At 36.4% G+C, this 117872-nt stretch overlaps 1 protein-coding gene across 4 annotated transcripts; it reads right to left on the reverse strand.

Moving 5' to 3' along the window:
- Nucleotides 1-8692: 8692 nt before the first annotated feature.
- On the reverse strand, nucleotides 8693-103404 carry OSBPL8 (oxysterol binding protein like 8). 4 transcript variants are annotated; one of them, XM_088141833.1, is made up of 25 exons: nucleotides 103012-103404; nucleotides 100662-100748; nucleotides 89501-89590; nucleotides 77633-77669; nucleotides 68567-68692; nucleotides 55525-55595; nucleotides 53995-54081; nucleotides 52704-52805; nucleotides 50862-51065; nucleotides 47073-47157; nucleotides 44121-44289; nucleotides 40268-40493; nucleotides 38800-38984; nucleotides 35839-35920; nucleotides 34293-34391; nucleotides 30057-30153; nucleotides 29728-29826; nucleotides 25725-25822; nucleotides 23011-23100; nucleotides 21432-21568; nucleotides 20699-20884; nucleotides 17094-17181; nucleotides 15682-15781; nucleotides 15064-15166; nucleotides 8693-11538 (listed from the first exon to the last, which is right to left on the reverse strand). In XM_088141833.1, exons 2-25 carry the CDS (start codon nucleotides 100683-100685, stop codon nucleotides 11406-11408), a joined length of 2718 nt encoding a protein of 905 aa, XP_087997959.1. In that variant the 5' UTR covers nucleotides 100686-100748; nucleotides 103012-103404; the 3' UTR covers nucleotides 8693-11405. The 4 variants fall into 4 exon arrangements, with proteins under 4 accessions (XP_087997959.1, XP_087997960.1, XP_087997961.1 ...); XM_088141834.1 differs by lacking the exon at nucleotides 100662-100748; XM_088141835.1 differs by lacking the exons at nucleotides 77633-77669; nucleotides 100662-100748; nucleotides 103012-103404.
- Nucleotides 103405-117872: the final 14468 nt, after the last annotated feature.

Raw genomic sequence — 117872 nt, forward strand, 5'->3', positions numbered from 1 at the left:
ATCATGGGAAAAAGAAGAAAAAAACACCACACACATTCGGCAACACAAGCTACATTCAAGCCCACAAAAAGCTGAAAGTTGACAGTTTCCTAACAAGCAGGCAGACAAGCAGGCTGGGGAATTCTGGGAGTTGAAGTCCACCTGTCTTAAAGATGCCAAGGTTGAGGAACCCTGCTGTAAGTAATCCAGTCCCCTCCAATCCCTCCGTTGGATATGATGCTCTTGAGTGGGATTTACAAGCAGATATGGAAAGCCAACAGCTTATAGGTCTCGCCTCTTCTATGGAAGAGGAGGCCCCCCCCCCAACGCACTGCTGCAATCTGCTCAGCAGCTGCACAGCTTTCACAGGATGAGTGTGTGAATGCAGACTTGATAAACTTTAAGAATGAAAATATAACTGACTTTCTAACCAGACAAAGCCTGCTGATAGCGCGAACTCTATCTCTGAGCTGTTTTCCACAGTCAAAACCAAAGTGGACTCTTTAAAAGAGGCCTTTGTAAAGCTTATTGTAAACCAGTCAAATGACGACACTGCTGAAGCACAGATCTCCTGTACAAAGTGTGCCATAAAAGCAGTCAGCAGGGAAGTCATGGGCAACCTTTACACCTACACCAAGGAAGAAAGAGAATAATGATCAGAGACAGCTGACCACACATGGAGAAGAGTGAGAAGCAAATGCCTAGTAGACATATAACTAAGAGAAAGAGGCATTTAAATCACAAATAACTACTTAGAGCCTAATCAAATCACCCTACAAATATAAAAGAACAGAGCAAATAAAGGATGATGGGGGTCAAAAAGAGTATCTTATCTTTAAGCCAGCTACTACTCTGTGAAAAGCAGCTGACTGATTTACAGAAGGCCAACGGCTCCCATCCAGCAGAGGTCATGAGCGAATCTTACTTTCATTCAGGCAGTCCACAATCTCCACTATACTGTTTAAAATGAGGCCCTCTCTGCATATTTTTTCAATTTTTCCAATATGTGTGTTTTGTTCAGAGGAACTCAGCCCACATCTAAGCCTGGCGCAGAGAGCACTGTCATTTTAAAGAGCAAATGTGATCACTTGATTTCAGATAACCTCAAGGACATTCTACCAGCTCTGCCCCCGAGAGATGACTACCCAGGAAAATGATCTGCGCCACTTATAGCAAGACAGTGTACAGATGACCCCCCTGGAAGAACACCTGATTAACTCTTTTAGTGCCTTGTCAGACTTGGAACAAGCTGATGTTATTAAAAGACTGGATGATATGACATAAAGCAGCCAAATCTCTAATTGATTTGGTTTTACCAACTACCCAAGGCAACTGCAGTTACTTCAAGAGAGAACTTGTTGGCATCTCAGCCCCCTCCCCTGACCTGTGGAATCTAGACATGCAGATAATCCACATAGAGTACCCTGGAGCAGATCCAAACTCCTCCACCCTGACCCCTGTTAAAATAGCACAACATTCAGAAACTTCAAAAAACAAAAAATTGGATACTGTTGATAGACAAGAGGAAGGTCTTGATTGCCTAAAACCCTGGGAACCACAACTAGAGCTAGGTGGTGGGCCACACCAGGAACATGAGATAGATATTTGTACACTGACATATCCAATAACTGGCACACTCTCCTGCTCTCCAGGCAAACTTCTGCTCCAGAAACCACAGGAAATTATGACAAAGGTAGCCTCTGAGGCAGGAAGACCACCGCCCAGGGCTGGGACAACCCCTCTGGCCACTGATACAGACATAAAACAGCAACTTGGCAATGTTCTCTATCCCATGTGAAAATCATTACAAAACTTACCTGACTCCATACAGCAGCAAGAGAGCAGCAGAGGTAGGCCAAATTACAACCAATGTGCCTTTGTAGATACTGAAGGAATTTTGGACCTCATCTCACCTGTAGAATGACTGCATGAGCCACACCATCCAACCACAGGCCTCAGCACATCACCAGCTACCCTTTCTGACAACAAACAAGAATTCCTGTGGGAATTCCTCTCCAAGTTCGACATCATAGCACTTCAAGAGACATGGCTAACCACCAGTGATGAAGATCTTCAACTACCAGGCTTTAGATCATGGTCTACCGCAGTGCATAAATTCAAGATAAAAGGGCAGGCCTCAGGGGGATTATGAGTACTTGCCAAAGCAGAGTTGGGCTGGGAAGGGCAGGAACTGGCCCTTGGAGAAGACCCCTTCTATCTTCTAACTATTCAGTTTAAATCCAAATCATCTGTATTTGTGCTGCTAAATGTATATCTACCCAATATTCCTCTCCCTGCTTCTGTCCTGACATCTGGGTGCAATTAGAAAAGGCAATCTTAGAGATAAATATAAAACATCCCAAAGCTGTTGTGGTCCTATTGGGAGACTTTAATGCTACGGTGAGGGCTTCCTTGCATGATTATGCCCACTTGGGCATCATACCTGAGGACTATTTATCAAATGACCCACCCTGGCATTCCAGAGACTCTAAAAGGCTCCAAACTGATCTCCTTGACTTATACATGCAATCTTCATATCCTAGGTGGCAAAGATGGTTGTTTCATATATCCCTTTATGTTCCATGCTGGGAATGCTAGTAGTGTCCTGGATTACATATGTGTCTCAGCAGACAAAATCAACTTATTTTCAGACATTCAAGTTTACGTGAGGATAGACAGCGACCATCAACTGATTGCAGTAAACTTTTATGGGAGTTCTGATTGAAGACAACCCATACCACATGACAAGAGGTTACTCGCTAACCTTGAAGTGAAGCAAGCTAGGAGGCTCAAATGGTCTAAGGTGAACACCAAGGCAATTGCCAGCTTTATGAACTCTGAGAGGGCACAGTTCTGGGTGAAAATAGTTGTTACATCTACTCAAGACTCAAACGGAACTTTTACTGGGCATGCCGATCTGTGTTATATGTTAAGAAACTTTTTAATAGAAAAATTGCCAGCTAGGAACCAACAGCCCATAAGATCTAATTGGCTTAACCTTGATTGTTCTTGCTTAAGAAAGACCTTAAAAGCAGCTATGCATTTGATTCAAAGAAACCCCACACCAAATAATCATGCCAAGATGTTAAAGCTTAGACGCAGTTACAAGAAATTAATAACCAAGAAGTCTCAACACATAGCTACATTTTGGTCTGAGCTAAAAAAGTCAGCAAAAGGGTCCAACTCAGTCATATTTTGGAACATTGTATCTGGCATGCTGAAGAAGCGCAAGCTTCTACTTGATATCCTCATCCCAGCTACAGTTTGGAAGATTTTTATATTAACTTAATTGCCAACTCAAAGCAGGATCATTCAGAAATGATGACTACTGAATCTCTGACCCTTGATAATCTCCCTCCTTGGCCACCAGTGTCAGTGACAGAAATTAAACATTATTCAGTCATTGAAACCCAATAAGACACCTGTTGAAGACTTCCCACCCCCAGAACATTTCAGAACACACATTGACTGGTGGGCTTCACTGCTGACAGGGCTGTTGTATATAGACAACACCGGCCATATCCCAAAAGGTATGGAGAGATGATCCACTATGGGTAGAACTTTCCATCATATACACAAAAAAGGAAATAAGGAAGACCCAAAAAATTACAGACCCATAAGCCTTGTTGATATAACAACTAAAATATGTGCAAAACATATCTTGAGAAAAATAGAGGATTGGGCAATCGAGAAGAATCTATTAGAGGAAGAACAGGCTGGGTCCAGACCTGGGTACTCCACAATAGATAATTGCTTTGTTCTACACCATCTTATTACCAAATATACAACAGATGGTAAACAACTGTTTACATCTTTCATAGATCTTAGTGCGGAGTGCGACATTTGATTCCATAAATAGAGACATCTTATGGAAGAAGCTTACCAAGCTAAATATGGAACCTAGGCTTCTATACCTGGTAAAGGCCCTCTGTACGAAAACAGAAAGTCTGTAGTGGAGTCAATGCCTTTCTTACACAGAGCATATCCCCTTACAAAGGTGTTAGACAAGGATGCACCTTGGCCCCGATGTTGTTTAATATTTATGTTAATGACATCCCAGGATTTCTCCATTCTACAGATGTTCACATGCCAAAGATTCTTAACAGACACATCAGCATCCTTTTGTATGCAGATAGTTCTGATAGCATCTCCCAAGTAGGCCTGAGAAGATTGATGGGAAAAGTTGGTGCCGATTGTCTAACTTTTTGAATATTAATAAGAGTAAATCCAAAGTGGCGGTTTTTGGAAAAAGATGGCCCAAATACAATTGGCACTTGGATGGGGAGCCTATAAAACAAATAGATTCTTTCTTATATTTAGGGGTTGTTTTTATGGATACAGGGTCTTGGGCTAAGCACTTCAAATAAAGTTCTACAAAGGCAACATCAAGCTCTAAAATGCTAACTGAACTACTTAGTTATAACTACCTAAGCACTCTGCTCCCCCTTTTAAAGGTCCACAAGGCAAAAATTGTACCAGTGCTATCATATGGCATGGATCTGTGGAGCTTATCAAAGCCCTTCTTATGAACAAATTCAAGCACACTTTTTAAGAACTATTTTGGGGACCAACAGGAATATACCTGTAGCAGCAGTAAGAGCTGGAACAAGCACCCACTCCATTTATAGTCTAACAGTAATCAAAGTTTTAATTACTGGTGGAGGACTCTCTCAATAGAACTTGACAGATTACCAAAAATGTGCCTTGAAGAACAGATGGGCACACTTCAACCCACCACATGGATCAATCAGCTTCTCCAAATCATCTCACATCTTGGCTTCTCAACACAATATCTATTTTCAGCTGGACATCAGGCCAAGACAATATTCCGACAAAGAGTCCTGGATGTTAACGTCCAAATTGATATTGAGTCACTTGCAAACATCAGGTCATTGAAATGACTGGCCAAAAATAAGATGTCCTTTGAAACAGAAAAATACTTGGCAATTGGTGTTTGACTCAATATCATAGGATAGCCCATACCAGAGCAAGATTCAAGCAGCTAGATTCTATGGTCAAATACAGATGATTCCACCAAGTGCCATATTTTGAGAGAACATGTGATTGTGGAGCATCAGAAATAGAAGACATCGCACATGTCCTATTCAACTGTCAATCATATGCCTCAGCAAGGGCTCAGTACTTACAGACACTATATGCTCACTAAAAAGGTTACCTAGATAATCCCTTAGCCTATTAAATCCATGGAGTGGGAATAAAGATGGAAAGAAATCTCATTATTATTTAGTTTATTATTTAGTTCATTATTCCCATGAACTAAAAAAAAAAAATCTGCATACACGTAGAACTAATCCATCTGTTTAGATTTATTCCTCCTTCTGCACTTAATCCTCCAGTGGAACACACAAAACACATGGTATGCTTTGAAAGCACTCTTTTTCAGTTGTTAGAGATCAATCTGAATTTTCAGATTCAGAAACTGAAGCATTTGATGAGACTGAGCCTCAGCCTGTACCATAGGAATTAGCTGAAGAGGGTGCAAGTCAGGCAACACAGCTGCAAGCTTAGTCAACTGACCCAGAGCCTAAATCAAGTGAGGTCCTAAGACCAGCAAAATGTTGCAGTTATGAACAGCAAAGGAAGTCAAGGAATCCATTTGAAAGAAAAAGTGCCTTGGCCAGTTAGTAAACTGATAGAGCTCTATAAAAGAGATGGCTTTTGTTAACTGGTTCTTTGGGACAAATAATGTTCTGATTTTATACCTGTGACTCTCTGTTGTTGGATTACCTGGAACTGGACTTTTCTTGGATCTTCCTGAACTGAGACTTGTCTGTCCCCCCCCCGCCCCAGTTCATGGGAATAATGAACTAAATACACTAAATAATAATGAGATGTCTTTCCATCCTTCCTCTTGTCTCTTGCAAAATTAAGTTCTCATGTCTGTTTCTATTCAGGAAGCTCTGAGTTTGTAGCATGCTTTATGTTACTTTTGTGAAAGACTTATGACTGCAATAAATAATTTGAGTTCATTATCAGAAGCTCTCTCTCTCTCTGTGTGTGTGTGCGCGTATAACTGGCAAAAAAGGAACAGTTGTCTTCTTCTGGCATAGAAACAATGTCCAGTATATAAAAGGATATTTTGCTTGTAGATGGGGATTATTGTGAGAGAATACAAGCATTAAACTGTGTAGTTTTATTAAATATAACCTGTATTTAATCTCCATTTTATGTTAACTTTAACATTTTATGTTAAATGGGGAGCTTCAGCTGCCACCCTTAGGACATCAGCACTAGAGTTGGTCTACTCCACAGCAGAATACTGCGCCCCTATGTGGCTTAACAGCTGCCATACTAGCAAGATAGACGCCAGACTTAATGACACCATGAGGATTATAACCGGATGCATTAAAACCACTCCCATCCGTTGGCTTCCTGTTCTGAGCCATATAGCACCGCCAGTTTTGCGAAGGCAAGATGCACTAGTGAGAGAATATAGAAAAATAATGAACTCACTTCTGGTGCATGCTGACCTTCCCTACTTATCACTTGGAAGGCTTAAATCTAGGAAGCCCCCATTGGTACCTGCACAACATCTGCATACTAACTTCAACATCAACTCCCAGTAGAAAGTTGAATGGGTCGTTGAACACCCAGATACAGGAAGACATATAGATGACCCTACGCAAAAGGTGCCAGGTTTTGATCTATCTCGCCAGCGATGGATGAGCTTGAACAGGATTCGCACCTTACATGGCATCTGCCAGGATTCACTGCATAAAAGGGGTATGGCATCATCACCTCAGTGTGGCTGCAGGGCCGCACATCAAACCATAGATCACATTGTGACCAACTGTACGTTGAGGGCATATAATGGCCCAATATCTGATTTCTTTTATATGAATGATGCTGCGCTTCAATGGTTAGATGGCCTAGACATTGGTATTTGAATTTAGATCTTTTTAATATTCATATTTTAAAGTGCTTTTAACTTAGGCTAAATGTTAGTATTTAATATAAGTCCATGTATGAGATGCCATATGCTAAATAAATAAATTTATGTTAACTTTTAATAAAAAATATAAACACTCTCTTGAATTGCCTCTTGGCAGTATGATGGAATTAGCTTGTCATTGCTTTCTTTCAGGGTGTTTTTTGTCTTCCAAATCTAGCCTATAGCCCTGGAATTTTCTGGTGGTCTCCTATCCAATACCAATCAAATCTGACCTCCTTAGCTTTTTCCAGAATCAGATGATTGGCTAGGTGATGCTATCTGCTATGATTAACTCATAATAGAAGACAGGAATTAAACTCTGGAAGAGTTTTGCATATTCAGGTGGTGTCCAATCTGTTCATCTACCAAGCGCCTCCAAACAGATCTGTACTCTACCATATGCAGGGACTCTAAAGATTTGGATTGAACAGAATATGATGGTGCTGCTGGTCTAGCTTAAACAAGCCTGCTTCAGTCTTACCAAAATGACCTTCTTTTATCAAATTCAGCGATGCTAAACAGTGCTAAACAGAGCTAAACAGATGCTGGCTGTTTTTTATATCTTCATTACGTGCCCTCCAGCAATACTGAGTTATCAAGAAATTGTACTCAGTTTTACAAGTAAAGTTCAAACACAATGTACTGTTACTGATTACAACTTTTTATTCTCTAATTGTACAAAACTACTGACCAGTGGTAGAACTTTAAATTTACAAATGGACTTCTAAACAAATTTTTGAACTCAGTTATATAATTATCCATGAAACACAAGTTCAGTACTTTCAAAGGATTACATTTCCTTCATCACACTGCATGCAGCATGATTTGCAAAGAGAACAGTGTAATAATAATAATAATAATAATAATAATAATAATAATAATATTTTACATGATATGCAAAAACAGGAAACTTACAGAAATAGGAGTTTCCTACATACATACATACGAGTAAATGTATTCACATTTTTTCATTACATATATTATATGCATTGGACTAAACACTGGTCCTTAACATACAATGGCCTATTTTCAGTTAAAAATGTGTAGCAGTATAAAAATTCAAACAGAGCATTAAAATAAAAATGGCAATAGAATTAAAAACGCTAATAAGTTTATTCAGTTCAGAAACTAGAAAAAAAAAGATTTCAAGAATAGCAGAAGGCTACTCATTTAAATAGCCAATATTTAAATCCATTAAACAAGTGGATTCTTAATATATGCAAGGAAATTATTAGAACAGGACTTTTCCACATATTTCATGTTTTTATTTTCATCCTCAGTCATTTTGCTCAGAAATCACACACTTTGTTAAAATAAAAGTGAAGCTGGTTGTCAGTGATGTTAGAATTTTATTATGGCTATTTTTGCAATATCAACAAACAGCATTGCAGTTTCATTGTACAAGAACGTTTACTCCAATATTGGGTCCTTTGTAGTTATCAAAAGAAAAAAAAACTGATGTATTTTTCTGTAATTATACATCCTTTTACATTTCTCCCCCAAATATTGAAAGATATGGTACAACCTTGAAAGTATACTTACATATACATACCTCATTGCTGTGCGAACTCCATCAAGGCACTGTAACAATACTCAAGTATCTGATCGCCCACTCTCAAAAGATGCCAAGAAATTGAGGAAAGAGAAGAAACACAGTAATCACTTAGTTCACAGTTAGGCATCCTATATATATTAGGATTAAAAACCATAACGAAGAAACATCCATCAAGACAAACAACAACATCATGGTAAATAAAACAATTTTAACTCTCATCCCATTTAATGAATGTTGAGTTGGCAAGAAGATCTTCCTGAAGGCACAGGAGGGTAGTGAGTTGTAAAATCATTTAATATATTTTACAGATTAGCTGTCAAAAGGAACTTTTTTATGAAAAGTGAGTATGCTGTACTCTTAAGTGATAACTAAAAGTTAAAAAGCAGCCCAACATAGGATACAAGAATCATGTATTGCCAGGAGTCTATTTACTATTTTACACAACACATTTCATTTTAGTTATATTAATGATTACATGGTATATTTAAAGGCTTATAGTGCATTTCTTTTAAACAAACACACAAACATGTCAACACACAATTCTGATTATTTTCTATTTTAAGTATTAAATGTTATCAAGGAAACCGTTGCCCTTAGAACTCTACAAACGGTGGTCAGAGTTTCCTTATTACTATGTGCAGAAAAAAAGTCTAAATGAAAGAACGTAGACTTGTATTCATAAAGCTAAATATTGTACAGAAACATCTTATCAACTAGGCTCATAATCAGACATATCATACAAAACATGGTTAGGCAATAGATTCCTTAGTTCACACAAGGAACTTATATGAAGGTGCAACATAAAACAAGCTTTTGAGCTGTGCTTGACACAGGAGTGCTTTGGACTCCTGTAATATGAACAATGTAACTGAAAATGTAACTGGTTTGGGAGTCTCATAAAAGGAATAAGAAATGTTTAAAAGAAAGCAACTGAACAAATACATTTTCTAGACATATCCACAGGGATTTAGATATCAACAGATAGAAATAGATGTAATATGGTATTTATATTAGGAGGCATTGTCAAAACAGTGAAAACCAAATAAATCTAACGGTTACAATCACTGATCATTTACATACAGATAGCTAGTTGCTCCAAATGCATACAAATAAATGTAAGTCAGAACATATGTTTTTGTACTTTATTTATGCTATACTTTTTCAACTCATATACATCTGTAACAGGCATTTCGATCAATTTATAAAGCATCTGAATCATGGCTGTAATCAACCAGTTCACTCCAATGGTAATACATTTCTCTTTCTAAACTGTAGCACTTTTAAAACATAATAATTTATTGAGTTTATTTAAGGCAGACAGGGGAAAACTGGAAGGTTGGCCACAGCTACCTTCTTCATTCTGATATTCTCAGAAAATGTTCCGAAAATAACTCCCACGTGTTATAAGACTCCATGTTGAAATATTCCAACATCTTTAAAATGGTTAGATTTTGGATGGGAGTATTAGAGATATACAACTAATCTGAAAGGTGATTCTGAAATAAAATCCCCTTCTTTTCTTTAGTAATTTTCAGCTATGTAAAAACAAAGATAAATCTATGTATCCTAAAACCATTTGAATCCCAAATTGACCAAATGTAAATTATGTATCTCTAAATGAAAGATTTAGAATTGCTATAAAATATATAAATCATGCAGGATGTATGCTTCTTGCTGCTCTGTATATTGACACACATCTTCAATTAACACTATGTAACATATAAAAAACAGAATAGCAAGACTAATGTGACTGTAATTTGATCTATCTTTTGAAATTTAATGCAGCCCAATCCAGATTTGGTGAATTTACTTACAGAGACTCAGTATAATAACTCTGTATTTTAGTATAAAGAAAGCAAGGGTAAATGTACTAGTTTCTGAGGCATTTAAAAGCAATTAGAAACTGAGTAGCAGTTGAACCTTCCAGAGTCTTGAAACTATATTCCTGAAACTATAACGTTGTTACCCAAAGGTTTATTTTTGCAGTATAAATATTCAGATGGAGTTGTGTCCACACTGTGTAACCTGAACTGATGAACCCAATATTAATATAGTTTTTAAAATACAGATAGGATCTCATAAGTCAATCATAAGAATTTATCTAACGTAATACAGCTTCCCTTTTTTATACTATCTAAACAGTACATTTTCTATTCCTCTGCATCTCATCATTGACATCCCTAAAATTAAATAAGTAGTAACAATCAATAAGAGTTTCTATTTGGGAAGAAATGAGTCAAAATACTGCTTGGCACAAAAGCTGTTTACTTCTCTGGACAGCTGACATGTTTTTTCCTCTTAAACGAATACTATTAGCAAAGATCCACTGTTATAAACTAAGGAAAAAAAACCCTCATTAACTATCCCTGAAAATTGTAGAGTTAATGAAATGTTGATGACTAATAGCTCATATGTCTTAATGACAATGAACAGCTGAGTAGTTTCATTTTTCTGCAATTATTGAATTTTCTGAATTAATATCCCTTGGTATTATTTTCTTATTGAAGTAAGATTGATTAAACTTAGGAAGAAAAATCTTAGGTCAAAATTTACTTCTTTTGCTAGCATGTTCAATAGGGATTGATTATAGCAAAAAAAAAGTCCTCAAATTCCAAACTGGTATATTCTATACTGGTATTTATAATTGTAGTTTATGACACTTTAGAACATGCAAGGCAGTTATCCAGCATTTGGAAGATGTGAAGAGGAAGGTACTGGCACGTAAGCATTGTCCACGTCATCTGGCTAGGATGGAATATAATAAACTATTCCATATGAGCCCAATCTTTTGAGGCAAATGTCTGAATCTTCTGGGCCCTTAGATAATATTGCCTTATTTGAAGCCAAACCAAGCTTAAAAGATGGTCCCATGAAGACCATAATAATTCCATTTCATAAATATTCTTCTGTCCAGATATTCTATTTGAATAAGTAATTGATTATAAGTTGCAGAAGAACCATCAGCATGATGAAGACATAGTGCTTGAACTGAAAGAAGTTATCTGGAGTTGGTGAACCTGAAGTCATTCGTGTTCTTAACGCTGTAATGTCCCTATTTAAAATAAATAAATAAATTTAGTTAAATCCACAGATTGCCAATTCTGAAGTAAGCAGACCCATCAAAAATCTGAAAAAGTTATTAGATAGATAGCTGGTATGATTTCACAACAATGATTTCTACAGCTGGATAATATATTGGGAACCTTAAAATGCTAAGTCCTCAAGGAAGTTAATTAGTGGGAAATTTCTGGTACGAAATTATACTAGCATGTTATATAGTTGATAAGGATAAATGTAAAGTAAGAAGAGGGTGATCGGATAGTGGAAGACTGAAAAGAATTATGATGCATTGTTGAAGCATTGCTCCTATACATTTCAAAAGAATTGTGTAAAAAAAACATACTGGACTGATTGCTTATTTAGAAGACTAGCCAGTCTGTCCCGTCTTTTAATTGTAGTATTTACTACATTTTAAAATCATATTCATGCAATACTTCTCTCCATGTATTCAACCAATTTTTTTAAAATCCATCTCTGAATTAATTTTTAACCCATTGCTTGTTTTCCTTCCAATAATTTACGTTTTAGTATCAAAGACATACAGTCACATTAAGAAACACATGAATAGATGACAGTGCATATCTTGACACTCAATTCCAAGTCACTTAAATGGGCTTGACATTTACCCCACAAGAGGATCAAATTTTAAATATGTAATTACATAAATATTAAATATATTAAAGGTAACATAGAAATAAATATAGCCAATAAGTTACTATGGGCTTTTTATTTCCTATAAATCCACAAATTCATTGAAGCCTTGCTAATCAGCATCATAATTGTGAGGGTTTGATGAATGGATATTCACTTCACCTATCAGAAAATTCAATAAGCATTCTGGAAGGCTGTCTGGCCTGGATTCCAGAAATAGCCCACCACACCCTTTGTCAGTCCAAGTGTACTCCATTCTGACATGGTCCCCAGATCAGAAGCAAATTCAGATTAAAAAAAGAGATTCTCTCCTATTAGTTAGCATGGGAAAATTTAAATAACTAAATTGCTGTAATGTTTTGTTGTTTTTCATTAGAGCAGGATAAACATTTCAAGTACATTAAACCATTTTGGAGGGATGAAATACACCAAATGTCAGAGAAGCCAGTGAATACTGATCCAGTATGTTGAATAAAGGCTTGACAAGCACACCAATGGTATCTGCTGGGGAATGTGTGTGTGTCAAAACAGCTAAGATAGTGTAGCAGCAGTGTGATCAAAGCCCTGCTCCTTTCTACACATGCAAACATACTAAAGAGGAAGAGCTTGGATCAAGATCCCCAATCTTTAGAAGCGGGCACCACTGCAGTACAGGTAATGATTGTTTAACAAGGAACTCTTTATCTATTAACACGACTTCAGTGAAGTTCAGATCACAGTGCAGATCACAGTATTGTAAAATTATGGATAGTCTAAAGCAGTTGCACGATGAGATATTTGATAAGGGAATTTTATCAGTGGCCTTTAATCAGGCTGATATTACAGTTTTACCAAAGCAGGTAAAGATCACACTCAGTGTGCTAATTATGTCCGATCTCATTGATTAATGTTGATACAAAGATATTAACAGCAGTGTTAGCAAATAGATTACAGCAAGTGACATTGTTTATTATTAAAAATGATCCAGCAGGCAAGCAGCAGATAACATTAAGTTAGTTGTAGATTTAACAGACTTGAATAAAGATAAAGATCAATCTGTAATTTTATCATTAGATGCTGAAAAAGCCTTTGACAGAATATATAAACAATACATGTTTGCTGTATTAAACAGGTTTGGATTCCCTTTGGAATTCATAAAATGGATCAAGGTATTATATGAGTTGCCATCATCTAAAGTAAAGGTTAATGGCATGTTTTCTGCTACTTTCTCACTATTTAGAGGAACTAGACAAGGATGTCCACTTTCACCCTTGCTTTTTAATAGCTGCATGGAACTCTTGGCTTATGCTATTAGGAAACATAGGGAGATCTACAGAGTGGTACATAACTCAGTTGAACACAAATTGATTTTATTTGCAGACAGCATTATTTTGTTTATTTCTAAACCTCACACTATTATTCCAGTGTTGATGCAAATAACAGATGCCTTAGTAAATAGTAAAATAGCAGGATACCCTATTAACTGGTCCAAATTGGAATTGATGCCAATAGGTGAAAATGTAGTTACCCATTCATTTAAGGAATATCAATTCTGTATTTGTACCAAATCCATTAAATATTTAGGAATGTGTATACCAAAGGATATAACTCAGTTAGTACCATGTAATATAAATAAAAAATATATAAGTTTCTTCAGATACCAATAGATGGGAGTCATAAAACCTCACCCTTTAAGGAAAGGTGAATGCTCTCAAAGTGAATATTATTCCCAGATTAATTTATATTCTGAGAGGAATTCCAGTTCATATATCTGGAAAATATTTTCCAAAAATAAATTCTTTGTTTAGAACATTTCTAAGGGGTTCTTCAATTCCGAGCATATCTTTACAGAAAATGCAATTACCAATTAATGAGGGAGGATTTGGTCTTCCAAATCTGGAGCTGTATCATCATGCTTACCTATTGTCATGTATTAAATACTGGAAACCAACAATTGGTGTTAATTTTCCAATTTGGGCAACTTTGGCATATACATATATAGCACCTTTGGTTGGATGGACAGTGCTAAGGTCTAAGTACACTAAAACTCTAGTATCTCTGGAAACAATGATGTCAGTTAGAAAGTTATGGAATGTAATGTGGCTGTCAGTAAATGTGGAAATGAAACAGTAGTCAGCAGACTGGAAAAGTTCAAAGAAATATCAAACAGAGGTAACAGAATGAGCAAACTATTGCACAATCTCTCTAATTTCACATGCTAGCAAAATAATGCTTAGGATCATCCAACACAGATTAGAACCCTACAGGGAAGGAAAAATGCTGGATGTTCAAGTTGGCTTTAGAAAAGGCCAAGGAACAAGAGAAATGACTGCTGATGTACATTTAAGCAGTAACTTAAAAAAATGTCATAACGGAAATGTGTACTTTAGTCAGGTCTTATACTAGTTAGGAGAACATGACTGAAGCATTATCTGTCATCAGTGTTTATTTAGTTATCTAGGCATTTAAAGGGTCCAAGTTTGCTCCAAATCCCAGGTCTCTAAATTTGCATCTTTAGGCTTTTATGTTTCTGGTTACATTTCCCCCTTAATGCCCACAAGATTCTCTGCCCTGATTTTATTTTATTTTATTTAAAGAAAAGGAGGCTACCATGCAGCAAAGCAACAGTCTCAAGCACAATCTCTGTTTTCAATAACATCTCTGGACTCTATGTAGAACCCAGAGACGTATGCTTTCAATATAAAATGTTGGATGATTGTAGCCTAGTGCTTTTTTTGGATATGCGCCCAAAAGCCCCAAATGGAAATTATGCTGAGGTAGCAGGGAGCACCCTGGGAATTTAGAGAGTGTGGCGTGGAGCAACATCAACAGTCCTGTCATATTGAAATTAGGAACTTGTGATTTAAAAAAAACACTATAAACTTACCTCCGAATATCTTCCTGTGTTGTCCTTATAGATTCAATGGCACTTTGCAGTTCAGCAAGATCTACCGCTTTCTTTCGGATTCTTGTGTTATGTTTGAGTTGTGCTGCAGGAGTAATTCAAAAATAGTCAAACAGGTAAAATGTGTAAATCAGATACAAACTAAATTATTTTAGTTTACCAAATATGAACTAAAACTCAATTTTTCTCATTAAAAGAAAAGATTTTACAAGCTAGGACAGAAAATTATTAAATACTAAGTAAATTTAACATGGAGAGCCAGTTTGGTGTAGTGGTTAAGGTACCAGGCTAGAAACTGGGAGACTTGAGTTCTAGTCCTGCCTTAGCCACGAAGCCAGCTGGGTAGCGTTGGCCCAGTCACGCGCTCTCTCAGCCTTAGGAAGAAGGCAAGACAAACCACCTCCAAAAATCTTACCAAGAAAATGACAGGGACTAGTCCAGGCAGTTGCCAGTAGTCAACAATGACTCAAAGGCACCAAAAACAAACCAACAAAAAAAGGTAGTGTCTTTAGTTTACAGATAACTGAAATTTAGGCATTTCTGTATGTTATTCATCATAATTTTAGAAAGAAGGGCATGGTAAACCAATGTAGCATTTACCTTCACTTCCTGATGAGTCCTGATTATCAGGCTCTGGTGAGGAGAAGCCACATTCCTCTTTCTTAGACTTAGCAGACCGTTTTATTTTTGCAACAGTAACCTGTAATACACATTTCGATTAACTTTATTGCTCAGAAACAAAGAGACAGTTATGCTTAGCAGCGTTCTGCTGATGTGCAAGAAATGGGTGGCAGAAGTCTTCTTTGATCACTCTTTCTTCTTGCAGCCCCGCTTCACTTGCTACATTGGAGGATGATAGGGGACACTGAGAAGAAAAGCAGTTGGGACAATCAACACTCTGGCCACTTCTTTTAGCAAAAAGAATTTGCTAATCTTCTGCTTCCAGAAAAGCAAATCTGGATCCAATCCTGTACAGCAAGGATGGGCATGGCTCCCAGTTTTTTTTTTTTTTTAAATTACTCATTTATGAATTATTAACCTACCTTTCATAGTTAAAACAAATCCCAAAGCAGAATTATTTGTGGCCCTGCTTAATTTCAGTACTGAAAATCAGCAACAAAACTTTCTTCCATTTTTAATTGGAAAACATACTAAAAGTCCTGTGTGAGCCCTAGAATAGGATTGACAGTTTTTTAAAAGGTGGACCCCCTCTTCCCCGGCAATATCCTCTCAAATGGGGGGGGGGGGGAGAGGAAGAAAACCCTGTTTCCACCTATTCATGTGATATGGCCCTGCCCATTTCATGGCATTCCCCCACTTTCTTTGCACTGATACACTGTCCACTATATGCCTTGTCTCCTAACTTAAGCATGAACAGCAGACCCAGGTCACCCAAAGTTATCAGCACTATAAAGGATATGCTGAACCACTTCTTATTTTAAAGGCTAAGTATGAAAGGAATTATTCCGATAGGATTTTTGACAAAGCTGATAATGCTTTAGAATACAACTAAAGGCATATAGTTTCCTTGATCCTGTTATATCCAAGGTGGACAACTTTTTGACAGAGCTCAGAGTCTTATTCAAAGTGAAAAAAGCTATACAGAAAAAAATAATGGACAGAGCTAGAAAAAATCGGTATACCTAAATCATGTTAGATGTTAATGAATTAGTACTTTGTCATTCCCCAGTGCAGTTGCTAAAGGTGTGGGTGGCATATACGTTTTCCAAATAAAAAGCACAGAGCCAAGAAGAACAAGCCTGTAAGCGAAACAAAAAGCATAAGCTTTAAAATAGCCTAAAACTGCACTGCAAACACTCTGGAGGATTGCAACAAACAATCTGGAGGCCGCAAGCAGGCCAGAGGTTGAACTCCTCTTAGCAGTACAGTTCACTTATCAGAGAAGACAGAAAATGAGTGTCTTCAAGAGAACTGTCCTGCCCCTAAACAAATCTGCAGTTCCTTGTATTCAATGTAATACTGTAGTAATAAAAATAAGGTCAAGAACATACCATTGGTGTCCGATGTCTGACTTTCGTTTGAATGACGCCATCTTTTTCAAACTGTACCATGTCATTCAGTGGATCCCATGGTCTTGTACTATACACAGAAGATGTGTATATACTTTAGATAAAGTAATTCAAGGCGATTAAAATGTCCATTACTTTCAACAAAGCAGTATTTACAGCAGTATTTAAAAATGTACAGCATTAGTATCTTATACAGGTTTCTGGCGGTTACTACTTAATGCGTGGTCAGCCTGTAATAAAACGTCCCTCATCCATGACTTGCGACTGAGAGGGCCAACCTTGTGTGCATTACTGAAATGTGGCTGGATGCATATGTATGCATGCGTCTTCTCAGAGATGTGCTCAGCTGGGTTCCATGTGTAGTACAAGCCACAAACCCACAACAGGGGCAGGGATGTAGCTATTGTTATCTGAGAAGCCCTGATGTCTTCCAGGGTGCTCCTCTGCAGATAACCAGTTGTGAGATCTGTTTGTGAAGCTGGGCTGTAGGGATCAGAAGAGATTGCTGCTGGTGTACAAGCCTCCTTGCTGCAAAAAAACCTCCCTGCCTAGGCTGCTTAAACCTGTGGCCAGGCTGGCAGTGGAGTTCTCCAGGCTTATGGTACTGGGGGACATCAATCTTCCTTCCTTGCATGTGGAGTGGGAAGCAGCTCAGGAATTCATGGCTGCCATGGGGAACATGGACCTGACTCAAGTTATCTTGGGCCCAATTCACAGTGGGGGTCACACATTAGATCTGGGCAGTGGTGACATGATCTGCAATTGGGGGATGTTACCAGCAGTTACAGACAAATTACTCTGTGTTGGCCTTAGAGTACTCTGTGACTGCACCCCACTGCAGGGAAGTAGAACCTAATTGACTGGTTTTCCCCAAGTGCCTGATAATCTCAAGTGGGTTTTAGAGACAGTTTGGAGTTGTTCCTGGGCCCTTGGTGCATGGTTTGACCAAGGCTTTAGTCATTGCTTGGAATAAGAGGGCAACAATGGCCTTGGATGAGATCACACCTGTGCAATTTTTCTATGTGCATGGATCCTGGAAGGAACTCCAGGTGGTTAAATGGCAGAAGAGAAACTTAAAGCACCATGGGAGAAAAATGAAGAGTAAACCCAAGTGAGTATGGGTAAGAGCTTTTCTTAAGGATTATCTTATAGCAATAGCAGTGGCAAATAGTTATTTTTCTAGACCTGGTGTTTTTATGTTTTTTTTTTTTTTAGGGAGGGGGTGGATCCTCTTCCTTTGAAAGAGGTGGTGGTCTGCCCTTTCCTCAAGAAGGTGTCACTGGATCTGATATAATGGGACAATTGTCATCTAGTTTCTAACCTTCTGAGGGGAGGTTGTTGGCTTGCAGCTCCAGAGTACTCTTTTCAGTTGGGTTTCAGACCTGGTTATGGCACCAAGATGGCACTGATTATCATTGATCACAAGTGTCAATGATCTTTGGTGGGAGCAGAATGAGACTAGTGCATCCATGTGGCCTTTCTTGTTCTCTCAGCAGCTTTCATGATAATCTTCTGGACTAGCTGAGGGGATTAGGAGTGAGAGACACGGTGCTACAATAGTTCTCCTTTCGTCAGGGCTAGTTCCAGTGATGTTGGTAGGAGGAGAGAAATCTAGCTCTAGACCTGCACAGTGCCTCAGGGCTCTACTCTCTCCCTGCTTTTATATAACCTCTATATGAAGCCACTCAGTGAGGTCACCCATCCGAATGGGTGAGGTATCATCAGTATACTGAAGATAATACCCAATTTTACATCTCTGTCCCAGGTCAACCAAGTGATCAAGGTTCTTCCTCAGTGTCTGGATGCTATGGAGGTCTGAATGGGGAAGAACCTCGATCACCTTGGCAAGACAGAGTGGCTGTGGGTTTTGAGGCTTTCCAGATCGGGAGGCTTTCCATCTTTAACTCTGAATGAGATTGTGCTTCCCCAGACAGTGTGCAATTTGGGAGTCCTCTTAGGAAGCTCCTGCTCAAGCAGGCAGGAGCTTTGGCTAGGAGGCTCTTTGCAGAGATTCATCTTGTGTGCCTGTTTCTAGATCTCGAAACCCTAATCACTGTGACTCACACCTTAGGCATGTGATATACTGATTGTTATTGTACTTTCTTTATTAAATTATTTTGGTTTGGTTTGTTGTTTTTTGATTTTAGTTCACAGTTGCGGTAGTGAGATGGATTATAAGGTGTTTAAAGAAACAAATAAATAAAAGTTGGATTATTTCTACATAAGAAACAAAAATAGGTAGCCCTAACCCCGCTCAGGACTCTATCTCTCATGAAGTAATTTTTGGTAATCCTTCCAGCCCACAGTACTTAGTTCTCTTGCACCCAGAGGCAATTCCCAACCTTTTGGGACAGATTGGTGGAACTGCATGGCGAGGGAGAGTTGGCAAATATTGTCTTCTCTCTCATTCCACTATTGGAACTGCTTTGTTGATCAGAAATCTGCTGACATTTAAGATGATCAGAGTCAATTTTAACTGAGAGATATAAAGGCCTTAGTAATAACTAAGTAATAAAATGAATTCAAACCCCTCCAACTGTAGGAGAACAACCCTGGATCTAATCCATTGCAACAAATACTGCAGCTATGAGTCAAGGAGAAAGAAGATCCCAAAGCCAAATGGCATTCAAGTGAATAGTGTATCACATTCCTTCTCTCTCCCCCTATTTTGGAGCCTTCCCCCTCCAAGTAAAAATGATAATATTAATCTGAAGATACTTCAGTAGCTGGAAAAACATTTACTATGCAAACATGTTCACAGTGTATCAAGGATTGCTTAGGAGCTTAGTCTGCAAATACATTTCAGACAACACAATGAACCATGGCTGATCATGCATTGTCCGTCTCCCTCCTCTTCAGTTGCAATCCTAGTTTGCTTGCTACTTTTGTGGTAGATGGTGCTTTGTTTCACAATTACAATGGCATGACTGGAATATATGACATCTTGTACGTAGTGAGGAAAGGCTGAGTTTCCCTCCTTCTCCTCCTCTCTTTTTCTAATTTTCGCTTCAGTCGGTTACATTAAAGCAAATGTTGTTAAATTAAAGCAAAAACTGTGGAAATGTGGAGTCCTTGGTGCTCTCTGAGCTTGATTGTTTGTTTGCAGACATTTCATTATCCAGCTAGGTAACATTACCAGTGCACTGTGATGGTACCTAGTTGGGTAATGAAACGTCTGCAAGCAAACAGCCAAGCTCAGAGAACGCCAAGGAGTCCACACTTCAATCCTGAGCTACAGTTATTCTCTTCCATTGGAACTGTGGAAATGATGGGAAAGTTCCACTCCTGCACTGGTAACATTTTCCTGAAGGGGTAACAGCTACTTCTAAACCACACCCACATACACACTTGGTTTATACTGTGTTAAGAAGGAGCATTCTAATCACAATATGTAGCTACAGCTTGGCTTTTTGATTCATGACACAGGTAGAACAAACATTAAGGCAAACAATTATTTGACAGAAGATATGTATGAGCCAAGTGGCTATGTGTTTGTGTAATCAAATATGTATGCACACACCCACACACGTGTTAGTATCTGCAGTAAAAGGGGGGGGAGTCTTCCTTCTCAAGACTCCATGACTTACTCGGCATATCTGTAATTCCATTCTCCTGTAAGTGGATCTGGCTCAAACAGTCTGCAGACCCAGACTTCATCTCGTGCCTTCCTTTCTTTGGCAGCTTTCCTCTGAGCTTCCTCCAGAATATATTTTTCCTGAGTTGCTTCTGCTTGGTCTTTATTATTTATAGCTCGAGTCACATGTTGCCAAAGTCTAACCAGTAAGAATGACAGCACTAAAAAGGTCAGATAGTGGTGAAGACAGCTTTGCTGCAAATGTTCTTTTGTTGTATCATTAAAATAAGGATCGAATACAATTATAATATTTCTCCATTAGTATTCTACTTTCCTATATTCTTTATTTTCTTTCAGTTAGTACTCATCAATATGACCCCAGGGCAGATATACCAAAATATAAATAAAACTATGCATCCAAATAAATACAAAAAAACCCAGACTAAAAATAACCAATGAAGAATGCTATAAAACTGATTAAACTTCAATTAAGGATTCTCTCTCCAGAGGATAAGCTAGGCTGTGGTTTCTAATCTTATCCTTTCTGCTTTACCCTTTAACCCTTTAAACAAGTAAAGAGTATCTTGGGAAGCTAGAGGGAATAAAATGGAACGTCTTTGAACACATCCATCATAGCAGTCATTTTTATGAGAGTGCCCATAAAGTGCTCTAAAATTCTAAATGTGCCCACAAAAAGCTTAGGAATCTTTGCAAAATAAATAATAAAAGTTTTACAACAAACGTACTTCTCTGACTCAAAGTCACCTTGTTCCTCAAACTTCACTGTGTATCTTCTTAATCTGTGTTGCCTGATCTCAGGTGTTGGGTTCCAGAATGTCTCTGAAGCATCTGTCTTTTTATCCCTAATTATAACTTCACTGTCCTATAATGTTAACATATTAGATTACATGAGTAGGCAAAGCATTTTTCAGAGTCAGGAAAAACAAGAGTTCCTTCAGAAAGTCACTTTTTGCAATTAAAAGGCTTGCACTAGTTTGGCAGAAATAGTCAGGGACAGCTGAAAGTCATACTTGATAGTATATTTCCTTATTTTAGCACCAATCATTTGAATTAAAAGAATGAATTTATTCATTTCCAGTTAAATTTTGTATTTTAATGATTTTTTTTCAGTGGAATTTGGTTTTACTTGCATGTGAATCTGAACACATCTCTTCAAATTTATTGGGCTACAATAAAACATGTAGTCTAAGGTTTGCAAAAATTATATTTCAATTAACTGTATTCTATCAAATATGGCAGTATCCTGCTGATCCTGGTTGATCTCAGAAAGTTAAGGAGAATGAGATCTGATCAGTAATTGGATGGGAGAACACTAAGTAATATCAGGGCTGTAGAAGTTTTTAAAAAAGCAAATGGTTAACCATTTTTGTCTTATTGCAAAGAAAACTGTATGGATTCAGACTGGAATTATTACATTCTGCAGTAATAATTCTGGACTGAAGCATTATTTGAATTAAAACATTAACAAAATCTGTTCCTTGGAAATAAAAGTCCATTAGTCAGCTACTGCCTAGCAATTAATATTAATAATAATCAGTGAATGTCACTGATTATTATTAATATTACAGTAAATATCACTTCAGGATGAGTGGAATTAAAAAATTATTAGCTCTTTACCCATGCTCTTCTTGTTCCATTCTCATATTACAAACACATTTTTTCAGAATCTTACTGGACAACATCCTTCTTATCTCATCTGCTCACTCTCACATACTGTACTTCTAGATTTTCACTCTATTTTCCTTTCCAACTGAAATTTGGTTTAGCAAGAATCCAGGCATACAACTTTTTTTAAAAAAATTAGAGATTAATGTCAATAATTATTTCTTCCTTGTATTGCTTTGGTCCTACAATAATAACCAGTATAGCTGGTTTGAAGGGTAGAATTATGTTTCAAGAACACAAGCCTACCAATGGCAATTCATGACAAGTTTTCTACTGTCTCCTGGGTTCATATTGTAACATTTATTGTGTGTCCAATGTCAATCTGTACTCTTATTAGTTCTATATTCATTTACATTATATTATATTAGCCTTATTGTAAGGCAAGGACAAGAAAGCTAAGAAGCATGAATTTCTGTTTATTTATTCAGATGGCAGACCTACAGTAAATGTGCAACGTTTGCTTTTGGAGATTATTGCTATTTTGGTCAGATTTCTGAAAAACGTATAGTAAAATAATGAAAAGGCTGATGCATATGTCATAATTAAAAGCAGTACATATCAAACAATTCAAATATAAAATATACATTAAAATATATCCAACATTTAAAAAACCAACCAAACCAAACCTCTGCTACTCACCCAATGGCCTTCCAGAGTGGCTAGAACTTCTTTTCCCAGTTTAATTTTCCCCATTATTTGATTAACATTGTCATTGTTCCCCAAAAATGGCTATGAAAAAAAATAGTTAGATGTTTTTAAAAGCTATATAATATTTAAGAAATGTAAAATTAATAATTTCCTAATGTTTCTTTTATAAAAAGAACAAGCATGCCATCATAAGTACTGTAAGTTTATAAAGTATTGCACTGAAACCAACAGTTATTAAAGTGGAGAGAACATCATTTACCGAATTCCTCCTCCCCTCACAGGTACTCCACAAGTTTGTGGGACAACCCAGAGCAGGCTAAGAAAGGAGAAATTGGTGAAAATAAGAACAGTTGCCTCTTCCTCAAGGGATCCTGTTTCCCTTGGCAAATAGAAGGATCTCTTCTGTTAGGTTAGATCCTAGCCTGAGAATTTCTGTCAAGATCTGTAAAATCCCTACCTTAGTTAAACAGAGCATAATTTCAAACAAGCAAGTCTCATTTAGCTAAACAGAGCGTAATTTCAAACAAGCATAAATAATATTGCAGCTAACTCCGCTTTATTTATTTATATATATTAATCTATTAAATGTTCCTAGGGATATGCAAACCATCTATTCTGGGAATGGTCTGGCAGTTTTATGGAAATCAGTTCTCTGAATCAGATCAGTGTGATCAGAATGTCCAGATGTTCCAATTTCTGGAAAGGGAGGTTTTGTACAATCCTGAGTACTTCCAACATTTTAAAGAGAATTGTAACAGCAAATAACATATTTCATTTGCCACATGGAGTTAGTTCAGAACATAATGAGCTACATAGCTACAGAGTAGTATGTAAAAATAATATTGTTATCTGAACTAACAGTGATCGATCTGTCTGTCTGTCTGTCTGTCTATCTATTTACAGTGGGGGAAAAAAGTATTTAGTCAGCCACCAATTGTGCAAGTTCTCCCACTTAAAAAGATGAGAGAGGCCTGTAATTTTCATCATAGGTATACCTCAACTATGAGAGACAAAATGGGGAAAAAAATCCAGAAAGTCACATTGTCTGATTTTTAAAGAATTTATTTGCAAATCATGGTGGAAATAAGTATTTGGTCACCTACAAACAAGCAAGATGTCTGCCTCTCACAGACCTGTAACTACTTCTTTAAGAGGCTCCTCTGTCCTCCACTCGTTACCTGTAGTAATGGCACCTGTTTGACCTTGTTATCAGTATAAAAGACACCTGTCCACAACCTCAAACAGTCACACTCCAAACTCCACTATGGCCAACACCAAAGAGCTGTTGAAGGACACCAGAAACAAAATTGTAGACCTGCACCAGGCTGGGAAGACTGAATCTGCAATAGGCAAGCAGCTTGGTGTGAAGAAATCAACTGTGGGAGCAATAATTAGAAAATGGAAGACATACAAGACCACTGATAATCTCCCTCAATATGGGGCTCCACACAAGATCTCACCCCGTGGGGTCAAAATGATCACAAGAACGGTGAGCAAAAATCCCAGAACCACACGGGGGGACCTAGTGAATGACCTGCAGAGAGCTGGGACTAAAGTAACAAAGGCTACCATCAGTAACACACTACACCGTCAGGGACTCAAATTCTGCGGTGCCAGATGTGTCCCCCTGCTTAGGCCAGTACATGTCTGGGCCCATCTGAAGTTTGCTAGAGAGCATTTGGATGATCCAGAAGAGGATTGGGAGAATGTCATATGGTCAGATAAAACCAAAGTAGAACGTTTTGGTCTAAACTCAACTCGTTGTGTTTGGAGGAGAGAGAATGCTGAGTTGCATCCAAAGAACACCATACCTACTGTGAAGCATGGGGGTGGAAACATCATGCTTTGGGGCTGTTTTTCTGCAAAGGGACCAGGACGACTGATCCGTGTAAAGGAAAGAATGAATGGGGCCATGTATCGTGAGATTTTGAGTGAACACCTCCTTCCATCAGCAAGGGCATTGAAGATGAAACGTGGCTGGGTCTTTCAGCATGACAATGATCCCAAACACACCGCCCGGGAAACGAAGGAGTGGCTTCGTAAGAAGCATTTAAAGATCCTGGAGTGGCCTAGCCAGTCTCCAGATCTCAACCCCATGGAAAACCTTTGGAGGGAGTTGAAAGTCCGTGTTGCCCAGCGACAGCCCCAAAACATCACTGCTCTAGAGGAGATCTGCATGGAGGAATGGGCCAAAATACCAGCAACAGTGGGTGTGAAAACCTTGTGAAGACTTACAGAAAACGTTTGACCTCTGTCATTGCCAACAAAGGATATATAACAAAGTATTGAGATGAACTTTTGATATTGACCAAATACTTATTTTCCACCATGATTTGCAAATAAATTCTTTAAAAATCAGACAATGTGATTTTCTGGATTTTTTCCCCCATTTTGTCTCTCATAGTTGAGGTATACCTATGATGAAAATTACAGGCCTCTCTCATCTTTTTAAGTGGGAGAACTTGCACAATTGGTGGCTGACTAAATACTTTTTTACCCCACTGTATCTATCTATCTAGTATTGTTTTAATCAGTGAGATCTTAGGTTCTACTGAATATTTCCTAACTTGATATTATTCATATTATTTAGTATCACAAAGCAGTAACAGTTTAAAGAACAAAACTTTTGAAGAGTTAACAAAAATAAGCATTTGTTCATTTTTCAATTTTAAGTACTCTAATGCATCTGAATAGATTCTACTAACCTTTAGCTTGAATTCAAGGACTGCACTGTATCCAGTTTTCTCACATGTGATGCTAACAGTTCCCCCAAGCTCCAAAGTCATTGTGCCATATAGGATCCCTATAAGAAAATCAGTTGTTTTTTAAAATTTTGTTAAAAAGTGTTCTTCTATTGGATATTTCCTTTTTCTACAAATTATTATCATATACCAAAGTCCTAAACCTTTAATTACTATGGATCAAGATATAACTAATTGCAAGTAACTAGTAATAAGAAAACGTCTGCCAACATAGCACCAACTAATTCCTTCTCTTTTAAAATATCTGAAATGGTGGTAAAATCAGAACATCCTACAAAAGAAATAAGGATGAAATCCTTATTATGATGGCAGTAAACATTTGACAGTAAAATATTTATGAGACATTCACAAAAGTGCTATGTTCTCATATTCTGATAACTTCAAATAATGAAATATTTTCCAGGTACAGTCCATTAGTAAAATCTTCAAAACCTTGAAGTAGGAAATTCCTTTTCTGCAATACATTTATATATTGACTAAAGGACTATTCACAGTTCAAAAAGACAGAATTCAAAGTTAACACTTCTGCATATAAAGGTAAGTTGACAGAAAGGTAAAAGTACCTTCTAAATGAATAAAAAACTCAATTGTCAGTTTTATAAAAGCTGGATTGTGTTCTGGTTCACATTAAGTTAAGCAGTCACTTAACTTGCCTATCAGAGAAATAACATCGACTAGGATACAATGCAAAAACAGTTCACTCAGCTTGTGGATATCACTGAGAAGAGAGAATATTTGGCTTATAGGAATATATGAAGACTGTGTGGAAACAAAAGACGTGATTATTTGCAACTGAGATAAAAGATCTTTTCTGAGCAACACAATTTCATTTATTTATTTATTTATTAAATTTATATAGCTGCCCATCTCACATATGTGACTCTTTGGAACCTTCCTGGCACACAGGAGTGGAGCCACTGCAGAGCAATGTTCCCAATTCTCAAAGATGCGGTGGTCCAGAAGGATACCTTGGTGAATGGTAACAAAGACCATCTACAATTCTGACTATGATATCTCAAACCTTTAGCTTTTCCTAAAGCCAGTCTGAATTTGGTTTAGCTAATAGACTTATTATTAGGGCTACATGAAGCTGAGAAGCCATAATCCTCTTGATTATTTTGTCCAGCTATGGTACGATAGAATCTGGCTTATCAGAACGTCTGCAAGCTTTTGCAGCTTTTATCAGAATGATGAAAACAGTGTTGTGGTATTGCAGTGCAAACTCCACCTCTTTTGGGCATGCATGAGACACTGTGACACATGTAGAAAATAGCTGGAGCTTGTGTCATGATGGTAAATATGCTTTCATCATTGATTTTCTTTGCCCCCCTGTGGATGCTGCTGGGCCTCTAATTGCCTATGGCTCAAGGGAGGACTACTTAAGAAGTAGTCTTATAAGTCCCTCTTTAAAGAGGAAGAAATTTCCCCTCTGTGAAAAAGGCATCAATAATATTTACCAAGGTACCTCCCAGAAGCTCCCTCAGGGGTCAAAAGGATAGATGGTAGATCACATTGGCCCAAGCATTCTATCCACATCCTCAGGAGTTATCAACTCAAACCAATCCTTTTCAACCACATATGAGGGCACTCAATTTCTGACTCTGAATTTAAAACTGTATCCAAGTCGCCTCAAACTTCACAGATTTTATCAGCAAAGAACTCATTGAAAGCACCACAGTGGTTTAATAATTCTGCTCTAATTCTGACTAAGGGACAGATATTAATTTTCTCACAGCTCTGATGAGTTCTAATTGAATGATTGCAGATGCAGTGAGTGAGAAAACAAAGGCTTTTTATCTGTACGCACTGACTCAGTATAGCTCTACTCTGTACCTTATCAGAGTGAAGCCAAGTCTTCTGCTAAGAGCACTCTAGCAATTTTTCTGCCTCTATAGCCCATACAACTTTTTAGAAATAAATTAGGATTTTGATAAAATCACCTGTAGAATCAACACTAAACCCCTATAAATCTCCTCGGAAACCCACAAGATTCAACAACTTTCAGCTTACAAATCACTGCCCAAATAAACAATAAATAAGTTCTTCTTGTTGAATGAATTGGTCCTCTACTCCTAAGATGCTAAGGTGTAGCTATAAATCTGACCTTAATTAGGTAGTGGTCAGTCCATGACAATGGAATTGCCACAGGGGCGTTCACCCATGAAACACTATCCCGGCCAGAGCAAAAGACCAAATCAGCTGGGTGACCAGCAACATATGTTGACTCAATTTGGATAGGCCCAGATTTGTCATGGCCATGAGATCCTGCAAGACTGTGAAGTACTCACTAGACAAAGAGAATCCTTAGTCTATCCATTATTCCTAGTCCAAGATACATACCCTCAATATACGCCAGGTCTGTGATCAGAATTCAGGCAAAGGCAATGCCATTTTATGGATTAAAGCCATACCTCTCCCTGTCATCTTCCTCTGGCCTACTCCACAGCTGAATACACAGCCAGGAGAAGCTGGGCCCATCCTGAGCCTAGTGTCTCATCCAACCAGGCATGTTATACATGCCAGGTCAGCTCTCTTATACATGATTGTCATGTATGTTTCCAACTTTATTCTTTGCTGATCTGGCACTGAAAAGGAACAAGATTCTGTTGGGAGCTGAGACTATTTACCAGGGTTCACAAGCTTACAAGGCAGCTGGAAGGAGAGGCAGCCATTACGTTTCTAAATTCCTTTCCTCTGTAATGACCTGCTAAATTGTCAGTGCCTCCCTTCACCTTCCTATGTCTCCCATCACCAGTAATGGAATAGATGCCCTGTTGAGAATACGCTCATCTTCCCTAGCCCACCATTCACTATTAGCAACTAATCTATCTCAATTAGTTAACCAAATAATTTCAGCCAACCCTGTGCAGCTTCTTAAAACTAAGGCTGGATGACCTTAAGTTTGTTTTCTTATACCAAAAGCCATCTCCCTTTGGAGGCCAGGTTCAGAGGCTGACTCCAGATAGCTGTGGCCTTTCAATGGCTGCATCTCTGGTATAGTTAGCTTTCTTTGTAGCCAAATGACAAGCACTCCACCTCTCATGTGAGCTCTAAACTTGGTTGATGGAATAAGTCTTATCAACTGCAGCTTGGCAGAGGAATCAGAACTGGGCAAAAGCCAGCAGAATAGTTTTTAGCATAGTTTCTTCAAGTCCAAAGGAAAAGACAAGTTGCTCGGGTAATCTCTTAGCTGAAGGCAGAGGAGTATACATGGTAGAAATCCTAGCTTCTTACTTGGCTTTCCAACTGTCATATTACTTTCACAGCCTGGTTGTCAACTTTCTATATGAACCTGATAAGCCACTGTGCAACACAAATTATTGAATATAATAGGTCTTTGGGCTAAGCCAGGAGGGCTATTCTTATGTTCATATGTGATATACTGCTCATTTAAATGAAACAAATCATTGTATATTTCTTTCTAAGTATAATGCTTTATTTTTAAAGAAAATTTATGCATCAACAAACCCATTCATTTTCTTGTCAGAGGTGAATGGCTATTCCTCCATAATGAGACATTCACAGCAGACTTAAAATAGCAAATTACTGCATGAGTTATGAGTCTAAGAAATGGAATGGGCATTTCCTACTGTTGCAATACTTATTTAAGAAACAACATGAAAAGAAAGTCCTCATATTACATGCTATGAAAAAGTGGAATCTTTCCTTCCTTTTAAATGAGTTAAAACCCAAACGTTCCTTCCAGCCATCTAGTAACTGTGGGATGCTCAGAAAAGATGTAGAGATTTCTAGTATTTGCTGCAGTCCCAATAATCAAAGATGTTTCTTCTACTTCTTATTTTACCAAACTTCTTCTACAAGTAAACTTTGCCTTTTCTAAGTCATTGACATTTAATCAAGAAGTAGGAAATTGGTCCTGAATATGGACAGAGGCCTGATTGTTAAGTCAAATTGGTATTTAAGGACCCTTGATAAAATGAAATACCTTTACAGTGTGCATATGGCATGGTCATTACATAGTCTTCTCCTCTATTTAGGAACATCAGTCGCCCTTCACCATCCAGAATGGCAGATAGTGAATTTCCTGAAATATAAAAATGGAAGACTCAAAAAAACTACATCCTAAAAAGTGAAAAGAAGACTTGCCAGACTGAAGAACTGTCCTCTCACAAACTATGTACACCACAGACTAATATTAAAAACAAATACCACCTATATTAGTAGTGAAAAAAATCAACTGTATTCAACAAAAATCCTTCATAAAGAACCTATTTTTGTAGATACTAAACACAATGAAAGCTTTTAAGAGCTTACCGTAAAACTTGGATTTGGCCAAAATATTAGCACTTAAGCAAAATCCATCTTTTCGATTGCTTACATAGAAGGCGGATATTGGAGGATGATGAGACACCTGTTAAAAGCAATAGTGTATATGACCTCCTGTGAAAATCAGTAAAAGCAAGCAAAGGACATAAATACTATTGTAATTCCACAAATATTCAATTAGATCAACAAACACATGATTCCAATATATTATTAAGCAAAAGGAGCTATTAGAAACTTTCAGATGCTAAAATTTTGGTTGCAGTTCATGAAAGCTACTTTGTTTAAAATACTTTCCTGGACTGCAGCTGAGAGACTCACACACTTAATTGTGCTCTGCATTTCAGGCATTACTTAACTGCTTGCTATGGCTTTGAATTAGGACACCAACTAATATCTGTATTTAATCATGCACTTGAGTAAATAAGCCCTTTCAGTTCAAACTGAATGTTCAACATAGTTTACAATTTAAAACAAGACAGAAAGTACAAATTACAGAATAGAGAATCAAGGAAATAAAAATCCTTAAAGGCCTGGCTAAAGAGAAGTATCTGCAGATTTTCTGAAAGTAGACAGACTGATGCCTAAAAGCAGTTTCCAAATGAGTTCTCGTATCACAGTACATGAAGACAGAATCTGTCTGAAAGATGCTGAAGAAGTATTGACTGTACAGATCAGCCCTGATATATATCTAAGATAGTAATAGCTTCCTGCTCTTCCTCTGTGAGGCAAGAGCTTTTATGGGCTTGTTATCTTCAGGAATCTTTTCTTCTTGTGCACAATATTCATGCTATTCCCATGCTGGCTCTCCTGCTTCTGACTGGTTCCTTTTGCGTATCCATGATCCTGTTAAAATGCATTTGATGAAGTGAGTTGCAGCTCCCAAAAGCTTATGCCTTTTAATAGAATCTATTAGTTGGAAAAGGTGCTATCAGACTCCTCTGATTTTTACCACCCTAGATATGCATGGTTCTCCTCCTACAATATCCAGAAACCGGAGGTTTGTTCAAATAGATGTTGGATAATTTTTCTATTGTTTTAGCTTTCACTGTTCCCTGTTGTTGCTTTCAAGCAGTCATCTTGACCTTACAATCTTTTTGTTAGGAAACTGCTGATAGTTCTGTCACTATTTCTTACAACACTCTCAGACAGTGTTTTGTTGATATCCCATGTTATTGGTGTTGACACCCTCTGGCTAGCCTTGGAGATTATCTTGTATCTCATCTGTATTAAGCCTTGCTCTCATTCTTCACAACTGTAGTTTGATGTGCTTTTCCCAGTCTTTCATGTACACACTAAAATAGTTACATAGAAATCCACACAGGTCACCTCCAGTCACTTGTCCTAATGCCAGCTAAATGCAAAATCACAAAAAGACTCATAAAATAATATTTAGTCAGAACCAAACAGCATGCTCAGGTTTGTATAAGTATTAACTTATTGAACATATTGTTCAACTGATTTGAAATGTTACATGCAACACTTATGTTCAGCGGTCCTCCTGTCTCTTCATAATTTGCAGCTGCCTAAGTAATCAAGAAGCTAATTTGGCTATGGGTGTGAGAAGAATGCATCAAAAGCAACAGGATCAACTCTTCAACTATCTCTGCATGTTACAGATCACTCTATGTTTCAAACAGCAGTGCCAGCAGATGATATGGGAAAAACCCCAAGTGCATTCAGGAATTGTTAAATCTATTCTAGTAGCCATCCACACATTTACACTGATCTTATGCCAGATATTTCAAAATCTTTTCTAGATTAGCTGAGATGGCTGTAGTTCCACCCTCAACTATGTAAACATCACCAGCACACCAAAATCTGCTCATTCTTCATTACCATCTGCCCTATGGTCATTATAGTAGAACTATCTGTTGAAACAAAGGCAGGCGGGGTCATGAGATTGCATAGGTGATTGCTGAATCACAGTGATTGGTAGGCAACTTTCTGTTATTCTGTGTAGTGTCTGGGTAAAACACTTATAGCAGAATAACAGTTGCCTACGTGGACAACCAATCCCATGGCAAAACAGAGTACTACTCTTCCAAAATAAGTCTCTTCTCTCCTACACATATCCAGTCAGTAATGTTATATACAGGAATATTCTGAACAGAAACAATTGAGTAAAGTCAGCCATAGCCAAGTATAACGTCACTTAACATGGTCTAGGATCTAAGCTAGGTAGATGATAAGCAAAAAGGATGGCATCCACATTCCAATATGAAAAGTACTGAGAGGAGTCAGGATGGCCACAATGCTGTCCAAATTGCTGAAATGATTGTATTCTGGACACAAAGCAAGCCAGTTTATACATAAAATCCAAACCATGCAACATAGCTTCCGAAATAAAACTGGAGCTGCTGTAAGGGCTGAAACTAGCAAGATGGGAATTGCAGGCTAGAGAGGACCGTTAACAAAAGTGTTTATCAGCTACCAAAGCTACCAAGTAAACTGCCAAATATCAGTTGATTTGGAAAGGAAGGAGGATGAAACTGAGAGTTTAAACTCTGGAGAGCATATATATAATGACTGAATTCTTTGCTCTGTAGTAGGCAGTCAATTGTTACGTTTAAGGCTTCATTCTTGTCAGTGAAAAGGCATGATCAATCAGTCAGTCAGTCAGTCAGTCAATCAATCAATCAATCAATCAATCAATCAATCAATCAATCAAACCAAATTGTATCTGAGGACCTTCTGCTAAGTCAAGCCAAGGTCTGAACTGGAGATTAAGTGTCTGGAGAACTGTGATTTATTGCTGAGACTGACAGGTGGGAGAAAAAAATAGTAGAACTACGTCCTGGGATATATGAAATGCAGAGACATCCTTGGACACATCCAGATGTTAAACTATTTTGTCTTTTCACCAATTCACCCCTGTGTATGAAGTTCACTAAGATCTGTAGCCTTTAGTGACTGCCTCCAGAAAAGTCATCTTTATGTCAGAAGATATAGAGAAGAAATAGCTATGGGTTCAAAAGTGATTTCTGACAGCTGGATCAGCACTACCAAGACATTCCAGGATAGCATCAATGGGGAAGTAGGTGGGAATGAATTCCATAAGCCAATAAACATTTTAACCAATGGATGTGGGAATACTACAGAACTGTAAAGCATACAATAGAACACCAAAATAGTGATGTGGTAAACCTTGAGTGAAGAATAGAAAAGGTATGTACTCTTGAAGAGAGGAAGAATCTAATTAAGCTGATATAAAAAAGAATCAAAATATCTGCAAAGAGATAGAGGGTTTCCCTTTGGCCCTATGGGAATGTTAGTAGGTTTTAGGGAAGTATCATGTACCTCTGGATCAAGAGGGAGGCAGTGATCTCAACAGTAAGAGTAAACAGCCTGAGGTCAAGCAACAGAAGGCTCCAGTATACTTTGGGCTGAAGAATGTGGCCACAAAGCAGGGATAACTTAAATCTTAAAGATAGTTGAGACAGTCCTCAGGGGTCAACACTGAGTTGAAGGGCCATAAAAAAAAATCTTCCGTCAACAGGCAGACAGAAGTCAAGAAAGTCCAGGTTATTAGGAGCTAGAACCTCAGAGTCTTGCTCTGATCTCCCAGGCTTGTCCCGAGAGAAATGCACAGAGTTGGAATGATTGATTCTAGCAAGCTCGAGATATAAAACTATAGCAGTGCATGCATGAAGGAACTCAGTATCTTTCATTGAGGCAAATACATACAAAGAGAGAACAAGAGAACAGCTGTGATGACAATTTTACTCCCACAGATGAAACACTTTTAAAAGAAAATCTATGAAGCTTTAGGCTTCAAAGAAAACAGCAGTCCCATGAGAGGAAAGATCGGGAGAAAAAACTAGCTAGAACAAAAAGAAGCCACTTTTGCAAGGAACAGATTTGTGAGGGAGAAGTGATAAGAAGGGAAATTATTCAAACCTCCTAAAATGCCCCAACTGGCACCCCTTTCCTCATAAGATCTAGTCTGTCCTCCAGATGCAGGGGCAGTTGTCTCCTTGGCTCATTATAATCGGAATCAAAGTGAATTCTTTACCTTTTTTATAATTCCTGTAACACGAAAAAGCAGCATACCTAAAATAATTATTATCCCAATCTAATTGATAGTTGTAGGATAGAGCAGGAACAAAGCTTTTAAAAATTATTCTGGTATTGTTGCTGATTTAATGACTTATAATCAAATATAAATGTTGAAAAATGGTGCTATAGTTTTTCAAAATAAAGATTTTTATCATATTTTCACAATACCTGTTCAGCAATATAAAAAGTCTTGCTATTTGTTTTTGGATGAATCCACAAACAACGGAAAGTCTCACCAAGTATAGGATTATAAGGTTTTTTAAGTCCCTGGGAAGACAGACAATATTTGAAAATACATTGAAAATACATTCCAATTCCAAAAATGTTTAATAAGCAAAACAAGCTTTAATAAGCAAAAACATTTTGAAGATTCTGTAATGAAATGCTTACAATTACTGTATTTACTCAATAGGAGCCCCCACCCCCCATTACTTGTGAACTGAATGGGAACATCTTATTTTACAAATATGAATAGAAGAAGCTGCTAAAAACAAAGGATTGAGCAAGAGGCACAAAGATTGTATGCCTCTGAAGATTAGCTGTTTGCTTGGTTAATTTAACTCTTTTGTAAGACCTAAACAGGACTTTCCATTCCTGTTATTTTTTCCCCTCATTTTGTTTCCATCCAGTTTTCTCTCTCCTGTCCTCTCCTCTCCTCTCCCCTCCCCTCCCCTCCCCTCTCTTCTCTTCAATATAGCCATCCTTAGTCTCACCCCATCTCCATCCTGCTTTTCTTTCTTTTAGGCTCTTTTTTTTGGAAGTAGCAAAGGAGATCCTGTGCATGTCTACATATGTGTCTTTGTATGATTCCAGGTATCAGATTGAAAATGACTGGTATATCTTCTTTGAGATCAACTGATTCTAGCAATGTTGTACTTCATTTAAAAGGCAATTAATTTTAATTAATAGTTATTAATTCAATACATTTGGGGGTCTTGTTCCTATCTGTATGTCTCATGCACATATTTATTTGAGGAAGTTATCTACATGATTGAGTTCAGCTGGAGTTGGCAATCTTCAACTGACGAGCTGGGAAAGATAAGCATGGCATAGGATTATTTTTTCTCTGTACTTTTTTTTTCTCTGCCTATTTTTCTCAGGGAGGGGGATATACATACATACATACATACATACATGCATATATCATAAGTATATTTTATGACAAATTTCACTGTAACAATAATCCAAACTGTCTGTAACTAAAACTTGGCTGACAGAAAATGTTCAGTCAACAACATGATCACCATCATCATATGGTTCTGAGATATCTATCCTTTTTTTCAAAGTTTGTTATTGTTCAGTAATTATTAAGGGGAATAAGTATTTGTCTATCATAAAAATAAATGTTCCTGATTTCTGTTCAACCTAAAAATGGCAGGTCCTGATTTAAAACTTTACTGATATAAAAGTATCTAAAAAAATTAAAAATATTTTGTGGGATCATGCTGACCCACAAACCTTGTATTTTTAATAATTGCAAACTGGATAGAGAATTGGTTCCCAAAGCTGTAGGAAAAAACACTGATTTACCATTAGATTTAAGAGGATTTGATTGAGATATCAAATGGCAATTGGTACTTCAACATAATCAAGGGGTACAGAGTTACAAAAATACAAATATGTAACTTGTTATTTCAGCACTGTTACATATACATTACAACAGAAATTTGAAGCAGTAAGCAAAGTGCTAGGAAAGAAAGTACCAAAGTATTACTTTTGGTTTTTTGTAGAATCCTGACAAATACCATTTCACAACTTGTTTCATACGATTGTAAGCATTCTCTTCAAGGGCAGCTCTAGAAAAAGATTAAACAGATTTACAATCAAAGTATATTAAAATTTTTTCAAGTCAATGTAACAGGCCACATAAGACTTCACAAACACAGTGATAAGAAATGTATACATCATAAATCACCATCAGGTTAAGAATGCCTACTGATTGTTTACCTGTAACTGGGCTTCTTCAAATATTCACCTTGTGCAGTCATGCTAAAGATTTTGTACTGCAGCTAAATCCTAGAATCCTGTGCTTTTACTTCTTGCTTCAAAAGAAGATTCTTTTCCTCTGTGCACACTTCAAGGGCTAGAAGAGGTATTTAATTCCTTCCAAAATCAGCATCCTCCATAAAGAAAGGAAACACTTGTGCTGGAGAACAGGCTGCATGGTTGCACTAGTGATTTTTCAAAGAACCCAGAAAAACATTTTTGTGCAGACATAACTATGAAATATTACCTAAAGAAGCATGCTGCTCAAGAGAAGCAGTAAAAAGGTTTATTTTAAAATGACTGTGGTCTAGACAACAGACTTCCTGATGTTTTGCTGGTAATGTGGCTGGCATCTTCAGAGGCAAGGTGAGCAACTAAGCAGGGACTGACTGGGTTCCTGTCTTTATAGGGCTCCTGTCTAGACCATGGTCACTAAACCCTGAAGCTCAACACTGCCCAATGGATACTGGCCACAGAAGCCTACACTAGTATATTGTTTACTTTAAACTTGCTTTCTTATACCAGGGCACAATACTTCATGCCATGTGTAAACTGAATTAACCAGTTTACTTCTGTGAAATATCCCAGGGTCAGGAAAGATGACAAATCATCTGAAAATCTCAAAGACTAGGAGGGCTGCTATAGTGTTTCTCACCTTGTGGATATGAGCTAATTGCAATTAAGAAATCCATGCAAGTTGAGAAGTGAAGGAAATAGTGTCCTCAATCCCTCTAAAAAAAAAAAAAAAGTAACTGCTGGGGGGGCAGTTTCAAGAATTACTGCAATCTATCAGACTGTCTAAAATACGGTTACAGGTTTGGGAAGCCAAACAGCTTGAGAAGCCAAAATCAAAAGAACTGACTAGTAAAATGTACAAATTGGACGGATACTGAAGTAACTATTTCTAACTGATGTAGCTGTAACCACTTTAGAGAAAATACTTGAGTGTGGTAAGGGCGTATGTTTTTGTATGTGAATTATTCTTTTATCTTGATTTTCAGTTCATCTCTGCACAATTAAGCCAGTGACAGCCCTTCAGGGTAGACCAGATCAGAAAGAAACTCCACAGAAAGACTAGAACTATACTTTTTTGAAATAGGCTATAATAATAGAGCTGTGCAAGCTTGACTGTGATTACCTCCCCTTCCTGTTACATCCCAGTAAATCAGGGATGAGCCTGCCTGAGTCTCTTACAAATACTATCTTGTTTCCTAGGACTTAAGGAATCTTTCAGCCCTCTTTGCTTATATAATGGTACTTGCCTATCTTCTTCAAGGTCATCTCCCTGATTCTCAACAGCCAATGCTAAAATCTAGTCAGCTTGACCCAGTTTTATTTTTGCAGTCATACTCTTTGGTTTGTTTCAGTTTGTGATGGCTTAAGAATAGAATCTCAAGGAACTGACACCAAGAGCTGACTGAACTGTCAGAATCCATTTTATAAGACATTTGTAGAATATGTTCCATTTGAGAGGCTCAAGGGTAGATAAGTAGTTCCTAAATAACTGCTTTACAAGAACATTTGGCAATGAATACAGTAAGAAGCAACTTTTTGCCTGTCGTTTTTTTCAGATACAAGAACTAATGTGTCCATTGGGTAGGAACTGCTGCATCCAACCCGAAGTATTTCTAAAACCAAACAATACGCAGTACTACAAACATGTGGTAAAATAAAAGGAAAAAGAAATTGGTAAAAATAAAAACGGGTAAGTGAACACCAATTAATTTAAAAGCTATTATACAACACTATTAAAGTATTCTACAATGCTGCCAGCATAGAAGCAAAAAAAAAAAAAGCATATCTAATGCAAATCTCTTTTCTCTATGAGGGGAAAAGACAGGAGCATCATTTGTGAGTTACTTTTCAGATTCAGAACCTATGCATGTGTTGGAGGAGAGAGACTGTTCTTCACTTAGAAAAACAAGTCAAAGGAGATGGGGTCACCAATCATTCTATTAAAATATCAGAAGCAACGTTTTCTTTGAAAAATCAGACATACAAGAATATATACTGTAGAGCAGGGGATGTCAAACTTTTTCAGGTTGTGGAACCTGTTAGTTAAAAACATTCTGGAACTTCCAGTCAAGAGGCAAAGCTCTAATGATAGAAAAATGACTATGTAGGAGTGATTCCCCTGACCCTTAGTCTCCTATGGAATTCCATCAAATTCTTGCAAAACCTGAAGGTTCCATGGAACACAGTTTAAAAGACCCTGCTGTACATTACTCCTAACTGTGCTAGTATAGCTCAACCTCTCTAGATATTTCCATGCTTTTCTCTGTTATATGAATTGTTATAAAATTCCTTAGTTATTCCTACCTGCTTAGCTGAAAGTGTTCAATGTACATAAGCTCTTACATGGTTATCTTTTTCTTCTTTTTACTTATTTTTGGTACACTCCTTTCTTTTCCCAAGCAAGAAGCTGCCAGGGAAGGGACATACAGCTCATACTAGAGTATCTGAATTCATCATTTACAGTCAACTTTTGAAATTAGGCCAAGAACTGCATGTGGCCCTAAGGCCCATTTATGGTATGAGGCATCGTTTTATCTGACAAACTCAAAACTAAAAGTAATTCAGGTCTGTCACTGTTCGATCACTCAGTTTCTCTTGAAAATGCTTTTGAAATAACAATACTGAGATGATGTATCAAGATAGTTCTTACTGCATATGAATAAAAGCAACTCACTCAGATAAGAAGTCTGCATGATAGTAGTAATCAGAGAGTTTGTCCAAGAAAGAACGTGTTTCCAAAATAAATGTAGGTAGTACCACCTTGGAGAGATCCATTCCTGGGCGTACTTGTTTCAACAATGTCCAGATCAAACTCTTGTTCTCTTCTGAAACTATTTCTGTTTGAGAAGCTTCTCCTGCCTTCAGCAAATACAAGTACAATGGTGTAAGGGCATGATATTAAAATATATTAATGCATTTAAATAAATTGCAGAATATTTTTAGTTTGGTGCATAACAGCCCATTTACCCATGCCAGTCTGATATAGGATTTAAAGATTCTGCATGGCTGCAAAGCCATATTTGTCCATATGCTTGTCTTATGCACCCATTTTCTATTACATGGAGCTTCAGAGAAAAAGAAAAGGCAGTACTCAAAATGACGTGACTTTAACTGGTTCCCTAATATTAAAGTTTAACTGTCTCTCCCTACAGCACTCTGATCCTATAGTTCTGATTGTGGCTCAATATGTAGCATGTGACACAATACACACTAAGAAAAAAGTGGGATGAAAACTGTAAGTGCCTTACAATAACATTACACTTCCAGGCCAACCATGAGATTGAGAAATAGAGGACTTTTTTGCTTAATCACTGTCTCAGGCAATACAGGTAGTCCCCAGTTTAAGAATGAGTTCCGTTCCCAAGGCCTGTCCTTAAATCGAATTTGTATGTAAGCTGGAACAGTATTATTGTATAATACAATATAAGTAGTATTGTGTAATTGACTCAAACCATTGTGTATTTCACTCAAATTATTGTGTATTTAACTCAAATTTTGCTACAATAGGCTCTGTTCTTAACTATGGGTTGTTTGTAAACCGAGCGTTCTTAACTCAGCGACTACCTGTATTCCTGGTTTTATTTCAGTTGTGGCTATCAATCCCCATGTTGACAGCCTAAATGAAATACCTCTACCTTTATCAAACTTTTTCAAGCACTACATCGACTCTACCCAGCCATCGCTACAATTCATTCTTATTTTTTGTATTTTTAATTAATTATCAATAATGAGACATATTACGTATATCATGTTAAGGGACTAAGAATCACTACTGAATTTTAGCTAAAAATGAATAACAAAAACCATGATCAATATAACGTAAATCACTGAGTGGAACTGGGTCTATAATAAGTTAGGTATCTCATAAAATTGAAATAGAGATTCTGTTCAAAGATAACCCCAAATTTTGGATGGGGTACCAATCCACAGGGTAATATACCAATGATAAAACATACCAACTCTAATATTCAGATTAATTTAATGTTCTTCTTCCATTAAAATTCCCATGCTCATAGCCATAATTCTATCAATTTTACCTGAAGTTCTAAAATGGACATACCACATAACAATAGTGGATAAAAATGGGAAACAAACCATTTTATAATTCAAATACTATGAAGTTAAAATACAACTTTTGTTACCTCTCCGAGTTCTTCATGAGCTTCTTCTAAGTAAATTGTTTCCTTTACATGATCAGGTTCAGGATCAATGTATGAATCATCCTGTCTCTCTGATGTATCTGTGTCACTTTCTCCCAAACCATCATTATCTGACTCATCACGATCATGGTCATTTTCTCTATCTGATTTATCAGAGTACATATCTGGATCTTTAAAATTATGTCTTTCAATTTCACTATCATTTAACCTATTGAAAAGAGATTGTGTAACCTTTTATGCTGTACATTTAGTTAATGGATGTATATGTTTAGTAAACATCACAATGAAATCAAGCACTTTTCATATAAATTAATTTTATTGGAAAGATTTAAGCACAATGAAATCAATAGGACTTACAATTCAATTTAATAAATTCAGTTTAATTACAACATTCCCTGAACTTAATTCATATTATTTTCCAATCTTGTTTATATATTTATCTCTATTTTCTACAGCATCTTACTTTACAATTTAAATGAATATATAAATATACTAAAGAATGCAAAATCTACTGCCTAAATGCAATCAAATCTGATTTTCTTTCTTAGATTTACACCATACCTTATTTCACGGAGCGAATCTTTCCAAGATTTAAGAAAACAAGCTATACTCCCAGTCTGAGATGTTCAAAACTCATTTATATTATATATGTAGTATATACAGGTATTACCTAAGAATGCCCTTAGTTTATCAATTAGTAAACAAAATAATTTCTTCCAAAATACATTAATATTAGTTAACATAGAAGTATTTATATAGACAGAACAGGGTATTTAAAAAAATCACTGTGATAATTTATCTTTGAACTGAATGATACAAGTATAGTGTAGCAGTTCAAATGACTGGAAAGTACTTGCATTGTGACACGGAGTTAACTCAACCAATCATCACTGCTGTTGTCCAGATTGAAATAGTGAGCTGAGAGTGCTTGAATGTAGGCCAAGTTTGTTTGCATTTGCTTGATAATTTATTTGCAAAAAAATAGTGAATTATTATTTATATACTCTGAGTCATGTTTATTCACCTTAGTTTCTAAAGTGTTATCATAATTTTAATCCACCCTTCATTTTTTTATGAGTTTACCAAAACAAAAGAAACAATTCAAAAGAAAAGAAACAATTCAAAAGAAAGTTTAAGTTTAAGTTAAAAAAAATATGTGGAACAAACTTGAAGCCTGTGGGATGCTGTAAGACAAATTCCTAGAATCATTTTCTGAAATATACAGGGAACAATGAAATTATTTCATATAGTGCCTCCGATTCTAATAATCGTTCCATGGTACCATGGAAAGATACCATAATATCAAAAGTTGCAGTCTTAGTTTAGATTATGGCTGTGCAACATTTTGATGGCCAAGGCTATACCTATTCATGTATTTATTTTTATGTCATCTACTTGTAAGATTCCATGCAGCTTTTAATTATAAAATCATAGTAACTACAATCAGAACCTCAACTAAAAACCTACCACTACTGTCCACTTAATTGGTGCTCTCCACATCAAAGGCTCTGCAGAACAGCACCATTTTAATAGGGGGCAAGCTGCTGTGCTATTGAGAATGCCACCATCCTCCAGACCCCTGTCCCCTCATCCCTCAAGTTAGGGACCTGTAGTTCTCCCTCAAGGCTGTTGGCAGGCAAATTTCAATTGGAGAAGATGGTCCTGAAGGCAGCAGGGACCCAAACTATACAGGCTTTATCTACTCTGAGATGGACCTGGAAGCTTAGTGGCCATCAATGCAACTCCCTTAGCAGAGGTGTTACTCTGCTAAACTAGTTAGCATTGGTCAACAGTCAGGAAGCCACATTCTGTTTCAGCTGTAGCTTTCAAATTATCTTCAAGGAAAGCCCCTTGTAGATTGAGTTACTGTCTACAAGACTTTCTGGTCCAAGAGGTCACAACTGGCAGACAGCCAAAGCTAGAGCAAAAGTCTGCTGGCCACAACTAGTACTTGCTATTCCAGCAAGAGCTGAGAGCCCAGGAGAATCCTTTGATCTATCACCTGCTCTTTCAGGTAAAGTGCAACCCTGTCAAGAATCACAGATCAATCAATCAGTCAATCAATCAATCAATCAATCAATCAATCAATCACATATTAATGGTACCTTAGTGCCCCTGTACTAAAAGCAATTCTGTTTTGCTGGGATTCAGTCTGAGTCTATTCCACCCCACCCCAGATTCTAGAAAACACACACACATTGAAGAGAATAGGGAAGTGGGCTGAACTCTGGAGCACTCCACAGTGAAGTATCCAAGGGTTCTACCTCTCCTTCCCCACCAACATTGATTGGAACCAACTACTTAGAAAGCAGATCTACTTAAGAATAGTGTTCCTGATCCATAAGCCTCACACAGGCACTCCAAAAAGACATAATGGTCAAGGCTACTAAAAGCTACCAACGATACTTTTGTTTCCTATGTATTCCAGAATGTGACTAAGTGTCTAATGGAGATGCCCCACCTGACTGCAGGGAACTCCCCAATTTAATCCATAGGACACCTATGGCATGTCATCATCAGTAAATGGGTCTCTGCCTGACGCAGAGGTCAGTAGAAGGTGGCTGTGAGTGATCTGACAAAGGATTGACATTAATGTCTTCCACCTTGGATCATATATTAATTTCTCAGAGGCCAAAAACAGATCTAAGGTATTGTCCCCAATATGTTTCAGTGCCATGATGGCTTGGGGCAAGAGCAGCCCTAATTCCCAATCTATCTCAGACTACATGCCCAAAGAGTGGAGATCCTCCAACACAGAGAATCTGCAGGAGTCCACTTGCAGCTCAGTTATGAGGTCAAGGAGCTGAGGAAGGGAACCTGCTGGTTAGCAGGGGGTGGGATAGGTGAGCTACATCATCAATACACAGAGTTGGTCCATGGAAACCAACTTCAAATATAGTACTTCACTGCTGGCTATCTATGGAACAACATATTTGGCTATCCTCAATTTTTCATAGAATATCATCACCAGGCCTCTTCCCTGATCTTGCTGATAAGGCTGGTATACTACTCCAAATCCCAAAAGCCACATAGGCAGATCTCAGGTAGAGGAACCCCTCCATCCTCATTCAGTCAGCTCCTGGTGATATGTGTCAATTTTGCTCTCTCCTCCATCATGGAAGAAGAGGTATTATTAGAGATGTATTTGGCACAATGCAAGTGACTCTGAGACAGGATTGCCTGGGAAGGATAAAGAAATTAGTATAGCATAAGAAACTATAGTTATATTATCGAATAAGTATAAAATTATAGGTTATCAGCATAGGATAGAGAACAAGATAAAGTTAGTGCTTAGACCTATAGGAAATAGCAGTGGTATAAGTTAAGTACTTATACTGACTGACCATCAGGAAGTAGTACCTGACTGGTTTTTGTCCTTATTTGGGACTCATAAGATATTATTTGGATGAGTCCTAAATAAGGACAAAGCTGGTCATGTATTGCCTCCTAGTGGTTCATGTAAGTAGAAATACCCCACAGGAATTAAACTGACTAAAAATAATTCCCTACCCTCAACCCAGAGGGGTAGAAGTCATATAAAACATCATACATGAGGACATTCTAAAATATGGACTGTATAAATTAAGTGTAGTAAATTAAATAGTAGCATAGGAAAATCTTTGGACACAGAAACAGCTGGAGTTGTACCCTTGGTGTAGGGTTAAAATCCATTTTCGTATAATTTTTGTAGCAAAAATCTTCAAAATTTAGAAGTTGAAGACAAAAACCAAACAAACAAAAAATCCCCCGAACCCTTAAAAGATGATTCAGGTGAACCATGAAGATCAAGTTATGATTTCATAAATAAATAAATAAACAAACGTTATGGACTTACGGGAAACTTTCAGTACTGTGAACGTTGTTTGCACGCAGCAGGCCATAGAAAGAAACATGTGTACTATCTGATAAATTCAGTTCATGTTCTTTACCTTCTCTAATCATTGTACGTTTGAGCAAACTTGAACACTTCAAAGCTAGCTCCAATGCATCCATCCAACATCTACCTAAATATAAATATGTTTTAGGGTACAACATTCAAAACAGGAAAAGTACAGCAGAGAAATTTGCATTTCAAGTATGTGTCACTTTTATGTACAATACCAAACAAAGTTTTAAAAAATATCATCTTAATACTAGAAAATATTTTTTTAAACACACAAATTCAAGGTATTTGTTTACCCTCCACAATTTTGACAAGAAAATTCACATTTAAGTGCTTGGCACTACCAATTTAAATTCTGATGTGTCAAGTAGATTTTGAATTTTTAATATTTCCTTCAGTTCTTAATGAATTTGTTTACAGTTCAGCCTCTCAGAACTTTTCTAAACTGGGAGATGCTTTGAAATGGGACATCACCTTTCATTTTTTGTGTGGGTATGATTATTTTAATATCAGAGGAACATTTATTAATCTCAGAGGAACAGAGGAACGCCACCCAAAGTCACTTTTATGTGATATGGGTGGCTATATAAATATGATAAATAAATAAAAATAAATAAATTTATGGAAAGCAAATGGCTTTATAATAAATGAAGTAAATTTTGAGCAAATCAAGATTTGAAGGGCTCATGTGAATGTGTTCCACATTTCTCAAAAGAAGAATTAATTATACATGAATACATACACATACCCATTGTATGTATACATTACATTTATGTAGGGTATCAAGAGGATGTACTGTAGACTGCCAAGCCAAGTAGAAGGTCTGATAATTCTCTCCTGGCCCAAATTATAAGAGTTTCAGGGAGGAGAGACATAGTATCCAAAAGATACCTAGGCATCTGTTGGAAAACTAATTCAACTAAGATTACAAGGTCTCCAAGATTTCTCTGTGGTCTTGTTGACTGTTTCATTTTGCAGAAAACTGAAGAACAGACACAGGGGTAGGTCTGCTAGCTATCATCCTAACCAAAAGAGAAGAGCTCACTGAACAGTAAAAACAGAGGGGACTTTGGAAGTACTGATCTCATCTGGGAATTGAGATATTACAAAAATTGGAGCATAATCATATATGCATATTAGATCTCGGGAGAATCAATTTCAACAAGTTTTAAGGAGTAGCAGGTGGGATCCCATGGAGATAAATCCTCAAGTCAAAGTTAGCACTGAAGAGGTGGGAACTTTTCAAAAATAAGAAGTACAATTACACAATATTCCAATGAAGAAAAAAAGGGGGAGGGGAGCTTAGGAAATCATTGTGGATATGTAGAAAGCTTTCAACTTAAACTAAAAATTAAATGGAATATATGCAGAAATTAGTCTTTTTTCATTCTTCTTTTCTTGGTTGTGCTTGCAAATAATAAAATATATTAAACATGAGACTAAAGTGGAAGCAGAAAACAGAGATTCAATTTGTCAATAAAATAATGAATCAGAAAAAAAGGAAGATGGACATAAACACCAAGTAATTTACCAGCAAATAGTTAATACTGCAGGAATGTTAAAAAACCAAAGAACTTGCAAGAAAAGCTAAAAGCAACAAAAAGTGCTTTTTCTGGCAATGTCAATAGTAAAATGAAGAAAAATGTGGAGATGAGCTTACTTCTTGGAGAGGATGATAGTAGAACAGTAACATGTGACAAAGAGAGGACAGAGTAATCCCTACTTGGTTTTATTTTTCTTCCTAAGATGGACCTAAACAGATGCATCTAATATCAATGACCCCTCATCAAGTTGGAGAAGTGTCAAGTGAACTTCCACAGGACTCTGTTCTACACCCTATGCAATTCAACATATTTATAAATTGCATAAATGGTTAGAAAATAGAATTATCAAGTTTGCAGATAGCAGAAACGCAGGGGGACTGCAATCACTTTAGAAGACAGTATCAAGGTTCATGAAGATCTTGAAAAGCTGAACACTGGGCAAAAACTAGGAAAGTAAATTTCAGCAGAGACAAGTGCAAAGTCCTAGTAAAAATCAAAGACATGAGTATAGGATTCATGGGGCAGGGAGGATGAATACTGAATGTCTTGGTGAATCATGAGCTGCTTATGACCAAACACTATAATGCAGTTTCAAAGAAACAAAGAAACAAAAATCGTTCTTTTTTATTCTGATTGGTCAGACTCAACTTTACATCTAGTTCTGGCTCCACATTTTAAGAAGACTACTGAGAAAATGAAGTATATCAAGATGATAATAGACCTGGAAGTAAAAAGTGATGAGGAATTATTGGAGGCATTAAGGTATGCTTAGCCTACAGAAGAAAAGAACGAAGGAAGACATGATATTTGTGTTCAAGCACCTGAAGGACTGTCAGGTAGAAGATGGGCAGAATTGTTCTAGAAGATGGGACAAGAAACAATGGGTTTAAATGACAAGGAAGCAGACTTTGGCTGGACATTAGAAAAAATTCCTAATCATAAGAACTGTTCAACAATATAAGATTGCCTCAGGAAGATACAGCCATATATATCTAATTGCCTAAAAATGATTCTGTGTTAGGGGGAGATATTGGGTTGTGCCTATGTATTATCTAACTAGCCTATATTGTACAACTTTTTAATATCTTTTTGTCATACTCTTGATATTTTGAAAAAGAAAAACATGGATACAAATACTGATTTGGTATGCTACCTTTATCATCCCTCAATTCTAGTAATTTGTTGGAATGAATGATGGTTTATCTGCTTCATTTGAAATACAACGTATCAGTTAGAAAAACTTAAAACAATGTTCATAATATGTACACGATTAAATACTTTAAAATTCCATTCTCAATAGTATATAGCTCAAGAAACCTCACTTTAAAAATTGATCATGAAAGACAAAATAAATGTTTACCATCCGATTCTGAAGCTGCTCGAATGATTAAGTAACTACTGGGTAATGGTTGTGTTATAGAGCCAACAGCTTCTCCTTTAGGACCCTTAAAATACAAAACAATATTAATTTAATTGTATTTTAGATCAACTTACATTAACCTATTCATAAATTTCCTATGTTTTTTAAAATGAGATTTTCTACCAGCAAGCAATAGCTAATGAAGACATACTCTTTCACTATGTTAGATCTTACAAGTGGCCTTTTCCTGGCTCAGCAGATGACAGTACTAGCCAACCTTGGATGTTCTTCGATGCTAAACGAGTTATATTTAGATTAATAATTCCATAGATGAACTGCTTGGGACTGCTGGCTAGACAGGGAATTCGAAAAACATCCTGGAAAAAAGCAATGGTGAATTACAGTATATGGATGTAGTTACCAAGAGTTGAGCTCAACCTTAGAGCATTTTTACCTTTACCATCCCATTCATTGCATCCCCAAAAGCATTTGTACTTGTAAAAATATCTTCCTCCTTTAACTTGGTGGCTTTAAGAAACTCTACACAGTGCATTCAGTTTTGGTTTAAAAACAAACAAAATGTGCTAGCAATAACTATGGATGTATAGAAAAGAAATCATAGCTGCAAAAGGCAATTCTGCTATCTCCTGTCCAATAAGCAGAAAGAGGCAATTTTGTTTTCCAAATAGATACAATATCATATAAGTGTAATATGTGCAGTTTTAGTTTGATGGGAATTTAATAAAGCAATACTTGTCTGCAGTTTAACACTGAAAGTCTTGCACTCTGAAAATCAAACTATGATTTTGCCATAATTGGAATCATGGGTTAATGCAATGAAAATAAGAAATGCTAACAATTGTCTGACATTCATAGTAAAGAATATTCACAGATATACTATATTCATATGGATTGTGATTGGAGTCCTATAATTTGCTAAACTAAGATATTCCTATTAAACAAAATAATAATAACTGGTCTGATACTTCTGATCATGATTAACATTATTAGAAAACCCTTTCATTTTTAATAAGAGTGGAATCAAAGTCTTGTGAATTAAAAGGGCTTTAAAACTAACTTGAAAGATGTATAATATATAACTTTCAATACTATAACACAAAATATATGACCACAGATCCTTAAAATCTGGTCACAATGCAGAATTATTGCTTATGTGATATATGCAATACAATCTCATCTGAATATTTTGGTGGCATGATACTAATATACTGTGTACTGAGAAAGGTTGCATTGATAAAACAACCCAACAGCTACACACAGATCCTCATGACAGTATGCTAGCTACCTGTTTTACTATAATAAAACTGTATTATTTCTGTAGCCTAACTAAATAGTTATAATTAATATGCATTAACATCAACAGGACTTCGGTAACTGCGAATATCTTCCAAGTCACCTCAACATATAAGTAATCTATAAGGTAACCTTGACACTGGCCCCTTTAAAACCTTGGTGAAAATTAGGTTATAATCTCAACATTTTCTCACTGCCACAGAAGTCAGCAGTTATCTTTTTTTCCAAAAACTTCTATTAATTTGTCCCACAGACAGCTTTTGTTATACTGAATTAATAAGTCCAAATTCAGCCAAGAAACCAGGAACCTAAGGAAAGCTTCAATAACTAACTTATTGAAACATTTTGGATATGCCAAGTTGCTACATCTTTGATGTGTGATAATTGATCTTGGTAACTTGTGTCTTTCAAGAAACAACAAGTAGTTTCCACTGGACCCAGTATTAAAATGCTACTGAGTGGTTCTAGGAATCCTTCACAATATGTCTGGCAAATTGTCTGTTCCTGGAGAACTATCTTTAACATACACCCCATCTCTTTCTTACTCTGGAACCAAAGCCATATATTTATGCCCAGAGATTTCCTTTCCTCAGTTGCACTACTCTAATGTCTCATATACCCAATAACGTGGCCAAACTTTCTCCTTGATATTTTTGTCTTAACTCCTTGCTTCTAAGTGTGCATTACTTTTGCTAAATTATTCACTAACTGCTTCATCATCCTCCATTGCAAATTCTAGTTTTGAAATATATGTCACTTCATGTGGGACACTGAGATTTCCTCAGTTTAGTATGTTATTGGTCCTCCATCACTGTCTGCATTATTGAAAGCCACTGTACACAGGTGACTTTCAGCCCTTGTAGACTGTTCCATTGTAAATGCTGAACTGGTACCCATAAGTCCTAAGAAGGCATTGTTTACTATGATTTCCAAGTTTAATAGTTTGAAGGCCTTGGTGCTCCTCTTCTCTCTGTGCTTTAATATTTCCCCCCTGTAACCTGACCATTATGCATTCTCCAATGCTCTAAGCCTCTAAAACTTAAGAAATTTGAGTTTCTGGTTCTAAGAACTATCTAGTACCCATTTTGCTTCTTATCAGTGAGCTGTAATTGTGTTTTAAGTTTGATGTGGTCTTTTCACTAATCAATAAAACTTACTGTTACTAGCAATAAATTGTAATGCCCTGCCCTATCTCTTCTTGCTTTATCACAATTGTCTCAGTTCCAGTGCTGGGAGGAAGAACTGTATTAATAAATAGGATTTTGGTTTGTTTTCTTCTACAAATATTTACAGTATAAAAAAAAACTGATATAAACTACATTTTTGGAGGGCTAATTTCTCAACGATGTCTAAATATAATGCATGCTCTATCATGTATGCATATGTGCTTAAAGGGAAACTCCAAGATATCCATGTTGGTCATGTATGTTTGCTGATGCAAGTTTACATAGACATGTGAAAAAGTTTATTGAGAGTGTAAACTTTGTGCAATTATTTTGAAAATATTTAAGCAAACAGATTTTTTTTTATTTCTACAGTCTTTGATAATATTTCAGAAGCAGTTTGGAGAAGGAATTTAGAAGAAATAAATACTGGTTGTAAAATACAATCTTTCTTTGTAGTGGAAGCAGTCTTGACACTGGCCAGCCTTACACATTTTAACAGTATGTAACCATGTTCAGTATAGAAGCTAATTTTGAATTATGCATAGAAGGTTTTAAATTATCTATACAATGTGAATTTTACCTTTTGGGGCTTTTTTGAAAAAGGAATTTTGTACATTTATTTTTCCAGTAAAGATTTCATTGTGCCCAGCATAGCAATTTTTTTTACCTAAATATGAGTTTTTTTAAAAAAAAAATCACCTGATTTGAGTCTTTTAGAAATTAACTCATTTTATAGGCATGTCAAAAGCCATGAAATGTTGAGGACATTTTTATTTCAATGTGTCAGTTTAACTGTTACAAATACTTTGTTTTACAAGATGTATCTTAGAGCTGTGTTATTTCTTTTTACAATGCAAATTTGTACAGTTCAATATGAATGGTCATCCCATATATTCCTTATTATACCATGCAAAACAGGTATTCTACACATGATAGCACAAAACTGGAATTTAAATACATAGTTTCAATTCCAAAATGTTTGTAATGGAAGCCTTTTCACACTAGCAAAAAATACAGAAGTAAAGCCTCATTGTTATTTTTATACAAAGATTCAATAAGGGCTGAAAAAACTATACATAAAAAGTCAGATCTGTCCTTTTCAATCTACAATAACTATCCAAAGCAACTGAACAGCTGCACTTTTAGAGTTTTGGACTGATCAGGCACCTTTATGAAAGAACAGCTAAGCTAGACCAATTTATGACAACTGAAAAGCATTCTGAATTCATTAATGATGCAGAGAATTTTAGTGTGACATTGGTGAATATTCTGTTGGCACCAACTCCATTAAGAATACATACTCGCTTACCTTAACAGCCCAGATAGACTGTTCCAAAGGATGGAAAAGTTTGAAACAGAATCCATCCTTTTTTGAAGGCCGCTCAATGAGTTCACAAGCATTCAGAAGAACTGTTCCTACCCACTGGCCATTTTTAGGTGTTTTATAAATTAGCAATACTCCTGGTTTCAACACACACCAAAGTTTGGTCCAACTTTTCAATGTACCACGAATCTTCCCAGAAAAAAAGAAAAGGGGAGATAGAAAAATATATGTAATTATTATTTCTAGTATTTTTCAGTCTCTTACTCCCAAGCAAAAACAATTGATTTGACAAAATATGTAACAAGTTCAGTATTGTAAAATTATTTTAAATTCTAGTCAAGTAGTCAATGCTCATAGAGCTACCCCCAAATATAATACATCTTACTTTCTGTATATTGGTTTCTGATAGCCCAGTAAGTCAAGTTACTAATGAGTATCAAATCTAACATGCAGATAATTTTGTCTGATCTGAAATTCAGTTAAATCTTATTAATCTCTATACAGAAGTAAATCTCATCACTGGAATTTATTCTTAGAATCTAAAATTTCAGCTTTAAGTTACTATGTTATATTAAATATGTAAATGTAAGTACTTCGGTAATTCTGATGCCTGAAAAGAGATGAAATTGATACTAGTCCAGGCCAGGCCACTAATGGAAGAGTGAGTGAATGTGAATCCTGATTTTATCTCAGTTAGGATTACTAGATATCCGGCAAAAGGAGGACATATCCTCCTTTTTATCCACATGTCCTCCATCCAGTCTGGTTTTTTAATATCTAACTGAGCAGCTTTTCTCCATGGAGAGCAATTCCCTAATAAGTGCTAACTGCAAGTCAACTAAGCTCTGACTAAAATTGAGAAGACCTTAATCAGTAACACGCTGAAGGCTTTTGCCTCCTAGCTGTGAGCACACTAGCCAGTGCTAGCACATTCCTCTCAATGTGTATTCCCCATTGTGTGCCTGTTTACTTACTTGTAATCCCTTCCTCTCCAATGAATGTAAATACAAATATTAAACAGCGTGTGTTCTTCTTTTCACCCCATTAGCCCTGCTTTCCAATTATACATGTCTTCCTTTGCCTGTTGAGATACCTGGCAACTCTAATCCCTGTTGATTGCCCTCAGCAAATCTCTCTCTCTTACTCTAATTCTGAGTATTGCTGTAGAAATGAAATGGGGCCCTGAGTGATCTGAAGAAAGAGTAGGATAGAAATGTAACTTTTTTAAAAAGAAGTTTTAACTAGCCTTTTGATTTTAGTCTATATAGGAAATTATGCTTTGAATAATAACAGCCCAGGTTAAATATGTCATTGATCAGTCTTACTTAACATCTCTGTGATATGCAAAAAGCATTAATATTAAACAGCTTAGATTATCTGATCCCCACATTGCGTTCACAATCTTCTCTTGCTTATTCATACCATCACGATTTTTAGACAGTGAAAATCATACAGTATTATGCCATAACATGTAGAACAGAGAAAAAAAGAGAGAATTTGCAATAAGGAAACTATTTTTCAGTTTCAGTACATCAGTGATATTCAGATTCTTGTTATTAAGGGGATATCTTCTTGTTCATATCATATTTAACATAGAGAGATTATCAACACAATTAATCACTGTAGAATAGCTGTAACTATGACAACCATGTTAAAGCAATAAGTAAGTATCCCCCTTGGTTTCTACGCATTGAACATTAAGCCTCTGGGATACAATTAATATATTCTCTGCTAGTGGTAAACAGTGGCAGTTAATTTTAATTCTTTTGTATTCTTGTAGATAAAACAATCAGCAGTTACAACTTTTTACTGATCTCCGTTTCTCACCTTCAGCCAATCAGCCATAACAATGACTGATGGGTCTGTGATAGTGCTAAGTAATTCTTTTGTGGCTCTTTTCTTTTCTTCCCTGTAATTTTTTTTTTGAACCTGTATAGAAACAATGAATGATAAATAAGAAAATAAATGAATGGAAATAAGTTAGTGAATCAAATCAATTTGAAAACCAAAATATATGTCCAGCTCAAAATAAAATACAGAATGATTAGTTTTAAAAAAATGTCTAATAAAAGAACTAAAACACACTTTTCCAGGCAATTTCATATAAAAGAACATGTGGTTTTAATTTTCAGCTATGTTTACAACTCATCAAGAATACAGAACTCCATTTACACAGACACCAAAGTATGGTTAATTCAAGGTGAGAAATCTATATGCTTTCAATGGTTCAGGTAAACATTTAGGTTTACCTACAGTTTTATCAGGAATCTGTAAGTACATACAATTTAAGTATATTTTGAATTTATCAAGAATTTGTTGCAGTACCTTCTTCAACTTTGAGAAGCCCCCTTAGGTGGCCTCTACCACCAGCCTACTGCTGGTTCTACTTCACTGTGTGCCTGTCCCTCTTACTCCCCCTTTTTAATCAAGGGATATCCCTCTTTTAACTATGAAATCTAATCTCATAGAAGATGATTCCAGCAATTAGATTACAAAGGAAATACTTTAAAATATTTCTAAAAAACCTTCCAAACTTAAAGAAGAAGTCAGGATTCAAAGGAAAACTACAGACCTCAACTATATTTATGTGATTGTTCTACACAAAGGCAAGAGACTTATAACAATTGCTTCTACAGCTGTAGACAGAGGATGCAATCATTTCATATTAAGAGTGAAAATGGAGTGCTTTTTGTAAATTAGGGTTAGGATTAGGTAAATTTGGTTCCCTTAAAACTACAGGCTTCTGTGGCTAAACTAGCAGCCAACCATAGAATTTCCCTCCTTAAGCATGAACAAATGATGATTAACTTTGTCTGTGGCTCTGTTGACGTGGAGAAGTTATATCTGATACGACTTCAGACTGCAGATCTCACAAGATTAAATGTCATGAATAAAATTGGTACACATCCCATCCACAGGCTTACAAATCTAGTTCATATACTACCAGGATTCTATAATGAAAAAAATGGTTAAGACTGTATCATACAACTTTTATATGCCATAACTAGATGATAATATTTTTCTAGAGCAACATACTAGTTTCCAAATCTACCAGTAATGGTGTTATGGGACAGTTTAAGATAGAGATTTGGGTATTCTACTTCAGAAAACAACTCACCTTAAGAGACTCCTTCTTTGTGAGTTTGGTAGTGGGGGAGGAAGCAGTGATGTCCTTTTCTGATCCATTGTATATCTTAGATTCTGACTAAAAATATAAATTACAGAAAAAAACTATGAAAATGTTTTCTATCATCATTAACGTAACATCTTCTGTACATTTGTCAAGGTTCATAGTTTTTTTTAAATAAAATAATGGAATAGAGAGATAATGGTGATTTTCAACAACTCAATTCCAAAACTGTCATGTTTCCACTTGCTTAACTTTGTGTGAAAATGAGATATATTTCAGATAAGAAATCCATCGTTTACTTTAGAGAAGCTAATTATAACTCATTAAAGAAAAACTAGTACTTCTGAACAGTCCTTAGCATTCTATATCAAATGACTTCTACATTTATCTTTAGTTATGTACAAACTTACCAATAAACCTTCTCTGCTGTAACCTAAACAGAGATGTAATTCAACTTGCTATTTAACAAAATTACTTGTGAAATGCAGAATATTCAATTTACTATGGATTAACAGATGCAAATTTTTGAATTTTGAATAAGACAACTTTTGAAAAAAATAACTCATTTGAATGAAATAATTAAATGTAGCAATATAAACAATGTTTAAGATTAAGATAATACTGAACATATCCATAAGCAGCTGCTCTCCCCCATTACCTTTAACTAAATAGAGGCAGATACTAGTGAAAATGAGGGGACAGGTAGGAAGTCAAGACATCTAGGTGCAAATAGCTAGAATAAAGAACTGGAGGAGAAGCCATTTGTCCTCAATTCTGCCTCACCGAGAGTAAGAATTCTAGTAAAACACATAGAGTACATGTATTTTTCTAGGTATTACTTTGAGGGAGAGATGATGGTACCAATGTCTCCCCCCTGCTTCTCACTGCAGGTACCCTCTACACGTGAAAGGAAATGAAAAAGATCTAACAGGAATATGCTATTTCTGAATTTAATAATTCTACTCTCTCTTCTTTTAATTCTGGACTAGTTAGATACACATTCCCTCAACTTTTCTTCATCACATCTTTCTCCAACCCTTTCTCTTCCTTTACCCAGAATTGTTATTCCTTTCATTTGTTCTATTAGCATTTTGTTTACTTCTTTGCTTGTTTCTACTGAGGGATGTATATAATGACATGCATACTTGGTATGTATATGTAGATGACAGAGAACAGTTTCTCTGTGTAAACGAAGACAGAGAATCCACTGATTTTACAAATAGAAAATTTTCTTTTTAATCAATAAACTACCATATGAATTCAGGACAAGACAGCATACAAATTCATTTGAAATAAATATAAATTCTAATTTATTTTGTATCCTGGATGTGCCTTTTTTGATCAGGGTGTGCAGACCAACATAGATATATGTATATACATGTAAGTGTATCACATGCTACGACTAAGTCCACTTTTGATTTTGGATCAAATCATTGATTTTGGATCAATAAATACAAATTGGCAGGGTAAAAAAACTGGGCATTTTCCTTTTGGATATCGTGCAGTAATTGTACTTACCTTGCTTTTTGACATTGATTGTGCAGAATCATCTTTACTCTGTGAAGCATCATCTTTCCCTCTATCAAAACCTTTAAAAGAAATGTATGTGGTTGCAACAATTTTTATGGAATAAAATTGTAAATACCAAGTATGTTTTCTTGAAAGACAGAATCATTAAATTCTGTCTAAGCATATTAGAAGCAACATTCAAATATCCCTATGGTGTCATAATAATTTTAATACCCCCCCATATTGTTTAGCAGTAAACTAACATTGTGTGAATCAACCCCTACCCCCAAATTATTGTTTTTATCTTTTAATACTGCATCTAGTAGTTCATTTGCAAATTTCAGAAACCATTATAAACAGTGGCTATCAATTCTATCATCTCTTTATCAAATAATGACATTTTGCCCTCTAGGGCTAAGCCTTTGCAGCTACTTCAATAACTCACAGGCTGATTCAAAGAATCAAATCCTGCTTTAATAAGTTGGTAAAGCATCTGCATTCTGCTACTGCTCCCAATTTTATCAGACTGGTAAAATAAAGAAGTTGCACGTAACAGTTTTTGAAGCAGGCACCATGTATTATTTATTTGTTAGATGTACATCCCACCTTCACAGATAAGCTGAAGGTGTACTGACAGTGTTCCTCCTCCTATTTTTTCCCCACAACAGCCCTGTGAGTTAGATTGGGCTGAGAGAGTGTGACTGCCCAAGTCACAGAGTGAGGCTTGATCTTGTGTCTTCCCAGTGCCAGTCCCTAATCTTAACCATTACATTACACTGGCTCTCCGGAAACACTATTAAGAGCTTATAAGCAAGTCAAGAAGCTGTAGCCATCTATTGTTTAAAGGATGTTCCTGAACCTTGTCTTGGTTCTGATATAATGGAAAGCTATGATTAAATACAACTTTCTAATCTGTACAGTTCCTTGTGCAAGAGGAAGGGCAAACAGACTGAAAGTATATTTTAGCTTACAGAAACAGAATTTGATAACATGAATACAACTATATTGAAACGAAACATGCAATGAATAGCAGCATATATACTATATAAATGATTAAGATAATCATAAGGATTTTAATTAAAACAAAGTTTAGTCAGAAAACCAGTTTAAAAATCAAGGAAAGTGAATAATTGAATTTGTGACTAACAAGCAGCATTTTACATTCTGTGATATAAATTATCCACAGTTCTTTGTTTTTGCCATTTTACAATTGTCACAGATGCTTGCTTGATAGACTAACCCCAGATTCTAAAAAGGCAGTGCTTTCTCATCAGAGCAGTGGCTCTTGGGCCACTTTAAAAAAAAAAGCAACAGGATCAGACAACGTAGCTTTTACACGTACAGTATTACTATATGCCTCCAGAGATATGAACATGCATCTTGCAAAGGAGGATGAAGCAAAATATGTTGTACAAAGTTAAATCAGGTGTACAGAAACTAAAATATTTCCATTTATTGGGCTAAAAGGCAGAGTCAATAACTACATTTCTCATAGTAATTCATTCATTTATTATATTTTTAAAAAATTTCTGGAAGATGTCTTGGGTAAAAATTTTCCATTCACTAAAAGTTTAGAAAATTCTGCAGAGAATTCTGAATAATGGGGATTGAAGCTTCTACAGGACCAAATGAAAAGCAGTCAGAGCCAGTGTCCATAATTATATTCATGTGTATATTCATATAACAGATATCCCTTGCATATTTATAACACCAACCAAAGTCATTGTAGAGTTGGGTGCCCTTATACATTTCAAAAATAAATACATAAAATAAATAAGATCCCTGGCATTCATTTAAAGTTTAGGTTCAATACCTGTAGCTTTATTATTTCACATATAATACAGCCAACATGTAAAGAACAGATTATCCTGGTTTGTACATAATTCCAAGCCATGATGTAGTCTCTAATATGAAAGGTGTTTGAGTGCCATAACAAATTTCACTATTTAAGAGTACCAACAAGTGGATTCACAGCACCTGGAAACAGAATAATTCAACCTCTGGTCTCAGTAAATCATCAAGACAACCTAGGCCTTCAAGATCTGTTAAAGTATCTAAACCATAATGAAAAGTATGTAATATATAAATTTAGTTCAGATATCAGACAGCCAAATTATGCTTAGGAAAATACCAGTGTTATAGATAGATGAATTAGTACTTTGCTACAACAGCTATTGCAATTATAAATGGAAAAAAACAATTCTGTTAATCATTCTTGCTTTTGTTACGTAAGCTTTTTATTGCTTGTATATGGGAATGAGAACCTTTATTTCATATATTCAGAAGATTACACACACATGTTGAATAAAAGTATAAACTACAAAAGATAAAAATGTAGACCTCTAATGAATACATTTAAATAGCCAAAAAACTGTAATGTTTAAATAAATGAACTGTAGTATCCTTACATTTTTGAAAGACTGATCAAGACTGCTAGCTTGAAACCACACAAAACTGTAATTTTATTTACTGATTATAAACACTGATTATATTGCATTGAATTATTACTTAAATATGGAGGTTACATTAAAAACTGAGGCATGCAGACATACAGACAGCTTCAGAAACAAACAGAATTAACAATAAAGAATATAGTGTTCTATACACTTTTTAAAAACATAGTTACAGTATATGTTGGAAGGTCTTCACAGTTGTAAATAAGAAAAACATTGTTCATCTTTAATTATCTTTCTTTTAAATACAACTTATGTTCAGTCTGCAACATACCACACACAATTATTTAAAGAACCTGCTACATCAGAACATATGCAAACCATAGTTTATTATTTCCAAATCTTAATTATTTTATTCAGCATCAATCAAGCTTCTTCAGAAAAGAAGCTTTGTAAGAAGCTTCTAAAAAATACTGTCCGTAAAAGGATTTTAATACAACACAGCTTCTGTGACAACATAAAAAACAGAAAACAAACCTTGAAAGATTGGTGAGAGTTCACTGCATCCTCCAAATGAAGCATTCCGGACAAGCTTTCGGCCATCAGTTCGTGGAGGAAGTGAAACTCCAGCACCTATAGAAAACCTACGCCTCATAGGACCTTCTTCCTTTATGAGTTCGACGCTCTGTATAACTATTCTTGTCATTCAAAAGGCTGGTGGTAATGCGAATGTTGCAGAGAAAGCAGTTGACCTCATTAGCAACATACAAGTAAAAGTGTCATGTACACACTTGAAAAAGGAAGATATAACTAAGAATGTTGGTAATAACATCAAGCTATTGCCATTTCTCCATTAATAATATTTCATATTTTAGTCAGTATGTTCTAAGACAAGCTGTTACTCTACGTTGTTTTGAAGGCACAGATAATTGGCATGATAAAGTACATCAGGCCTACCAAAATAATTATTCTACTCCATAATCATTCAAGTATTTTAAAGCACACACACAAGCTGTCATGGGTATATTTCCAACATTCTGAAAGAAAGTGGAAAATTACATTTTTTTAAAAAAATGAATTTCTCAATAAAAGAAAGTCTCACATTCACAGTACTTGTATCTTAAAAAAACAAATCTTGCCAACAAAATGTCTTAAGAATTCTAAATCCACAAAAATGTTTGATGGAAAAATGTCCATTGCTTCTTAAAGCAATATTACAAAAATATTAATAATGCACATTAAAATGTATATTTTATAAAACAAGTGCTTTATTATTTAAACAATTATCATTCAATAATAGAGGCCGTTGTTAAAATAATTTCAAATAAAAAGACATGGCTTCTACATGAAGATTTTGGATTGGAATAATTAGTCTTAAGAAAGTATATAATCTTTCAGCTTTAGGAGGAGGCTTTCTCCCATTTAAAAGTTTGATATATTTTCAACATGCAGATAATTACTAAAAGTAAACTCTACTATTTGTTCAATAAATACAAATCAACTATACTTTAACAGAAAAGTAGCTGCAGTACTATACGGGTATAATTTCTGAATGAAAGTTTAAACCTCTGTTTGATATTTTACCAGCTGATCATCTAATTATTTTCCTATTTATTTAGGTGGTAGGATGTCTGTGGTGGTAAAGAGTCAAAAAACATAAGAATATGGGTTGACCACAGGCAACTGAAGCTTTACCCCCTTTTTATATGTGTTGGGTAGTCACTTTTGCCTGCTTTTCATTCAAAACATGAAATTTAAGTGAATCAGCTGAATACGTATATTTTTAAAAACTCTATCTTCCACAACCAGTTTTTTTTCTGCCATAGGCTTTGGACAAGGGGCAAATTCTTAATATTCTGAGATTGGAAGATTTAAAAGAAAACAAACAAACAAATCCTAGCATTTATCTGTATGCTCAAAATACAAGTCAGCAAAATATCTAAAAACTTTTCTAGATACAACTAAGCTACCAAAAGTTCATTTTTTAATCAGTTACCTCATAATTCAGTTAAAAAACTTGCTTTCAGCCTATTAAACTTCATTAACTACCATAATACAGTAGTATTGCTTCAGTAGTGAAGTAATTACAATTATTATTGAGAGGTTTAGATTTCAATCTGCTTCTATTATATGTTGACGTATTCTTTTTATTACTAGCAAATAATTGTTTTAAAAATGTAGAACATAATTCACTTATTTCCTGGGATCATGAAAACTTATCATAATATCAAGTTACAAAGGAAGATCAAACTCAGCCTCCCCCTTCCTCCCTTGAGAGCAATATGAAATGGATATAGGATGGTGCCAAGAATTCCCCATCAAAACTTGCTTTTGTTCCTGTTTTACACTCCATTTCTTATATTATTTTTAAAAACTAAGCTGGGGACAGAGCTTACAGCACTAACGTAAACATTAACTGGAACTATGGTGGAGCTCATTTCCTTTGCAAGTAACTTTCATACCACCAATGTTCTCAGGAATGGTCTATAATAAGTAAAGGTACTATTTGAGAAACTTCACGAATTGCAGCTTTGCCATTATTATGATGACACATGTTATAACACAAAGAGAGAACCTGTTCTCTAGAATAGGGATCTAAGGGCTGTACTAGATGTTACAATGGAAACAATGGTTTCCCTAGTAACACTGAACCAGGGTGGGTGAATAACTTCAGGAGAGAATCAGTGAGCAGTACTGGAGCAGTAACACTTAACATATTCTTTATTCATTTAAACTACAACTTTGCTTATCCTGTCATTTTTATTAGTATTTCCCCAGTCAATTTGAGAAAGTGGAAATTCATCTAAAAGATAATGGAATCTATCAGAAAGTATGTAATAAATATAAGGCGTGGGGGTGGGGGTTAAGCACCATGATCTCTTCCCAACTGACCATACCTACCAAGTGCCCCCCATTACGTTCTGGTTCTCCTGGCAAACACACTTAAACACATTGTGATAGCATAAAATGTAATGAACAATTCAAAAGGACATGGTTAACATTTAATTATTTACACAAATCAGCTGTCTACAAGAGCGATTGGTGAAAGATATTGCATTAGAATAAATTATGTGATATCTTAATACCTATTGATAAGTATAGAACTATTGCTTTTGTAAGCAGTTATTTATGCTGCAATTCTAGTATTTTCTACAATCATCATATGACACATATGATGTGTCTGAGGATTATAAATTAATCTCCACCACTGCAATATTTCTTTAGCATATTATCTAATAGGACTCTACTGTATGATCCTCCCCACTTTATAGTCAGAAATGGTAGATCTCAGAAAGTTTTATAACACTCGTGAAAACAAACACTTAGATTCAAAACTAATTAAGTTGCAGTAGAGAACTTATGTTTTCCCCAGAAATTAATCTTTGACCATGCTATCTGAAGTTTGAGTCCAAAAGCAAGGCAGCATAGCAAATATGAAAACAGGGGACCACTTCAGGTATCAGAAAGTTATGTTTTATATAAAATTTATTATTACATTAGCACAATTTTTAGAGATGGAGGAACAAGATTTAGACTCTGAAATAGATAAAGTTTATAGAGTCAAATCATGTTATACTAGAGAAAAAAAGGTCCCATTTCGTATGGAAGGTTACAATTTTGAAAAAACATTATAATGAGGGATTGAGTGTTGCAGGTAAAAAGGTGATTATTTTAAAAGAAATATCTTTAAGAATCTTGAGAAAAAGAAAGGATTACTCCTTCTTCACAGATAAATTAAAGCAACATGGTATTTCTTTTAGATGGGAGAGATTAGAAGGAGCATCTTTTATGTATAAAGAGCAAAGATTCAGAATAAATTCTATTTTAAAAGCAGAAGCCTTCCTGGAAAAATATAAGGCAGACTTTTGCAATACCCATAAAGAAATAGAAAAGAAAGAAAAAGAAAAGACTATAGAAGACATCGAAACCAGTGTGGATTTAACAAAACTTGGGGCTTCTGGAGTGGATCATAAAAGACTCTAATATAAATATACTCATGGATTACAAATACTTAACCTGGAATATAAATGGAACAAATGCTCCTCAAAAAAGAAAGATTTTTTTTTTTTTTTTAAAGAAACTGAACTTGGATATAATCTGTTTGCAAGAGGCACATATTTGTAAAAAAGATATTAAGTACTTGGTTCGGAAACAAATTGGAGAAGAATTTATATCGGCTGGACCAAAAAAGACTAAAGGAGTTGTTTTGTATATACAATCAAAATTGAATCCACAACTGATTTTGACTGATGGAGGAAGATATGTGGCAGTCGAAATTAGTATACAAGTAATGTTTTGAAATCAAAACATTAGTTGTTGGACTGTATGCCCCAAATGTTGATAAAGGGATATTTTATAAAAATTTGATGGATAAATTGATGGACTTACGAGAATTGGTGCCTTATGGGTGATTGGAATGGGGTGATTTCTCCAATGGAAGACAAACAGTCCCCAAAGAGGCTGAGATTTAAACAAGGAAAATTACCCCAAACATTCTTTGATTTGAAAGACATGTTGGATTTACAAGATATTTGGAGACTTTTAAATGGAAATTCCAAGGAATATACATATTATTCTGAGAGATTTAAGTCCTTTTCTCGAATAGATATGTTTTTGATTTCTAAAACTTTGATGATGGATTTTACTAAAGTTGAAATATTACCTAAGACTTTTTCAGACCATAATCCCGTTAAGTTGACTATTAAAGGGAAAAAGAGTACATTTCAATGGAGACTAAATGAGACAATTTTACGGAAAAATGAAATAGTAGATACTTGTAAAAAAAAGATAAGAGAGTTTTTTCAATTGAATATGAATAAAGGCACTAACACAGAGACTGTTTGGGATGCTAGCAAGGCTTACATGAGAGGTTATTTCATTCAATATAATGTACAGTTGAAGAGAAAGAAACAAGAGAAGATGCATTTGATTTTAGATGAAATTAAAAACAAAGAGATTGAGATGAGAAACAATCTATTGGATGAGACTTTGAATACACAAATTAAATTTTTACAAAAACAAATGTCAATGTTAATGATACAGGAATTAGAAACTCAATTGAAATTTACGAAACAGAAATATTTTGAATCTGCGAATAAACCAGGTAGATGGCTAGCTTATAAATTGCGTAAACAAAGACAGAAAAGATTAATTTCTAAAATACAACACGAGGGGAAGACTTTAATGGATAATGCAGGCATTCAAGAGGCCTTTTTTTGTTATTACTCATCATTATATAAAAAACAAGATGTTCATTCAGATGATATTGACAAATATTTGTTTAAACAAAAATTACCTATTCTCACTGATCAACAGAGAAAATTACTTAATGATCCCATTACATTAGAGGAAATGTCAACTGCCTTTAAGAAAATTAACTGTGGAAAAGCCCCTGGCCCAGATGGTTTATCAGCGGCTTATTATAAATATTTTGAGGAACAGCTTTGTCTTCCTTTACAAATGACTATGAATTCAATTTTAGACATAGGTGTAATGCCAGAAACTTGGAAAGAAGCCCATATTACCTTGATTCCAAAAGATCAACAGGATTTGACCTTGACAAAGAATTATAGACCAATATCTCTATTGAACAATGATTTTAAGATATTTGCAACAATTTTAGCGGAAAGAATGAAGAATATTATTGTAAAATTTATCCATCAGGATCAAGCAGGATTTTTACCAAAAAGACAAATTAGAGATAATATTCGAAATGTCTTGGATATATTAGAATACTTGGAACAACATTATGAAAAACAAGCAGCTTTGATATTTTTGGATGCTGAAAAAGCCTTTGACAGTTTAAATTGGCCCTTTATGTTTAAAGTTTTGGATTCTATGAAATTTGGGGAAAATTTTGTAAAATGGATTAAATCAATATATATGCCACAAACCGCAAAAATAATTATTAACAGAGACTTTACTAAACCATGTGAAATTTAAAAAGGTATGAGACAAGGATGCCCCTTGTCTCCATTATTATTTATATTGGTTTTAGAAGTATTACTTAGAGATATTAGACAAGATGACAACATTTTGGGAATAAGAGTTAAAAAAGAAGAATATAAGTTAAGAGCCTTTGCTGATGACCTAGTCATTACTTTAGAAACCCACTGGAGGGGGTCGAATCGTTAATGCAAAAATTGAGAGACTTTGGGTCGCTAGCAGGGTTCAAAGTAAACATACAAAAAACAATGGTTTTAACTAAAAATATGGATTTTCATCAACAGAAGAAACTGAATGAACTAACTGGATTTACAATAGAGAAAAAAATAAAATACCTGGGAGTATATTTGACATCTAAGAATGCTGGTTTATTTCAGAATAATTATGTTCCACTCTGGACAGATATTAAAAAAGATTTAGACTGATGGGAAAAGTTACAATTGTCATTATTAGGAAGAATATCAATGATTAAAATGAATATTTTGCTGCGAATATTTTATCTTTTCCAGACAATTCCAATATTGACTTCAGAAGCACCCTTTAAACAATGGCAACGCGACATTTCTAAGTTTATATGGCAAGGGAAAAAAACCAAAAGAATAAAATATAAAGTTTTGCAAGATGTGAAAGAAAGAGGTGGTTTGGGTCTTCCTGATTTGAAATTGTACTATGTAGCTTGCTGTTTAGTATGGCTTAAAGAATGGATTACCTTGAGAAATGAAAAACTATTAAATTTGGAAGGTTATAATTTGAGATTTGGATGGCACGGATATTTGTGGTATGATAAAGTCAAAGGTAATGTGGACTTTAAAAACCACTATATTAGAAGATCTTTATTAAAAGTTTGGACTAAATGCAGGCCACTTTTATGCCCTAAGATGCCTATGTGGACTTCTATACAAGCATTTTATAGAACTGAAACAAGAAATAAAAATAAATGGATGAGATATAAAGACTTATTAGAAAAAGAACAAGGAGAATATCAAATCAAATCAAAAGAGCAATTGGTTTTAGAAGGACATACTTTTCAATGGCTTTCTTATATGCAATATAAAGAAAAATTCAAAATTGATAAAAAAGTTGGATTTGAACAGAATAAATCGGAATTTGAAATTCAACTATGTGAAATAGATGAGCACTTAACAGCAAAAATGTATAAATTATTGTTGAGAGAAGAAATGGTTGAAGAACAAGTTAAAGAATGCATGATTAAATGGGCAAAAAATATTGGACATAATATACATATGCAGCAATGAGAAAATATGTGGTCTAAAGGATTAAAATTTACTTTATGTTATAATTTGAAAGAAAACTTTTATAAAATGTTGTATCGATGGTATATGACACCCCAAAGGTTATCAAAGATGTATGGGACAATTTCCAATGTTTGTTGGAAATGTAACCAACAAGAAGGGTCGTTCTACCATATGTGGTGGACATGTAAAACTGCAAAGAAATTTTGGACTCAAATACAATCTTTGATGCAGAGCATACTACAAATACAGGTTCCATTTAAACCAGAATTATTCCTGTTGGGGATGATGGACTTTCAAATCGGAAAGCATCTTAACAGAATTACTCAATACATGATTACCACAGCAAGTCTTTTGTATGCACAATTTTGGAAAACCCAGACACTACCAACAATACAAGAATGGTTGTTAAAACTGATGGAAATGGCAGAAAATGATAAACTGACTTGTTTATTAAACGAAAAATCAAATAATTATTACCTTAAGGAATGGAAACCATTGATGCAAAATGCAGGTGGGGCGAAACTTACATGGGTATTTGAAAATTAGATTATAAATGTAATGAGATATGTTTTGACAAAGAATTATTCCTACTTAATGTATTAAAAACTAGCACCTATGACACTCTTATTATTCTTAAGACCAGAGATAGATTGGAAGCTATCTATTTTTCATGTCTTCTTTTTCTTTTACTTTATCTCACGTTTTCTTTTCTTTTTCTTTATAATTTGTATTTTCAATTTTCTTTTTCATTTCTAACTTTTAACTTTGTAATTTTAAAATTTCAATAAAATATTATTTTAAAAAAGGAAGTTATGTTTTATATAATGTACATGTTTTATAAGTATGATGTTTTAAATTTCCAAAGTAACTCTCACCCTTTCCTTATGTTTTACTTCTCTCCCTCTCTTCCTTTTCAGGTTTCCAGTCCATACTTTTACTCCCAAATCTTATTTCTACTACCTATTTTTACTGAAGTTGGGAGGAGGGATCTTTAAACATAAAAGTACATTATACCATTAAAGCTTCCTTTTTTTTCCTTCAGAAAACAAATGGAATTGGAGCATACTTTTGTTTCCAAACTTTCATTATCATCATTATCATCATTGTCATCATCATCATCCATCATCATCATCTTGGTGTGGGGGAGATATTTTTTCTATTATCATTCTCATTTGTTATTCAAAATGTAGCTATTAAGCAGGTAAACCAAAGAAACTATAAACTCTGACATTATAACTCAATAAGCTCAGCATTCTTTCAAGCACTTTGTGCCATCTGGTCTGGGGCGGGGAGGTTGTCAGAAATGGGGTTGGCTAGCCCCTTAGTGGCCTGGTGTGGCCTCCATCGGCCTCTTGGATTTTTTATCTTTTTTTCTATCTGTGTGTGCTTCTCTTTTTATAACTTTTAATTATGTATTTATGGTTTTAATTTGAAGTAAACCGCCCAGAGTGGGAAGATGGGCGGGGACAGGTCAAATAAATAAATAAATAAATAAATAAATAAATAAAAAATATTTCCTAGATGAAGTGGTAAGATGAAGTGGTAAGACTTATTTTTCCAAATATTCTTAACAATATAAAATGCTGAAGAAAGCCCCATCTTACAATTTGTTTCACGACTCTAGCGCTTTCAATTTTTTCTGATTTTTATTAAAGGATAAGACAAATATGAGAAGTTTACATTTTGTGAAAGCTTTTGTTTGTATATTGTGTAGTGTTTAAAATAATTTTATAGCACCACTGTACATAATGTGTAACACAGTATTTTCATAAAAACACACAGGTCCCTCTTCAGAGGGCTAAACCACAATGAAGGAAGCAAGATATGATAGGAATAAACCACAAGTAAAGGTGCCAAACAGATTCATGTGATGAAATACTCACTAAATGACATGTGGTAAAGCTTCTTCACTATCAAAATCTCACTCCAATTTGAAGAGCAATGAACTACCAACACATGCATTTTTAAAGTTGATTTTTCTCCATATTCCTGGTAGTTTATTACCAACATCCATTGCAACTTATAAAATCTATATATAAATGCAGAAGGAGAGTAAAATTTTTACAGATCCAAAGTAGGGTTTTTTTAAAAAAAATACTGTTAGTGGAAAAGTGTAGGAAATGCTTCAGTTTTTTGAGCTATGTAAACATTTGGAGGAGTGCTCCTAAGAGTATATGCACATAAATGTGCAGGAGACTTCCAAAGGCACTTGAAGCAGCCACGCCAAGCCTTCAGGAGGATGAGGCTGCCTGGACAATTCAAGGAGTGGCTTCAGAAAGTTGTGTCAGTTACAGCAACACCATAAGCAAAATGCTTCTCCAAACTGTTTGCGTACCCCTGTTAATCTTCATTTATGCCAAAGAGTTAGATTAACTGGAATTAGTTAAATATGATCCACTTAGGAAACAAAATAGTATTTTGTATATACTGAAACCAGAGTTTATCATGACTTAATGAGACTAACTTCCCCCAGCATATAATACACTAACTTGCCCTATAGCAGAGCTGTGAAAACATTTAACACATTTATATTTTAAAATCAGTCAGTTTTATATTGTATAAACCCTGGATTGTGATTTGTTGAAACAAGCTAATTTCATAAATGATTATCAATGTGGATTCAGACATTACAAGCCATATTTAATCACACACAGAAGCAAATGTTTCTGAAGTCTTTCTTGTGCCCACAGTGGAGAAGATGAGATGAGGCCGAGTTCAGTAATGTATGATTTTTTTTATGACTTCTGAATGCAACTCTTATAAGTAATATTTTCCTACTTCGTTATATTTCCTACAAGCTTTGAGATTTGTATATCTTGTCTTATCTCCTCAGAAGAAATAAATGGAATGTATTCCTAGGTTTTGCAATTAAAAGTACAACATATTTCTTAGTTCAGTCTTAAACATACAACATACCTACTTCCTAGTTCAGCCAATACATTTTTCCCCCAATGAAAATAATTTAAGTTCAGAAGTGAACCTCAGTAGAGAAAAAGTAATTATGAGGAATTTAAGAAAGCAGTACAAAGACTTAAAATCTGGATTTAAAAAATATCTTTAGATACTGTACTTCATTATTTTGGAAAACATCAGAAAATTATAATTTGAGGCAATGCCAATGGCTGTGTTTGAATACCAATTATATAAACACATACATGAGTATATGGAAGCCTCCTGGTGACTATCAGATTAATAAACTGATATATGAACAAGTGCTTGCCCAGACATTTAGCACTTTTACATCTCCTTTGTAGCACAATTAAACCAAGCAGCCTCTAACCACATTTTTTTTTTTCAAATTAGAGAATTCTCTGTGCTGGTTTCTGAACAAGTTATAAAACCAAATCATGTTTTGTGTGACCTAAAAGCTTATTCATTCTCTTGGAACTGGACATATGAACTGCAAGTGCTGTAGAATATTTTATTTGATACTACACTCGATAAAATGCCTCTTACCATGGCCTTGGCCTGGACTGAATGAAAGTTGGTGTAATTCTTTGGTTGGAGTAAGATACCCTTCTTTCCCGTGACGCTGGGTCATTTTTCCTGGAGTAGAAGCATGAGATTCATCACCGCTCATTACTGCAGTTGTAAAATAAACATCATAAAGATGATTAGAGTTAAGACATTTCACAGAATACTGTAGAATTTGTCTCCTCCCTATGGAGGTTACTATGTAAAATTCAACACAGAAAAAGGAAGGAAATGGAAGCTGAAGTAAAAAGGCAAATAATATGTGATTTCTTCAGCTTTATATTGTAAAGCTGATTTGCAGTAAGGCATACTGAGGCAAAAGTTTCATTGTAATAGATGGGTTTTGAAGGTCATGGGTTCAAGCAGGTTTTAAAAATGTATTGTTTACTCTCGAAAGGTTGAATGAGGAAGCAGGAGACTGTCAGATGGTGCTGGAGCTCCATCAGGAAATTCATAAATAGCAAGAAGGGGGATCACAGTTCTAGAGAATTTTGAAAATAAAACACTAATTTATGTTTAGAAGTGATAAGTACATAGAAATAAGTACATCCAGTCAGTTTTAAACATATATAAAGAAATTTAGAAAGTTGAATGGAGGCATATCCATACTTTTTAATAATTTTAAAATGGAAAAGTGGGATAATTTTAAACTAATTAATTGATAAGTCTTCAATACATGTACTGCATGCCTTATTCCTAAATTCAGTTCCTCTTCTTTCTTTTTAGATTAACTTTACAATGGCCTGATTAACTGGAGATGATGATATCTATGGTGTAATACATCTGGAGGGCACCGGATTGGGGTAACATGAAAGAAGTAATTGCAATGTGTTTTCATATTACATTGGTAATTTTCCCATGATTTGCAGATCCAATTTAAATAATTTTATTATAAAAGCATAGTGTTTTAGTCTTGCTTCATATTGTTATCGTCTATTAACTTTCAAACTGAAGTTTCCCAAAACTGAATTTCTGAAAATTATCAAACTGCATTCATATAATATATAGTCTACATAATCAAAAATCAACTCCCCTCCCTTCTGACTACCAATTCCATACTCAAAATTCCCTAAACTATGACTCTGAGAATCTAAACTAAAAAGGTATAAATTCTAGATTTATCAATCCAAACTCTATTTCCCAAACACACAGTATTTATTTCTGAGATTTTTTGAGAGGTTAATCCCTTTTTTCCTCTCAATATAATTGTTTGATAAATTTTTCCCATTTGTGATTTTTTATAGTCACAGTGCCCTCTAGAGACATTACAATTAAATATATATTTCTTACATCCTCAAACAATATTATTAGATCGTGCTCTGCAGATGAAAAATCTCAGAGCTCTCAGAGCTGTAATATCTAATATAATCCAGAAGCCCTATTTACGTAGTACTATATCTGCTATCTAGCAAATCGAGTAGCAGAAGGGACAATGTACTTGCCAAAGAAATGCATTATTAGTCTACTTTGCATTGTCTTGCCCCTTTCCTCTTTCTTTTCAGCCTCATCCTCTCACTCACTGCAAACAGGGAAAGCAGCGTATGTATAATAATTTTGGGAGTCCTATGAAACAAGTTATTTCAGGGAAGTAATGATTAAAGAAAAAGCCTAACCTGACCACATTATTCTTCATTCTTACATTCCCCTAAACTATTTTGACAAGTTATTCTTTGTGTTTCATATACCAGAAAAATTAGAAATCTTGAAATGTCAGCATTTGCACAAATCTAAACTGTATTACATGATTTACAATGTTTCTTTTTATAAATGGCTGAAATGATAGGTGAAGCTAAGAGCAGTCCACAACATGATGGCAGGTGAGGCTCTGGAGTGAATCAGGGAATTCAGCTCTCTTACAAGTAAAAATTCCAAAATCAAAAACCCAGAAAAAGGCAATGGCAAACCTCTACTCCTGTGAAGGAAATATATGGGCAAGGCTAAACAATTTAGTCAAGTTTGGGTGCCAGATGTCAAGACTCTCTAGGATGAAGACATTTCTCTAGTTACTGGGAAAGCAATTTCATGAATAGACCTGGAGCTGATGCCATGGCCAAACCAAAGCATAAGGGAGTATTATCACTGATGCTGCCAGGACTAAAGGAAATTCTTTATTTTACAAAGGTAAATACAATTGGAAACTGAAACTTAAGAAGTATGAACCAAGGAAAACTTGAAACTGTCAAGTGGAAATGAAGAACACTAATTAGAAATTTTAGGAATAAATTGGACAGGAATGGGCCACTTGAAGTCAGATGACTAGATGATACACTATTAAGGGCATGAGCCAATATAAAGAAACAAAGAGGCAATGATACCCTATATAGATATTGCTAAGTATATGCTCAGTTATAGCCCCATAAATGACAGGATCATATCTGTTAGAATTAGTTAATATTCAGCAAAAATCTATATTATGCAAGTTTATGCCATTATTAAAGACATAGGTAAAAGGCACTGAAGAATTATCTGGCAAACTGCAAGACGAGCAAGATGTAGAAACAAAATGGGAACAGAATAACAAGTAACTGGAATGTTAAATCTGGGAGTTGAAGGAACCCAGAGTTACAGGAAGAAGTGAATTAGGTAACTGTTCAACAGGATATTTCCTTTTTTTAAAGTAATTTTTATTAAGAGTTTTAACAATAATAAAAGATCATACAAAATGAAATTAAGAGGAAGAAGAAAAATAAAGAGGAATGTAAAGAAAAGATAAAGAGTCATAAAATAAAGAAAGAAAAAGACATAAAGAAAAAGATATTTAAAGAAGTGACTTCCAATCTTCTTTATAGCAGTTACAAGCAAACTTAATCTCTTTCTTCCCTCTTTGAAATTAGGTTACGTAGGTCACTTCTTCCCATATCCCAACCCTTTCCCATCCACAAATCCAAAAATCATTAACAGTTCTTTCCAGTTTCTGCAAAAAGTCCATATAGGGTTTCCAGTATTTTTTAATTATTATCTTATCCCTGGTCGATTTTGTATTCTTTTATGCAGCATTCTGACATTCTTAATCTTTAACTTGACTTTAAGATGCCATTGTAGGACCTGATCTTCATCTATATCTTCCTCCTCCCATGTTATAAGTACTATTAAAGCTTCAACAGTCCTCTCCTGTTTTCACCAGGTTGTTCTGTAAATATTCCTGGTCTCAAACCAAATTCTTTCTCTTGTAAATCCAGTAACAATTCATTATCTTTATCATTTTTTAACTCTTGATTTAGTATTTGTATTTCCTCTCTGTTTATTACCTCTGTTTTATTTTCCATAATTTCCACCTTAACTTTGATTTGATTTGGCTCTCCACTCAATTGTCCTGAAAAATTTTCAGTTATTTTTCCTCTTATCTCTTCTTTCAGATCTCTTTTAAATTATGCATTCACATAAGCAATAATTTTTGTTGTTGTTGTTGTTGTTGTTTAGTTGTTAAGTCGTGTCCGACTCTTCGTGACCCTATGAACCATATTGCGCCAGGCCTTCCTGTCCTTCACTGCCTCCCTGAGTTTGCTCAGTTTCATGCTCATTGCTTCAGTGATGCTATCTAACCATCTCATCCTCTGCCGTCCTCTTCTCCTTTTGCCTTCAATCTTTCCCAGCATCAGGGTCTTCTCCAAAGAGATCTCTCTTCGCATTAGGTGGCCAAAATATCTGAGCTTGAGCTTCATTATCGATCCTTCCAATGAGCAATCAGGGTTGACTTCCTTTAAGATTGACTGGTTTGACCTCCTAGCAGTCCAGGGAACTCTTAAGAGTCTTCTCCAGCACCACAGTTCAAAGGCATCAATTCTTCGGCGCTCAGCCTTTTTATGGTCCAGCTCTCACAGCCATACATTACTACTGGAAAAACCATAGCTTTGACTATGCGGATCTTTGTCGGCAAGGTGACGTCTCTGCTTTTTAATATGCTATCTAGGCTTGCCATAGCTTTCCTCCCAAGGAGCAAGCGTCTTTTAATTTCATGGCTGCAGTCTCCGTCTGCGGTGATCTTGGAGCCCAAATAAATGAAGTCTGTTACTGCTTCCATTTCTACCCCTTCTATTTGCCAGGAATTGATGGGTCCAGATGCCATGATCTTAGTTTTTTTAATGTTGAGTTTCAAGCCAGCTTTTGCACTCTCCTCTTTCACCCTCATCAAGAGGCTCTTTAGTTCTTCTTCACTTTCTGCCATTAGGGTGGTATCGTCCGCATATCTGAGGTTGTTGATGATTCTCCCTGCAATCTTAATTCCGGCTTGTGATTCTTCCAGCCTGGCATTTCTCATGATGTACTCTGCATATAGGTTAAATAAGCAGGGTGACAGTATACAGCCTTGTCGTACACCTTTCCCTATTTTGAACCAATCGGTTGTTCCGTGACCGGTTCTAACTGTTGCTTCTTGGCCCGCATACAGATTTCTCAGGAGACAGGTAAGGTGGTCTGGTATTCCCATCTCTTTAAGAATTTGCCACAGTTTGTTGTGATCCACACAATCAAAGGCTTTTGCATAGTCAATGAAGCAGAAGTAGATATTTTTCTGGAACTCTCGTGCTTTCTCCATGATCCAGCGAATGTTGGCGATTTGATCTCTAGTTCCTCTGCCTCTTCGAAACCCAGCTTGTACATCCGGTAGTTCTCGGTTCATATATTGCTGAAGCCTAGCTTGTAGGATTTTGAGCATAACCTTGCTAGCATGTGAAATGAGTGCAATTGTGCGATAGTTTGAGCATTCTTTGGCGTTGCCCTTCTTTGGAATTGGAACGTAAACTGACCTTTTCCAATCCCGTGGCCACTGTTGCGTTTTCCAAACTTGCTGGCATATTGAGTGCAGCACTTTAACACCATCATCTTTTAGTATTTTAAATAACTCAGCTGGAATCCTGTCATCTCCACTAGCTTTGTTGTTAGCAATGCTTCCTAAGGCCCACTTGACTTCACTCTCTAGGATGTCTGGCTCAAGGTCAGTGATCACACCAGCGTGGACATCAGGGACATTAAGATCTTTCTTGTATAGTTCTTCTGTGTATTCTTGCCACCTCTTCTTAATCTCTTCTGCTTCTGTTAGGTCCCTGCCTTTTTTGTCCTTTATCATGCCCATCTTTGCACTAAACGTTCCTTTCATATCTCCAATTTTCTTGAAGAGATCTCTAGTCTTCCCCATTCTATTGTTTTCCTCAATTTCTTTGCATTGTTCATTTAAGAAGGCCTTCTTATCTCTCCTGGCTATTCTCTGGAAATCTGCATTCAGCTGCTTATATCTTTCCCTTTCACCCTTGCTTTTCGCATTCCTTCTTTCCACAGCTATTTGTAAAGCCTCATCAGACAGCCATTTTGCTTTCTTGCATTTCTTTTTCTTTGGGATGGTTTTAGTTGCTGCCTCCTGTACAATGTTACGGACCTCCGTCCATAGTTCTTCAGGCACTCTGTCTACCAAATCTAATCCTCTAAATCTATTCATCACCTTCACTGTGTACTCACAAGGAATATGATCTAAGTCATACCTGAGTGGTCTAGTGGTTTTCCCTACATTCTTCAATTTAAGCCTAAATTTTGCAGTAAGCAGCTCATGATCTGAGCCACAGTCAGCTCCTGGTCTTGTTTTTGCTGTCTGTATAGAGCTTCTCCATCTTTGGCTGCAAAGTATATAATCAATCTGGTTTCGGTATTGACCATCTGGTGATGTCCATGTGTAGAGTCGTCTCTTGTGTTGTTGGAAAAGAGTGTTTGCTATGACTAGCTTGTTCTCTTGACAGAACTCTATTAGCCTTTGCCCTGCTTCATTTTGTACTCCAAGGCCAAACTTGCCTGTTATTCCGATTACTCCTTGACTTCCTACTTTAGCATTCCAATCCCCTATGATGAAAAGGACATCTTTTTTTGGTGCTAGTTCTAGAAGGTGTTGTAGGTCTTCATAGAAGCGGTCAACTTCAGCTTCTTCAGCATCAGTGGTTGGGGCATAGACTTGGATGACTGTGATATTGAATGGTTTGCCTTGGATACGCACTGAGATCATTCTGTCGTTTTTGAGGTTGTACCCCATTACTGCCTTTCCCACTCTCTTATTCACTATGAGTGCAACTCCATTTCTTCTAAGGGTTTCTTGCCCACAGTAGTAGATATAATGGTCACCCGAATTAAATTCACCCATTCCCGTCCATTTCAGTTCGCTGATTCCCAAGATGTCGACGTTCAATCTTGTCATCTCATGTTTGACCACATCCAGCTTGCCTTGGTTCATAGATCTTACATTCCAGGTACCTATACAATATTGTTCTTTACAGCATCGGACCTTCTTTTCGCTTCCAGATACATCCACAGCTGAACGTCCTTTCGGCTTTGGCCCAGCCGCTTCACTCTTTCTGGAGCTACTTGGAAATGCCCTCCGCTCTTCCCCAGTAGCATATTGGACACCTTCCGACCTGAGGGGCTCATCTTCCGGCATCATATCTTTTAGCCTTTTAACATTGTCCATGGGGTTTTCTTGGCAAGGATACTGGAGTGGGTTGCCATTTCCTTCTCCAGTGGACCACATTTTGTCAGAACTCTCTGTCATGACCTGTCCGTCTTGGGTGGCCCTGCACGGTATAGCTCATGGCTTCACTGAGTTACGCAAGCCCCTTCGCCACGACAAGGCAGTGATCCATGAAGGGGATAAGCAATAATGGATGCTGTTATTGTAGCTGTAACATTTTTTTCCCAATTCAAAAAACTTTTGAAATTTCAAGAGTGTAAAAATGACATTTTTCTGTTATTTCTGTTTCACTAATTAACAGTAATTTCATCCGATACAGAAATAAAAGTCAGAGGGGTTTTCTCTTTCTCTCTTTCTTTTTCGCCTTTTTGTAGTCCTTAAGTCTTTGGTCCCTTCTGGCACACCTTAATTCTGTGGTCACATGTTCTATCTCAAATTTCCTTTAGCTCTTTATTTTGCAAAATCCACCAACTGTCTTTTCAGTAAAACTCTAAACAATTGCATCCCCACGAAGATATTCTTTTATTTATTTAATTATTTCAAACACACTTTAACAAAAATCATAATATTTCAAATTTGACTGGCCCCTTAGTCCATTTTAAACTTTCTTAAGATAAATTCTTGTCAAGCTTTTTGCCATTAATCTTAAACCATTATTTTACTCTTTACTTTATCCTTTTATCCAGAATGAAGGCTCACTCACCAGTGTTTTTTTTTAACCCCTGCTGTCCCAAAGATCTGTTTTAACTGTAAAATAATTGTAATAAAAATGTGCTTAAGAAAGTAAGGATTGTAGCGAATCCAGTGTCCTTACAGGCTGTGTTATGGCTGTGAGCTTGATGACATTCCCGCAGCTCCCGATGCTCAAACTCATGAGTTGACCACAACCTGCAGTCTCCTTGCCAGGAGCAGCTGTCCAAAGCACAAGCGCACAATCTCCTGGCCTCTTGTTGTCCAGAGAGGCTCTATTGGCCCAGGTTTGTTTCTTTGTTTCTTTATTTTATTAATTAAATTTATGCACTGCTCATCTCACTGTATAAGTGACTCTAGGTGGCTATTAGTTTATTTATTGCCTGGCCATTGGTCTCTGCTGTGGTGTTATCTCCACTCCTTTGAAGACGGATTAGTCTGCCATCATCCTACCTAGACGTCTCCTCCAACAGGATATTTCCAAGCATAGATTGTGGAACTGATCAATGATTAGCAGTGTCAAATATATAGGCTACATTTTAAAAATTAAAGAGAATAGATATATCAGCAAAATTTGACCTAAGACACACAGGCAGAGTGTAAGATCAGTGCAACAGATCCAGTATGCTTAACTTACGGTAAAGAAAATCTGAAGAGTGTGGAAAGAGATCGGAGACATTATAAAATTGAGCAGCAAAAATATTTCCAACATTACAAAGAAAAAACAATTCAAGTGGTCTCTAAAAATTGGAAAAAATCAATCCATATATCTATACTGAAGAATGGAGATACAAGATAATGTGCTATTACTGAATTTTTGCATTAAGCAAATTTTGTTCAAGTTGTTACAAAGAATCAGGCCATACTGGAGAAATGTCAAATGGACAAGACATTATAAGTGTGATGGACTGGAATGGTGGGAGGGGAGTAAAGAATGTGCTCTCATCTCCAGAGGAGCGAGGAAGAGATAAGCGGAGGAGACTGGCACCTCCCTAAGAAATTCCATCGGTGTGAACTGGCTGAGCCTGGGAACTGGTTTCATTCTGGGAAGATTCTTGTTAAGGGGTTGTAGCTAATAAACCTTGCTGGATTGATTCTGCATGGTCTCCTGGAGTTCTTTGGGCTAGGCCCGACAATAAGATTCTGATAGCATCCAACTATTATTTATGTGTGTACCTATGATACAAAGCAAACTGATTCACATGTATCAAATAATTACTATAATTATACTGTTAGATACTCAGTCTTATAGAATTTATAAAGTATATTTACTATTTGTAAATTAATTATTTAAATTTACTAAGCAGAAAATGGAATTATGAATTGGCTATTAAGAACATTATTTCTAAGGGCCTTTATTTTTGTACTCTATCTAGAGTACAAAAGTTTGAATGCAACCTATTTCAGACCCACACAATACTTTTCCTAAACAGCTCCTAATTTTTAAAGAAAAAAAAACCCTATACAGAGTAACCTGACGGAAAGATTTAAGGCAGTGATAGGATACAAAATCACAAATAAACTAAATTCTATTGATATCAATCCCTTATCTAAAAAACTGTTCAGGGATTAAAGTTTATGCTTATAGTTGCATAAGAGAACTGCATCTGCTGGCACATTTTCTGAAAGTTGATAAATAAAATTAACATCTGCTGTTTCATGAATATTCTCTATGTGCTTAAGGAAAGCATATATTTGTCACAGTAGGCTTTACAGTTATTATTATTATTATAATATCCTGCCTTTATTTTGTACAACTCAAGGCAGCATATATAATGTTCCTATTTTATGTATTTTATTCCTTTGGTTTCTGAATTTATTAAACACTCAGAATTTGCTAATTATATGAAATGAAGATATGGCCTTATGAAAACACAGCTTTTTGAATGTTGCTGCAGAAACTATTTACTTACTTGAAGTTCCCTGCCATTCTTTGATCTCACCATGATGCTGGAGGTACAGTGCAATTGAGTATGGAGAACAGCAAACAAAAGCATCCAGGCCAAAAAGAAGAAAGAGGAGGAGGAGGAGGAGGAGGAGGAGGAGGAACACAGCAGGTATAACAAAAAGGAAAGAAGAACAAGGAAAACAGCAGGTTAGTTTGAAACTAAAAATACAACATGCATATCAAAACTGATAGATTTTTAAAAAAATACATAGCTCCAAAATAAAGGATTTTTTTTAAAAAAAAGCATAGGCAAGTATGTTTATCAAAGGTGATTAATTAGCTCGTTATTGTAATGATAAGGCTAATTCTGTCTGGAAATACAAATATTTTTCCTAAAGTTCTTTGAATTTATTTATCACATAATATTCTAACTCCAAGTGTTACCGGGCATAGGAAATTAGAAATGAAGTGTGGCTTTATTTCTTTTTAGAAACTTGAAAGAAAATACTGTAAACAAGAGATGAAGGTAAAATATATCCAGTATATACTAAAAGCCCATTAATGTTACTGAAACAAAACTAGAAATAGAGCACTTTACCTTCAGTCTAACAACAGCCAACTCATTGTTGCTACATGTATATATTTTTCTGTTGCACCAAATTCAGTAAGTGAAGATGGAAACATTACAGATTGAATAATTAAACTGGAAGCAAGACACAGTCCACTAAACAGAAGTCTCCCAAATATGCAAACACCACAATCCTACGTGTGGAGATATAAAGGTATTTTTCAGGTAACACCAGCTACAAAATATAAATTCCAAAACAGCCTGAAAAGGAATTTCCGTAAATGTCCAATATGCACTCAACGTTGAGAGGGTAGCCAAAGGATAAAGAAAGAAAAACTGAGGGAGCAAGGGAAAAGATTATCAACCTTGTCAAATTTCAAATAACTTATTTTTAGCACTCCATGGGGGAAAGAATAGGATTTGGCAACATGTTCCATAAATCAAAAGAAAATCATCCTCCTTGCAAGCAGGGTTAGCTACAGATGGGATAAAGCAAGGCTACCTTAGGCAGTTGATGCTGAGAAGGATGGAATGAACATGCATGGCTCACTTTGCACTCCAAGCTATCCTGTTCTTAGGTGCCTTGGAGAATACTGTCAGCACTGAAATTTCTATTGCTAATATATTCAATTTTAAACATGAAATTGGGAGGCTGAGGTAGAGCAAGAAGGACATGAAATTCAGAATAGAGATGGATGGTTATAGATGGATAGATGAAGTAAAGCTAAGATAGAAAATACACAGGTATAGAATACAATGAACTGGTAGGCTAAGGTGGTGAACTAAAGTTAGTGTACAGCAAAGCTGTTAACAGAGCTGAATAAAGTTACTGCCAGATAAAGAGGAAAGAATAACATTGAAGTGAATAAGATCAGCTGGGAGTTGATTAAAGCAAAGTGGAGATGCAAAGACCACAAGACAGAGAACTCAGAATGATACAAATGGAGTTGAAGGAAGATCCAGTACACAGTACAAAATAAATGAGAGTAACTGCATAGGAAACAGAAAATGTAGACTAAATAACTAAATTTATTTTTTTGTAGCGCACATAGCTCATGAGAATGATTGATCATCTGTGTTCTGCCTGGAGCTCTTTCTATCTCAGAATTCTGTGACAAATGGAAAGAAAAAAGGTGTCCTTTGCTCCTATTGGTTCCTTAGCTTGGCCTCATCCAAAAGTTTAAGAATTACTACAAAGATCCTGTTCCAATCTAGCTGGAGCCCTAATCAGGAGCATTAACTTAGGGGAAGGGGAACTGGGAGAAACATTTTTTTGAGAGTTCCATTTTAACTGTATAACATGATTCTCTACAATTTTTTCAGTTAATATTTTCTTTCAAACAATCATTTTGATTATTGTAATCGGGCTGATATACTTTAGGCTTCATTATACATTTTTGTATCCCCTAAAGCTGAATAAATATAAATATAAAATTATTAACTGTACTCTCAAAATGGTAAAATACACTACAAGTGATCTAAAATAAATAGGATCTGACAGACACAAACAACAGACAATACTATAGGCCAGGGGTCCCCAACCCCTGGGCTGCGGACCGGTACTGGACCGTGGCCTGTTAGGAATCAGAATCATCTTTATTACAGTCACAGACCAGAACCAATGGCGTGTTAAGAACCGGGTCGCACAGCAGGAGGTGAGTGGTGGGCAAGCGAGCGAAAAGAGCCACTCTCTATCACTCGCATTACTGCCTGAGCTCTGCCTGTCAGATCAGCAGCAGCATTAGAGTCTCATAGGAGCGCGAACCCTACTGTGAACTAGGCATGCGAGGGATCTAGGTTGTGCGCTCAGAATCCAACACTTATTTCACTCCGCGCATGGCCCGCCCATTATTTTATTTACCACTTCCATCTGTGCCTCTTTCCTGCACTGTGCACTTGTCTCAGTCACAGTTTTGGTAAGCCCACAAGCTTTTTTTTTTTTTTTTAATCCATTCAATCGTGTCCGATTCTTCGGAGACTGCCTGGACAAGTCCCTACAGTTTTCCTGGCAAGGTTTTTTTCAGAAGTGGTTTGCCATTGCCTCCTTCCTGGGGCTGAGCCCAGCTGGTAGTCACAGGGGAGCTGGATCTTCCGCTGCGTCATGTCTTTCCAATGTTCGTGTCTAGGCGGGACCAGCAACCGATTCCTATCCCCACACAAAGCACCGCCAGCGTTTCCTCCCACCAAAAAAATAATAGAAATAATAATAATAATAATAATAATAATAATGATGATGATGATGATGATGATGGAAATAATAATAGAAATAAAGTGCGCAATAAATGTAATGTGCTTGAATCATCTTGAAACCATCCCGTCTATGGAAAACTTGTCTTCCACAAAACCGGTCCCTGGTGCCAAAAAGGTTGGGGACTGTTGCTATAGGCTTATTAACAGTTGCTTTCAGAACCTGCAAGTCTAAGTGCAGAAAGAGTTATTAAGACCTTTTCCTGTCTCAAAACTACCTTCATCAGAACTGCTTTTCTTCTCATGGGAAAAACAAAGAACACTGTTTTGGATTTTTTTCATATGGGGAGAAAGTCAGCTGGAGAGAAGGCTATACTGTAAATAGAAATGGCTGCAGGAAAAAGTTGAGTAGTCCTTTCTCCCTGACATTTCTCTGTTGAAACTGACAACTTCCACTGACTACTTTTTTGGGGGGTGAGAGGGAGCAGAAATAGGCAACACAGCTAATTACACTGAACTAATTCTTTTAACAGCTTGTGTTTCAGTGATGTTAAAAAACATGAATAATGTAGAATTGCTACATAATCTGAATTTTCTATATGTTCTATACATGTTAGCCCTGTGTTTTTTACTCTGTTCCATGACTTTCATTACTTGCAGATACTTTGCATTTTCAGCTATCATATATCATCATATACATATCAATAGCACAGGTTTGTGAAGTTCCTTCCTCCAGTTTTAAAACAATGCTCATCTTCTTCCAGCTTCCCTCAATATATATTCAGCATAAATAATAAATAAGTGAATAATAAATAAATAATCTACAAAACTGCCTTCAAATATGTATTTTAGCTTAACAGTTCTCTTAGCTGCAGCTTTACAGTGCTGGTATTCTAAAGACCATTCACTTAAAACTTCTCAATACAGCACTGCATTCGTAAATCAATTTGGTATGTTCAGCAATCTGTTACGGAATCAAAGTTTAATTTCTCTTTATAAGCTGATAAAGTTAATCAGCTCTAAGTTAATCAGCTTTATAGTCTGATTAATTGCAGTATTAATTATATCATGAATCAAAGATTTCAAAAATTCATTTGGATTGGCCTGTTTACCATAAAGGCAATTTTTTAAAATTAACCCACTTATGTTCTGAAGTTCCACATAAGAACCTGCTCTACTTCATCAGTAAAAGCCCCATCTCCATAAGAAAATCTTTACTTCCCATGTTGATGTCTTGGAGAACCTTCCAGCCACAATAAAACATGATACATCTGTAAACATTTTCTATATTTAAGTATGACTGCCATCATTAAGGAAAATTAAATCAAACTCTTCACTAAACTTTTTCCAATAATTCCCATTGCCATCCACCTTATACACCTCCCATCAAAACTTATGACTATTGAAATCCCCATAGAGGATTCCCTTCATATCTAGTAATAGATGATCTCAAGAAACATGACTTATAAATATTGAAGTTATAAAAAAGATCATTTGATTTATTCAAAGGAATTCCAACTAAAATATACCCAAATTCTAAATAATTTAAGTTTTCCTTAAAAGAAACTATGCAAGCTTGCATTCCAAGAACATAGATACTAGTATATCTTTCTGAACAAAGTATAAAATGCCTGATGTCTAGGTTAAAGATGCAAACTACCTTTCCCTAGATTATTTGAAAGATCCCTCTTCTCTGTATAAATCATTGACCTCAGGATCAGTCATAGTGGTCCTGTCCATCTATCCATCCTTAAAATCTGTTTGGACCTTTCCTGAAATTGCCTCGTTGTGAAATATCTTAACATGGGAATTATGACTGATTTAAAGGAAACATAAAACTTTCCACTTTCCTTTCAAACACATAGTTAATATACTCATTAACAATTCTCCATCAATTACAGTGAAATATTAAGTGGAGTGCAAAATGAGGCACTATGGAGTCTTACATTCTTAAGCATAGCTTACTAATGACATGGATGAAAAGGTGGAGAAAATGCTTAGCAAATCTGCATATGACACAAAATTTAGTGAGATAACTAATAGCTTAGAGAAGACAGGAATAAAATTCAAAATGATCTTAATAAGTTAGAAAAATGGTTTAAAAAAACCAAGAAAATGAAATTTAACAAAGACAAATGTAAAATTCTTTATGAAAGAATTGGATAAATACAATCCATGCAAAAAGGTGTTCTGTGTCCCTGATGATCAGTACCTGCCAATATGTGGGCTGCCACATTTTGCACAAAATGTAGTCTTCCAGGAGTTTTTAAAGGCAGCCATATGTTGTGAATATTGCAGCAGTGATGCAAGGACACTATGTGCAAGGGGATAAAAGCATGAGCCATTCTTGCAAGATCCTTCTGCTATAAGTAGGGCTACAACTGGCATGCTAACTAAAGCTGGGCAAAAGACCTCCTGTCCATGGCCTCTACCTGCCCATACAGGATTGTGTATTGTGAATACAGGAGAACCCCCTATTTACAGACTTCCTCTTAGGTGTACTGCCTCCTCTACAAGATACAACAATGGAGCCAGCTGAGGATCACAATGGACAAATGGCAACTCCATCTTGAATGGGTTCAACTTCAGCTGTTTCATCCTGTGCAGACCCTCATAGCCTCCAGATTCATTTTTCCCAAATATTGTTGCTAATAATTCTATTTGGAATTCATGGGGAACTCTTTTACCACCAACAGTTCAGGCTTTGCTAGGACTTCTCCAAGAGGAGTTTTTGGAATCAAGTTTGAGTCCATTGCCAAAATCACATCCAGTAACTTTTGAGAAGATCCAGTTAAAATATTTCTCTTTTTATTCATTATATAAAATCAAAAACCTTTATAACGACCTTTAGGCCAGAGAGCACTACAATAAAAATACATAAACCTATAATAATTAATAAAACTAAGAAGTAGACATAAAATAAAATTGCATAAAATAAATTAATAAAGAAACAATAGTACAGGTAACAGTGGAAATCCCCAAAAATTGTACTGATCTTCAATCGTAGGAAAGACAAATAGAACAAATGATGACACTAAATTGGGCAACCTTGAAATATATGCCTGGGTCCTGGTAAGTTAGAAAAAGTGACAGATAAGCTTTGTGCTCTCTACCAGGGTAGTTCTTTAAAATGGGATAGATATATATCCCATGTAAATTCCCTGTAAAGAGAGCAACAAAGGAGCATGTGGCTTAGGGATGCCATAGAGCCATCTCCACATGGGCATAAACACGGCTGACAAGAGATGTTTTTGTACCATCACCACCCAGGACCGCAGAGGATAGTACATCTAGCCTAGCCAAGGTGAAGGCCAAATAAAATTTCAGAATTAGAATTGAGGAGAGATAAGACAATGGCACATGCCTATTTGGGAAAAATCCATGAACCATGGGGTTAGATATTAGGCTTAGACTGGTTTGAAAATCAATCTCCCAGATACATTGCTTAAGATGACTTTTGACATTTTCAAACCGTAATGGACTTTCCAAAGAGCAATCTAAAGACTGGAATTTGCTATGAGCTCTTGTTAGCCAGGCTGATTTAAAACAGACTCTGAGAACCAGTGGAGCTATACCCACAGGGGAAAAAATCAATTACGACCAGAAATTAATGAGACAGAACCCGACTCTGGCACCCACAGAAACCAAACCTGTCTCTAACCATAAGGCAGCATTCTTGATGAATCTTGGAACTGCAAGTATAGCTCTTACAAATTTGGACTGGACAGCTTCCAGGATATTAAACTTTGTAAAAATGCAGATCTGAACACCATAAAGAAGCTGAGAAACAATCTCAGCAAGAAAAACCTTGCAAGCTGCAGGAATAAAATGTGCCCCCTTTGAACGGAAGAATCTTAAGACAGCTGTGGAGCTACACTGGGCAACACTTGCCTGATAAAAGAAATGTGTGCCCCAAGATAAGCTTGAAACTGCACCCCAAGATATTTCGAACTATGTACCCACTGTATTGGGGTCCCATTGCCATTTATGCATTGTACTGTTGTGTTGTGCAAGGACTAACAATTTAGGTTTTTAAAAAAATTACTAATAGTTGTTATTTTAGGCAATAGGAACCCTCTCATTCCCACCTGGGAGGCAGATGAAATCACTACATCATCTGCATATAGCAAGGCTGGAATTGCACAATGTGCTAACATTGGAGAGTGATAAGTAGAAGATAAGAGAGCCTGAATTATTGAATTAATATGCAGATTGAAAAGTAAAGGGGCAAGAACGCACCCTTGCCACAGCCCTCTTTTGGTAGAAACAGCTCCAGAAAGTTGCCTCCAGGGGGAGCATATGACTCTCAATGAGGTGTTAAAAGTATAAAATAATAATATTAATAATAAGAATAAAAAGGAACAATCTTTTATCCATTGAATATCTCTGAAGTTTTCCCCATACCCTCTCTCTTGGAATCAGATCAAAAGCTGATCTGAAATCTACAAAGGATGCAGAAAGGGTGCCTTTGAATTGAATTGAATTGAATTGAATTGAATTGAATTGAATTGAATTGAATAGAATAGAATAGAATAGAATAGAATAGAATAGAATAGAATAGAATAGAATAGAATAGAATAGAATAGAATAGCTTTATTGGCCAAGTATGTATGTAAACATACAAGGAATTTGACTTCGGTGCAAAGAGCTCTCAATGTGTTTGCATAGCATCAATAATAATAATAATAATAATAATAATAATAATAATATAAAATAAAATAACAACATTATATTAAAACTATGCTGTCAGAAGAGGAGAATTAGAGGAAAGATAGTACTGTGGCTATTAACTAACATATATTCATCTTTTAAAAAGGAGAAGCTATTTCTTCGCTCTTACTGCATCCTCAGTGTCGCCCTGCAGCCCTGTTTAGGGTCACTCGGTCCCTCCTGGGAAAAGGGGGGGCAGAGGACTATTTGCAGGGTCGTGCAGAGGAATTTGCTGAACACCTGATGGACAAAATCACTCAGATCCGTTCTCAGTTGGAAGCCAAGCGTGGAGCAGGTCCGGGGGAGTTGCCCAGGGAGCGCTCTTACCCAGTTTCTGGGAATGGTTTGATCCTGCTGCCCCTGAGGAAGTGGACAGGGTCCTCGGGGCTGTCAGTGTGACTACTTGTGGTTTAGATCTTTGTCCCTCCTGGCTAGTTAAAGCTACCAAGGAGGTGACCTTAGGGTAGGTTCTGGCGGTGGTCAATTCATCCTTGCAGGAGGGGGTGTTTCTGAAGCCTTTTAAAGAGGCTTTGGTCCGCCCACTCCTCAAGAAACCGTCACTAGACCCCACCCTTCTGGACAATTTTCATCCAGTTTCCCACCTCCCCTTTTTAGGGAAGGTGGTGGAAAAGGTGGTCATGCGGCAGCTTCAGAGAATCCTGAAGGAAACGGATTATCTGGACCCCTATCAGTCAGGGTTCAGGCCTGGTTATGGGACAGAAACAGCATTGGTTGCACTTTTGGATGATCTCTGGCAAGAGCGGGATGCGAGGAGTTCATCCATCCTTGCTCTTCTCGACCTCTCGGCGGCTTTTGATACCATCGACCATGGTATCCTTTTGGGTTAGCTGCAGGAGTTGGGGCTGGGTGGCACAGTGTTGTGCTGGTTCAGCTCCTTTCTCCAAGGCCGAACCCAATCGGTGTTGATAGGGAGCGAGAGGTCCAGCCCTCGGCCCCTACTTTGTGGGGTGCCTCAGGGTTCAGTGCTTTCACTGCTCCTATTTAACATCTACATGAAACCGTTGGGTGAGATCATGCGGCACCATCCCAGGTGTCTTAAGTGACGCTGTGACTGCCCTCTTGCGGTGCCTGGAGGCTGTGGGGGCCTGGATGGGGGACAACAGGCTTCGACTGAACCCTGGTAAGATGGAGTGGCTGTGGGTACGGGGAGCCTTAAGATCTAGGAGTTTGTCATCTTTGGTTCTTTGCGGGGTCGCACTACACCAGACAGACCTGGTGAGTAAACTGCGGGTCCTGATTGATGTCGGGTTCAACCCAAAGAACTCCACAAGACAGTACAGGTCTAGTTCAATAGCTTTTATTAGCTTTCACCCACAAGACAGAATCTTGCCAGACTCAATCTAAACTTCCCAAGCCAGCAAGCAAACACCGCAAATTCCTTAGGGTGGTGCCAGTCTCATCCTCTTAACCTTCCCAGGCTCTTGCTGGGGGCTAAGGAAATGCTTATCTCCCTGAGTGCGGCCTTCACAAAACCATTCCATCACAATAATAGTATTAAATGCTGAGCTAAAGTCCACAAAAAGAACTCGTGTGTAGGACTCTGGAGATTCAAGGTGTTGCAGAATATAATGTAAGGCCATGTTAATAGCATCATCTGCTGACCTATTTCCTTGGTAAGCAAATTGCAATGGATCTAGCAGGATATCCATGATGGTTCTCAGGTGAGCCAGCACTAACCTCTCAAAGGTCTTCATAACTACAGATGTCAGTGCAACAGGTCTGTAGTCATTCATCTCACTGATGGAGGATTTCTTAGGAACTGGAATGACTATAGAGCTTTTAAAGCAAGAAGGGACATAACACAGCTCCAGCGATTTATTAAAAATGTGTGTAAAAACGGGAGCCAGTTGTTCTGCACAAGCTTTCAGACAGGAGGTGATCACACCATCTGGGTCTGGAGCTTTTCCAATCTTTTGTTTTTGAAACAAACCTAACACTTCTTTTTCTAGGATCACCAGAGGTAAGGGACCAAGGGAATTGGGAATAGGGGTAGAGAAGTTTGATGCTAATGATGTATCTGAAATACAATTAGTAGTAGCAGGCAGCAGTTGTTTCTTCTCAAACCTGCAGTAAAACATATTGAGGTCATCTGCCAATTGATGACTCTCTTCAATCAAGAGAGGTGAGTTGCTGTAGCCAATGGTGTTCTTTAGGCTTTTCCACACAGTTGCAGGATCATTTGCTGAAAGTTGATTTTTCAGCTTTTCTGAATAATTTCTCTTTGCTGCCTTAATCTCTCTCGTAAGTACATTTCTGGCCTGATTATACATAATCCCGTCCCCATTTCTATAGGCCTCCTCCTTGGCACGATGCAACTGCTTGAGCTTTGCTGTGAACCACGGCTTATTGTTATTATATATATATATATATATATATATATATATATATATATGTATGTTTTTGGTGGGCACACACATGCCCTCACAAAAACTAATGTAGGATGTCACAGCGTCAGTATACTCATCCAAATCTGCTGAGGCAGTTTCAAAAACATTCTAGTCAATACTAGACTACAATGATCTAGTACAATCCAATTGCTGCACGTGGTATAGAGCGGTAGGCTCCTTTTAATATAGTGTAACAATGACCCAATGTATTCTTGCCTCTAGTAGGACAACTGACATATTGTATATATCTGGGCAACTCGTAAGTAAGATTAGTACTGTTAAAGTCTCCTAAAACAATAAGTAAAGAGTCCGGGTATTTCTGTTCTATGCCAACTATCTGGTCTGCTAAGATCTGTATTGTGCTATTTGAGGAAGCAGGAGGTATATAAACTCCAAGCAGGATGAACGAGGAGAATTCACGTGGAGCATAATATGGCTTGCAATTAATAGCTAAAGTCTCTAAATGGATGCTGCAAAATTTATGTAGAATGTTAACATCTTCACACCAGCGAATGTTAATGTTAAGAACAAATTCCACCTCCCCTTTGTTTACCCAATAACTCTGTAGCTCGATCTCCTCTGTAAAGATGAAAGCCCGAAAGTTGTAGAGATCTATCCTCCATTACGTGATTAAGCCACATTTCAGTGAAGCAAAGGGCTGCAGCACTGAAAAGTCAGGATTATTCTGATTTAAAATGAGTAGCTCATCCATTTTGTTGACTAGTGAGCGTATATTTGTCAAATATATCGAGGGGAGAGGAGTTCTATTTGTTGCTTTCTAAGTCTTATCAAAATTCTGTCTCGCTTTCCCCTTCATCTGCATCTCGTGTTTTCGTTTCGTTTAGTTCCCAAGCTGTTGTCGACGAAGCCACCAACGAAACCAAGGGAAGTTGCCGCCCCCGCGGTCAAAAAGTCGGCAGCAGCACTTCCCCAGCCACAAAAAACAGGAGGAATTGTGTAATTCCGAAATGCTGTCCGATATTTAAAAGTTCATTTCTAGAATATGTAATCTGCAATGAACTGCAGGATATAAAGAAAAACACCAAACCCACCAGGGAGCGTTTCACTGAGGCCGCCATCTGCAGTGCCATCTTGAGGAGGAAAAAGTGTATTTTTCAGCTAAATGGTGCAGGACCAGACAGTGGTCTAAGGCTGAATAGTCCCCTTTAAATCCTGCCTGTTCCTCAACAAGAATATTTTCACTCTGGACCCAATCCAATAGTTTAAGTAAAGATATTTTGGATACTGTATAGCTTGCTTATTGTATTAAGTCTACTCTGGTTTCTCTTCATATCATATAAATCTTACTCAAAATAGGAATATGTTTGTCATTATTCCAATTTCACTGACATACTTTTATGTAGCTATTTTTTCTGCACTTATGGGTACAAAAATAAAGCACCATGCAAACAAGACACTGAAAGTAATCTATGTTTTGCTGTATCTTCAACACTGTTTAGAATTCAAGAATTTGTGTAAAGTAAGCAGTTTCTGCTAATTACTGAAACATATTTTGACATTAAAAATAATTGAAGATAATATTTTTTTCTAAACCCAGAAATGGTTTGATTTGTTTTAGTTGGGGAGGGGATTGGGGGGGGGTTGGTGCCTTCGAGTCAGTCTTGACTCATGCAGACCACATGAACAAGTCCCTGCAGTTTTCTTGGCAACTTTATTTGAAGAGGTTTGCCACTGCTTTCTTCCTAGGCCTGAGAGAGAGTGATTGGCCCAAAGTTCTGAAGGATTAGAACCCATAGTCTCCTGGTTTCCAAGATCAGTACCTTTAACCACCACACCAAACTAGCTCTCTTATTCATATATTTTATTCATTTTAAAAATTTAAGTAACATTACTGAAGGATGTAGGTTTGAAGCAGGGCATAAGATTGTTTATCTAAAAGAAGACCTTGGTTAAAATTAGTTGTAGAAAGGAATGTATTTTTGTATGTATGCATATATTTAAGGAAATTCCTTCTCTATAGGTTTATTATTTGCCAACTACTTTGTACAAAATTACTCACCGAAACTCTATCAGAGTCCCCTTCAAATGAAGCAATTTCCATGCTGAGGGCACAGCTTTTCTTTCCCTTAAAGTCCTTCCATTCTTCAGTCTACCAAAAAAAAAAGGGAAAAATAACTATATTTGATATGGAAAACTGAACTTCTTTGAAGGATAATGGTATGAGAGATCCCATTAAGAATAAAAAGGAATAAAAAAGTAGGAAAAACATACAGGAATAGAATAAGATTTCTAAAAAAAGGCAATGATCTATTTGACAGAAGCAACTTGATACAGCAACTTTTCCACATGCCAGATCTGAATGCAATTATCCTAAAATATTCTCTTGAATTATTAAAAGACTGAACACAAGAAGCAAGATTATATTTTCTCAAGATAAGAATGATACTGTGTTTATTTATTAGCAAACACCAAAACATCAATTACAATACAATCAAATAAAAACAAAATGGGAAATTAACTCTATAAGAAAAAGAAAAGCAATGGAATGGACTGAAATCAATAGGACAGGAGTAAATCAATCAACAAAGTTGCATAATTAAAGGCAGACCCTTATCATAACCAGATGCAATATAATGCTTTTCCTATGACAATTATAATTAAACAACATTTGGCAATCTTCCTAGATATTCCTACATAATAATATATTTAAAAAGTTGTTTTGTTGATTAGGCTGACCCAAATAGCTGATTAATAAGGGTGTTATTATTTAAAACATAAGTGTTGATATAAAGCACAATATTATTTAAATTGTCCTGCGAGACAATGAAAGAGATGATCTGGTATCACTATATTATATTATTAAATCTTCTCTTTAAAACCATAGTTGGCAAAACACTGAGTACAGCCATTGAAAGTTATCTTGTGCATGACAGAAGGGATATTTAAAAGATAATGATATAATGTAAAAGGTCTGCCATACAGGCTCTATCACATTAGTAAGGATCTTTGCTCCTATCTTTTGTTAGATCCAAGTCAAGGGCTCACTGCTTGATTTCTAAGAGGCTCTCTCAAGCTGCCATATGATCAAGAATTGAGCTGATAAGCCACAGTAACTCAGATGCAAGACTGTGTACGAGATATTGTGAAGAGGCTAAGAAAGAAGGATTTCTAGACATAAATGCAATTAAAAATTGGAGGGTGTAGTAGCTTATCTAGATCTGCATCTGAGTCTAGGTTGCAGAAAGCCCACGAAGAAGAGATTTGAAACTTTCAAAAGAGACTCTGCTTTAATAACCTGACTAATAAAAGGTTAAGGTTCCTATTGGAGTTTACAAGCCTCTGTACTTTACCTCTAATTCTTGCATTAAAACTCATTAAAATCTCTGCAATTCCTGTTTTGTTGATCATGCAAGGGGATGTAAGGGACTTGACGCTGTCTTCTTACAGAAAGACACACAGTTATCAGAGAGGATTAACTGGGCAAACATTCTTCCAAAAAGTCTAGATTTAATCAGAGGTGTGCAGTATTTGTATCTGAAGCAAGCAAAGGTGCTTCAGGTCTAGGATAGTTGTTCTTTTTCATGGGCTCACATAAAAGCTGCATGGCTCAGAAAAATACTTGAGTTCAAGAGGCATTAGGATTAGAGACAGGGTACAATATTTCACTGTTGACATCTTCTGAAGTCAAAGGCATAATTTCCTGAGCCCACACAGCTACTGTGTGAATCTAGGGAAAAACATACCTCCTTTAAAGAGCTGCTGAGAGGAATAGTGGTGGTGCCCCACACCAGAAAAAAAGCACCTTTGCCTGCTTTGGTTCTGAATATTGCACACCTCTATTTTTAGCAATTACTTAGTTGGCAGATTTTATGGAGATGAAGTCACATTCCAGCCAGAGAAGAGCATTTTGGTAGACAGTGGGAAGCATAACTCTTTAAGAATTCAGGATGAGTTGCTTCTAAAGCTCTTGTGTCCTAATAAACAGAGCTGAGCTCCATAAAGCAGAAGGTTCAATAATTTAAATATTTTAAATTACTTCCGCTGTGGCTAATGAATCAAATTATGGCATTGGAAGCTCTTTGGGAGCCAAGCTGTGGTACTGCTTGCTTCTTTCTTCCAACCTACAGATGACTAAAACATGACAGCTAGGTTTTTGAAGTCTTTCATTTGTACAATGTGAGTACAATTTATTTTCCAACTGTGAAGACAACTAATGTGCCTTTGTTTATAAATAAATAAATAAATAAATAAATTCACTGCTAGAGCTTACTGACTCTATTGAAGGGTCCCAATTAGGGTCATTAAGTGAGGACTACCTGTACATCACCTGAGTTTGTTGTCAAAACAAGCAAGCAATACATGTAGGAGACATCTGGTTGCCTTTCCCTCACCACCACTTGAATCTTCTCTCTTCCCACATGCACACACACAAAACCCAACTTCCTACCTGCCTCCAACTGTAATAAACATTTCTCCAGGCATTAAGCAGCCTGTCTTTTTTTTAAAGGGCAGCTAAGGAAGCTAAAATGGACCAGTGCTCTTGAATGGTGAGAAACTTCACAAGCAGAGAGATCTTAAAATCCAGTGGGAGTTTCTAATTTACTTGGCAGCACAAAACCAACCATAGTGAGTCCCTCCCTTCTTCACAGCCTAAATCCTTTTCCTGATTTTGATCTGATTATCACTTTGTCCTAAATGGAGTGAAAAGTGACAGGATGATTTTTTAAAGGTTAAAAGCTCAAGAGCTGCAGACTCCTGGAAGTAATGTACTCTTTCTATGTTGCAGACCTATTTGTGTGTATGTATGGGCATGTCCCCAAGAGGTCAGCTTACTATTAAGTCAGCATTCTGTGCAAACTTACTTAGGATACATCCATTGACCTATGTAGGAATTAATAAACTTAGGATTGCACTGCTCAACTGCAGTACATATGTGCCTCAAATCCCCTTGGAGTGGGACTTCCTCCAGAGTAAGCATATATGAGAACTGTATTTGTAAAGTAAGGAAGAGGACGGGTGCTTAAGTGGCTTCGGCCAGGTATTTATACTGGGGGAAAAATCAAATTTATTTTCACTATATTAATCCATTATTTCTGATTATGCTGCATGTTATGTTTATGCATACCAGACTATCAGTATTTCTAAGTAAAGAATTCATTCTAAGTGACATCACCAATGATGATTCTGCTGCATAATTTTTCAGCTTCACAATATTAAACTGTCATATTCATCCTCAGCATATGCATATTTTTAGCTTGTTTTTTGATTAGGCCTAATACATATTTATGTAATGTGAACATTTTTCAAGATAAGGATCATCAGCTACAAGCTGGTACAATTGCAGATAGTACAACAGGTGAAACGAATTCTAGTGCTATAATTGGGGCATCCATTTCTGTGAAATTCAAATAATTTTAATATATAAATTTGTATAAATAAATTACAACAAGCACAAGTTTCATTTTATTACCAGTTTTCTATCACCAGTGTTTTGTCTCTTAATCAGTGTTCTGGAATTTTTGTTTTGTTTTCAATGTTTCCATAGCCTAAAAAAGTTTGAAAACCCTAGTTCTAGACCAACGTTCCTCAACCTCAGCAACTTTAAGATGTGCAGACTTCATGCTGGCTGGAGAATTCTGGGAGTTGGTCCATATATCTTAAAAGTTGCCAAGGTTGAAAAACACTGTTCTAGACCATTAACAGTAAATGTAACAATTAAACAGAAGGGAAGCAAGGACACACACTTGTTTAACTCCTTTTAAGATGAGTACAGAAGCCAAGAGACCTCCTGGAGTAATACATCTACCCTGGATATACTTGTTTTCACACAATATTGCATTTAACTTAGCAAAACATGATTTGTAACTGCCAGTTTTCCCTGTAGTCTGTCTCTAGATATCAATTAATTATAAAAAGGAAAAGGAATAAAGATTATGCTTTTCCATAGCAAGAATAATTATTCTCCACTATTTCTCCCATGCTTTTCCTGACTCCTGTTATATTATACTAGGAACTATTTCTATAGTTTAAAGGACTAAAATGAAATCCTTCACAGCATATAATGCAACGAAATTCATATAAACACTTGAGCAAGAAGTTATTCAGTAACATTTCCTCTGTAACTGTGCCATTTCAATTTTGAGCATCCTGTTTACTGACTTCAAAAGTTGACTATACTATTGCAGTCATAGGAAACTGTGAAATCTGTAACCTACATGGCATTCTCTGTATCAGACAGCAATGGTATTACCAAACAGCATTTAATATTCTTCACTATAAACATATTTTGCATGAGTCGTATGTTGATTATATTTAATACAACATTTTTACCCCAAACTTTTTAAAGCAATACCCAAAAGGAAATTATGTTACATAAACTGTTTCATCATAGCAATCATTGTGAAAAGACAGAGATCTCAGCAGGAAATCACTGTTAGCACATAAACAAAAACCTGCTTGTGCCCATTTGAGTAGATTAAATTGAGTAGATTAAAAGCAGATTAATACATTTCTAAGGAGCAATCAATAAATATGCAGGTATGCATCTTTTTTCACAGTTAATTCCCTTCCCAAATAACTAAAAGTAACTACAGCAGTTGCAATTGAGATGTCATCCTCTCTCTGTCTGAATGAAGAAAGAGAAGACATTTTCTTTACAATCTTCTGAATACTTTGCCCATATAAAATAGGTAGGCACTGCCTTCTGTTCAAGCTACTTATGTAAGTATCAACTAACTCAGAGTTCACTTGATGCTTATTCCTCCTTCCTACCTGGTAACCAAACTGAAGTATAAAGGGGCAGATAATTCAAAATGAACATTGTATCCCATGTTTGGGGCAAAAACACAGATTAACAAATGCTCAGTCACTAAACTGTTCAAATTAACCACAGCCTTAATCACTTAGTGTATTTTAATTAGAAATTGCCAATATTATATTAATTAAATGAAAAAAAATCATGTATATATTTTCTTGAATAACTTGACTTTATGTAGGAGTGAGGATTTATCTTACCTTTGTGACATATATAAAACAAATAATCTTATTTTTATAAAAACTGGGAGCCCTGTTTAGGCATTCTAAATGTTCTACACAATGTTGTATATTAGTAGTTCCATTCCACGTGAATTGAGTAGTGTCAGGAGTAGGGAATCTACTCTGGTCATGTAAGCTCTCATTTTTTATCATCAAGACCACTTTCCTCCATTTTCCATAGAAACCACAAGTAATTTTTTTTTTTTAAAAAGCTACCCTGATTACCATTTCTATTTATGCAGAGTTATGATTGTTTATAAAGGTACAGGAAATGTAAATAGTTCTCACAGTTTGCAAAAATGATCTAAGGAATTACTATGAACAAGCTTAAAGTGAATATTGGAATCATTAACATTTTTCATCCCTAATAACATGTTAATAACATGTTAATTTATGTCAGGTCTACAAGATTTCTTTCATCTTCTAAAGAAATTAATAGAAAATGTGAACTTTGGGAAAGAAACATTTTTCTTAAGGGAACATCTAATAATGTTTTAGGTACAGTTTTGCAAAATTTGCAAAAATATGTTCTAAAGTAGGAAGAAAAAAGAATCAGAAATCAGAAAACCAGTTTACAGAATGCTATCTTGTGATACTATTGTAAGCATTGTAATCTACAAAGAAATTCCAAAAGCTATTAAAATCAATCTTTGTATATGCAGAACTCCCAGCTGAAATGGTAATTCCAGAAGCTTGACTACCCATTCAATATTCAGCAAAGAGTTGAACTATAAGGTCTATTACTGGCCACTACATCACAAGTAAACAGTTAAGAGAAGTATCTTGAGAATTCATACAGACATAGATATTTTACAAGGGGAAAAAACTGTCTCTTTATAATAAGCCTGACATACCACCAGTATCAAGAAGTTGAGAGGTCAGAAAGTTTCTATAGATTACCAAATACTAGTTGCTGGCCAAATCATTTATTGAAAAACAATACCTAATCAGAAAATAACAATTCCAAGTTCATTTTTTTATGACTGTCAGCAGCACAGCAGATTGCATCAACTCCCATAGCAAACAGCTGTAGTTTATGCAACCTCATTACAACAGGTAGCCACATTGCTTGCGTTAAACAAAAACAGTGTTTTTGGATTGGAAGAAACCTTTATGAACAGTTCTAATATCTGACGTCCTACGTATACTATATGCTTCTAACAGATAAGCTTAAGATTAGTACAGCACAATCACACATTTCCTAAAGATGCATTACTTCTTTCTTAGATATCTTGAGATTGTCTAAGAATAGTGCAAGAGGCCTCAGTTCAGAAATGAGGCATATCTCTAGACATTTCTTCACCAATCTTAATACATTCCAGATAAATTCAAAGGAATACATAGCATGGACAAATTAATGAGTAATCTATGAACATTACAATTCCTTCCTAGTAGAAATTCAATACACCAGTAAAACAATACACTGAACAAAGTAAAGCTGATTTTCTATTAATCATAGAAAAAAGATTTAGATGAATCTCTGACATCACAATCTTCTCTCTCTTTCCTCTTCTTGATTATGGACAATTACAGAAGCACTCTTCAAGTCTCCTTCTTAGTGAAGATTAAAATGGTTATCAAATGCTGCCTAGTGTTTATCATGGTAAATAATACAACTGTTGTTCAATCTTTTCAGCATGGTTTATTTAAAATATATTACAAATAAATTTGTGCTTAAATTCAAAGGACAACAATCCAAAACATTAAGACAAAATAATTGGTATATTAGGTTAAAAACAGTATCGGTCTTTAGCAGAATCATCAGAATTAAAGATTTTAAAATATCTGAACAATCTCCACCTGAAGCTTAGAAAGCATTCCAATTTGACCTGCTGAACCTCTTTACAGAAGATGCCCTTTTCCTGCTTGCCACTCGCCAAATGTCTGAAGGTGGGCATGGAGAAGTAGCTCAAATAGTGAGCTTAACATCTACTTTATTTGGAAAAAGGTAGCCCTTCAGATAAAGGCTTATTGTAGAACAAAACATTCTATAGAATTATGAGGTTATTAATGTTACATATACACAAAATCAGAAAGATCCTGTATATCCTGAGTATGTTGCTTCCTTATTCGTGGGTTGCTGGCAACAGTACATTGGTTTGCAGGGTAACCTTCAAATTAGAAAATAGCATGAGCATGTTTGGGATGAAACAGGGCTTTGGTTGCACTTATGCAACGTTAACCAGAATGTAAGAAAAGTGACTGACATTGTGTCCTTATTGTTAGCGCAGAACATAGCATGTAGTTTGGATACAACTAAGGCTGGCAACCTAGTTCTATTCTTTATTTTATTAAAAAACATTATATGAAAGCCTTGGTTCAACGAAGCCATGATATATGGTATTGGTTAATATTAATAGGCCCATCTGTTGACAAATATGACATATAGGAGACTGAGATTTGTAAGAGGAATAAATGCTAATGAAAATGAATGAACAAATAAAATTAAAAAAGAAAAGGTATTTTATGTGTTTGTGAAAGTAAGAGAAAGGGGAAGAATATTTATTTCATTCACATCGCAATTCAGTAGAATAAAAACACAAGAAATAAAATACAAAATATGAAATATAAAATATAAAATTATAAATATGTCTAGATTACAAATATAACTTTTTATTTCATTTGTCAGAGCCAGGAAGTCAACGAAATCTCCATGATAGGCTCTGTTTTGGCCTTCTGTCACTATATGTTGGACAGTTTGTTTTTCAGCCCCACAGTCACAATTCGGCAATCTTATTTTCCCCACTTATAAAGAGCCTCTGCACTTTATAACCAGGGCAAAATAAAAAGGGGAAGAATATAATAGATCTGAATGAACATGGTCTGAACCAGGCCTCCTCTATTAAATATTGTCATCTTGTGGTATCGAGGAAGCATGCCTTCTCTCTCATAGCTCCTGCCCTCTGGAACAACATCCCCCTAGAGATATGTATGGCCCCCAGTCTCCAAGTGTTCTGGAAGTCTCTTGAGACCTGGCTCTGTTCCTAGGCATGAGGTTAGGGTGTGGCTCTCACTCTCCAAGTGTTCTGGAGACCTGGTTCTGTTTCTAGGCATGGGGTTAGGGTGTTTATGGACACCCTGCTGAATCTTCTGTGAATGTTACTGATGAAGTTTTGTCATGTTTTTTAAACTACATATCTTAAATACTGTAAGCCATCCAGACTTTTTGGAGTTGGGTGTCTTCAACATCCAATAAATTAAATTATATTACATTAAATTGTGTAGAATATATACCCAAAAATGAAGGTATCTGTTTAATTATGAATAAAAGGGCTAAAATATATTAACTGGAATCATCTAAACTGTTGTGGGTGTGTATGAAAGAAGGAATTCTTAAGTTGATGATAACTGCATGTTATGCTCTCATGAATAGTGATAAAGAACCAAGGATGGAGAGAAAATTGTCCAGTATTCTGAAAGAATGCAGTCAGGGAGAGGGATGCTATCTTTCAGCTTGCACAAAATGATGGGTGAGAAAGAGATGAATACAGAAAAAAAAAATGATTGGATGATTCACACAACTAAGAATAAATGAGAATAGTAACAGGTTGAGATCTGTTTAGTAAAAGGTCTCTTTGAATATCTAGTTTAAGTATAAATTACACATATACACTGCAAAGAAATGAATGCAACAGCATGACTGATTTGACTGTTTTATGGAAGATAGAGAATTAATGAAGGATCTGAGGGGAGCAAGAACTTCTAAATATGGGACTGACCATTATTTGTAGGGTCAAGGGAGGATCTGGGAAAAAATAAACACAGAAGGAAAGAAGTGAAAGAAATCTTTCTGAAAGAATGAATGTAAGAAAAGAATGTATGAGTCCAGTATGAAAAAGATTAATCTGTCTCCCAACAGAATGAATGGAAAGTGGAGCTTAAGAAAGATGATATGGAAGCTTCTTGGAATAAAGTGTAAAATAAAGTATGAAAAAGGATGTTTGATGGCACGATGAAGTGAAAGAAACTGTGGGTGAGGAAAAATACACAGAATATAATTTCTGTAAAAGGTTAGGATTAAAAATGTAATGTGTATATAGAGAAAAGGCTATGCAGAATCAAAGAGATTAAAATTTTTAAAAAATGTTTGGAAGGAGGTGAAAGGGCTATACAAGCAGCAAGGAAAATTAGAATTAAGAAAGTGATGACATGATTTTGGATGAAACTGAAATGAGAGAATGCCAGAAGGAGTATTTTAGAGATTTGTATGGGAATGATGGTGACATGTTGAAGAGTGAAACTGAAATGAAATCTTAAACAAGTCACACAACTATTCTAAACAACCCACATTCCTAGCTTAATATTTTTTCATTTATTTTTTATTCCTGCAGCCTTAATGCTTTTCAACATTCTCACAGCACTTGTTTCATTTTTGAAGACGATATCTCTGCCTGACAATAGAAAAATGTCATTATTGTTTCCTTATACAAACAGAATGATAACAAGACTGAATATGAAACTTATAGGGGAATTACTTTCTTCACTGTACAGTGGTACCTCAGGTCATGAACTTAAGTCATTCTGCGACTCTGGTCACGACCCGAATTGGTCGCGACCCAAATCAAATTTTCCCATAAGGTTCAATGTAAATACGGTTAATCCGTTCTGACCCTTACGAATTTGATCGCCAACCGATTTTGGTCGCGTCCTGAATCAAATTTTCCCATAAGGTTCAATGTAATTAAGGTTAATCCGTTCTGAACCATATGTATTTTTTTTTAAAACCACAAAAATATGAAACAAAATACAGTACAGTGCAGTACGAAGAGAGAGAATGCTAACCTTGCTCGAGGCGACTTCTGGCGTGGAGGACAGGAAGGCGGGTGGGGAGGCGGTTATTGCTTGGAGGGAGAGTCCCCCTCCCTACAGGAAGCCACGACCACGTGTCACGGCAGGGAAAATGGCCACGGATCCTGTTCGTCACCTGATGCGGAGTTCACAAACAGAAGCAAAATTTTGCAAACGGTGCTGTTCGTGACCCGAATTGGTCGTGAACAGAAGCGTTCGTGACCCGAGGTACCACTGTACTTGGGAAGGTGTTTGGTAGATTTCTGATTTCCCCTCACATAATTTTCAATTAGCAAACTTTGAGAAGTCCAGTGCACTGCACCTGCTAGTAAATAAATCACAATATGCGCCTCCTTCTTAGAATTGCTCTACTGTACAACAACACAATAAGGGTAACTATGCTAAAATCATTAAGAGGATTAAACACAAACATAATCTGCTATTTAATCATTGTTAATACTACAAAAGAAACAAAGAAAATATGTGCCCAAATCTACAGAAAATTACTTTATTAGAATTTTTTTTGCAATTAATTTCAGTGGTGTAACTAATTTTCTTTGGAATGTTGCCATCATTTCAATTTTGACGTTAGATTTAATCAGACAAGTAGACTCATGGAGATATTTTAAAGCTCAGAGTTACAAAACTTTGCTAATTATATTACAGCCAAAAATAATAGTTGGCTCCATACACAACACATGAAGCTACAACATGATTTGCATGATATTAATATATGAACCCAGCCACTATGGGTTGGGAACCAAGGCTTATGGGTTGTTGTGATGTGTGAACTGAGTCAACTGAGGGGTTTTCTTTTACAGCTATTTGTTATATGCTTACCCTGCCACAGTCAAACAACTCTTACAGACTATGTAAACAAAAATTAAAATATCCATAATGGGATTAAAACCAATTAAAACAGTATTACTCCCACATTACTATATTACCCCCATTTAAAAACGTAAGGACACAACAACAAAACCAAGAATAAACAGCCAATTGTTTGGCATGCTGTGTGAGAAATCCTATAAGTCTCCATGCAAATCCCTAAACAGAAAACTAAGGATATGACAAGACCATACATGGTATCCTAATCCTTAAATATTCACTAGTGTTTTCTATTAGGCAAGATTATTAAGGTAATTAAGTACATGTATTCAATAAGAAAATAAAGTAACTTTAACAACTGTACAGGAATCATGGCATTTATTCTACAATTAAAACAGATAATTAACATGTCATTAAAATATCTGTAAAACCTCCAGAAACCTCTGTAAGGACTAACTTGTATTTTTAAAAAATATGTTATCAAATACAATGCTTAACCACCATCTCAACCTGATATACTTGAGAAATCTAACAAGAAAAAATAACTGGCCATCCCAGGTTATACTCACTGAAATCTCTCTATTGAAAGACATTTTGACACAACTCAGGGGTGCAATTCAGCAAAGGATGATGGGTGTGGTTTTTTTTCTTTCTTTCTACAACAAAGGGTGAGAAACTATGTAAAAAAATGCAACCAAATGATGGAAGGTTAAAGCATATCCATATGATGACAGATGCATGGGCCTTTCTGCCTCATCTTTTTAACAGCTAGACAGTAAAGGAAACAAAACTACATATCTGAGAACACTTTCCATATACTGCAAAAAACCATGAAGTTTAAAGCTACACAAGCTGAAGATGCTAAATATCTGTTTGATTTTTGAAACAGCTATGTGGTCTCTGACGTTACAGAGCATAAAACAGTGGAAGTAATATCCTTTGCTGGATTAATTTATATTGCTATCCAATTATGCCATCTTAGTTAAATCGAATTTGAAACATATAAAATGGAAGCAATTCCAAATATAAGATGTTCTTAATGACTTCAGTGTGACTTTGTTTATACGTCAATCCATTTAGCTAGAGTTTCTGATCTAAGTTACAGAAAGTCTTTCATTAAAAAAATCATCAGAGACCCTCCTTATTCGCAGAGTAAATGTGAAAGAAAATTAACAATAAACTGAAGAAATCCAGTACTAGTGCTTTGCTAACACTGCAAGCTCTAAGGACTGTCATCCCTATTTTTCTCTTTTCCTCATTTCTGTTAGACTCAATTACATTTTATCCTTTCATCAATTCCATTTCATCTTTAAATCTGACTACCATTGCATCCAGAACTGAAGACTTCAATAAGTTAAAGACTTACTGTTAACATGGCATTTTCCCCTGTGCACTGTAATGTATTTTATTTAATCAATTTTTAGCCTGATTTTCATTAAAAACAATCTGAAAGTGAGCTGCATTTATAGCTTCTTATGAAAAGGTGATAAATGTAAAACTGAAGACAAAACATTTTTTTTTCCTTTGTAAACTCCCAATGTCATTTTTATTTCTTGGCAGAACTGGAAATAATATTCAGGCATAGTTGTTTTTCTTGAGAGGATAAATGCTGCCAAGATTCATATGATTACATTTAAGTGTTTGTATTGTTTTTCAACAACAACCATACTGAACACTGATGTTCTGGTTAATGAAAAAACACTGCTAGATAAGTGGTCAAAGTGAAACAGCAAAACACCAGGTCTTTTCACAATCAAGGTTTTTTTTTTATTTAAGAAATTTATCTTTAATGGTATACTGTAATACTCTTCATCTTTGATTCAGTAGACTTTTGTATCAATTATGAAAAGGCTTTACTGTTGCTGCTTTCAAGCTAATGAACTAGTCCTCATATGACCCTCATGACCATTTGAGTTTCAGATCCCTGATTTAGATTATACTGTATCTTCAAATATTTCTGTGCTTACATATGCTACGTATTAAAAAATGTGCTTAAAATTATGGCATATGTGGAAATTACCAGCACTGAAACAAAGGAATTTGGTTCCAAATACATTTCTACACAATCAACAGTTATATGTATTCATAATGGCTTATGAACACTGAAATATATCTTCGCAGAATAAACAATTTGTAGTGAGGCAGAACTGGGAACTGATTAATAGAAAGGAAATAAGTAGTACTGTAAGTCAAATTATATGACTGACAATTATATCGGGTATTGATAATAATAGGGATATGGTGCGCTGTTTTTGTGCAACTGACTTAGCACAATATAGCTGCCTGCCTAGTTCACTTACTCAAGGATTTTGCAGCAAATTATTGTACAGCCATTTCTGTACTGCTTGTCTTCCAACACTTTTGTTAAATTGATTGGCAACCCAATGCCCCAGTATTATGTCTTTAAAGAGGCAGAAAGCTTATCAGACATCTTTAATAGGTGAAACTCAACCCTATGCTAAGACCAAACATACAAATGTTAAGTGTAGTTGTAGCACAGTAATCAAAACTGTGGGGCGATCGTGGGGAGACATTACTTTTGCTTTCACAACCGAAAATTATTAAAAAGATGCAAATCCACGTGAAAGGACAGAGGAACTGTACCATTAAAACTCTCGTTCACATCCCGAGCCGTCACAAGACACAACTTGGATCATCATCATCATCATCTGAAATACATATTTTTTCGCTTTGGTAGTTATCAGAGCCGCCAGAACCAAGAGACGTGCCCAAGGTCATGCAACACGGCACGCATGCCAGGAAGACCACCACAAAAGCTGAGGGAGGATTCCGCCTCGCCGCCCACGCCCACGCTTCCCCACAGGACCGGGCTGCGACGCAGCTCGGTGGGGCAGCGCTTCGCCTTCTAAGTAGCGACACAAGATTGGAGCTGTGCTTCCCTCCGTCCCGCCCCCTTACCTCTCTTTCCAGGGGTCCAGAGGCAAGGGGGAGGAGTGATCCACCGGCTCCGGACCCTCCGGCTCCGGAAAGGGGCAGGGCCACAGTGCCCAGATGCTTGAGAAACTGGCAAGCTTTCGTAAGTGCAGAGGATCCCGCTCGCGCTCCGGGATGCTTGCTCTTTGTCCTTTGCGGGTGGAAACGCACGCGTCCCCCCCTCCCTGTCTGTCTGTCTGTCTGTCTGCCTGCCTCTCGCGCGCGCACACAGCTCTTCTCGCCTTCTTTCTTTCTCGCTGCCGTTACTGCTCAGGACGTCGCCGCTTGATTCTCTCATCAACGGCCGCCACAACTCTCCCTCACCTCCCGCTCACGGACACCGCGAGTCAGCACTGGAAAAGGGTGGGCTTTCGTACACAACCACGCCCTTCTGGGAAGTCACGTGATTAGGCATCCTTCGCACAGGGCTGAGGTTACAGCTGGGAGACGCCGCCCTCCAGTTCTGTTGAGTTGCTAGCGGAAGGCCTTGTTCCCGTCACCCAGCTGTTGTGCAGTCCTGCTAGGCGCCTCGTCTGTCCTGCGGGTTTTGCGCTTTTCCTAAGCCATCGGTTATTTCTTTTTTATATGGATCCAGTTATTTCATGAGAGGCTGATTTGCAAACAACAGTGCATTGCCACCACAAATAACCGAAATAGCAGATGTTCGAATATTGAAATGTTGCTGCAATCTTTTACCGTGTAGAACAGAAATGTATCTCATCGGACTAGAAAAAGTACATCCAATCCATTCAATGTGATTTGAATGTAGAATACACAAAAATGCGGTCACATTTTACCTCACCTGGTGCAAACACAGGCTAGCCCCCCCAACTTTGAAACTCATTTGGAACCTTAAATTATTGTTACTAAGTTTTTAAAAAGTAGAACATCTGGTTGGTTGAAATAAAACTATCACAGATTGGCTAATTGCTAACACAGAGATAAAAGAATGATTTAATTTTGTTCTGTTTTTTGTTTCTCTGAATGTACAGTCATATATATTTTCTTCATATTCTACTGGAAATACCAAGGCTGTCTGCCAGATATTTACACCTTTGTTGCATTCACTCCTGTTAGCTATATGAGCTTATTTTTTTACTGTTTTATGTAGCTGAATAGCTAAAAACAATTTTTAAATTGGCATCTGGAATTGAGTTGGCGTGCAAGTTGACAAATCAATTTGATAGTTTAGAAACTTGAAATTCTAGATAATGCTGTTTTAATTTTTAATTAGAATCGCTGTTATTGGAACAGCTTATAACACTGATTGGCAGAACTGTGTAAAATTAAAATATCCAAGCTGCTTGCTTTGAAAAGTGTGTGCAGATGCATTTTGTTTAGTTCTTTATTTGTGGTTTTGAAAGACTAGAATTTGATAAAAAGGATGTATCCTGGCTTTCTTCAAAATTTCTTTGTAATATAAAGAAGCATTATTAAAAGTCCCATAGTTTTGTTTTTTTAGTTTTATCATATGATGGCAGAAGGGAACACATATTTCTGTTGACATAAAGAGATTTTTGGAGATGTGAAATTTTGCATTTTATACGTTACCTTTATGCTTCTCTGTTTACATCTTTTAAGACAGCCTCAAGAGGCTATTGTATAAGAATAGGAAGAACATTTTTGGTAGGCTTTAAAAGACAAAATGTAATATATCTGAGAATCCAAGTGTCTTCCAATAACTTCTCATTATGTTAGCAAAAAAGAAAAAAATACCCTTTATTTCTGTAAGATAATAAACACTTTCCAACAGTATTAGTACTTTTTTGTTGCTATATATGTTACTACTAATAATGTTTTTATCTTTAAACTTTCAAGATCAGCAATAATGTATTCAGAAACTATTCTGTTTCTGTCAAGAGTACTCTTGCAATAATGTTTGCTGATATAGGCCAACAAACCACATTTCTGTTTAAATCTATTATTATACAGCTATCTAAATGGCACTGTTACATGCAAAAGAATTCTACTCAAAAGGCAAATATTTAGCAAGTGTAAGATACCCTCTCTGAGAAATGTAGAGATTTGAATCTAATTGTCTCAAGGTCATAATAAATAGTATCTTTGCTAATTCTGTTTATTTAAAAAGCTGTTATCTGTGATTTCTTGGAGAATAATTAATCAGTTCAACTTTCCTGACCCAGCATTCATGACACAATTCAATATTTTCCCTTTTCCTTCTTTCATATATGAAACTGGAAGATGAGACTTTTTAGCTGATAGAACTATTTCCTACCATCTGTACATGACTAGGTCAGCTGTGATAAGGTTTGCTTAGTTTTGGCTATACATGTACAGTAATATGATTTCAGCCATTGACTTGATTTACATATCTAAGGAAAATGTACCTTGTGTAAATCATGTTTTCTTGAATAAACCAGAATTTGCTGGATTTACACAATATGCTAAGCCATAAATAATTTTCCTCATATAAAATGTTAAGCCAAAAGCAAACCATGTTCTGATTAGCATAATATGTGAACCTAGTCAGTGGTCTGGCAAAAATAATGTATGGTTTAATTTGATGTGTAAATCCTGGACATTATGTTTTGTCAGCAGCAATGGAGGTTTAATAAACCAAAACATTGTTATGCAAATCATTGTAAGTTTGATATATAAATCCAGTTTGTTGGTGTATATTATTTTAAATGCTGCAGCACAGTTTCTATGCTAGCAGAAGTTAAATCTGAAGATAAGATGAGCTATTGATACTTGGAATTCATTCAGATTATATGCCTCAGGAAAAGTTAAAAGTTAAAGTACAACTAAGACATTTTACACTATTTTGAAATTTTAACAAATGTTACTGGTGTGATTTTTAATTTTCTTTAAATACTCCATAAAGTTTAATTTTGGCTAATAAACTTACATATTATTAAGGCTGATAAATTTCTCCAGCAAGAAAGTTCTGGTTTTATTTTGCCTTTCTGCTAATGGAGTGCTAATCTTCTAATTGTAAATAATATTTGGGAAGCTTCTTTACAGACCTAAATATTTAAGCACCATAATAACAGAATTGTACCAATTGCAAGGCATTTCTGGCATAGATGTGAACTCACTGAGACAGATACACACCCTCACATCACAGCACAAACAAAATACAAGTTGATGCAAGAGCAAATCAAATCCATCAGCCTCTATGGTGGAGCCAATTAAAACCATGCTCTTGCCTATCCCCAGGCATCCTGCCAAGCAAAGCTTGAATCTTCTTATGGGCTTTGCAATCATCATTTTGAAACAGAGCACACAACAGGAAGAAAAAAGAGCATATATAACACAACATATATAGTATAAAGAAGCATCAGTGTTAGGGTGTAGTCATTCATAGAAGGATTAAAGGTTATATTAAGGTATATGTTTTCTTTGTGCCATCAATGTCTTGCCCACAATTGTAACCTTTTCTACTTTCTGCTGGTCCACTGGTGTAGCTGGATTTCTTTCATATCCTATAAAAGGTTACATATTCAGCACTGGACAGTATCATAAAAGTAGCATAATTTGCATAAAAATTGCTAAATTTGATATATTCATTCATTACAGTATAAAATAGGTATCCTTTAATACTGCAAATGCTTGATCATGTTGGAAAGAAAACCCATGGCTTAGTGAACTAATTATATTGAAAATGAATCTTGTGATTTCATCCTTTGTTTCATCAGCATAGAAGCCTTACGAAACTCTGAGTAAGTAACTCCCTTGCAGCACAGAAGCCAGGAGCTTCAGAGTTCCATATGCTGAAACATCAGTCTACTATATAGAATTTACCAGAGTAATTAGATTGTTTCAGTGAAAATCAGTGAGCAGAAGACAGACTTAAAACAGCTTTATTTTTATCCAAATATAAAATTTCTGAATGCTGACTACTGTGACATGAAGTAGGATGTTATTTTAAACATTCTAGTTTACACATTTTACTTCACTGTGGTTTGTTGAGTAACCCACAGTTAGCTGGATTCATATAACAGGATAACCCAAGACTAAACTAAGTACATTATGGCCTACTTTGATACATAATTCCAGCTATTAAGTAAACAAGTGACAATACAGGCAATTGATTCCCCCCCCCTCCCCGCTCCAGCTCCACTAATATGATTTACCAAGGTTTTCTACTTCATGAATGAACACATGAAAAGTAGAATTGGATCATCTAAGCTTCCATCCCTACTGCATCTTTACTAATTTGGACGGGGGGCGGTTGGGTAAGGGAGGAGAGCACTCCTGCTGATTCTGTGCAGGGATAGACAACTTTTGGCCCTGCACATGCTGCTGAACTTCAATTCCAATCTCACCCAACAGTGATGAATTCAAGAAGTGAATTCAGAAGTATCTGGTTGCTCATCCCAATAAACCAGTGGACAGCTTACAACTGCAATGTAATCCTGTGCCCAAGTATTTATAGTTAAGTTATAATAAATGCAGTGCCACTACAGAATCCTTGGGTAGGGCTGTAGCTACGAATATGTTTTTGTATGGCTTTCCAAAGCAATAAACAGTCCTCTCATCTTACTAGAATCCCATACTGTACTAAACTCAAGAATTAAATTGATTTGGAAGAATCTCCTTAATTCACATTGACACTTCAATTTAATACCTTCTTGCAATAATAAAAGACCATTTAGTCTCTGCCTTTTCTGTGTATAGGTTCCTCTATTCAGTCTTACAATTATTGGGTTATGATCTGCATAAGACAGAGCTGCTACTTCCACATTTGTAGATTTCGTTAATAATGAACTGGAGATCCAGCACCTGGTTATTCTCGAGTAAGTTTTGTGAGCAGAAGAATAGTAGATATATTCTTTCTCTAAAGGTTATTTGTGTTTTTAGACATCTAAAAAAAAAAAGTAGTGACATCTAGCCTGTAACGTTTTTCTGGTAGTTTACCAGAATTCCTTTTATATGAACCATATTTATTAACATTTGGGAAAAGAACCTAATTTTATCTCCAAGAAGCAAAACGCCCCCTCTGCAATTTCAAGAAGTAATTGATTTCCCCCCCCTAAAAATTGGTTTTATTGTCATTTAGAGCATAACTTGAAGCAATTATTATTTTCCCATGTTCAGTTTGATATTGTAATAGTATAAACCTCCCTTCTTAAGACTGAATTTGTATTTCGGTTTTTTGAATATCTAATGTATATGTGACTACTCCAATTTTTTTCTGTCTGACCAAGGCCACAAAATTTTGAATGAGATATTTATATTCTAGCAAATTGACATTAATATAGGTCTCTTGAAGAGATATGTTATGTGCATTTCCCTTTTTTAATTTCAAAAATTCTTTTTCCTTTTAAATGGACTATTCAGTATTTAGTATTTCTTGACAATATTTTAATTTGATCCATAATGTCATTAATAGATTAGAACTGCTAATCAATTGATCCAGTTTTTTAATCTTGTTTAGCTCCTTATCTTACTGTTAATGGTTCAGACATTCTATTGGCACTGTCTATTGAATATTGAAAGACTTTGCTGCCATTCATAAATACTTCCAGATGAAACAGAATAGCCCATCTGTATTAGATTTTTCTTTCTTGGGGAATGGATGTAAAAAATCTCAAGTCTCTTCTCTTTCTGAGAAGAGGAACATCTGATAAAATCTCTATTATCTCTGAGTTTTAAAAGAGTACCTGTTTAATTCCAGTATTACATTCTTTGTCTTGAAATACAATACATGAATTTAATATCATATGGTAAGTTTTTTTTATGTGCTGTCCATTATTTTTTTCTATAAATATTATTCTTTTCATTTAAATCAAGATATTCTCTGAGTAAATTTTCCATTTTGCTTTCTAAATCTTCTCTTTCAAAGTCTTCAATCTTTATCAAAAACTTTATTCCTCTAAACTTTAAATTATTTCTACACAGCTCTGTTTCTGCTATATGTAGTCTGGCTACCATCTTCTTTAACTCTGACTTTTGAATTTTCTGATTTGAAGATAATACTTGTTGTCTTGCTTGCATGTCTTTGATATCCTTTTTATGCTGTTCTAATTTACTTGCCAGTGGGACTTCTGGGAAAGCAATGGTGGACTGAAGGCAGCTCCGCAAGAGTGCAGCCAACCGCTGCAGCGGAAAGAGGAGTCGGTGAATGCATTGGCTCCTCGGAACCCCTCTCTGGATCAAGGAGAGGACTAGGATCACCCACAAGTTTGCTCCATACAGTGGCTCACCTGCAAAGAGGCCACAAAATAGCAATCTCTGGCGAATTTGAGAGTCTGGGAGCCAGGGGGAAATCATCCTGCCTTAGCTGCGGCTCAGCGCCTTCAAACAGACACTGGATTTGCCCACTTCCTCTCTTAGCTACCTTAGGAAATTGCTTGTTTCTGATCTTTTGGATGTTAAGAACCTTCTGAAGGGCAAGTTTCATTACGCTGGGAGAGCTTCCTTCTATCCTGGATAAAAGAAGTTTCATGTAAGTTTAAGGATTAAAAAGAAAAAAATTCTTTTTGGAAAACAGCAAAAGAGGGACTAGAATGTTGATTTTGAAAAGTTAAGGGGCCAGACAGACTTGAAAGAATATTCCCTGTGGGTTGTTTAAAATTTTATAAAAGTATATATGAAGATTTTGAAATGAACTGTAAGAAATCCTCCTGTGGGAAAGTTTTGCTAATTGGAAAATAAACATATGATAAGAGGGGACTTTGAAAGTTGACTAGAAGGAATTAGAGAGAACTAAGGATTACAATTAAAAAAAAAAGAGACCTATTAATACAATGGGGCAATATTATCTGACTATAGAAGAAATTAAGGCTGTCTGGGAACAATGTACTCAGAAATCACTTTCAAGATTGTCTGCCATTATAAAAATTGATCTAAGAGAGGCTACAGAAGAGGAACAGATTTTATTGGACAAAATAGAGACTGGGGCTGACTTGAATGTGGATTTGAAAATGGATTCTAAAAAAATTCCAGACTCCAAATAGTATGGAAAAAGATGATGTGGATTTGAAAACAGATTTAAGAATGACAAATTATAAGAGTAATATGGAAAAAGACGCCACAATGGATTTACAAATGAAACTGGCTGATGTTTTAATAACTAAAGAGGACATACAAATAATAAATCAGAAGAGATTTGTTATTTATTTGATTAAATAATAAATCAGAAGAGAACATCACCTGAGCCCAAGGGAGCTGAGCTTCCTTCCTAGAGCTTCAAAACCCATGGTGATAAATTGTAGCAATTCTTTGCAGATATATTAGCCAGAAGGGTTCAGTGAACTTGATCAATCTTTGAAGTTGTCAAATTTCTAATCTCTGCTTGTGATAGGCAACACATTTCATGAGACAATGGATCCAATCAGCACATATTTGTTTTGGTTCTTCATAGTAGTAGTGAGTCATCATTTATTGCAAGTCTTATGTTTGTTTGTTTTTTGCTATTCAGTTTTCCAGCAGTGTCTTTTTCTGCATTAAGTTGCTGCTAGCATATCTGATCATTATAATTCATTATAATCATTTATTCTTTATTGTTACATTGTCTTCATTTTATAGATTTCTGAAAATAAAATAATTGTATTTCTTGAGAATTCCAAAAAGCTGGCCAAGAGATAGAGTGCGAGCGAGCGAGCGAGAGCGTAGAACCTCTGTAGAGAGACGGGTTAAGATCTCTTCTCAATTGTCATCCACTGATTTCTGAGCTTTCTTCTTGCTTCTTCCCTTTTTTATCCCTTTTTCTAACATATATTTTAAAGTATAATAACAGGAGCAGATATTTACTTCTCTATTTATTCTACTTGTTTATACTTGTTTAGATTTGGTTTGGTTTTGCCAAACCAAAACAGACTCATAGTTTACAAAACATTGATAGTATCGCACTGTAAATTATTCTGGGAGACTTGCAGGCTAAAGAAACAGGGTGAAATGTCTTTAAAAATGAAGGACATACCTCTGTAGTGGATAGCATTCAGCTTTATCACCATTGTTTCTTACATTTCTGATGAAATAATTCTGACTCACTTTATCTGGACAAGTTTGATCAGGTTTTAAATAAATGGTGACACCTCCACCAAGTTGCTTGTGACTGGCTGGTGGGATGAGATCCAGTCTGAAAAACTCTGGGTTAAACAAATAGTGGCGGACAGTGCTGAGATTAAAATATAAAATGAAAATGTCAGGTACCATTCACAACATTATAAATTACTTAAAACGTTTGTAGAACGGCAAAGAAAAATTTTTGAGTTCCGCTAAATTTAGTGCCAAGAAATAATGACATGTCAACTGTAGCTGGCAAAAAGTCTTAAGCATGATTAGCTGTAGTCATCTTCCATCTTTTTATTCAAGTTCAATTTAACTGGAGGATCCAGAACTTAAATAGTGGGGCTTCTTATTTACAACTGCGTCCTCCACTTAACTCCTTTGCTTTGACTTCTGCCTATTTATGATGTTTATCAGTTTAATTACAGCAACCCCATGTATTATTCAACAACTACTAGTCTGTGTCTTCAAGTCTCTAGGATTACCACCAGTTTTGAAAGAGGCAAAAGGATAGTGTCTTCCAAGTGACAATGATATTGTCATCTTATAGGACACAGGAGGCATGTCTTCTCTGTCACTGCATCTGCCCTCTGGAACAGCATCTCCCCCATTATCCAAGAACTGCACAGCACTGATCCTGCCTGCCTTTAAGAGAGCCTCAGGCTATTTTCACAAGCAGTGGGCCAAGGCATTATGCAAGACCATTACTGAATTTGAGTTATTTGTTAATAGTTGGGGTTTCCACCCCACTCCCCCTCTGATATGACTGCTTCTATTCTTGTAATTCCTTTATATTATTAGTTTTAACTCAGGTAAGCTGTCCAGAGTCATGTACGAGTGGGTAGCCATAAATATAGCATAAATAAATAAAGAGTACATTGTTGGATAGCAGATTAGTTTAATCGCCTAAACATAGAACTCCTAAAGCATATGCAGCTATATTTTGATTTCTTAACTAAGTAAGTTGCAGGCATTGCAATCAGCCCATAGATGGGAATAACTGCAAAGCTTCTTTACAATGCTGTAGTTTATACTGAAGGCACTTTTAAAAAGCTTGTTGATACTCAACTCTGTGAGAGAATCACAGTGTTTTTATCTGAATTTTAATTCTTGTGAAAGTATTTATATTACAACAGTGAAATAAAAGTTTTATGGCAAAGTGAGGGGTTGATTAAGGAAAAGCCAACTGGCAGAAAATATTAGACAGATCTAAAATATACTTTCATCTGACATGTGGAATGGTTTTCATTTTCAAGATACATGGTGAGGTTAACTTACTGCTGAAATTTTCTTGGTTTTACTACTTTCTCACATGTACGTTTCCAATCTAATCTACTAAAAATGCATAGGTGAATCACAGAATCATTGAATTGGAAGACATCTTAGACATCATCTAGTCCAGTGTTTCTCAGCCTCAACAACTTTGATATGTGGACTTCAACTCCCAGAATTCCCCCAGTCAGCATGCTAGGAGTTGAAGTCTACACATCTTAAAATTGCTGAGGTTGATAAACACTGATTTAGTCCACTCCACTGCTCAGTACGTTATCCATTACAGCATCTGTTACAATGAACTGCCTCTGAAGACCTCCAGTGAAGGAGAACTCATCATGTAGCAGCTGTTCTTCTGTTTAGCAGTTCATGTATCCCAGAAGTTCCTCACTGAATGTGCGTCCATGTAGTTTTAACCCATTGCATCTGGTCCTGCCCTCTGGGGCAATATAGAATAAATCCATTGTCTCCTGTGTGTTTGAATTTGAATTCTGCTATCATATCTCTCCTCAGTCTTCTGTAGGCTAAATATACCCAGATCTTTTAATCATACCACATAGGGCCTGGTTTTCTGGTGTTGGTAACCCTCCTCTGAGCTTGTTCCAGTTGTTAATATCCTTTTGCACTGTAATGCCCAGATGTTTACAGCCACCAATATTCTGATAACCTCACATAGTGGTTGCTGTGTGGATAAATTAGGGGAAATCTCCATGTAAACTACCTTGCATTCTCAGACAAAAAGCAGGAGTAACCAAAGTTGCAGCCACAGTTGCAGCAGGAGTAACCAAAGTTGCCCCAGGAAGTCGCAGCTGTCAAAGCCCAGCCCAGCCCCAGGGTGTGAAGCTACTGCTGCCCAGGAAGCTCCAGCCGTTCCAACCTAGCCCCACCCAGCAGAGTGGCACAAAGCCCCAGCCGCAGCTGCCTGCGCTGCTCTGCCCTCAGATGCCCCTGCCGCCCTGCAGTCCACCGCTCCAACTGATCTTCACTGTCTTCTTGCTCCCGCTGCTGAGATGTGCCCAGTCTGGCCTTTCACAAGGCAGCTACTGGCCATATGAGGCCTTCTTCCTCAGGTCTCACAAGGAAGCTGCCGCACACACCCTCAGGAAGAAAGCCTTGTGCGGCCAGCAGCTGCCTCATGAAGGGCCAACTGGACACGCCTCATCAGCAGCAGGAGCAAGAAGTTGATGAAGGTCAGCTGGGGGCAGTAGGGCGCAGATCCCCAGGGGCCGTGGAGCACAGGGGGCCAAAAGGGCAGACATGGGAAGCAGATAGGTGGATGGGAAAAGTTGCAGTGCCCCTGCTGCCAAGTGTCCGAATTTTGATCATGTGACTGAGGGGCACTGCAATGGCCATAACTTCAGGGACCAGATGTAAGTACCATTTGTTTAGCACTGCCATAACTTTGAATTGTCACTGAATGAATGGTCATATCTTGAGGGCTACCTGTATCTTCAACCTTATGTGCGTTATGCAAAACAGAAAGGAAATCCAGTCCTGCCCGCTTTGGATTAAAAGCAGCAAGTGATCTTAGCATCAGGATAATGCCGGCATCAGTCTTCAAGGGGAAAGAGGTTGTCTGCGTTTGTGTGTGTATGTTCAGTACAGAGGAAACTACTTTTATTGTCCTCTGTATTTTGCACGTTTCAACCATGGTGAAAAATAAATCTCCTTCTTGCAGTTAAAGATGTAGACTAGAACAAGAATCTCATTAACATATTTGTATTAATTTATTACATTTATGTACCACCCAGCGCCCAGAATTCTGGGCTTACAACTAAACTTCATAAAAATCTCATATGAAATCCCCCAATCCATCAAAACCTAAAACTCTAATAAACCATAAAAAGAAGGGGCAACCCAGTGTCACCACAGAATAAAAAATAAACTCCAAACTTCATAGAATTTAACTCAAAAACACAACAAAAATACTCCTGACAACTTGGTGGAAAGCCAAAAGAAAGGATGCCCTCTGGGTTAGACCATTCCACAGCATCAGGGCCATGACAGAGAAGGAACGTTTCCAGGTCCACGTTCCCTTGACCTCTCACCAGTTTAGGACCTTAGCAATCCCTCCCCAGGTCCCACGATGGGCAGAATCCTGTCAGTGGAGATGGTCACTCAAATAACCTCGCACTAAGCTATGAAGGGCTTATAGGTTAAAACCAGCCCATTGGATTGGGCCCGGAAAGCTATTGGTATCCAATGCAGCAACTGTAAAACTAGCCTGGCCACCACATTTTGTATCAACTGCCGTTTCTGATTCATCTTCATAAGCAATCCTGCATAGGATGAGCTGCAATAGTCTGAAGATGGGGTGGTGAGGTAGGAGTGATTGTGGTTAAGACTTCTCAATGTAGGAGGAACTGGCGCATCGGGCTAAGTTGGGCAAAGACTTTGATGCTGCTGGTCTATCATTTCAGCTCTGCTTTTGATCTGATTTGTAATGCTACTATATTAAATCAATATAGTCTGATAGAAAAATAACAATTTCATTTTTATTCAGCACAGTATTTAATTCATTGTCTTAAACCATTTTAATGACTTTTCTTTGGGACAGAGTAGTGGTCGTTTTCTCATGATTGCACGTGTCTCTCTTTTTAGTCATTTTAGTAGAAATTATTTACTAGCTATTTGATGAAAACTATCAGTAACGATCCATATGGCTTCAAGTGTATAATTACCTTAAAATTAAGCATTTAGTGAGGAATGAACTATTAAAACATGACACAAATAAGAGAGCCAATTTGGTGTAGTGATTTGATTCAGACGCTGGCCTAGAAACCAGGAGACTCTGAGTTCTAGTCCTGCCTTAGGCATGAAAGCCGACTGGGTGGCTTTGGGGGGGTCACTCTCTCTCAGTCCAACCCACCTCACAGGATTGTTGTTGTGGGGAAAATAGGAGGCAGGAGTATTAGGTATGTTTGTCCCTTGAGTTGACCAAAATATATTTTTAAAAGGCAGGATAAAAATTGAATAATAATAAAATGTAATAATTTCCCAGAATCTTTGAGACAAATTATTTCTATATGCAAGGGTTTAGCAGACAGCAGTCTATTATTTTTAAAAAATCAACCAAAAGTATCCTTTATAACAAAGGAAATATCTTTCCATTCAGAAACTAGGGTCCTCAATTCCTTATGTTGCTCTGCTGGGATAAATATCAACTTCCTCTAATTCATTTCAGAACCCTCATAGATTCTGGAACTTTCTGAGTCTTAAATTTCTGAGAAGAGTGCTTGGCAACTGAGCATTATAGTTCCATAATTCAGTTGACTGATCATTATAGTTCCATAGGTACCATATCAACAATTAGAATCTCTGTGCTGTTGTTACTCAGCTAGAAGGAAATGCATGTTGCTAGTCCTTACTGTAGTAAGATGCAAATAGATTCTTAGCAGTTACAATTGCTGAAATAACACCTAAGGAAAGGTCAGGCTACTTGTAACAAGATGGTATCTGGGTGTGGTGCTCTTCTTGTTAGGTCTCCCACGCCTGTGTTTTTGTTCTTTGCTTTTTTGCTCTGTTGTGGTCATGGGGCTGTGTTCTGCTGTTCTAGATACTGCGTGAGCAGTGGCTTTTGTTCAGCTTTGGCAGGTCTGTCAATTGCTATCTTACGTGGTGCAGGAGGATCTAGCTACAGTAACGCATGCCCTCATGACCACATAGTTGGACTAGTGCAATGTGCGTTACATGGGGCTGCTCTTAGACTACTCAGAAACTGCCACTGGACAAAATGCAATGGCCCACATACTGACTGATTGGGAGTGCATAACACAGATTCTGCAGGGCCTGTCCTAGTTGCCAATTGGTTCCTGGGCAGAATTAAGGTTCTGGTGTTCACCTATAAAGCCCTTCATCAATTGATGCCTGGGTGCTTGCAGCATCGCCTGCTCTAACCAGAATCAGCTCAACCCCTTAGAACCTGTAAAGAGAAGCTGCTGATAAGACCATACTTCTGGGAGGCGGGGGCGGCTGCAAGCCTAAAAGGCATTGCTTTTCTGTGGTACCACTAGCACTCTGTAACGGCCTCCCTATGGAGATCAGATTTACTCCCTCCCTGCTGGCTTTCAGGAAAATGCTGAAAATGGTACTGGCCTTTTTAGTTTTCATTTTTAAGAACATTAAGTATTTCTTAAGATGTTCTTATTCATTTTAATCATACTGGGGATGTTTTAACTTGTATATATTGTATACTCTGTAAGCTGCTGAGAGGCATCAGATTGCAATGGGAATAGAAGTATATTTATTTTATTTAAGTATATTTTTAAAATAAACTAATACCCCATTGCAGTCTGATAAAAATAAAATGTTACGGGTTTCAAAAGAAGCCATGTCCTTTGTCAAATAATTTCCTACAAGGTCTGGCATCTAAAACTCTTTATATAGCTATTTTCCATCTTTCTTTCCAACCCTGATAGGCTACTATAACTTTCTATAGATATACTTTCAAAGAGCACAATAGCTCAATTTCCTCCTCAGAGTTTTGTGGTCGGAATAAATACGTTTTCATGGACACTGATTATATCTGAACCGTATCTTTCCATCCCTTTTGTTTACAGTATTCAGAAAAACATTTCTGTCAATGACTCGATGGAATAGCTCCAGGTTTGGACAGAAAAACTCCTATCCATCTGTATGCGTGGACACAATCCTGGAGAAACCGAAACTGAAGTGGAGCTGACAAATTCAGTAAGGGGCTCAGAGTATGTATGTATGTATGTATGTATGTATGTATGTATGTATGTATGTATGTATGTATTTATTTATAAATCAAATGTATACACTGCCCATCTCATTATCAGTGATTCTAGGTGGCTCACAAGTAAAAAACACAAAAACATTTAAAAACTATAAAACACATCAAAAGACTAAAAAGTTAAAAAATGGAGAGAGCATCCCCAAAGCACCAGCCACCCCCAATGTTGGGAGCCCCCACTGGATCCCCAAGCTAGTCAGCAGAGCCAGGTCTTAAGGCTCTTCTGGAAGGCCAGAAGAGTGGGGGCCAACCTCACCTCAGGGGGCAAGATATTCCACAGGGCGGGACAATGGCAGAAAAAGCTCTCCTCCTAGACCCCGCCAGTCAAAATTCTCTAACTGATGAGGTCTACAACGTGCCCTTCCTGTGGGACTGGGTGGGACGGGCTGATGTAACCAGGACAAGGCGGTTTCTCAGGTAACCTGGGCCCATGCCATGAAGGGCTTTAAAGATCATAACCAACACCTTATACAGTGGTACCTCGGGTTACGAACTTAATCCGTTCCGTGACTCTGGTCGCAACCCGAGTTGGTCGCAACCTGAAGCAAATTTCCCCATAAGGTTCAATGTAACGTTCCGCCCTCCGAATTTGGTCGCAACCCGAAGCAAATTTCCCCATAAGGTTCAATGTAAATATGGTTAATCTGTTCTGAAACATATGCATTTTATTTTTAAACCACAAAAACATGAAAAAAAGTACAGTACAGCACAGTATGAAGAGGGAGAATGGGGTGGGGAGGCAGTTATTGTTTGGAGGGAGAGTCCCCCTCCAAAAGGACATCGGGGAGATCTCCTTCAGGGGTTTCCTCTGTTCTTTGCCTCTTAACTGCAGGCTCAGTTC

Source organism: Python bivittatus, unplaced genomic scaffold (genome assembly GCF_059951505.1).
Source record: "Python bivittatus isolate LINGU-HERP-01145 unplaced genomic scaffold, Pbiv_v1 ctg000330_np1212, whole genome shotgun sequence".
Taxonomy (NCBI): domain Eukaryota; kingdom Metazoa; phylum Chordata; class Lepidosauria; order Squamata; family Pythonidae; genus Python; species Python bivittatus.

Excerpts from the sequence above, each read along its gene's own strand:
- OSBPL8 (XM_088141833.1), bottom strand. The coding sequence starts at position 100,685 with ATGTCTTTCAATAGAGAGATTTCA. Across the intron at positions 25,823-29,727 it reads GCCATATGCACACTGTAAAG|GGATCCTATATGGCACAATG; the intron begins GTATTTCATTTT and ends ATTTTCTTATAG. Across the intron at positions 15,782-17,093 it reads TCAGACATCGGACACCAATG|GTTACTGTTGCAAAAATAAA; the intron begins GTATGTTCTTGA and ends TGTGTATTACAG.